Here is a 130,893-nt window from a genome sequence, read left to right as displayed (position 1 = left end):
GTTCAAGGGCAGGCAATGCTTTTGATGAGAACCATGAATACTGTCAGTTATTTCTCCAACCGCAACGTCGCCTCACCTATCTTTCAAAATTTTTTTAGAATGAGTAGATTTTACTTTAATAATACAAGCAATCTCTCTCTCTCTCTCTCTCTCTCTCTCTATATATATATATATATATACTCGAGCAAGTGGGATGACCTCTTAGTGTGAAACATTGTTTTTGTTTGTTTGTTTTTATAAATGTATTTATTTTTGGCTGCATTGGGTCTTCGTTGCTGTGCTCGGGCTTTCTCTAATTGCGGCGAGCGGGGGCTACTCTTTGCCGTGCACAGGCTTCTCATTGCGGTAGCTTCTCTTGTTGCAGAGCACAGGCTCTAGGTGCGCGGGCTTCAGTAGTTGCAGCATGCGGGCACAGTAGTTGTGGCTCGAGGGCTCTAGAGCACAGGCTCAGTAGTTGTGGCTCACGGGCTTAGTTGTTCCACGGCATGTCAGATATTCCCGGACCAGGGCTCAAACCCATGTCCCCTGCATTGGCAGGCGGATTCTTAACCACTGTGCCACCAGGGAAGTCCCAAAGCATTGTTTAGTCACTTGGCCATTATATCATGAGTGCCTACTAAGTGATCATGTACAGAGATGAAACAGACATGTCACTCCCTCACCCTAAACTCTTCCATGGCTCCCTGTTGCCTAGGGAACAAAGCCGAACTCCTGGGCCCAGCATTCAAGACCCTCCATAATCTGGCCCAGCCTCCCTCTCCAGCCTTGAGCATTGCCTTCCATTGGCATTAAACCACATTCTTGACTCCCGTCCCCACCCTAATGGCCACGTGTTGGTGTTCTCTATGCTGCTTGCCTGCAGTGCCTTCCAAGCACCTTCACCAACAAACTCCTGTTCTTTTCCATAAGGCTGAGGTCCCCTCTAGGAAGCCTTCCCTGACTGCCCCCTCCTCCAGCCCCACAGCTTTCAGGCATCCTCCATGGCCATTGGAGTCTTGGCTCGTCCCTCCAAAGGTGTGAAGGGCAGAGCCATGCCAAGCCTCTCTCAGGGTCTTTCCTGAGGCTGGGCTCAGGCTCGTGGCAGGGGGACATCCATGTGGCTTTGCAGAGGCCTCAGGAAGTTCCCATCAGTCCATGCAGAGCTGAGGGCCCAGAGGGACCAGCTCTGTACCCCTCTCTCTGGGAGCATCAGTTAGGGATCCCTGGACCCTCGGCCACCCTGGACACCTTCTAACCCAAAGAAACAGGCCGGGCCAGAGCAGCTGCAGCCAGCTCTGCAGGAGTGCAGGTGTACAGGCCTTCTCAGAGGACCCCATCCTGCCATGGTGGTCAGGGCCCTCCAAGGATGGGGGAACCCTCAGATGTTCCTGGCATCCTTGTCTCCGAGAAGGTGGGCAGGGAGGGACAGAGAGGGGACACAGAGGTTTGGGGTTGACTTTTTTCTCTTTCACATTCTAGTAAGGACCCTCCATGCATTGGCCAGGATGGTTGTGGGCTGTACCTCGCTGAGCCCTCCCCTCACTAAGGCTGCCCCACACCCAGCCTCTTAATGCAGCAAGCTCTACACCAGGCAGGATCCACCAGCCAGAAATAACAGGAGCATCCTCGAGGGTGGGTACAGGCGGAGCCGAGGTAACAGGAGAAAGGCTGATTCATCTCCAGGCTGTGAGGCCAGACGGTGCCCCTTGCTGCCCTCACCCCCTAGCCTGGAGGCCCCCAGCCTCGCCTGTCCTGGTGCTGTGTTCTGGTACCTCCTCTGGGCTAGGAGGAACCGTCCTAATGCCCAGGGCAGGGCAGGGCAGGGGGGCCCAAAGGTCACCCTTCCCTGCTTCCTGGCCCTGGCCAGAGCTGTACCTGTGGCCTCTTTTGCAAAGAGGAGACAGATGGTACCCACTCCTAGCCTGCTTGTGACGATCACATGAGCCAGCACAGCGCCTTGGCATGGAGCACGTTATATACAACACACCTCCGTTTCTACGTGGGGAAACAGGCTCAGCCAGTGCTGTGATTTGAACCCAGGCCTTGGCTGTCCTAAGGAAAGAGCTCAGGGCAGGAAGGAGGCTGGCTGGGGGGCTAGAGAGGGCTCTAGTGCCAGCCTGGGACGGGAGCTTGGAATCCTCACCACCTCCTTTGTGCAACGCCCACGGACTGGAGCCCAGAGCCCTCCCTGGGCCCCTCTGCCTGGACCAGACACCCTGTGCTTCCTTCTGCCCCATCCCAAGTTCACAGTCGGCCTGATGCCTGGCAGCCTCAGGCTGCCCACCCCACACCCCACCCCCACCTTTGGAGTAGGACCGGAACATTTGTTGGGCATTTGTTCTTAAGTTCTGGGAAAGGAGAAGGAAGGGAGGGGCGGGCTTCGGGGAAGGCTGCCCTGGGGACGGTAATCAGATCCTGGGAACCATGTGATTTGTTTCTGGCAGATGTGTTTACAGATGTTTTTGTCCGGAGGCTGGGGAAGAAGATGAGGACCCATTCCTTTATTGGGGGGCAGCAAGTGGCGCAGCAGGAGCACAAGGCAGGTTTGCTATCAGTTATTTAATGAACCTTCCCGGCTGGCCAGGCACAGGCGAGCAAGGCAGTAGCTTTTCCAGCAGCTCTGGGGTAGAGGAATGATTCCCCCTTGCTGCTGTATCAATATTCAACTTCTTGTTTACATGTTCAGTTGGAATGTCCTCTATCTGAGAACGAGGATGAGGTAACTTAGGACCATATTCCTGGAAGTCTGGTTTCATGGTTTACTTGTTCCTAAATCTGTTTGTCCTAAAGTGGACCAGCCAGTGCAAGGCATGCTGGGAAGTTTGCTGTGAGGTGGAGGCGTCAGGACTGGACACGGCTTCGGGGCCTGACAACTGACTGTGGACTCAAGTGTGATGTAGGCTCTGCGGTGGGGGGTGGGGAGGGCATCCACCTCCCTGGGCCGGAAGCAGCAGCGGGAGGGAACCAAGATGGTGGGTGAGACTGAACTCAGTGGGGCGGGGGGAGGAGACACCCCCAAACAGGAAGACATTCCTTGTAGCCACATAGTCCACCGTCAGTGAAAATCAGAACACAGCCCCAGCCCCCATCAACTTCCAAGGAGAGAAAATGCAGAGAGGAGGTCCTGGCTGCTAGAAAAAACTCAGGTGGCTGAAATCAGGAGGGCCTTTATTATCCCACATGATATATTGGCTAAGGTACTCGGGAAGCTGCTGGTAACAAAAAGACCCCAAAGTGAAGTCACTTAAATAAGGTAGAAGACTGTTTCTCTCTCACATCACAGCCCCAAGGTGAGTGCCCCAAGGTGAGTGCTCCAATGGGACCACTGTCAGCTCCAGGATGGAGCTTCCAAAGGGCTCCAGCTGCTGCTGTTTTTCAGCGAGTGAGAAGAGGGGAAGAGAGTGCCCAAGGCAAACATCTTTAAGAAGATGATCCAGAATTTGCAATGGGATGTTCTGCTCACATCCCATCGGCGCAGACTCAGTCACGTGGCCACACTCAGCTACCAAGGATGCTTGGAAGTGTAGTCTGCACCTGCGGGGGCGGGGGGGCAGCAAATGTCCAGCTAAAACTCAGTAGGTTCTATTACTAAAAGGATGACAGGAAGAATGGACACTAGAGGACCGTTAACAGTGCCTGCCACAAGCAACAAGGAGTCTGGTGATAGGGTACCTCTAGGGTTGATTAATTCAGTAGCTCACCAACGTATTCGTGTCTTCAGGGATCCAGTGTATTGACTTTTAGTCTCAGGCTGGTCCCCTCGTGGCCTCAAGATGGCTGCCAGTACTACAGCATCACACCCTTAGGCACTAATACAAAAAGGCAGAAAAGAGAATGTTCCTCCCTTGTGTCTATGAAAACTTTCTCAGAAGCCCCCTTCTCCAACTGACTTCCCCTAACTCTCCTTGGCCAGAATAGCATCATGTGTCCATTCCTGCTCCAACTACTAGCAAAGGCAGTGGAATGACCAGGATTGGCTTGGGTCGATTGAGAATAGCCCCCCAGGGCATGTGATAGTTGTATGTCATTTCATTTGTAAGAACTTAGAGGTAGGTCTGCAGCGGAGATGGCCTTGCAGAGCTGTCCTGAGCTGGGGGCAAGGAGCTGGATCCTCACAGGTCGCATTGATCAGTCTCTGGATACAGGCTGTCTCTGGAAGAAGAAATGACCTTGGATGAGCCAGTTTCTCCAGCCCAGGCAAATGCTGCTCCCCTGGTGTTGCTGCCTCAGGAGCTTGGAGAAAGGATCCCACTGAGCCAGCCCCAGGCCTCTGAGGATGGGGTGACAGTCAGCTGGCGCCAGAGTCTCTGAGAGGGTGGGATGCAGAGTGTGGAAAAAAATCTAAAACCGGGACTAAGTGCCAATGCTGCCCAGAAACAAACCCTTACACTTATGGTCAATTGATTTTTTTCTAAGACAATTCAATGGGGAAAAAATAGTTTTTTCAACATACGGTGCTAGAAAACTGGATATTCACATGCAAAAGAATGAAGTTGGACCCCCCTTCTCACACCATATATGAAAACCAATTCAAAATGTATCAAAGATCTCAATGTAAGAGCTAAAACCGTAAAACTCTTAGAAGAAAACAGAGGATTTATTCGTTACAGTTTTGGATTAGGCAATGGTTTCTTAAACATGACACCAAAAGCACAAATAACTAAAGAAAAAAATAGTTAAATTGGACTTCATTAAAATTAAAATTGGGGGGGAATTCCCTGGCAGTCCAGTGGTTCGGGCTCTGCACTCTCACTGCCAAGGGCCAGGGTTCAACCTCTGGTCGGGGAACTAAAATCCCGCAGGCCGCACAGCGCAGCCAAAAAAAATTTAAAAACTTAAGTGTTTTTTTTAAATGTTTCAAAGGACACCATCAAGAAAGTGAAAAGAGAACCCACAGAATAGAATCAATGATTTATCAATCGTATATCTGATAAGGGACTTACACCTGGAATATATAAAGAATTCTTACAACCAAAAAATTTAAAAATGGACAGTGGATTTGAAAGGCATTTCTCCAGGAGAGATATACAATGACCAAAAAGCACATTAAAAGATGTTCAACAGGGCTTTCCTGGTGGCGCAGTGGTTGAGAGTTCGCCTGCCGATGCAGGGGACATGGGTTCGTGCCCCGGTATGGGAAGATCCCAAATGCTGCGGAGCGGCTGGGCCCGTGCGTCCGGAGCCTGTGCTCCACAGCGGGAGCGACCCCAACAGTGAGAGGCCCGCGTACCGCCAAAAAAAAAAAGATGTTCAACATCATTAATCACTAGGGTAATGGAACCAAAGCCACAGTGAGATACCACTTCACACCCACTAAGATGGCTATAATCAGAAAGACAGACAATGACAAGTGTCAGAGAGATGTCATACATTGCTGGGGGAACGTAAAAACGGTGCAGCGGCTTTGGAAAACAGTCTGTCAATTCCTCAAACAGATAAGCATAGAGTTACCGCATGACCCAGAAATTCCCTTCCCAGTTATACACCCAAGAGAACTGAAAACACATATCCACGTAAAAATATGTACGTGAATGTTCATAGCAGTACTATTATTATAGCCAAAGGCATTAACAACCCACATATCCATCAGCTGATGCATGGATATAGCCATACAATGGAATATTATGCAGCAATAAAAGGGAGTGGGGTACTGACACGTGCTACAACACGGGTGAACCTTGAAAACATGCTGAGTGAAAAAAGCCAGACAGAAAAAGCCACATATCGTATGATTCCATTTATATGGAGTGTCCAGAACAGGCAAATCCAAAGAGACAGAAAATAGATGAGTGGCTGCCAGGGGCTGAGGGAGGAGGGAATGGGAGTGACCACTGATAGGAATGGCAGCTCTTTTTGGAATGATGGAAATGTTCTAAAATTAGTGATGACGGTTGCCTAATTCTGTGAATATACTAAAAAAAAATCACTGGGCAAATGTTATGGTGATAATAATAATATTATTTTAAATATATAATTTAGATTATATATATATATTTACTTTAGTTATTTATTTTGGTCCCATGGATAAGGGGCCTAACACGGTCCCCTGGCAGTCCCAGCCTCCAATTCAGTGGAACCATTGTTCTGTCCACTGTTGGAAGCATTTCCCCTTGCAAGTTTCAGGAACAGGAAACAAAAATTCCATGAGTGATTACTGGGTGTAGTCATGATTCCTCACTGTGTGTTCTGTTGCGGGATATGCTGGCCTCTGATTCAGCACATACGCTTTATCCTCTAAGTGAGGACCCCATTTTTCAGGTGTTGCCTCCCAACTAGGGACATACCTTGAGTCTTCAGTAGGTCACGCCCCATATTCTTGGACCAGCTGTTTCTGGGTGGTGAAGTACCTTAGAGACAATAGCTTAATAAAGGCTCACTCTGCCCTGGAGGATCCCTTGCTGGGTTGTGGCTGAAGTGTGCCCAGCTGTGCTCTCCAATGCTGCTGAGAAGGGCCTGTGGCAGAGGAAGGGCAGGGGGAGCAGCAGCTTTGACCCCAGCTTGGTCTAAAGTCACGAGATGTGACGCCCTCCCCACTCCCAGCTGAAATTTTCAGGAAGAGTTCATTTTACTGGAGTCTGGGAGGAAACGACAAGGATTGAATAGTGAAGGCTGAGAGAGAGATCATTTTACCACCAAGATCCTGCAAGATAATATTCAAAGTGAAAATAACGAGGACTTCCCTGGTGGTCCAGTGGCTAAGGCTCCGCGCTCCCAATGCAGGGGGCCCGGCTTCGATCCCTGGTCAGGGAACTAGATCCCACATGCTGCAACTAAACATCCCACATGCTGCAACTAAACATCCCGCATGCCGCAACTAAAGTTCTATAAAAAACGAAATAAATTAATTAAAAAGAAAAAAGAGGGCTTCCCTGGTGGCGCAGCGGTTGAGAATCTGCCTGCCAATGCAGGGGACACAGGTTCGAGCTCGGGTCCGGGAAGATCCCACATGCCACGGAGCAACTAAGCCAGTGCGCCACAACTACTGAGCCCACACGCCGCAACTACTGAAGCCTGCGCACCTAGAGCCCATGCTCCGCAACAAGAGAAGCCACCGCAATGAGAAGCCTGCGCACCGCAAGAAGAGTAGCCCCCGCTCACTGCAACTAGAGAAAGCCCGCATGCAGCAACAAAGACCCAATGCAGCCAAAAATAAATAATTTTTTAAAAAATGGTTGAAAGGATACATTTTATGTTATGTATATTTTCCCACAACCAATTTTTTGTTTTTGCTTTGTCTTTTTTTTGGGCCACGCCACGCGGCATGCAAGATCTTAGTTCCCCGACCAGGGATGGAACCCGCGCCCCCTGCAATGGAAGCACAGATTCTTAACCACTGGACAGCAGGGTAGTCCCCACAATTAATTTTTGTAAATCATAATAAAAAGGAGATGGGAAATGTGAGGCAAGGTCAGGAAGCACTATGGCGAAGTCAGTGGCTGAACTTGAAAGCCATGCAAAAGATGTGTGTCAAGTTTGTGCTTGAAAGATAGAAATCCCGGGCTTCCCTGGTGGCGCAGCGGTTGAGAGTCCGCCTGCCAATGCAGGGGACACAGGTTCGTGCCCCGGTCCGGGAATATCCTACATGCCGCGGAACGGCTGGGCCCATGAGCCATGGCCGCTGAGCCTGCGCGTCCGGAGCCTGTGCTCCACAACGGGAGAGGCCACAACAGTGAGAGGCCCGCATACCGCAAAAAAAAAAAAAAAAAAAAAAGAAGATAGAAGTCCTGAACCTAAATTTCCTCAAATTTCAGGGAAATCGAAGCACCTCCTTATTTGCCTTTAGCAATCCACTGTTTTAATAGCAGCATGGAACTCTCTTATAACAAAACCTTTCTTGGTTTGAAAGAACACAGCTGACTCCAGTGAATAATTTTCTATTTAAATGGAGGAGGAGTGATGATGTTGACGATGGTGATGATTCATTTTCCAGGCCTTATTCTCAGCCAGGCACCCTCATAAGCACTTTATACATGTTAACGCATTTAATCCTCACACTCACCCTTTGAGGAAGGGCATATATTGACCCCACTTTGCAAGATCTGGAAGTACCTTCTAAGTCAGGATAATTCATTTGTAGTCAATGCCATTTTTACATTGGTCTTTAACCAATTTCCACTTCCTCCATGTTTGGCCAGTCTGACTCCTGACAAGCCATGCCAGGTGAGCCCGCCTGGATAGGAGCACCCCATCAGAAAGAGGCCAGCATGGGGACTGTGCCCCTGGAAACAGCTACCTGGCTTCCCTGCCCTCAGACCTCTGTCCTCAGCCGATGCTGCCCTGTCACCCTCTCCATTTCTGCCACTGCCTGAGCCTCGCCATGGCTAGGGCTCCAGGCTCCATGCCCTGGTAACCCCACCTCCCCTCTCACTTCTGATGTCATCTCCCGTAAGCCCTGGGCCTCCCCATTCTGTTCCCTGTCTCTCCCATTCTGTTCTCTGTCCCAGGAAAGTCTCTACATGCCCAAGAACCTCAGACAAGCCAAATACACCTGAATATTTCGTCACCAGGAAACTCCACATCCTAACCACGCTGGATAAAAAAGCTTTTTTTTTTTTTAAAATCAGAGTTCATAAAACCCCCGATGACTCTGCAATGATTTGGTAGAGAAAAAAACAAACAAAAAGCAGCATTTCACAAAATGGATTTCTGGCCATTGCAAAATGATCATAAACTGTCCCAACTTCCCAGAAAGACTGAAAGGAAAATTCATCTGCAATCAGCTTCTTACTTTCCATTTGGGTTTTAAATGCAGTCCCACCCCCAGTTTGATTACAGAAGTTCAGAACTGAGATTGAGGGAGAATATTCACACGAAGAAGAAAAAGAGATGAGCATCCAACGCAGAGCCAAGAAACTGCTGGAAGCCCTCAGCCCAGCCCAACCCTTTCCCATCACAAAGCCACAGAATTTCAGGACTGGGAGGAACTGTAGACCTACCGGCCCAGCTGTTACATCCCTGGATAAGCACTTTCCCTTCCATTTGGATTGTCTATAAATTACTGTACAATCTGAGATGCGGAAACAAACACTGAAATTAACAATGACTTAAAGAAGGTAGAATTTTAGTTCTCTCTTAGGTAAGAGGCCAGAGGTGGGGGGGGGGGGGGCGGTCAGGGCTCAAGGATTTAGCTGCTCCCCAAAGTCATTCAAACACCTCAGGCTTCTGCTGCCCCGTCTGTCCCTCCACACTCAGCTTTCATCTCATGGTCCAAAGCAGTCGCTCCAGCTCCGGCCATTGCACCCATAGTCAGCCAGCAGACCTGACCCAGAGATCACTCCCATCACTTCTGTTCTGAAGGGGAGCTGGGGAAAAAAAAAAAAAAAAGCAGTTGTTATTTGGGAAGCCAGGTGCCCAGCTAAAATGTCTATTGCTACATAAGATAGAGAAATGGGTATTGGGGAGGGACTGGCCATGTCTGCCCCAGAGGGCTCCTAGGGGAAAATGCAAGTCATTCTATGGCACAAATTTCCAGAATGAGTTGTGCTGAAACATAATGAATGCCACATTTTGTTTTATTTGGAACTCGCTAGCATCTTGGGCACAGTTCCACTTTGTTGTTAATGTCAAAATTGCATCTCAAGAAAAACTGTAATGACTAGTGGATTTTGCTGCTAGTTCAGAGGGTGGGCTCTGGAGGCAGACTGCTCAGGTTTGATTCTGGGCCCTCTTCCTACAAGCCAAATGGCTTTGGGCAAATTACCTACCTGTTTGTGACTCAGTTTACACATCTGTAAAATGGGGATAATCATTGTTCCTGCCTTACTTGACTGTTGTGAGATTGCATGTGGGAGTACCCAGCACCATACTGGGGACATAGGAAAAGCTTGATAAATGCCAGTTGTGGTAGCTAGTCTCCAAAGATGACTCCAAACAACCCCTACCCTCTCTGTACACATATGCCCCTCCTCCATCAAGATGTGGAGCTTACCTGTAACCCCTTGAGTCTGGGTTGGGACTAGGACCCAGTGGAAGTGACGGCCACTCTGGGCCTGACCTTTAAGGAAGCAGGCAGCTTTCACTTCCTCCCTCTTGGAACCCAGATGCCATGCTGTGAGGAAGCCCAAGCAGCTGCATGGATAGGCCCACATGGAAGGCAACTAGGCTCCCAGCTCACCCACAGTCTCCACTGAGATCCCAGCCTTGTGAGTGAGCCATCTGGGAAGTGGATCTTCCAGGTAGCCAGCTAGCCCAGCTGATGCCATGTGGAGCTGAGAGATGATCCTGCCGAGCCTATGCAATTGCAAACTGTGAGCAAAGAAATGACTGTTGTTTTAAGCTACTAAATTTGGGGGGGGGGTGTTTTTTTATGCAGTGATAGATGACCAGAAGGCAATTTGATATGTAGAAGTAGGATGCTATTGAAATAAAAACTTTAGGGACTTCCCTGGTGGCGTAGTAGTTAAGAATCTGCCTGCCAACGCAGGGGACATAGGTTCGATCCCTGGTACGGGAAGATCCCACATGCCCTGGAGCAACTAAGCCCATGCGCCACAACTACTGAGCCTGTGCTCTAGAGCCCGAGAGCCACAACTACTGAGCCTGAATGCCACAACTACTGAAGCCTGTGCACCTAGAGCCCATGCTCCACAACAAGAGAAGCCACTGCAATGAGAAGCCCGCGCACCTCAACGAAGAGTAGCCCTTGCTCGCCACAACTAGAGAAAGCCCGCGTGCAGCAATGAAGACCCAATGCAGCCAAAAATAATTCATAAATAAATTAATTAATTTAATTAAATTAAAACTTTAAACGTGTGGCATTAGTTTGGGAACCAGATGGCAGCAAGGGCCTAGAGGAAACTGTGAAAGCTTAAAGAACAGTGAGGAGAGTGCTATTGGATGCCGAAGAAAATAGGACCCCAGTTATGTAGCTGAAGTTGGATAAAAGCAGACGCTTGTTTTAATCCCCTCCTATTCACCTCTTTGGTGAGAGAGGGATCCCCCACCTGAAGGTGGTGGGAATGGCTGAAAACACAACACCCAACACTGGACAGATGAGACAGCAATCTGTTTATGCATCATATATACTCACAGCCCAGGGAAAGAGGACACTGCACACCATGCAGACCCACACCTAACTTGCCCTCAGGAACAGTGTGAACAACCAGGGGCGGGGAAGCCAGGCTCTGTAGTATCAAGAGGGTGAGGTGCCTCTGGTTCCCATGGGCGGATGTGATGGGGTTTGTTTGTATAATTCCTCGGGCTGCCAGGGGGCTGAAACCCGCTTCACAGGGATAAGCAGGAATTGTACCAGGTCCATGGGACAAGGTGGGTTGTTTAGCTAGGGGACCTTATCCACAGGAGCAGAGTTCCTGTGCAGGGGACTTGCTGTCAGGCCATTTGAGGTTCTCCCAATTTCACCAGAAGTCAAGGCTGTACATAATACGGTGCCTAAATTTTAGTCTTTATACCACAATGCTTAGCAAAACCGGTGGCTGCGGTGATGTGAAAGATAGAAAAAGTGTCCAGTGACCATGTAGGTCTGGTTAAAGTGACTACCAGGCAGAATGTTGAAAATGCCCGGTATCCTCTTCTAACTATTATGTATTTCATTTCTTTAGGAATGAGGTTGTCAGGACGAACATTTTCAAAAACATCTTGGCTGTCTTTGAGCCGAGGACAGAGCCTGGCGTGCTGCTTATCTGCCTTATTATTTGAACGAATGCATTCTGATGCCTCTGTCCTGCCACAGGTCCTGTGTCAGTTTCAGCAAGTTCTTCACCTGCAAATAGTCTGCTTCTGTGAACAGTTTATTTAAGCAGAGCAAGTGACCGGCGCAATAAGCAGGGCGCCTGGGGAGCCAAGATGACCAAAAGGTACCAGAAGGTAGTTTTTCCCAGGCAAAGTTAATTTTTTCTGCTTCAACTGCCATAATATTGTTTCCCAGAGGAAACGGTCAGTGATGTCAAATAGGGGACGCAGAGGGCTCAGGGGCTGGTCGCTCTGAGGTTCCTCCAGGGAGCCAGTGGGCATGCAGGAAGTGGGCAGGTGAGGCTGCCACAGGTCCAGTTCACTATGCAGGTTTTCTCACCCACGTTTTCTTGTTTAAGTCACACCCACCTTACTAAGTTGTCATAAACATTCCCATTTTAGGGATGAGGTTATTGAGGCTCAGAGAGGTCATCAAGATTTGAACTCCTGTCTCTCTGGGAATAAAACTCATGCTCTTTCAACGACACCAGGGAGTCCCAAGCTGTCTCCCAAAGACCCTGCCCTGTGACTACCCAGGGGGCCCACCAGAGTCCCCGATCTCAGATAGGAATGAAAACAGACTACGTGGCAGATCCCATCCTTTGCATGTTACAGCGCACAAACCTGCAAAGCTCATCTGTGTCAATGAGCAGGGGGTGGGGCGTGGACACCCCCAGACCCCACTCGGACTTGGGCCAGACCCTTTCTTCACAGGGCAGTTTTGCAGTGTCACTCATTCAACTATATCGTGGACTACCATGCACCAGTCCCTGCCTAGGGCCAGACTGCCTGGGCCTGAATCACATGCAGCTGTGTGATGCTGCGTAGGTGGCCTCAGTTTCCTCATCTGTGGAATGGTGGTAATACAGACACCTACCTCCCAGAGTGGTCGGAAGGAATGGATGATTTAAGGTGTATTGCACGGTGTCAGGCATATAGCAAGCACTCTCCTTTCGTTATCATCATCATCTGATGAATAGATGAATGGAATTCATCGTAAAACTGTAAGATAGACAGGAAAGGCTATAATTAACCCCGTTTTATAGGTGAGAAAATTGAAGCTCAGAGGCATTAAAAAGGTTGCAGAGACAGAATGGGTACAATTATTCTTATTTTACAGATGAGGAAACTGAGGCTCAGGGAGATAAGTAACAAGTTCAAGGTCAAAGTCAGTGTCAAAGGCAGGCCTAAATGCTCTGGCCCAGGCTCCCCCTCTGTCCTCAGTAATATCCCCCTCTTTGGAATTCTGCACTAACACAGCAGGATTTCACAGAGGGCACAGGTAGCCCTCGTCATCAATGGCCAAGAGGACAGGTGGCCTGAGATGGTGTAGGTCCTGCAGTAGCTTGTATCTTCCAGCCAAATCAGCCCGGGGCCTCACCCGTTCAGGTCTCACCTGCTCAGGTGCTGCAGGAAGTCCCCTGGAAAATGTTGGCTCAGGAACCCCCCTCCCCCTCTCCCACTGGGCTCAGCACCTGTGCCTGCCCAGGTGGATGGAGACAGGGGGGCTGGACTTGGAGACCCGCAGTTCCTCACCCTCAGCTGGCTGGATCAGAGGGCCCTGGCGCTCTGCCTGAATTGCACCATTATTGCTTCCTTTGGGTTTAAGGTGGTATGTAGCCGGAACTTCCTCACGAAGCAGAAATTACCCTGAGGGGAGACAATTAAGAGTTCTTAAAGAAAGGGAGGGGCTGGGTGTGTTTCTCGATTTTTAGTGAAAGGAAGTAATTTGTTTTGAAGGGAGGGTAGTGGAAAGGGATGGAAGAAAGTTCCAGAGTGTGGAAGTTGGAGGGGGCGTTGACTGGCACTTATGAGAGGTTTGGGGGAGACTGCTGTTAAGAAGCGCTCACGTGGATTAAGCATGTTCTTTTGCTAGGCTCTGTCCTCAGCCCAGACCTGCGCGACCTCATTGAACCCGCCAGGTGAGGACGCCTAGCGTTGAGCCCTCCACACGGCCCGCCCCGCGGACGCCAACTCGGCCTCCATTCAAGCGCTTCATCCAACAACCTCTGGAGCCCCTGGGGCGCAGGAGAACTGGAGGGACAGGGTTAGAAATGCTGAGTGCAGCGGGGGAATAAACCGGAGAAACGAAGGCGAGGGAAGGAGCTGGAGACACAGAGGATTATCGTGAGCGCTGGAGGCTCGGTGCTGCCGCCTTGAGGCTGCGCGGCGGACCCAGACGGAGGGCCCGGAGGCTCCAGGGGGCACCCGCCGCCCCCCGGGGAGTCTGCGGGCGCCCTCGACCACAGTCACGGGGGTGGGGACGCAGGTCTCGGCAGGCGGACCCCCGACCCCTCACCAGAGCCCCGGCCGGCCTCTCCCACCCTGGGTTTTCGGCGCTCCTAGCATCCCCAGCTCTCCCACCTCCGGGCGCTTGTTCCAGCTGTGCCCTCTGCCTGAAACACTTCCTCCAAGCATTAAGCTCCTCGTCCTCCCAGGCCTCCCCAGGCAGCCTCCCTGGCCGTGAACCCCGCCCCTGGCCAGAATTTCTGCTCCTCCCTCCAGTTTCCCCGGAGCCCCACAGCCCTCGGGTACAGCGTCCTCTCCTCCCCACCGAGGGGTCCGCAGGGCTCCGATGGACAGACGCCGAATGAACTGGAATATCTGGAGCAGCGGAGACGCAGGGCGTGGTGGATAAGCGCCCGCGGACTCGCACACCCGCCTCCCAGGGCCGGCTACGTGGCTGAAGGGACAGCAGGACCTGGCGCGGGCGCAGGGAGCCTTTTCCTGGCCCGAGGGCGCCCCCTGGGGGCCGGAGCCTCCCAGCAGGTACGTTCCCTGGCTCGACGCGCCCCCGCGTCTGATCCTCGACCCCCGGCGCCTCTGAGAGCCTCCCCCCACCTCTCCCCAGGGTCCTCCTGGTCTGGGAGAACCGACTGTATCGATAGGTCTGTGAGTCAGAGGGTGCGCCTCCTCTATGAATACCCGCGCGACGAGAAGGAGCGGGCGGGAGGGCAGATCCGAATCAGCACCGACCCGGCCTTTCGCCCCGGACTCCCGCCCCGGACTCCCCCTCCTCTGGGTGACACGCGCACACTGTGCGCACACACGCACGCTCCGGGTGCACACGCTTGACGCACGGCCTACCCCACACATGCGCTCACTTGTGCACACACGACACTCGCGCGCACACACGTAGACACACCGCCCTTTCTGTAAGTGTGGTCCACCCTTCTGCCCACCTCACCTCGCGGGGGGTCATCACCAGATGGTGCTCCCCAGGCTTTGCCGCCCCCCCCCATCCCTCATGCTGCTCAGGTTAGTTGCAGGGCTGGGGCGGTATCCCCCAGCTTCCCAGAATCCCCGGGTGGTGCCCACCTTCCAGACCAGGCCCTTCAACTCCCCACTCACTCATGACCCACTCACGTGCCGGACCCCCCCACCCCACCCCGGAACAGAGTACGGGATAAGCTAGGCCTGTTGTGAGAGTGGTGTTGACAATGACTAGCGTGACTGCACCTTAACCCAGAGTGAGGAGCTGTGGTGGTGGAATTTTAGGTCATGGGACAGGCGGGCGGAGGGCTCTCAGCAGTCTCCCCCAGCCTCCTTATTGACTATTCATCATTCCCCCTCCTCAATTTGAGGTGCCACCTTTATACTTAGGTCTATTTGTGGACTCCAAAGGGTTCCATTGATGTCTACCCTGCATTGCACAGAACCAATTATTCTCGTATAAGGATAGCAATAGGACTTTCCGTGGGGTGGGGGCCTCCTCTCACCGCCTGCTTCCGCTTCTGTTTCCCTGTGTAGGGCAGGAAAACTTCCTGCTACCCTCTTAGGTTCTGTGGCTGAGAATTAACTGACATAAGACAGATTACCAGGAGAAAAGCATATAAACTTATTTAGTATCTTCAGGTGTACAACATGGGAGTTTCCAGAAGAAAAATGAAGACCCAAAGAAGCCATTGGGCCCCAAAGCTTATATACTTTTTTACATAAAGAAGACACTTTGTGGGGATGTGACAGGATGAAGGGGCTGGGGCCCGGGCAGTAAGCTGTAGGACAGTGACAAGGAAATACGTGGGGGGGCTTCCCTGGTGGCGCAGTGGTTGAGAGTCCGCCTGCCGATGCAGGGGACATGGGTTCGTGCCCCGGTCCGGGAGGATCCCACATGCCGCGGAGCGGCTGGGCCCGTGAGCCATGGCTGCTGAGCCTGCGCGTCTGGAGCCTGTGCTCCGCGACGGGAGAGGCCACAGCAGTGAGAGGCCCACGTACCGCAAAAAAAAAAAAAAAAAAAAAAAAAAAAAAAAGGAAATACGTGGGGAAAACTAATAGAAAATCAGGGGTATTTAATTAATTAATTAATTAATTATCTATTTAGCTGCACCAGGTCTTTGTTACCACCTGTGGGATCTAGTTCCCTGACCAGGGATTGAACCCCGGGCCCCCTGCATTGGGAGCGAGGAGTCTTAACCGCTGGACCACCAGGGAAGTCCCAATTGGGGTAATTTTAGCAGTTTGTACAGATCCCCTTCAGCATCGCCCCCCCCAGTCTCTGGTGATAAGAATGTTCTCTTCCTGGTGCAGGGAGGGCACCTTTCTCTTGGGAAATGTATGACCTGCTTTTAGGTAGAAAGGGGAGGGCAGAGAGTCCCTCCTGCATCTTCTGTTTCTCAAGTACCTTCAGCTCAAAGTAATCAGTATTCCAAAGCAGCATATTCTGAGGTGGGATGTTCTGAACCCTTTTACCTGGAAGGGATTTTTTCCCAACACTTAGATCTCTGATGGTTATGTCACCATCAGAGCATTAGATTTGTTCAAATTGATGACCTAATGTTCATACACTATTATTTACAAAAGTCCACCATTTACACTAGAGTCCATGCTTGGTGTTGCGTGGTGCTATGAGCTTTGACAAATGTATAACGTCACAGATCCACCATTACAGTATCACACAGAATGATTTCACTGCTCTGAAAATCCACTGTGCTCCACCTATCCATCCTTCTCCCCACTCCCCCAGAACCCAGGTGTTGATCTTTTTACTGTCTCTATAGTTTTGCCTTTTCCAGAATGTCATATAGTTGGAATCATATAGTATATAGCCTTTCCAGACTGGCCTCTTTAACTAATCAATAGCATTTAAAGCTACTCCGTGTCTTTTTATGGCTTGATAGCTCATTTCTTTTTAGCACTGAATAATATTCTGTTGTATGGATGTATACTCCACTATCCATTCACCTAGGAAAGGACATCACTGTTGCTTTCAGGTTTGAGCAATTATGACGAAAACTGCTATAAACACCCACGTGCAGGTTTTTGTGTGGACATAAGTTTTCAAGTCAGTTGGGTAAATACCTAGGAGTGTGATTGCTGGATCCTATGGTAAGGCCGTGCTTAGCTTTGTGAGAAACCATCAAACTGTCTTCCAAAGTGGCTGTTTTGCATTTCCCCCAGCAGTGAATGAGAGTTCCTGTTGTCCCACCTCCACGTCGGTATGTGGAGTTTTGTTTGTTGTTTGTTTGTTTTTCAGTTTTTTGGGTTTTAGCCGTTTGGATTTTAACAGGTCTGTAGTGGTATCTCACTGTTGTTTTAATTTACAATTGCTGAATGTATATGATATTGGCCATCTTTTCCTGTGCTTATGAGCCATCTGTGTATCTTCTTTGGTGAGGTGTCTGTTTGGATCTTCTGCCTGTTTTAAACTGGGTTTTCTTATTGCTGAGTTAGAAGAGTTCTTTGTGTATTTTGGATACAAGTTCTTTATCAGATATGTGTTTTTCAAGTATTTTCTCACAGTCTGTGACTTGTCTTTTCATTCTCTTGAGTTCTACTTTAAAAAGCCCATTGTTGGGCTTCCTTGGTGGCGCAGTGGTTGGGAGTCCGCCTGTCGATGCAGGGGACACGGGTTCGTGCCCCGGTCGGGAAGATCCCACATGCCGCAGAGCGGCTGGGCCCGTGAGCCATGGCCCTAAAACCCTAATCCCTACTCCTGCAAGTGTTGTAATGAAGATCAAATGGTGTGATCTTTATAAAGCCCTTGGAACAGGGCCTGGAATATAATATATGTTCAATTACCTTAGATAATTATAATAACAAGCATTATCTCTTTTAATAGCTAATGGAGTCAGTCCTTCGTCATTACTCTTCCTTTTCAGAATTTTCCTACAGCTATTCTCACACATTTACTCTTCTAGATGAATCGTTTGATTAATTTTAAATATCCTGTCGAATTTTATTAAATGAATAAGTAATTTAGAAAAAATGGACATCTTAATGACGCTGGGTTATTTATTTAGGCTGTGTTGGGTCTTCGTTGCTGCACGCGGGCTTTCTCTAGTTGCGGCAAGCGGGGGCTACTTTTCATTGCGGTGCGTGGGCTTCTCATTGCAGTGGCTTCTCTTGTTGCAGAGCACGGGCTCTAGGCGTGCGGGCTTCAGTAGTTGTGGCTCACGGGCTCTAGGCGTGTGGGCTCAGTAGTTGTGGCGCATGGGCTTAGTTGCTCTGCGGCATGGGGGGTCTTGCCGGACCAGGGCTCGAACCCATGTCCCCTGTATTGGCAGGCGGATTCTTAACCACTACGCCACCAGGGAAGTCCCTAAAGCCTGTCTTTTAATTTAAGTCTTTATACCCCTTTCTTCACATAGAACGTACACGATCCTTGCTAAAGGATGTTTTCTTAAATGCCATGATGAATGAGGTCCTTTCTTCAGAGACATTCTAATCAATTACTATATATTTATAAATAGACAATTGATTTTTTTTCCATTTTTTAAAGTTCTTTTTGACAATTGATTGTTTTAATAGACTATATTTTGGAGCAGTTTTAGGTTCACAGCAAAACTGAGTGGAAAGGTACAGAGATTTCCCATATACCCCCTGTGCCACACGTGCACAGCCTGTCCCATATCAATGTTCCCCGCCAGAGTGGTACATATGTTACAATTGATGAAGCTACACTGACACATCATTGTCACCCAAAGTCCATTAGGGTTCGGTGTACATTGCATGGGTTTGGACAAATGTGTAATGACATGTGTCCACCATTATAATCTCACACAGAGTAGTTTCACTTGATTTTTAAGTATTAATTTTTTCTAATCTCCTTAAAGTTTCTAATAGTTTTTCTAATTGATTCTCTTAGCTTTTCCAGGTAATAATCTAAACACAGTGAAATTTGGCATCTGCATTTCCAACACTTAATCTATTTTATTTGTGTGTCCTAATTGCCTGGGTTAGCTCCCCCAGAACAGCATTAAATGGTAGTGGTGACAGGACGTCCTTGCCTTATTCCAGAAGTTAATGGAAATGCATCTACTGCTTCACCAGTGAATATAATACTGGTTTTTAGTGTCATATGTTTACATATTTTTATCATGTTAAGGCATAAAATCTGTTCCTATATCAATAAAGTCTTTTTCTAAAATTAAGAATGGATGTTGGACTTTATCAAATACCACCTTAGCATCTATGAGATGCTTATTTGGTGTTTCTCCCATAATATATTTGGTGAAAGATAGGATTCTCTACAATTCAGCAAACGAGGCTGACAGAGGTCAGGTCACCTGCCCAGGGTCACACAAGGGGCAGGTGGCAGAGCTAGGGTCTCTTTCTTTGAGCCCAATGCTGCCTGCTCTGAATGCCTGTGACCTTGCAGCTCCTGGGACACCCGCACCCCTGGTCGCCTGCCAGGCCTTACCCACCCTTTGCTGGCACAGTCCACAGCTTCCGCGGCGCCCACGGCCCTGCTCTCCTGCAGGAGAAGCTGGCCCAGCTCAGCAGCCACCCGTGTGTCACCTGTGAACACAGCTTAACACAGGAGACTAGCCTTGGTGAGTGGAGAGGTATCGAGCAGGCCCCAGGTCACAAGTAGGAGGGTAAGAGAAGAAGACGTTTCCCTCCTTTCCACCGGGTTTGATAAAGAGGGAGGAGAAGGCCGCTGCCCTCCAGGCAGAGGCAGGATCTAAAGGGGGCAGAGAGAGCAGGTTCCGGTGGGCATGTGGGCTCAGACGAAGAACCTCAGGCTTTATATCAAGTCTACCCTGGTCATCCCAGGTCTCTGCCCCGGCTTTGCTGTGTGATCTGGGCAGGGCCCCAGCCTCTGTGTGCTGACTGAGGCACAGAGACCCATGAGGAGGCCCCTTGGGGGTCCGGGCTGGGACATGAGGTAGGCGGCATGGGAGGAGCTGGCCCACTTTGCTTTCTGCTCTGGGTGCCACCGCCAGGCGCTGCCTGCCCACCCCCACCTGGAACAGCTGAGCCTGGAGGTGTCTCAGAGCCCCAGCAGGACGAGCATTTATTATGGTGACTCTGCCCTAGGAATATATATATTTTAAAAATATATATATTTTGCATGCATTGTCGCATTTGATTTAAATTAACTTATTGCAATTAAATCCTCAGAATAGTCCCACCTGGAAGATGACGAGGTCTTCTCAGTGTTGAGTGTTTTACGTACCATGTCATTTACCCCATTTTACAGAGGAGGAGATTGAGGCGCAGGGAGGGAAAGCAACTTACCCAGGGTTGTTCAGGGGGGTGGTGGCAGGGATGTTAGTATTCCAGCCTTCTGTAGACTTTCTGAGACCTGCAAGGTCACCGCGGGGCTCCGTCATCCTGTCACCACTTGGCCACACCAGTGAAAACAAACGGTGTGAGGGGCAGGAAGGGACTGCCAATTAGCTGAGGGCCTCCTGGGATTGAACCCCTCTTTACAAATGACAAAACTGAGAATTCCAGTGGCCTACCTGAGGCCCCGGAGCAGGTAAGAGGTGGAGGCCAGATTCAGATGGGGTTGCCTGGCGCTGCTCTGCGTGGGAAGTGAGGGCAATGCCAGTTTCCTGTCTCTTCAGGGTTTTCAGTCATTCTCATATTGTCCACCTGGGGGCGCTGGATAACAAGGCTGCAGCGGGAGCTCTGCAGAGAGATCTGCGCGCCGACTGGCCTAGGACGCCTCCCCTCTGCGCCGCACTGTTCCCTCCTGCAGCCGCTCACCTGCTCCTCCCCAGCACCTGCCCAGGGGCCCGGGCAGACCACCAGGTGGCATCTTTTGCTCACCCTCCAGAGCCCTGAGTGTGAGAGGCCGGGCCTGTGCTGACCAAGATCACACAGCCGGCCTAGATCAGGACAAGGGCAGTCTGGCCCTACACCTCTGGCCTCTCAGCTGGCCAGCCAGGCCCTGGGCCCTGCTCCCTCACCTCTTCCATCACCAGAACTCCTCCTTTTCCTTCTCCATCTTCGCCCTAAAGCCGAGGGCCCAGACAGGTGGCTGTGACCTCACGGGGCTGCTCACAGGCTCACGGGAGAAGTCTGGCCTTCCCTCCCTTGATGCCCACCCCCATCTACCTCTCCGTCACCACCTGTTTCCGGGCCTGAGCCCACATGCCTGCCGCTCCTGAAGGCAGGCCCACAGGGGCCTCCATGCAATGTGCTGAGTGCACCAACAGCACAGGATCCCCTTGTGGGTAGAGAGGTGTGTCCAGACAGGACAGGGGCTCTGCAGGACAGGACCTCAGGGGTGCTGCCGTGGGGTCCTCTGCCCCTGGCCTTCCCAGCAGGAATGGACTGTGGGACTTGACCTTCTGTTAACCGGACCCTAAGAAACTGACCAAGAACCCAGAGCGGCCAGGTCCTAGTTTACACAGAAGGACACACCTGTGGGGTGACCTGCCCAGCTCCCCTGAGTGTGGGCACGTCCCGCTGGGGCCAGGGGGTCCTTAGGTCATTTAGTGCTACATGGATGTGGCATGAACTAACGTGGACTTCCATGGAGAGAAACCTCCTACCTTTCCAAGTCTCTTTCCAGCCTTCTGTCTGGGTAGAGGAGAAAGCTTGGTTCAGTGTGAGGACACCTGTCCACCTCTGTGACTTGGGCTGAGCACACTTTATATCCAGAGGAGAGCAGGCCCTGCTCAGGCCTCTGGCCAACCACAGCAGGCAGTTAAAATGTAGTCACAGTATTTCCACTGGGCTTATCTTTATGGTTACTTTCTATTTCTGGCAAGTGATACTTGTTCTCTGCTTGTGATGACATAGTTTCTTTCTTTCTTTTTTTTTTTTTTATGTTGGGTCTTCATTGCTGCACACGGGCTTTCTCTAGTTGGGGCGAGCGGGGGCTACTCTTCGTTGCAGTGCACGGGCTTCTTTCCCATTGCGGTGGCTTCTCTTGTTGCAGAGCATGGGCTCTAGGTGTGCGGGCTCAGAAGTTGTGGCACGTGGACTCTAGAGCACAGGTTCAGTAGTTGTGGTGCAGGGGCTTAGTTGCTCCAGGGCATGTGGGATCCTCCCGGACCAGGGCTCGAACCTGTGTCCACTGCATTGGCAGGCGGATTCTTAACCATTGCGCCACCAGGGAAGTCCCTGACATAGTTTCTTTTTTAAGGAAAAAAGTGAATCCATTTAAAGACTTAACAAAAGAGGTGGGGCTCAGTGGAACAAACCTCTCGCAGGCCCTGGAATGGCTGGAGTTTGGGAAATGGAGCATGTGCTCTTCTGAGCGTCCCAGACACCTGGTAGGTGGTGTCATCCCTTTGCGCAGATGAGGAAACTGAGGCCCCGAGCGGGGAAGTGACCATGACAGTGAAAGCCTCTTGACTGAGTGGGAATCTGCCTCCCCCCACTCCCATACCCACGCCTGGTGTCTCAGAGCCTGGACCCCTTCTCACAGGGCCAGGAGCCCACACCTTGGCTGGCAGCTGGGTTTGGGGGCTGGGATGGCAAAGCCCTGGAGTGTCAGGGGCCTGAGCAGCAGTTCTGTCTCCAAAGCACTCGCCACTGGCCCTCGTGTTCCTGAGAAGCGCCCCCTTGTGGAGGAGAGAGCACAGACCCACAGAAGGGGTGTATGTCACACAGAGGATGTGTGTGTTATCATCTCCACGCTGCAAATGGGGAAACAGACTCCCGCCTAGCCACGTGCACAAGTCACGCAGCCAGTGGATGGAGGGGCTGGGCCTTGAACCCGGGTCTGTTGGACACCAGACCTGTGTTCTTTCCTGTGCCCAACCAGCTGCACTGAGACTGAATCCTGGAGGCCGACTCCTCAGGGACCCACCCCAGGGCTCTCTCTGGACTCAGCTCTTTTTGCCTGTTTGTTCCCATGATGCTCTTTATTGGGGCCAGAGCCAGAAGCATGAAAGAGCCCTGCACCGCCAGTCCACCAATCAGCCACGGGCAGCTCCCACGCTGCTGTGGGCCCCAGTCACGGCCTCTGGGAAATCTCTGCCCGTATCCCACACAGGGCTGCAGTGTGGGACCAGGGAGGTGGCAGGCAAGCTGAAACTGAAACCTGGCCTTCACTGTGCTTCCCTCCTCTCCCTGACACTGGGTCTCTCTCATCCATCTCCCCACACAGGGTGCTGTCATATAGTCAAGCGGTCTCGTTCTCCCCAGCTGGGACATGGATGGTCAGTTAGTGAAGAAGCCCATGGACTTAGACGTACACTTGTGCCTTAATATTTATTTATTTATCTATCTATCTATTTATTTTGGCTGCGCCGGGTCTCAGTTGCAGCATGCAGGATCTTTAGTTGTGGCATGCAGGATCTTTTAGTTCTAGGCATGTGGACTTCTTTGTTGAAGCATGTGGACTGAGTTGTGGCACGTGGACTTCTTAGTTGCGGCATGCAGACTCTTAGTGCAGCACACGTGTGGGATCTAGTTCCCCGACCAGGGATTGAACCCAGGCCCCCTGCATGGGGAACGCAGAGTCTTACCCACTGGATCACCAGGGAAGTCCCAGCACACACGTGCCTTAAACAGTTTGCTTTAACTGGTGTTAAGTGGACATCCCCTTGGAATCTGTCGATGAGGACCCCAGACCTTTCTAGAGGCTGGGGCTGCTGCCTGGAGACAGGATCATGCTTTTGGCCTAACCCACCCCCAGCAGGCAGCATCTGGGGCCTCTAGGCTTGGCTCCCAGGTAGAGGTCAAACCTTCAGAGGCTCGAGAAGCCATCCAGGTACAGAGCCTGTCTAGATTTTGATGATTTCTTCTCAATGTTAAACAGTCACTTCACTCACCTAATTTGCAGATTTCTTTTTCTGTTGTTTTTTGGGCTGCGCTGCGCAGCACATGGGATTTTAGTTCCCCGACCAGGGATGGAACCTGTGCAGCCTGCAGTGGCAGCGCAGAGTCCTAACCACTGGATCGCCGGGGAATTTCCCCATTCCGCAGAATACTGTCGAGCAACTTACCTATATCAAACTTTTCCATGGGATTCAAGTTTATTTTCACAGAAACCTCCACAATTTTTCTGTTTGCCCTCAAGTTTCAGCAGCTTACATAACACTGAATTACTTCAGGGGTTACAATAGCAAAGACTCAACAGGCACAAACCAGGTTGGGGACAAACGTCCTGGATCTCATTCAGGTGCGGGTGGCCTGGGGAGGAGCCCAGTAGGGCTCCTATGGGCATGGAGGGATGGGGTGCCAGAGAAGGGAGCAAGTTCTGCCTCTGTTTTGTGTCAGCTGTTCAAGAACAGATGCCCCAGTGGTCCCCAACTCCTACAGTTCTATAGGGACAAAGCGTGCCCTCCAGCCCCCTCCCTGCTTCACGGAGTTAGGGCCCCTCATCCTCGCGGCTGCCACATTCTCATCACACACCTGGTCGCCAAAACCTCTGGGAATTGATGAGGCGGCCCCCTACCAAGGCCCACTGGGCCCCATTCATTTCTTTAAAATCAAGGTCGGGACTGGAAGAAGCCAGAGAGGCTATCTCCTCAGGCCCAGATGGAAGGGGCCCCAAAAAGCAGTAATCAAGACAACCCAATTAACAGTGGGCATAGGGTCTGAATGGACATTTCTCTGAAGAAGATACACAAATGGCCAAACAAGCGAAAAGATGCTCTTGACACCATTAGCTATTAGGGAAATACGAGTCAATACCGTTTCTCACCCACTAGCATGGCTACAATCAAAAAGACAGACGATGACAAGCACTGGTTTGAACGTGGAGAAGCTGCAAGCTCACGCACTGCTGGTGGTTCTGTAAAATAGCGCAGCCACTTTGGAAAACTGGCGGTTCCTCAGCCACGTAAACATAGAGTCGTATGACCTCCACTTCTAGGTCTATCACCAGGAGACATGAAGACATGGGCCCACACAAAACTTTGTACACAAGTGCTGTTCATAGCAGCATTATTCGTAATAGCCAAAAAGTGGAAAGAGCCTAAACACCCATAACTAGATGGATGGATAAGTATAGATCCACACGGTGGAACATTATGCAGCCAGACCTTGGTTTCCAATGCCGTTCTCCAATAAAAGGAACCCAGTCTCCTTGGAGAAATGCCTGGTTCTAGAACTAGGGCAGGGATTATACAAAATGAGCCTGGAGCACCTTGCAGGGCCAGAAACTAAGGAAGGGCTCAAACACACACACATACACACATACACTACCTTAAGGGGACACAGGCCAACTGAAAGAGCTCCCAATAGGCAAAGGTTGAACAATCTGAAAGAAGAGAGGAAGGAAGGAAGGAAGGAAGGAAGGAAGGAAGGAAAGAAGGAAGGAAAGAAGGGAGGGAGGGAGGGAGGGGAGTTTCAGAGGAGGAGGGAGGGGAGTTTCAGAGCAGGAGTTTCAGAGGAGGGACTGGGTGGGGCTGGTCCTTGGTCACCGGCCCTCACAGGTTTCTGCTGGTCACCCATCTTCACAAATCAGCATAGGATGGCTGAAACTGAGCAGCTCCCTGTTTCCTCTTCATCCCTGTGGGGTTCAAGAGGCTTCTCTGGGGAGACTGCCTGGGTCCCAGTGGCCCAGATACACCAGGAAGGCCCCTGCTCTCTGGCAGTGTAGCCCAACCAGGAAGCAGGTGCAGTTAGAACCATCTTGTCCTGTTGTGCAAGAACCCAGCAGAGGTGGGAGTGGAAACCCAGCTTGACACGCAGTGTGGTCACTCACCGAGCCCTGGATCCCAGCATGGGGCAGAGGTGGGGGCATCTTCCTCTAACTCACACAAGCCATCCTATTAGACAGCAGTAGCGCTGGGGGCAGACGCCTTGGCTCCAGGATCTACACTCTCCCTTAGCTGCTCCCCACTTGCTCCCGCCCTGGGTCCACCCGTCCAGTCAGGGCTGGGAAACTTTCCTCCTCCGTATGTCCTCAGGGAGCTCTGTCCATGCTGGGAGTCCTCCCCCTGCCCCAGGCAGGCTGCTGGCTTTCTGCTCTGCCTCACCCTTCCCCTGGGGCAGCGAGCACAGGGAAAGGGAAGGAGGAAAATACAGGGGAAAACAAGAGAAAGCAGAGCCCAGATCAACACCTCTGATCCGATCTCTCCAAGCAGGAAAAGCCCCTGGCCGCTGCCACACGCACAGGGCAGCTCGTGTGGGGCTGGCTCCCTTCCTCCTTGGACAAAATCACACAGTGTTTTGAGGTTCTCAGAGCACCTTCCGATCCTCCCCTTGCCCAAGCCAAGTCAGGGATGGAGCCTTTTCTAGCTCTAGGATCCAGTGGTGACTCCCATTGGGTGCCACCCAGCTCACAGCTCACTTCCACCAGCACCACCCCACCGTGGTCACGGGCCTGCTTGCCCTTTATCCGGGGAACCCTCCCTGCACCCACCTTGCACCACCCCTTCCATCCCAAGGGGAGTTACCAACTCCCCACTTGACTCCGCCTCCCTCACCAGAGTGATTGGCTAAGGGGTAGGCACCTGACCCAAACTGGGCCAATTGGAGAGTGCCAGCCCTTTGGCATCACTCATTGGTCCAAAGATGGGCACGTGGCAAAACAGACCAATCAAGGTCCTTCTCTAGGATTTCTCTACTCAGACCCAGCTGTGGGGCCGGAGGTCCACTCCCTGGGAAGACACCTACTGTTGGCAAAAAGAGGCAAAGAAGTGGGGCAGGGAGACCTGGCAGGCGCCTTCAGTAAACTCCTTCCTGCGCAGGTGGTTTGAATCGGGTTTCCGTCCCAGGCAGTTGCGATCACGTTAAGAACATGGACCCTGGAGCAAGCCAGCCTTGGCTTTGAGTCCGTTCCAGCACTCACTAGTGTGTCGCCTTTGGCATGTTACTGAATAGCTCGGTGCTTCAGTTTCCTCAGCATATTGGGGGATTGAATGAGTTACTACAGGAAGCCCTCAATAACACCAGCTCTTCAACCAGGAGCGCTCTGGGTCCTACGCCTTCTCGGGCCCTTGACCCCTCCCATGTGGTACCCATAGTCGTTCTGTCTGTCCATCAGAATACCTGGGTATGGTTTGCTTCCTTCTTGCTGAAGCACACTGACTCTCCTTAATGATCAGGCTGCAGTGGGCAGCCCTTCTTTCACTGGCCTGCTCGGGCTCTTGTTTTCACATGGGTAGTGGCAAGATGGCAGGCAGCCCAGCCCCAGGGATGGCTTAGAGACCAATGCCAGTGATGGACACCATGAGAGAGACTCAGAATTGCCCCTTCCCTCGGTGGTTAACTTTGTTTTGGGGTCCAGCTCACCTCACATGGCACCCGAGGAAGTGCCTGGACAGTGCTGGGAGGTGCTCAGGAGGTGCAGGTACTGTCATACGAGGTGCCCAGCTCCCTGCTCCCAAGGATAGCTGCCCTCCCAGGGGGCTGCTCAGCCCCTCACACAAACAGCTATGAGCCAGGCTTGCCCCATCACCATCAGGGAGTTCCATCCAGACCTGCCCAGATCTGCACAGATCTGTCTGAGCCCTAGCTTGAGCTCAAGTTGGGGATATCCTTTCCTTTTTTCCTTTCTTTTTTTAAATTTATTTATTTATTTATTTATTTATATTTTTGGCTACATTGGGTCTTCATTGCTGCACAGACTTTCTCTAGTTGCAGCGAGCAGGGGCTACTCTTCGTTGCGGTGCGCGGGCTTCTTGTTGCTGTGGCTTCTCTTGTTGTTGAGCACGGGCTCTAGTGGTGCGGGCTCAGTAGTTGTGACACGCGGGCTCAGTAGTTGTGACTCATGGGCTCTAGAGCGCAGGCTCAGTATTTGTGGCGCACGGCATTAGTTGCTCCGCGACATGTGGGATCTTCCTGGACCAGGGCTCGAACCTGTGTCCCCTGCATTGGCAGGCGGATTCTTAACCACTGTGCCACCAGGGAAGCCCTGGGGATATCCTTTCTGCCCCCAACAACCTTTCTAACCAAGGGACAAAGAAAGACCAGGTTTGTAGTGGGTTGTAGTGGGTTCCACATGGAACCTCAGACTGTGACCTTATTGGGAAAAAGGTCTTCACAGATGCAATTATATAAAGATTTCAAGAATAAATCATCCTGGATTTAGGGGGCCCTAAATCCAGTGACTGGTGTCTTTAAAAGAAGAGGAGAGGGACTTCCCTTGTGGTCCAGTGGTTAAGAATCCGCCTTCCAATGCAGGGGACATGGGTTCCATCCCTGGTCAGGGAAATAAGATCCCACATGCCACGGGGCAACTAAGCACACACCCCGCAACTACTGAGCCCACACACTCTGGAGCCCACGTGCCACGACTAGAGAGCCTGTGCGCCACAGCTAGAGAGAGAAGCCCACGCGCCGCAACTAGAGAAGCCCATACACCCCAACGAAGATCCCAAGTGCCACAACTAAGACCCGACACAGCTAAATAAATAAATAAATAATAAATAAATAAATAAAAAGAAGAAGAGGAGAGGACACAGACACAGAGAGAAGAAGGCCACATGAAAACAGAGGCAGAGGGCTTCCCTGGTGGTGCAGTGGTTGAGAGTCCGCCTGCCGATGCAGGGGACATGGGTTTGTGCCCCGGTCCGGGAAGATCCCACATGCCGCGGAGCGGCTGGGCCCGTGAGCCATGGCCGCTGAGCCTGCGCGTCTGGAGCCTGTGCTCCACAACAGGAGAGCCCACAACATTGAGAGGCCCGCATACTGCAAAAAAAAAAAAAAAAAAAAAAACAGAGGCAGAGATTGGAGTTATGCTGCCACAGAAAGGTTTCTCCCTCAGGGCCTCCAGAGAGAACCAACCTTGATTTCAGACTTCTGAGCTCCTGAACTGTGAGAGAATAAATTTCTGTTTATTGAAGCCAGTAAGTTTGTTGTAATCTGTTATGACAGCCTCAGAAAACCCACACCCACTTACATAATGTACCCACTGGCAGTGTGGCTATATTACTAGGAAGCTTTAAAACTTTGCTCACTCTTTGCCCAAGCAATTCCATGTCTGAGCACTTATTTTTATGAAATAATTGGAACAATGCAGGGATATATGTGCAAGGTGTTCCCCACAGTGTTGTTCAATGCAGTGAAAAGTTAGGAAAGAACTAAATACCTATCAATGGAGCTTGGTCAAATAAATGATAGCATCCCATGTAACAGAACATCGGGCAACTGTCAAACACCATTATGTGTTTAACATCAAAAGACGTTACGTAGTCATATGTGAAAAAAAAAAGTTTCAAAATAGTATATCTGCACAAGACATATTAATCGTAAAGAAAATATGGGTAAATTGGACTTTGCTAAGATAAAAAAACCTCTGTTCACCAAAATATAACATGAAGAAGCTGATTTCAAATGCTGGTTCCCCCACTAACTGGCTGTGAGAACTTGGGTAGACGTTTCAACCCTCTCTGCCTCAGTTTCTCGTCTGTAAAATGGGGAGGTTTTCTTCATGAGGTTTGCTCCAGTCAACTATTATCGTGTAACCAACCGCTCTAAAACTTAGTGGTATAAAACAAAACAATAGTCTTTAAATTTGCCTACGGATGTGAAATTTGAGCAGGGCTTGTGGGGGGTGGGTCATCTCTCCACAGGGGGTCAGCTGGGGTGCTTAACTGGGGGCTGGAGGACCCGCTTCCAAGGTGGTATACTCACATGGCCAGCAAATTGGTGTCGGCTGTTGGCTGGGGAGCTCAGCCAAGTTGAGGGTCAGAGACCTTGGCTCCTCTCCACGTGGGCCTCTCTGTGGGCTGCTTGGGCTTCCTCATAGCATGGTGGCTGGGTTTCAAGAGCTAGCATCCCAAAAGACAGGAAGTGGAAGCCACCAATTTCTTATGGTCTGGCTCCCACCAAAATGGCAGCGTCACAGAGCTTCTATTGGTCAAGAAGTTACAGAACCCAGATTCAAGGGGAGGGGACACAGACCCCCATCTCCCAATGGATGGGATATCAAAGAATTTACAGATATGTTTTAAAACTGCTTTAGGGTTGCTGTGACGATTAAGTCAAATCATATAATCACAGTCTCAAAGGATCATCCCATGGATGACTTATTAAATAGAGACCTTTACAGGGAGAAGCCTGGCAGACATGGCTTGGCCAAGTGGTCAAAGCTAGCCTCACAGTAATGGAACACACTGACATCATTGCTGCTTCTTAAAGAAGCCAAGTGGGCTTCCCTGGTGGTGCAGTGGTCAAGAATCCGCCTGCCAGTGCGGGGGACACGGGTTTGAGCCCTGGTCCGGGAAGATCCCACATGCCACGGAGCAACTAAGCCCGAGCACCACAACTACTGAGCCCACGCGCCTAGAGCCTGTGCTCCGCAACAAGAGAAGCCACTGCAGTGAGAAGCCTGCGCACCACAACGAAGAGTAGCCCCTGCTCGCCGCAGCTAGAGAAAGCCCATGCGCAGCAGTGAAGACTCAATGCAGCCAGAAAAATAATTAATTAATTAATTAATTTTTTAAAAAAAGAAGCCAAGCATACTCCTGCTTCAGAGTCTTTGCACTTGCTGCTCTTACTTCCTGGAACCCTCTTTCCCCAGTTATCCACAGGGCTTGCTCACTGACTTTCTTTAGGTCTCTGCTAGCATCACCTCAGGAAGGCCTCCCTGGCCCTTACATAAAACAGCAACTCCCACTACTACCTGTACCCTCTGACCCTGCTCTGTCTTTCCTTTTCTCAGCGAAGTTACATGTCTGTTTTTAAAAACTCGTTTCTTGTTTATTCTCCACACCCCATCCCCACTAGAATGTCAGCTTTTCAAAGGCTTTATTATTATTTTTTTTTTTTTGCGGTACGCGGGCCTCTCACTGCTGTGGCCTCTCCCGGAGCACAGGCTCCGGACGCACAGGCTCAGCGGCCACGGCTCACGGGCCCAGCCGCTCCACGGCATGTGGGATCTTCCCGGACCGGGGCACGAACCCGTGTCCCCTGCATCGGCAGGCAGACTCTCAACCACTGCGCCACCAGGGAAGCCCTCAAAGGCATTTTTGTCTGTCTTTCTCACTGCTATACCCCCAGCATCTAGAATAGTGCCTGGAACAAAGTAGGGGCTCAGTAAAGATATGAGGAGTGAATGAATGAATCGGGTGGTAGCAACTCAAATGTCACCTTGATGAGGTCTCCGTTGTCTTCACTCACAAGTGAGTGGCCTGGACCCACTGTTTTCAGCTTGGTGCTTCTGCGTGTCTCTGGGGACTGAGCCGCATTCATTTGTGATTCCCCGGCCTAGCCCTCAGCATACCACAGACACTCAGGTAATGGTGCTGCTAGGCCTAATATCCACCTCTCCACACATCCAGCTTTGTAAAGCAGTTTTACACCTGGCATCTCGATACATCCTCACCACAGCCTTCTGAGATGGGTGTGTCGCCCCTGTTTATAGATGTGACCTGGAGAGGAATGATGGCTGGCCCAAGGTCAGACAGCTGGTTGGGGGCGGAGCCACACCTAGAACCCATCTCCTGCTTCCCAGGGAGCAAAGAGTGTGAAAATTACACTCTATGGGGGCACCTTGGGAAGGTCGTAGAATCAGCTCCACCAGAGGCTGCAAACCCAGCACCTGCAGGGCCTGCCTTTGGGAGCTGGTACAGCAAGAGTCTCAGATTTGTCACGAGAAGCCAGAAATACTTGGCAACTGGTTCAAATGAAGCCAAAACCCAGAACAGACTCTTCCGAGGGCTGGATGCTGACCTTTGGCCAACAGTTTGCAACCTTTGCTCTATTGGATTCTACTAGGTTCTAGATGATCCTCCATTTTACAGCCGAGAAAACTGAGACCCAGAAAGGGGAGTAATTTGCCCAAGGTCACACAGCAAGAGCCAAGATTTGAAAATCTCTGGTCTGGAGAAGGCAAGATATGGGGGCAGTAACACAGAACCCTCACCCCCGAGTCAGTCCCTGACATTCTCTGTAAGGTGGCTCAAGCCAACAAGGAAAAGGAAAACAGATGCCTGATTCTGGGGGCAAGTGGCCGTGGGGAGAGCTGAGTTTCAGAAGCAAGGAGAACTGGGTTCAAACTCCAGCCGCAACCCTCACCAGCTGTGTGACCTTGGGCCAGGCCCTTCCCTTTCTGAGCCACGGCCTCTCCGCTATGAGATGGAGACAGGATGCCCTGGGTAAGCGATGACTCACTCTCAGGCTCGGCTGGTCCAGGGGTGCAGGCCAGACTCCACTGGCTCCATGGGTTTTGGATCCTGCAGGCTGGGACTGTGCTGTGAATACTTCTGGAGAACTCTGATGCGGTTGCCACAGCGCACGCGCGGCACCCATTCCTGTTTCATCAACCTCCCAGTTCTGCTGGCACAGAGATTGCACCAGAGCAGACTGTGGCTTCCAGAAAGGCCTCTGCAGGACAGGCTTGGTGACAGTGGAGCCAACCTCCGGTCCCAGCACCCCCTCCCTGCTGAAGCCCGTTCACAGCCTGAGCAGGTGCCTGATTCTACCAGTAATGCCTCAGTCACCGGCTAACAAGCTATTCCAGTCCCTGCTGCTGCTGCTGCTGCTTTTTTTTTTTTTAAACAAGCTCTCTCTTCAAATTGTAAATGCCCGAGGGGGTTAATACCTTAGCTTGCAATGAATCATTTCACTGGCCTCTCCTGACACTCAGCTATGACAGGGGGTGGGCAGGTGGCCTGGCTGGTTGGGCCCCTCACCTCCGTCCACCTCCAGGAGTGGGGAGACCCAGCCCTCCCCTCCCGGGGCCCAGAGGTCCAGCCAGCTCCTCCTATGGCAGAAACGCCTCCTAGGAGGTTGCTCCACCGCCCATCACACTGCCCTACCTCTGAGTCCCTCCTTCCCTGACTCAGGGCCACTCTCTCCCCCTCGGCCCCAGCCCCTGCTGAACTCTAGACACTGGACTCCATTGCTCCTCCGGCTTTCCCTGCCCCCTCCCATGCCAGGCCAGAAGCCTCCCGCCCACTCACACCAGCTGGTGGGCCTCAGGCCCCATCAGTCCTGCCTCCTGAATGCTCTTTTCATCCCCTGACCCCTGGCCTGAGCCTCATGGCATGTCACCAGCCACTGCAGTCTCCCCCGACTGGTCCCTTTCTAGAACTGTCTGGCAAAGGGCCTCCAAACTTAAGTCCCTTCTTTCAATGCTGTCAGCTACTCTCAGAAGGACAGCTCATCCCAGCATTCAAGGCCCCACTGACTTTACCTGCCTTATTTCCTATATCTGATAACACGTGCCATGCATTTTTTAATTCCCCACAGCAGGGAGAAAACATTATTCATTGTTTCCCTGAAATTAAAATTGAACTGGGTGTTCTATATTTTACCTGGCAACCCTAATGTCAGTCCAAACACCCTGGACAACATCATGAGGGTTTTTTTAGCTTAATTTTTTTTTTTTTTTTTCAGCTGCGCCATGAGGCATGTGGGATCTTAGCTCCCGCACCAGGGATCAAACCTGCGCCCCCTGCATTGGAAGCACAGAGTCTTAACCACTGGACCTCCAGGGAAGTCCCCTTTTAATTTTTTAGTATAGCTACATTTAAGTGCAATATCTTGGACATACTTGTACCAAAAAACTGATTCATTGTTTATCTGAAATTCAAATCTAATTGGGCATCCTGAATTTTTATTTGCTAAATCTGGCAACCTAGGTCCTACATAGGTAATAGGGACCAGGGGGACTGGCAAGGGTCGGACAGCCCCAACCTGGACCCTGAAAACTCTGCCCCGCAGTCAGCCTGAAAGCCTCCTTTCCAAACCTCTGCCCTGGTACCTGGAAGGGGCGGGAGCCCAGAGACTCCTTGGGAGGAATTATTCCACTGCTGCCCACTTCTCTCTCTGGGCCTAGTTTCCTTCTCTATAAAATGAAACTCATGGTTTCTCTGTCCCGTTTCCCAACCTCTCCCAAGGATCAAACACCTCAGTAGAGTAGGGGGTTCTCAGCTGACCGGATGTTTGCCTTTGCAGAAGGCAAACAGGCTTGTGAGAGTTTCTGTTCTCTGGCTCACCAAAGGGCCTTGAGGAATAATTAAGACAAAGGTCCTTTTTGGCTTGTTTTTTCCCAAAGTACCTCGTAAACCAGTTAGTTAAACTACCTCAATGATAATTGATTCAGACATGATCATCAACTAAAAGCATTGGATGAAAGTTTGTTGGGAATTAGGACATTCACAGGGTATCAAAGTAAAAGTTACCTTTACAATAGGGAGACCAGGCAGGCGCCAACAGGCAGGTGACCCATCACCTGCCCTTTGATCCCATCTGTCTCCAGGCTAAAGGAGACTAAAGACCCCTGGCCAAGTAAAGGCCATGCCTGACCTGGGATTAGAGCCTGGACCGCAAAAAATAATGGCTAGAGAGGACATTATGGGACAACCGGGACAAGGGGAATGTGGACTGGGGATTAGACAACTGTGTTGTTTCAATGTTAAATTCCCTGAATTTGATACTTGCACAGTGGTATGTAGGAGAATGGCCTTGTTCTTGGGAGACGTGTGGTGAAGTGTGTAGAGGTGAAGGGCTACATATCTGCAACTAACTCTCCACGGTGCAGCCAAAGTAAACAGGTAGATAGGGAGGAGGGGGAAAGGGGTCAAAGGATAACAGCTGGTGAATCCGGTGGTTCATTGTACTATGCTTGCAACTTCTCTGTACATTGGACATTTTTCCAAATAAAAAGTCTGAAGGAACACCCACCCAGAATAAAATATCAGAAGTAGAAGGGGTCTTAAAGACCTTGTTCCCTGACCCTTTCCCAGAGAGGGGAAGGCCTTGGCCTGTGCTCACACAGTGAATGGCAGCTGAACCCTCCCCACTTGGTCTGAGTTCCAAGAGCAGGAATGGGCCACCTAACCAATGTCACCTCTGGTTCTTCTCCCCGCTCTCCCTCACCCACCAACACTCTGCCCCTGGGGCCACCCTACAGTTATATGGGAGATGAGCAGCTCCCGGAGTCTGGGGAGAACTCCACCCTGCCCCTCCCAAAGAAACTGGACCACAACTCCTTCATGCGAGGCCAAGCCTGGCAGGCGGGATACTTTCTAGGGAAGCTTCCAGATGTAACCAGGAGTGAAATCTCCTTTTGTGCTTTACACACTGGAGTGTTTCAGTGGGGTAAGGTGTAAACACAACAGCTTTTACTGTAGTGAGAGCAAAATGCTTCAATAATTTATATTGTTATAATGTTAATCCTGTATACTGCAACAATTATGAAAAGGTTCAGACAGATAAATAAGAAAAGAAATGGACAGTTAATATGATCTTAAGAGAGGCAACAACAGCAGTGATAACTTTAGGAGGAAAGCTATTTCCTTTTTGAGTCTACAAGTGCATGTAATAATTTAAATGACAAGACGAAAAAATAGATTCCATCCTAATTGTGATTTTTTAGGACTGTTTGTTGGACTAGCATTTATAGCCTTAGTCTAAATAGTATTTAAGTTTTGTTTATTTAAGGCCATTTAGGTGATGATTAAAAGGAGAAAGGCGGGCTTCCCTGGTGGCGCAGCGGGTGAGAGTCCGCCTGCCGATGCAGGGGACACGGGTTCGTGCCCCGGTCCGGGAGGATCCCGCGTGCCGCAGAGCGGCTGGGCCCGTGGGCCATGGCCGCTGGGCGTGCGCGTCCAGAACCTGTGCTCCGCAACGGGAGAGGCCGCGGCGGTGAGGGGCCCGCGTACCGCAAAAAAATAAAATAAAATAAAGGAGAAAGGCAACTTCGTCACCTCCAAATTTCACGAGAAGAAAATCCAACATCAGACATCCACATTCGTGATAACCATCACCAGTCCAGGTGTAACAAAGAACACGGAGAAAACGAGAAGTGACTGGGGGAAATGCTAAGGTTCGGGGTGGCCTGTGGCTCCCCTGGCCTCTGTGGAAGGTGTCTCTGGAGAGGGCACCTGTGCCGTGGGCGGCCTAGGAAGCACCTAGTCGTGAGAACTTACTGGCCGCACATGCTCAAGTAAAGCTTTCCTATTTGATTACTTCCTTTGCAATCAAGGCCAGAGAGCCCCGGCGGGCCAGCATGGGTCTACACAGAGCAGGCACCTGCCCACTGTCTGTTGAATTCACTCATTCAACATGTATTTATTGAGCACCTACTATATGCTACTCTATGTTCTGTGCTGGGTTCCAGGCAGGCAGGGGACTTCAAAGCAGAGTCCTGCTCTCAGGAAGCCCACAGTCCACTGTGATGGGGTGGGGCTGGGGGCAGACCATCCCTGAAGAAACACGAAGGGTGACTTTAGCTTAATGCTAAGTGCCAGGAAGACCACAAGAGGTTGCCTGGAGAGGGAGTCAGGGCAGGCCTTGCTGAGGACGTAACATCTCACCTGATGCCCAAGCAAGAAGCCAGGGCTGACCCTGAGGCAGTTAGGGATGGTGTTCCAGACAGGGAAAGGCCTGGAGGCGGGACCAAGCCGAGCAGCTTGAGGAACAAGAAGGCCTGTGAGGCCCAGCAACGTGCTCAGGGGCGCAGGCTGAGGTCAGGCCAAGCGGGGCTTCCTCCTGCAGGCCTTGGAGGCCGCGGTGGAGTTTCCGGATTTTATTTTAGATCCCATCAATAGGGAGCGCCATCTTCTCCCCTTTAGGATGGCAAACGAGGCCCAGAGACTGCCAGCGTCCCACCCGAGGCCACTCAGCGGGTCAGAGCCCCGCCGCAGGCTACCGGGGCGACTGCGCCGGCGCCCGGCTTCGCGTTCTAACGGATCCTCTCCCTTCAACCCTCTTCCCGCGGACGGAAGCGGGCGGGGCGGGGCGGAGCCGGGCCTCTAGCTCGGCCTCCCGCCCCCGCGCCCCGACTGGGCCGCGCTCGGGCCCGCCCCTCCTCCTCGGTGACGCGGCCGGGGGGCTGGCTCGGGGCGCGGCGGTCTCGGCGGCGGCGGCGGAGCGAGTGCAGAGCGGCGCCACCATGGGGGCCCAGCTGAGCACGGTAGGCGGGGAGGGGACGCCGGCTGCCGCGGGCACGGGGCGTCGCTGCGGACCGGCGGGCGCCGGACCCCCGTCTCGGGCAGCGCCGACTGCGCCCGGCCGCTAGGGGCGGGGGGACCGGGCTCGGACGCGGGGCGCAGGACCCCACCCGGCCCCGCCCCACCCAGCCCGCCGCGCCCCGGTCGTCCCTGTGCGGCCGTGATTCACGCCCGGGCCTCTGCACCCGGGCCCAGCACTCCCGATCAAGGGGCGTCACCCGGAGGCGGGCGGCCACGCGTTCGGGGCGCCCCGCCCGCCACCGCCGCCCCCCTCAGCCCGGACGGCCGAGGAGTGCGGATGTGTGCGCTAGTGCTGAGCGAGTGCGGGGGTGAACGTGGCCGGTGCCCCCGCGTGTGAGTTAGTATGAGTGCGACTGAACACGTGTGAAGTGTGAAGGAGGGAGCGCGTATGTGTGAGTGTGAGTTTGTGAGGGCGTGTGTGTGACCGGGTGTGTGGGTGTGACGTGTGCGTGTGCAGGAGTGTGTATGGGGGTGAGTGACAGTGAAAGAGTGAGCAGGTGTGCGGGAGTGTGACCGTGAGTACCTGCGAGTGTGTGCGTTTGTGTGTGTGGAGTGAGTGTATGTGGAGTGGGTGTGTGCACGTGGAGTGAGTGTGTGTGTGTGGAGTGAGTGTGTGTGCGTGTGTGTGCGCGCACACGTGTGGTGTTGCTGGATCGCAGTTTTTACCGACAACAGCCCCTGAACCCTCTCCGTGGGCTGCAAGCTAGGCTCTGGTCTCTCTTAACCCAGCAAACTTGAGAGGCCCCAGCCGTTGGCCCCATTTTACAGATGAAGAAATGCCACTCAAGACTTGGCCACGGGCCGGGCTGGCGGAGTCTGAACTTGTGGAGCTGCAAAGTCCATCGTCATGCTGTCACTTTGGTTCGGCCCAGGGCCACCCTCCCTCGCCCTCGGGCCTTTCGAATTTCTCAGAAGCCACAGTGGTGGTGCGTGGCTTGCGCTCCACGTTGAGGCTGTGGCCAGAGGGCAGTCCCCACCCACACATGCGGGTGCCTGGGCGCTGGCTGGGGTCACTTGGGCAGGGCTGCCACTGGGAGGATTAGGCCCAGAGCCTCTTGCCTGGCGTCCTCCTCCACCTCCTCCCTCTGGCTCTGTGGGGCTCCCCCTTGGGGACTCGGCAGAAGGCCTCTTGGCCTGGGTGTTGGCTTGTGAATGTGTGGCCCAGCCCAGGACTCTGGGTGGCGTTCAGCCCAGGGGGCAGCTTTGCCCAGGGCTAGCCTGGGGGCATCACCCCAACTCAGCGTAACATCCTGACCGTGTTCCCAGCAATCCCCTTCCTCCCTCACTGCTCAGCCTCCGGACTGGAACCCAGACCCCCGCCCCTGCTGTTTTCCCACAGTGCTTCTCACCTTCTGGCCGTGTTGGTTGGGTTTGTCTCTGTGTCCCCAAGATCTGGCTGCTCAGTGTTTTTGCCGAGGAGCCAAGGACCCCTTGGAGCCCCTCTATGAGGGGCAGAGCCCCGTCTGAGCGTCAGGAGACCTTCACCAACTCCTAAGCCTCCTCTATCCAAAGGGTGGCAGGGTTGCCCTTTCCTCCTGGGCCCTGCCGGGGTCCCCACTTGAGCCCAAATACCCGGAGCAGACCCCAGGCAGGCCTCCTGGCACAGCGGCTCCACGCCGTCTGCGGGAGGCCAGCACGGGCTCTGGGCACCAGGCGTCTTATCTGAGACGTGCAGGCCCTGAGAGAGGCCTCCTCCCACACACCGGAAGTGGGGACGCCGAGGGGTTGGCACTTGAACCTGCCAGCCACCTGGGGGTATGTTGGGGGCTTAGCCTGCCGTCCCCGACTCTGGCTCCCCTTCCCCCAGCACAGTTGTGAGTGCTCAGTGGACCCTGACAGGCCGCCACCACAGGTAGAGTCCAAGGCTTTTCCCCTGCCCCTGGCAGCTCTGTGCCTAGTCCGCGGTCCAGACACCCAGCCCCTGGGAAGCAGGGCTGGGTCTCCCCTGTGGAGGGCAGCTCCACTGTCCACCTGCCCCTCCTGGGTTCCCTTTCCCAGAAGCGCAGAGCCAGGAGCCCCTCGCTGCAGAGCTTCCTCCACTCCCTCCCACTTGCTCCTGCTTCCCGAGAAGGGGGCCATGAGGGAGGTGGACACGCAGATCCCAGCTGGACAGCTGGCGGGCAGCGGGCAGGGAAGCCTCAGCACAGGGGGCTGGCACCTGGGGGGTCCTGGCAGGTCCCTTTGCCCACCCAGACCTGACCTGGGTAGAGTGGATGGCAGGGTCCCGGTGGGGAGTTCCAGGGGGTGAGCAGCTGGCTGGGTGCCACATGGGGGTAGTAGGGCTACCCAGCCCCTCGGCTGTGGTGGGTGAGCTGGGGGCTCCCTGGAGGCATCCTGGGACTCTGGCACCCCGTTTCCCTCTCCCCTTCCTGTGTTAGCAGAGGTGGGGAAAGGCAGGTGGTGGGTTCCCTGGTGGGCACTGTGTGGCCTATGGGGCACCAGGTCAAGGCCTGGCGAAGCAGCTGTCCCCTAGCTCCCCTGGGGAGCTGGGGTGACGTGGTGTGTGTGTGTGTGTGTGTGTGTGTGTGTGTGTGTGTGTGTGTGTGTGAGCAGCACAGCTGAGGAGGAGCTGGGGTGGGACCTTGGCTTTGGCCGCCTGCCTCCTGTTTACTCTGCCCACTGCTTGCAGGGGTGGGAGTGGTGCCTTGGACGGGGAACAGGGCATCCCAGCCCCTTGTGAGTCTGGTAAAGCCTCCAGTTTTCCAGAGATGAAGCTTTGCCTTTCCACGGCACCCTTTTCTCTGCCCGTGTCCATCTCCCACACTGGCTTGAGCTCCCCAGGGACGCGGTCCCCTGACCTGTGTCCGCCGCATCCCACATGGGCCCTGACAGCTGTGCCCACTGGGGTTTGTGACCTGAAGGACTGACTGACAGTGAGGGTCGGCTCACAGCTGCCTCCAGAGAGGAATTTGTACAGAGTCCACCCTTGCTCTCTCAGTGGCCCGACTGTCCGCAGACGCAGAGGGACTGTGCAGGGCTGGGGCTCAGTGCTCGGACAGAGCTGGGTGCCAGTTCTCACCCTGTCTCAGTGTCCTCACTGAAGTGGAGTGGCCATAGCGCCCGCGTCCCGGGCTCAAGGACTGTGCGAGATACGAGAGTGTCGCGTCTGGGCACGGGGACTGGAAGGAAGGCCGCACACATTATCCACCGCTCACTGGCACAGCTCCTTCCAGCAGCGGCTGCAGTCCCACCACACCTCTGGGAGGCAGGTGTGGAAACAGCCAGGAGTTCAGGATCCAACCCCTCAGCCCTGTGCTCCGTGGAGGGCCGAGCGCCACCCTCCCCCTGGAAGCATCTGGTCCCTTGTCCTGGTTGCGGAAACTTTCAGACAAAGTAAGAAAAGTCAGAGAGAGACTGCAGTGCAGGGCCTTGTTCTTGTCCCTTTGTGAATTTATCCACGAATATTTACTGAGTGTCTCTGCTCTGAGTGCTAGAGATGAGACACCAGGTCCCCCGCCTTCCTGGGTCTGCCGTCGCACATTGTCTGTGACCTCACGTGGGAACCTGGCCCAGCCGTGTGAGCCCAGGGCTGGCAGCCAGGGCACACGAAGCTGGCGCCTGGGATCTGCAAGTTCGGTGTAAGGGCCAAGGCCAGTGTTGAGGACTCATCTTCAGAACTGTTGACAAATGAGTTATTTTCACGGCTCAGCACGTAACCATGGGCTGGCATTTGGGGCAGGTGAGAGATTTGGGGTGAACGACAGAAAATTGGGAACCGAAGCCCAGACTCCACCCTGGGCCTCCCTGAGCCACAGTTTCCTCGTTTGTCAAATGAAGAATGCAGTTGGCCTGTCTCCCAGTGCTGAGGGTCAGTGAGGAAATGGAAGGGAAGGTGCTTTGCAGACTGTGAAGCGAGCTGCAGGCCAGGGGGTCTTAGTTATTAAACTTGGCTGACCACTAAACGGCTGTGCTGGGGGGAAATAAAACTCCAGAGAGCACCAAACATAAGTCCACTTGGGCTCTTAATGTCGTTTAAGTTTATTTCCAGGACTCCCAACAATGGTGATTTCCTGCAAACGTAGCTTCACTCAACTTTTTCCCTAAACAATGTTCTCCATGAATATGGCTTCCCTGACTGATGTGGGAGAGGCCTGGAGCAGAGGAATCATCAGAGTCGCCCTCATCCCCGTGGAGTTTGCAGAGGTTGGGGGGGGGGGGGCTCCGGATGTCTGCTGAGGGCTTGCTTAGCTAGAGGGTAAGGGTTGACGTTTGAGCTGGGCTCTGGAAGTGGAATAGGAGTTGTTGGATGAGGGAAGAGAAAGGGCATTCAGGGCAGAAGGGAGAGTGTGCAAAGGCCTAAGGCAAGACAGGCTTGTGACCAGATAGTGGGGACCTTGAGTGTTGGCAGTGGGGAGCCGTGGTGGGCTTTGGGGGTGGCGGAGCAGCCTGTTAGTCTGGGCAGCTGGGGCTTCACTGCAAGAGCCGGGAGATGGGACTGTGCTGGAGCAAGGGGCTTTGGGCTGTGGGCTCCAGGGCATCTGTCCTGCGAGGCGGCTTGGGAAGAGCCACACTTTGGGCTGGACAGGCCTGGGTTGCGTGGCCATGGGTGCGTCACTTAATCTCTCTGAGAAATGGCTGTGAGTCCTCTGAGGACTGGCTTTCCTGATCTGTAACTTGATGATAATCACAGTACCTACTGCCTAGGATTGAAGTGAGGATTATGCCGGAGAATTCACGTCCCACTCTTGGAGCAGCGCCAGCTCGGGGACACTGGCCAGTCTGCTCTAACATGGCCTGTTGCAGCCTCGATTCCTCCCCAGCCCTAGGTGGGACTGTCCTCATGAACTTGAGGAAGATGGAGCGTGGAGAGGTGAAGATTCTCTCCTGAAGTCCTGAGCTGGGTCTCAAACCCAAGTCCCCTGACCCCAGAGTCCAGGGCTGCCAACGGGCCTTAAATGCGACCCAGGGTGGGTGAAATACCACTTGGTAGCCAGGACATGGTAGGTGCGGGTTAAGTGGGCAGGTGGCCAGAGACCCTGTTTGTGGCCCTGTGCGGGCCGGAGAGGTGCGCTGGGGCCAGCTCCCTCAGGCCTTCTGTTTAGACCCATTGGTTAACAGACGAGGGGCCCCGTGGGGCAAGGCCGTGGCTGCAGCCAGCCTGGAGGCTCTGTTTGCAGGAGAAGCACGGTGTTTTGAGCCCGACAAAAGGCCTGTAACCAAAGCTTCGGCTGGGCAACTTGAAGCAGCCGGGCCGGTTTGGGGGCTGGGCCAGGCCCGGTGTGGGATCTTGGTGCCTCTGCCCTTCCTTCATTTGGGTATTCCGTCTCCTGGGTGATGGGGGCCCCACGAGGGTGGTAGAAGAACCTGTGTGCATGCCCACATTCCACAGGTTATAGACCCTTCGGTGACCTCAGCCCCCCATCTCATCTCATATCCCAGCTCCCTTGGGCTGTTGGCCAGGCAGTGGCCCTCACCTTCCTTCTATAGCCAAGAATACCGAGGCTCAGAGAGGCCTCAGGTACTCAGCCAGAGTGTCCTCCCCAGTTGATAGAGTGGGGGGTCCTGGCAGGGCTTCTGGGAAGGGAGGGAGCAGTGAGGCTGGGCCTTGAGAGGTGAGAATCTTCTCACCTGACCCTCAATAGGGCAGGGGCCCATTCCAGGTCTGTTCTCTGTCGAACATGCTACCTCAAGAGGCCTGCAGAGGAAGCAAAGAGGCCTCCATGCAAGCAAGGAACTTGACTCTGAGCTTCCTGGCAGCCAAGGCAAAAAGGGGAATTTGTAGTGTTATGATAAGAAGAATACACACGGTCATCTGCTGTGAGAACTAAAGTCAGGGAGGTACACTAGGGAGGGTGAGTGAACAAGCTGTGAAACAATTTTCTTGAGAACCAGTATTTTGGGAAACCTTTTGGTTGTTGACCCCACTATATGAACCACTAGTGTGGACTTCCTTCTTCACTTTTTATTTTGAAATAATTTCAGACTTACAGTAAAGTTGAAAGGATGTATAAAGAGCCCTTATATACTCTTCATCAAGATATACCAGATATTAACATTTGCTATATTTACTTTATTGTGTGTGTGTGTATTTTAAACTATTTGAGAGTAAACGACAGATATGATGGTTCTTTGCCCCTAAATACTTCAGCATCTATCTCCTAAGAACAAGGACATTCTTTTGCATAATCACAGGACGATGATCAAATCAGGAATGTAACACTGATACGGTGCTATTGTCTAATCTGTGAGCCTTCATGCATATGCCACCTATTGTCTCAGGATTGTCTTTTACAACTGTTTTTTTCCCCCTGGCCCAGAATCAAATTCAGAACCACACATTGTATTCAGTTGTTCTGTCTCTTTGGCCTCTGTACAGTAAGTCCCCTACAAGTTGCAAACTTTCAAAGGTGCGAACGTGTGTGAGTGAAAGACACCAACATCAGGCGTGAGTGAAATGGCAGCTTGCCCTCCGTCTCCTATGGCTGACGATCCTTCAGCTCTACCGTCTCCCACCTCCTCTCCCTCCTCCAGTCAGTAACTCTTCTTGCCTGTTCACTCGATGCCAGCCCCTGTATGCTAACTGTTGTACTGTACTACTGAACTTTTCAAGGTACTGTACTGCAAGATTTAAAATGTTTTCTTTATTTTTTTGTTTGGTTTTTTGTGTGTATTATTTGTGTGAAAAGTATTATAAACCTATTACAGTACAGTACTGTATAGCTGATTGTGTTAGTTGGGTCCAACTTTGTTGGACTTAACAAACAAATTGGACTTACAAACGTGCTCTCAGATCAGAGCTCGTTCATATGTAGGGGACTTACTGTATTCGTTTCCTACGGCTGCATGTAAGTTACCACAAACTAGGTAGCGTAAAACAATGGAAATTCATTCTTGCACAGTCTGGAGGCCAGAAGTGTGAAAGCAAGGTTTTGGCAGGGTGTGCTCTCTGGAGGCCTGGGGGAGGGGCCTTCCTCCTCATCCTGCTTCTGGTGGCTTCCAGCAGTCCTCGGCCTCCTTGGCGTGTCACCACATCACTCCAGTCTCTGTCTTCACACGACCTTCTCCTCTGAGCCTTCTCCTCTGTCTTAGAAGGACACTTGTCGTGGGACCTGGGGCCCACCAGGGGGATCCAAGAGGATCTCATCTCAAGATCCTTAGTTTAATTACACGTGCAAAAACCCTTTTCCATCCCCAGGATCTGGGTGGACATGAGTTTTAGGGGAGCACCCTCCGACCCACCAGAGCCTCCTTTAATCTGGACCCGTTCCTCGGCCTTCGTTTCTAATTTTTTTTTTTTTTTTTTTTTTTTTTTTTTTGCGGTTCGCGGGCCTCTCACTGTTGTGGCCTCTCCCGTTGCGGAGCACAGGCTCCGGACGCGCAGGCTCAGCGGCCATGGCGCACGGGCTTAGTTGCTCCGCGGCATGTGGGATCTTCCCCGACCGGGGCACGAACCCGCGTCTCCTGCATTGGCAGGCGGACTCTCAACCGCTGCGCCAGCAGGGAAGCCCTGGCTTTGACGTTTTTGAAGAGTGGTGCCAGTTCTCGCGGCGAAAGGCGCTCGGTGTTTCCTTGTGTCAGAGGCAGGCTGTGTGCTCCTGAAGGAAGGCACAGCGCGGTGCTGGGCCCTTCTTACTTCGTGTCAGGAGGTGCACGGTGTCAGCTGGCCCCTTTCCTGTGCTGCTCCCTGGTTAGGGTGGGGTCTGCCAGGTTCTCCACTGTAGGGTTGGTCTGAGCGGTCTTGAGGCTGTTGTTCTCTTCCTGAGTCTCACTTGTGGTCCAGATAGTGGAGGCTGCCCAGGACTCGACTTCCGGATGGCCAAGGGTAGCTGCTGCACACAGATACCCAGTGAGGTCAAGTGCCTGCTGGGGGACGGCCTGGGTTAGCCGATCTCCATCTTCACAGCCAGAGAGTGTAGCTTATGACTCCCATTTCACAGATGGAGAAACAGGGCAGAGAGGCTAAGTGCTTTTCCCAGGGACAAAAATAGCTAGAAAGAGCAGCAGGCTGGTTGTCTTTCCTTGCAAGGGTGTCCTCTCCAGGTAAACCTAAGCAGTTTTATTTGGCCATGGGATGTGGGCTTTCTCTGTTTTTAAAAAATCCAAACCGCCTCTAGGGTCTTTGTGAGGCTGCGATATGGGGGGCAGGGGGCTGGCAAGGAAGAGGTTCTCAGAGCCACGCAAGAGGGTGAGTGATGATGAAGGTGAGGCCTGATGTTTAAGAGTGTGGTTGGGGAGGCAGGTGGACTCAGGTTTGAGTTGCAGCTCCCCACCTGCCTGCTGTGTGGCTGTGGGTGAGTTGCTTCACCTCTCTGAGCTGTTTCCTCATCTGTAAAGTGGTGGTGATGACAGTGCCTACCCCATAGGGTTGTCATGAGGTTAACCCCTGTGCAGGGCTCTGCATGATGCTAGGAGTAGACTCTCAGAGCTTCAGGGGACCTTGCAGATCACCTGGTCCAGTTCAGTTCAGAGAGGGGAAGGGACTTGTGCAGAGTCACACAGCCAGCAAGGAGCAGAGCTTCCTAGTGTCTAGCTCAGTGCCTCGGCTGCCCCCGCATCTGAAGGCAGAACCCCAGGGCTCAGGGGTTTGTCTGTTTGTCTAAATAGAGCTAGCACTTGACATCACTTAATAGGGCCAGGGAAATTGACTCAAGGGAGGGAGGGAGGGAGGGAGCACAGATACACAGTGCTCAAGATTAAGCACAGGTACTTGGGAACTTTATGCTGAGCTTCCTGGCAGCCAAAGTGAAAAGGGCTACATGCTCAGTTATGTAGCTTTCTTTGTCCCCATTCCTCAGGGAAAATGGAGCTTTTCCAACGACTCAGTAACACAGTGATAGGTTTCATGAGTCTGATTTTTGTAACTTCTCCCAGCTGGCACCAAAATGGAGCTGGGGTTCCCTGAATGAACATGATGGGGAGAGGGCGTTCCTGGTAGGGGAGAGGCCCGGAGGTGTGTTTGGAGGAAGGGCAGGGGGCAGTCTGACCTCGTGGGTCTGTCCTGTCGTTTCAGTTGGGCCACGTGGTCCTCTCCCCAGTCTGGTTCCTGTATAGCCTGTTCATGAAACTGTTCCAGCGCTCCACCCCAGCCATCACCCTCGAGAACCCGGACATCAAGTACCCGCTGCGGCTGATTGACAAGGAGGTCAGTGTGGGGCCTGAGGGCGTCGTGGGGCATGGGCACCTCTCTGTCCTTGTCAGCATCACAGCATTTCACAGGCACCTACTATGTGCTCGGGGCATGGCCCCTTGTGAAGTAGGTCCCATTATCTGCCCATTTTACAGATGGGGAAAGCAAGGTGGTCCCTTTCTAAGGCTACCAGTAAGCGGCAGAGGGCTTTGAACTCAGGTCTTTGCCCACAGAGCTGGTTCTTTGAACCACACTCACTATTCCCCAGAAGGTCAGAGTGGGAGGGACCCTGTAAGGACTCTTGGGTCCAAGTAACCGTTTAATGGCTGTGAAAACAGAGGACAAGAGAGGAGAAACTCAGGTCACACTGTGAGTTAGGGGCAGGACCAGGACTTAGACCTAGGCCTCGCGGCTCCCATCCCAGTGCCCCTTCCTTAAAGATAAGGTCTCCTCCCCTCCTCCTTCCCCGCCCGCAGGGTCACCCACTCAGGGCCCCTAGAGTCTTTTGCATCTGTCAGATTCCCTGCGGGGCGGGCGGGGCGGCTCCATCTGCTCCTCCCACAGGCTTGCTCCTGCCCTCCCCACTTGATGCTTTTCTTTTTCAGACCTCTGATCGTGATTTAAAACCATCCTCTCCCTCCTTTGCCCAGCCGCCCACCCTGTAAGGCTGTTTCCCTCCTTACTCTCTCTCATCAGAGCCCCTCCCATGTGCTATTTCTGGCCACCACAGCTGCCTCAGGAGGGGTGTGACAGGGAAAACTGAGTCATGGGGCAGAGAAAGTCAGTCACTTGCCGGAAGCCTGAGTCCTGGGCTCTAGTCTGCACCCGGGCTCCCCATGAGAGCTGGGGCTCCTGTGACTGTACTTGTAACAGGATTTCATAGAAGTTGAAAACCAGAGAGAGGCAAAAAGAAAAGAAAAAGAAAAAAAAATGACTGCTTCCCAGATGAGACCACACTTACCCTCTCAATATATCTTATACACAATTTTTTCTTACTAAAATGAAATAACAATGTTGTAAAAGCTTTTCCTTTTATAAAGTTCTTTTTCTTTGTTGCTGTTTTTTAATTCCCAAAGTAATGTATGATTTATATGTGCTCGCTATAAAAATCTTACTTTTATAAAATAAAAGCACATGTTTATATGTGCTCTGTTCATGAGGTGTGAACGTTCCCCTCCCCCATAACCCCTTTGCAGAGGGTCCCCTTCACGGGTCACCATGAGCCGTTCTGGTAGTACATTCCTGTGTACATGATGTGTGGAGGTTCAGGTGTGTGTATACTTAGTTTCTCTTTTTTAATAACTTGAGTTTTTACCGAGCTGTACAATATGGACACCTTTACATGTCTAACCCAAAGCTGATTCATTATTTTTTTATTTTTTTATTTTTTTTATTATTTTTTTTTTTTGCGGTACACGGGCCTCTCGCTGTTGTGGCCTCTCCCGTTGCGGAGCACAGGCTCCGGACGCGCAGGCTCAGCGGCCATGGCTCATGGGCCCAGCCGCTCCGCGGCATGTGGGATCCTCCCGGACCGGGGCACGAACCCGCATCCCCTGCATCGGCAGGCGGACTCTCAACCACTGAGCCGCCAGGGAAGGCCTGATTCATTATTTTTGATGACTGTCTGGTATTTTGTCACAGGATGTCACACGGTGGACCCTCCAGGCCCCTTGGATTGATCAGGAGGCACACGTGCTAGCAGTTCCCCTCCCCCATTGTAGCCTAGTGGTGGACCAGCAGGTGGGCCTGCTCTTGGTTATTTTGCTGTGGCCCAGGGAGGGGTCCCGGCTGTCGGCCCTTCCCCTCTCTGAACGGGACTGGACCAGGCGATCAGCAAGGTTGCCCACAGCTCTGTGAGTCTACTGCTCGGGCCATCACCGCCAGCACCGTGCCGCGCCCTCACACACGTTAGCCTCATGACTTTTGCTGTGCTGGGCTAGTAATCATCAGTGTCTTTCTCTCACTTCTGTTCTTTCCCAAAAAACATCTGGCACGTGGGTTTCTGACCTTGAGCCCCAGGACCAGTTGATAATCCTGGGATCCGCTTGCGGGAGGCCCTGGGGCTCCGTTTGCAGCTTCAGGCCCGGACTGTGGGGCAGAGAGGCCCACTGGCCGCCGACAAGCACTGCGTCCTAAGTGGTGGCTGGGCACCGTCTCTCCTGAGATCCAGGCCACCTGCCTTGGCTCACATGCTTCAGTGATGCTTAGAGTGACGCTCTGTCCCTTTGGAGAGGTCTGGCATCTCCCCCCCTGGTGGTAACACTCTCCATCACTGGACCTTCCTCGTGTGGGCGTCAACATGTGCTGGACAGCTAGCTGCCTGCCTTCCAAACGGCCCCTCGACACCCACCATCCTGCTGCACCTGGTGCAGGGGAGACCTCACAGGGGACTTCCGGAGCCCAGGTTGGAGTGCGGGCACTGGGTTCGGTTCCCAGCTCTGACACAGCTCACTGTGGGATGCTCGCCTCCCTGGCCCCAGTCAAGACTGGGCTCCTTCCTCAGCCCAGCCTCACTCTTAAGCAGCCTCTGCCCCACCGTGGAGGGGGAATGGCCTTCACCCATTGACCACACCCTGGGTGCACACCCTGTCTTGGCCATGGCCAGCCCCAGTGACCTCCTGGGCAGCAAGGCTGCCATGCCTCCTGCCCTCTGCAGCCCAGCTACGGTCATGCTGTCCCACTTCTTGGGGCGGGGGCGGCTGTTAGTGTAGTGGCTTCTAGAGCCCCTCTCTTGAGTCCCAGGCCTGGGCACATGGGGCCTTGTCTCAGCTCTGCCCCACTGCTGGCCCAGTCCCTGAGCTGTTTCTGCCTCCCCAGGACACTTCTCAAGCTGTGGCGGAGGTGGATCCTTTCCTCCTGTCCCTGGAATTTTCTGGGCTGTCTGGCAGCCTCCCTTTGGAATCTTTTTTTTTTTAAAGCACAGGCTCTAGGCACGCAGGCTTCAGTAGTTGTGGCACGAGGGCTCAGTAGTTGTGGCTCATGGGCTCTAGAGCGCAGGCTCAGTAGTTGCGGCGCGCAGGCTTAGTTGCTCCGAGGCATGTGGGATCTTCCCGGACCAGGGCCCGAACCTGTGTCCCCTGCATTGGCAGGCGGATTCTTAACCACTGCGCCACCAGGGAAGTCCCTCCCTTTGGGATCTTGAGCTCACTCCCTGCTCCGACCACCTTGCCCTGTGGCCCTGGGTGGGTCAGTGCCCTTCTCTGGGCCAGTGAGAGCAGAGGCACACCCAGTGTGCATCTGACCTCTGTGCCCTTGCACACGCGTGTGCAGGTCCTGGGGAGGGGTGGGCACTCTGAGTCTGGGGGCCCCTCTGCCCTGGGTGCCATGCAGCAGCTCACGCTTCGTTGCAGGTCATCAGCCATGATACCCGCCGGTTCCGCTTTGCTCTGCCGTCACCCCAGCACATCCTGGGCCTCCCCATCGGTGAGTGCGGCCCCAACCCAGCACACGTGGAGCCGGTGCTGGGACAGAGAGGTGGGGGCTTTGCATTTCAGTTAGTGCAGGGAAGGCTTCAGGGAGGAGGTGACAGCCACCCTGGGCCTTCAAGGGTGAGTGTCGGGATAAGAGGCCAGTTGCTTCAGTGTCCCCGGCAGTGGCACGAGCACGAGCAAAGGCAAAGAGATGGGACGTGATGGGAGTCCCTGGGGGTGGCGAAGGGAGCAGTGGGAGCCGAGGTCAGGCTAGGCTTTGAATGCTGGACGGGGTGCAGCGAAGTGGGCTGACAAGACCCAGGGGGCCCTGCAGGGGCAGTCAGCCCACACTCACCCCTGCTGTCCTGCAGGCCAGCACATCTACCTCTCGGCTCGAATCGACGGGAACCTAGTCATTCGGCCCTACACGCCCGTCTCCAGCGATGACGACAAGGGCTTCGTGGACCTGGTCATCAAGGTGAGGCCTTGGGGCCACAGCTGCTTGGCGCGGGGGTGACCACCTCGCAGCCAAGGCCCCACAGTCTGATCTCTGAAGGCCCTGTGCTCGCTGTGCCTGGTTCCCGAGTGAACAGCAGATCATAGTTCTTAGCACAAGCCAAGCTTTGGGGTCTCGGCAGAGGGCAGGCGTCGGGCTCAGGCTGTGCATCTGCAGAAGAGGAACCAGGCAGGCCCACCAGCCCGTGGAGGGCTCACCTTCCTGCTCTCGGACTGGCGAAGCCCAGTGAGCTGGGCACCTGCTCTTCCCCTGGGAAGCATCCCACGGGCCCGCTGGGGGTGCAGTATGAGGAGCTCATGGGACGGTGTCCGGGAGCCGGGGTGAGGGGCTTTCTGGGATCCATCACCAGCCGGGGGCTGGGTGTGTGCTGTGGGAAGATGTAGCCATTAGAGGCAACAGACCAGAGAGACGTAGAACAACCAGCAAGGATCTTAAAAAACAAGATGCTGAACAGAAGGAGAAATGACAACTAGAGCCCGGCACATTTTTATGGAAATTAGAAACACAAACTTTCCAGCAGTGATCCGTGTTCTCTGATTACACACCCACCCAAAAGTGTGAACCAGCCCAGGCCGGTGGGCTGGATGTTAGAGACCCTCCCTAGTCAAGGCCCAAACCTCCATGGCTGCCCTGGCTCAGCACCCCCGGGGATCAGGCTTGCTCTCTCAACTCCACTGTGCAGGCCCCAGGGCCCCCTCACTGGACCCTTGGGTGGGGGGACAGGAGCAGAGACCCCCGCTGGGCCTCAGCTTCAGCCCTGGGTCCTACAGGGTCCTGGGCTGGGCGCTGTGTCTGTGAGGGCAGGAAGGGAGCTGGGCCTGTCAGTCCTGGCTCTGGCCTGGATCTCCTCTTCGCTTGGTGTCATTTAGACCCTGTGCTGGGTGCCCAGGCCCACCGGCCTCGGTATCTTGTCTTTGGCTGGAGAATGGACACTGAACAGGTGGTCACACAGAGGTCAGTGTTTGTTCAGGGGACAAGCACAAGAGACTGAGCACCGAGAATGGGCACCAGAGCTGGGGTGGGGGTGGGGTGATGAGAGCTGCCCCCCTGAGCAGGCAACAGTGAGGCAAGGTGTGGCGGCTGAGGAGGCGGCAGCCAGGTGGAGACGGAGGAAAAGGACCTTCCAGGTGCAAAGGCCCTGAGGTCAGGAGGAGGCTTGAGGACTTGAGGGACCGAAAAGGGAGAGGTCAGCAGGGCCAGGCAGATCCTTGGAGGCCCTGGTAGTCTGGGGCTTTGTCCGGAAGGAAAGGGAAGGTGGTGAGAGTTCAAGCATCTGTTCTAGCTGAAGTCTCTCGAGCCAGATGTGGAGGAGGTGTTGGGGGGATTCAAGTAGAGATGGAATACTCACCAGGACCAGGCCCTTCCTGGCTTGGAGACCTCACTGGCCCCCTTGGCCCTGGCTAAAGGTCAGGCCCCCAGCCTGGCACGCAGTGGGCTCTGCCCACTCTCCCTCCACTCTCCCTGCCCCGCACCCCAGACACACAGACACATCCCCTGTGCTGTAGCCGCAAGCTCTTCTCCCCACCCCACCCCCGAGGCCCCAAGCCCTGGCCTTTGCCCACGCTGTCCCTCCCCCACTGCCTCTCCCCCTTCTCTGCTCATCACTCCTGCTTGCCCTTCAAAGCCGAGCAGAAATGCCCCGTGGTGCAGCCATCCCAGCCCTGGAGCTCCTCCCCTGTCTGCCCATCTCTCTGTACGAGCGTTGTAGCACATCCCTTTTTCCAAAGCTGAAATCCCAAAAGGCACAGGGAAGGAAATTGTTCCAAGAGTGATGTTTTTATGGCAGCACGAAGTGGAAAGAATTGAACATCCACCAGAAGGGCCTGGTGAGCCGGCTTCCCAGGGCCTTTACTGAGCTGACAGCCATGGGGATCTCCTGCCGGGGGAGGGGGTGGGGGGTGGTCACAGAGATGCTTCCTGGCAGAACATTATGCAGCAGGCCCTCGGGTCGCTGCCTTGGACACCAGGCTGATGCTTTGCCCTCCAAGGGGATGTTATGGGGAGGGCAGACCACTGCGGGGGACGGGACACAGACGGGTAAGTTTTGATGGGTGGAAGGGGCATCGTGTGAGAAGGCCACACACAGCCGCAGAAGACCCCAAAAGAGTGTCTTCCCACTGTGGCCCAGAGCTCACCCCGGCAGCCCTGGGAACGGGGAGCTGAGGACTGTGGGTGTCTTGCAGGTTTACTTCAAAGACACCCACCCCAAGTTTCCCGCTGGAGGGAAGATGTCCCAGTACCTGGAAAGCATGAAGATTGGAGACACCATTGAGTTCCGAGGCCCAAATGGGCTGCTGGTCTACCAGGGCAAAGGTGATCCGGGTTGGACTCCCCGAGGACCCAGTGGGGGTGGTGGATGCTGGCTGCAGGTCCCGACTCTGCTGCTGTCTGGATGGGTGACTCTCGCAGGGCAAGCCATCTCCTCTCTGGGGCCTCCGTTTCCCTGGCTGTTAGGAATCAAGGTGGCCGGCACAGGGGTTGCAGACCAGCTGCCTCTGGGGGCCAGATGCGGCCCACAGACCAGCTTTGCTTGGCTGAGAACAAACAAGGGGTAGGGCTGAGCTGGGACGCCCCTGATTCTCCAGCCTCCCTGCTCCCCAGCCATGTGCAGTGAGGAACTGGTCCTCGAGCTCCTCTTTGCATCTGAGCTGGTCCCGGTGCCGCCTTCCCATCCCCCTCACCCTGACTGGCTGGGGGCTGTTGTGGCCGCCGCGCCCGAACCCCTGAGGCGGGGGCAGCTTCTCCAGCCCTTCCGACCCCCAGGCACAGCATGTCTGAGAACTGGGCCTCACCCCTTCTCCACTCCCCAGGAACGTTTGCCATCCGTCCGGACAAGAAATCCAGCCCTGTCATCACAACGGTGAAGTCTGTGGGCATGATTGCAGGAGGAACGGGTATGTGGACCCGGAGCCCCTCACTGAGTCCCTAGCGGGCGGATGTCATGGTTCGGGGCCAGGGTGTGGGATGTGGCACAGATTACAAGTGACTGGGAGCTTCCCAAGGTCCCAGTTGTCCTGGCAGCTCTGGGCATCTGCCTGGCACTGGGCCTGCGCGTATGCAGCAGGCGCTCACGCGGTGTGTGGGGGGTGGCTGTGTTGCAGGAATCACCCCAATGCTGCAGGTGATCCGTGCGATCATGAAGGACCCGGATGATCAGACCGTGTGCCATCTGCTCTTTGCCAACCAGGTCAGTGGGTGGGCCTGAGGTCTGCAAACCCGACTCCTGCTGAGAGGGGGCGAGGCCCAGCAGGCACTGCTCAGGGGTCTGCACAGCTTTGCGGAGATGCTCAGGGAGGCTGAAATGTGAGGGGTGCTCTGAACGTTCTGTGCACAGCAGCCCTCACAGGGGCTGGTGGGGTCAGGCTTTTCAGTGCGGAGCTCAGAGCCTCTCACGCGAGTGGGGCTGCTTTGGTGGAGGGGTGAGGCCCCTGGAGCACCCACAGCTCCTCTGGCTGCTTCCTTGGCACCTCAGGGTTCCCTTCACCGCACACAGAGTTTGGAACCCACCAGTGAAGTGGGAGGAGCCCGAAGGGCCGTTTTCACAGGTGACGTGCCAAGGTCCCACCTGCGCGAGGTCCCTGAGCTGGGGGAGTTGGGACAGGGTTTGGACCTGGGCTCCCCGGCTCCTGAATGCATGTCCTCCTCCCCACACCCGCCGCCTGCCCGCCCCGGCCTGCTGTGTGGCCTTGGACAAGTCACTCTCCCTTTCTGGGCTTTGCTCCCTCACTGTGGAATGAGATGATGAAGCAAGGTCATCACAAGGGTCTTTCTAGGTTCAGTGTTTCATGACTGAATACGTGGATCTTACAGTGATGCCCCTTTTGGGGGAAGCTAAGACGAGGCACCCCCTGCCTGTGTGTGGGCCGTGCCCAGGCCCCCTGCGCCTCTCAGATGTGGTTCAGGTCAGTTTGCCCCTGGGTCCATCTGGCCCAGGCTCCACTCCGTGTCATCTGTGAGGACATCGAGCCTGGAGGCGGGGGGGCCGGGCTGAGGTCCCACACAGCTGCAGAAAACTGCTCTGAGGCCAACTGAGGTGGCCTTGACTAGGGGTGGGTGGAAGCAGCCAGAAATTCCAAGCTGGCTGGTGGGGTTGAGAGGGTGGGCAGCGTTCAGCTTGGTAGTGCTGGGGCAGTCTCTGTGGAGGCCATCAGCCCTCTGTCGCCTGGACGGGCATCTTTGTGCCCGTTAGCAGGGGCGGTGGATTCTGTATCTCTCTCTGCACTTTAGTCAGTGCAGTGTCACAAGTCCTGTAGCCTCTGGAAGCCGTGAGGGAGGAGAGTGAAGAATGCAACTAAGTATCATATGAAAATCGTTCTGACCTCAAGGTCCCTCTGAAGGGTCTCGGGGACCCCAGGGGTCTGCAGGCCACACTGTGGGAACTGCTGCTTTGCTCCAGTTGAGTCGTTGCCCCTCCCTCCCCCATCCTCAGTGACCTCCGTGCTTGGCTTGGACGGGGGCCACAGCCCCTCCATTTGCCCATCCGTAATGTAGGGTAACAGGGGACCCACCTCTCGGGACGGTTGTGAGGGTTGAGATGGCCTTGGATAGGAGCGTTTAACGTTGCAGATGTGTGCATTCTTCCTGGAGTGACCTAGTGATGGGAGTGGAGGCTGATGGGGAGGCAGGTTGAGGACGGCATCCTGAGTCCAGGGGAGGCCGGGGCTCTGCCCCCAGCCTAAGGGAAGCACGACTTTTCAGAAGGGCATTAGGGAGTGTTAATAAACAGCGGGGCGACCTGGTTCTTGGACAGGGAGACAGATATTCCGAAGGTGTCAGTTCTTCATAAAGTAATACTCGAAGTCCCAGTGGGGATATTTTCTCCCCTTTAATATGACAAAATGATGCAGTATGGCCTGGAAGACAAAGTACACATGCACAGCCAAGAAAGTTTTGAAAAAGAAGAGTGACAAGGAAGAACTTAGCGCACTGGATATTAAAACATGCTGAAAAGTGTCGGTGATAAAAATAGCATGGTTCTGGAGCCACACGTGAGACCTGGGCTTACTGGACTTAACTGCACTTCTGGATGGCACAACAGGAAATCTAGACTGTGCTGGGACATGTGGCTAGTTACACTTAAATTAGTTAAGATTGAACAAAGTTAAAAACGCGCTTTCGCAGTCTCACTAGCCACATTTCATTGGTTTCATAGCCACATGTGGCCAGTGGTTACCCTGTTGGATAACACAGATCTATTGTAGAACGTTCCCATCATTGTAGAAAACTCCGTTGAACAGCCCTGGCCTAGAAACAGACCCAAGTGTAGGAGAGACTTTGTATCTGATGCAGGTGACATACCAAACGTGAAAAGAGAAAGGAAAAGGAGTGTTGAGTTAGTTGCTATGCACTTGGAAAAAACGAAGTAGATCCCTACCTTACCTTGTACAAAAATGAAGTTTAGGTTAGAGATACACATGTAAAAAATTGAAGCTTTAAAAGTAGAAGGTGAGGGCTTCCCTGGTGGTGCAGTGGTTGAGAATCTGCCTGCCAATGCAGGGGACACGGGTTCGAGCCCTGGTCTGGGAAGATCCCACATGCCACGGAGCAACTAGGCCCGTGAGCCACAACTACTGAGCCTGCGCGTCTGGAGCCTGTGCTCCGCAACAAGAGAGGCCGCGATAATGAGAGGCCCGCGCACCGCGATGAAGAGTGGCCCCCGCTTGCCACAACTGGAGAAAGCCCTCGCACAGAAACGAAGACCCAACACAGCCATAAATAAATTAATTAATTAAAAAATAAATAAATAAAGTATGAGTTCAACATATGCCCTTTTCTTAGGGAAAAAAAAAGTAGAAGGTGAGCATTTTTACAGGAAGTATTGATGAATGAGTGAACGAGGATGGTCAGTCTAAGCAAGACACCAGGGAGAGCCCGTCAAGGAGAAGATTGATGGAACCATCTGCTTAAAAGTGAAAAGCTCCCCTGGGGAAAAACACAAACTATAAATAAGGTAGAAAGATAAGTAACTGGGGATGAGACATGTAATGCATCACCAATGAAAATTAATATCCTTCATATAAAAAGTTTTTACAAACTAATCTATTACTAGACCAGTGACAAACTTACTTATTAATAATAAAAAATAAAACATAAGCTTTACTTTCCATTAACCTGATTGCCAAAGCTTAAAGGATCATTACCCAGTGCTGGTAGAGGTGTAGGGAGGTGGACACTCCTGGGCACGCTGCTGGTGTGCGCCTTGGTGTAACCCACCCGGGGATTGTAAAGCAGCTGCTGTGTTGAACGCCCTAACCATGTGGAATTTTCTACCCTGAACTCCGCTCCCTCGAGTTTATCCTCAGGAACAGGGCAGTGAGGGCGGTCAGAGAGGCATTGTTCATAAAGAGGGTGCTCAGAGACGCAAGAGGGAGGGGATATGGGAACATATGTATATGTACAGCTGATTCACTTTGTTATACAGCAGAAACTAACACACCATTGTAAAGCAATTATACTCCAATAAAGATGTTAAAAAAAAAAAAAAAAGAGGAAACGAGGTTGCTCAGAACAATCTCCACGCCTCTCCCGTGGTCTCCCTCACCCAGCCTGGGGCTCAGGAGAGGTTTGTGACCTTTTCTGATCGACAGGGCTCTTTGGCTCCCAGTTTCACAACAGTCTTATGAGATCAGTCACGCCACCCACTGGCCTGAGGAGCCCTGTCCGTCTGTGAGTGACCTGCAGACATACAGGGCAAAGTGTGTGGTTAGGAATGGAAAGAGGGGCCGTTTCAGGAGCAGATTGCTGATGCTCCCTGGGGGTCTGAGAAGGCTTCCTGGAGGAGGTGACAAGCTGAACTCTACAGGGCCACGTGGGGCTGGCTAAATGAAATCAGTGGGGATGGAAAGTGGGGAGCTGCAGGCCAAGCAGAGGGATTGGCGTGGGCAAGGCTGCGGAGGGCCAGGTGTGATCTGGGGAAGTAGTATCTGTATTTCCTAGACTGTGGACGTACAAGCTGAGACGCCAGAACATAGAAAGACCTGGACTTTCCCTGGAAGCTTTGCCAAGTGTGCGGCCCATGGGTGGGCGGGATGACGAGGGTTTCCAAAGGCAGTCCCTGTGGCTGTCCCTCCTGACCGCTGGGTCCTGTCCCCCTGCAGACTGAGAAGGACATCCTGCTGCGGCCCGAGCTGGAGGAACTGAGGAACGAACATTCTGCGCGCTTCAAGCTCTGGTACACAGTGGACAAAGCCCCTGAAGGTGAGAGCGCCCAGGCGGGTGGGCTGGGTGGAGGTGCCGGCCCATGCTCACCTGGCGGAGCCCTCTGCCGTTGTGGAGGCTTCTGCTTGCATGGTCTCCTTTGGTGCTCACTGTGGCCCTGTGAGAAGAAGGTGATGAGGAAAGAGGGATTAGAGAGGGAACGCAAGTGCCCCACAGCACACAGTGGGAAAACCCCAGAGCTAGGGCTTGAATTCATACCCGCCTCCTCCAGAGCCCCAGACCTTCCCCTGCCTGCCCTGCTCTCAGCTGGACAAACAAGGCCGGCGTTCTCCCCTTGGGCCGGGGCTCATTGTGGGGCAGGTCTCCAGGGCCAGTGCTGGGGTGAGGGTGAGTGTTTCCACGTTGCAGTGTATACCCTGTAAGGCACTTTACACCCATTTTCTCTCTAATCATCAGCCCTGGAGTGTGGGCTGGGCTGATGTACAGTTACCTTCATTCTACTTATCCAGGTGTTTAAGCTGTTTGCCAAGGTCACATAGGAGGCGGTGAATGAGGGCTGCCCCTAAAACCTGAAACAAGGTTGCCCTCTGGGAGCTAAACTGTACTCCATTCTCATGCCTTAGGTAGATGTGGTTACAAAAAATATCTTAACTTCTTCTCTGTTGTAAGAAAAGCAGCAGCTGAGGCTTCTTGGTAGATAACACCAGTGATGTTTGGCTTCAGGGTTAGGAGACTATAGGGAGTGGTGGGGACTGTGACGAATTGGAGAGCATCTGCCTGTGCAGAGGGGCAGCCCCCTCCCAGCTGCGGGCAGCCCTGCTGTGCAGGAGTACCGCCCTGGAGGCCAGCCTTTCCATTTTTCAGGGGAAGCTGGGGGCCTGCACTTTCATGGGAAATTTTTAAATATTAGAAACTGGACGTTTTCAAAGCACCCACGTGGGCACCAGCTTGCTGCCACACTGCCCTTGCTTTGCCTCCTCCTCTTCACACAGCCACCCGGTCCCCTGGGACTCAACCACCACAGTGTGGGGAACAGGCCACCCTCTGCTTCCCCCAGAAATGAGCAGGCGGGCTCTGGGGGTACCCATCTCAACAGGGTCCATCCCTGAGAGAGGAGCCACCCTCCTGGGTTGACCAGATCGGATCCTGGGCCCCTGGTGGATCCATGGACCTGACAGTCTTGTTCCAGGGCTTCTGGCTGGACCAGCCATCCTGGGCCCACCCGTGTCTCAGTGGGTCTCCTCCTGGTCGGACCCCTCACTCTGTGTGTTCCCGAAACCAGCCTGGCCCGAGCTGATGTTCTAGCTGGGGAGGATGAACAGGAAACAGGTTTATTAGTAAATTATAAAGTACAGTAGCAGGTGATTAGTGAGACCCAGAAAAGACAGAGTCATAGAGACTGGAGGTCGCACAGGAGGCACTGGTTCTGGGAGTCCGAGCTTCCAGTAAAGAAAGGATTTTTTTTTTTGCCATACGCGGGCCTCTCACTGCTGTGGCCTCTCCCATCCCGCTCAGCAGCCATGGCTCACGGGCCCAGCTGCTCCGCGGCATGTGGGATCCTCCTGGACCGGGGCACGAACCCGTGTCCCCTGCATCACCCGGGAAGCCCAAGAAAGGAATATTTATCTTGTACCCACGTCTCATTCAAAAGGGGGAAATGAAAGCTGGTTTAGCTCCCTTCTGGTTGCAGGTTCTAGAGTGTGGTCAGGTAGGCTCATTGGCCACGATGGGAGTGTCCTTGCAGGGGTCTCTACTCCTGTTGCCTGCACAGGGCCTGGCCACAGGAGGAGTGGACACTGCCCTCTGGTGGTGACACCTGGCAACGCCAAACCGACGTGCCTCCTGGGGACAGTTTTAAGAGTAACCAGTTACTGGCCAAGCAGAAATACAGTTGGGTAGTCTCCCGGTATTCTACACTTACGTTTATTATTACCCTGACCACAGTTCGAGAGTAGTTCGGGTATTGCCGTAACATTAGGTATAAGCTGAAAAGGGTAGACGCTGAGGAGGAAAATGGTACCAGGCCAGCAGGCAGTTGTGGAGCTAAGCAAAAGAACAGGGGAGAGGGGCCAGCTGACTCTGTTTCCCCTACAAAGTCACCTTCAGTATACAAGTAAAGAAAAATACACTATCTAAAAACGTCCTTGTGAAATTGAGATGTGTCTTACATACCTGTACATTCATTACACTAGCAAATATGGTTTAGTCCCATGCAGGTTTTTTCAAAGATCTGTTAATAAAATGTTATCTACCTACCTATGTCCCGCCTTGTTCCAGAGGGATTTTAGGCACCTTACAAAGACTCATAGAGAGTCGGAGTGGTATAAATGGAAAGTGGGAGTGAAAGAAAAACAAGGGCAGGGCCATAGAATGGAATTGGGAATGAGGTTTGTACAGAAGCATGGGCTGTGATGCACACTTGCTGTGGGTGGCCATGTATATCACTCTGAGCTTCCCAGCAGCCAAAGTGAAAAGGGAGATGGGGTCAGTTACTCAGCTCAGTGTCCATGAGGTAAAGAATACCCCGTTGCTCAGCACAGCAGACTCTTCCTCATCCCAAGACCAGCTGGGACTGGCTTGGCCCCTCGCAAGGGACCCCCCCATGGAGTGTACATGATGTGATGCAGAGAGCATTGTCTGCCGTGATGGGGGAGTTAACGGCCCTGAGCGCAGATGTGGAAGCCAAGGCGTAGATCAGAGCCGGAGTGGAGCCGGGCTGGGTGTCGCCTCCTCCGCCTCTCCTTGGGCCCCAGTCATCAGAGCCCCATTCTCCTGGCAGAGCCCTGCCAGCCTGCCGTCCCCGTGGGCCCACCGTGCTCCTGGAACTGGCTGGTTCCCCTCCCTGAGCAGCCCCTGCTGGCAGGTCAGTCCTGAGGGCCCGGGTGGGACTAGAGCCCTGCCAGCCTCGGGGCACCAGGTTCTCGCCGCGGGCACCAGCAGTGACTTGTAGGAATAAAAGGTGGCTCTGGATCTCAGGTGAGACCTGGAGACACGCTGCGCATGTACACGTGCGTGTGCGAGACAGGGAGGCCGGCAGGACCTAGAGGAGCTGTTGCTGCCACGAAGGTCCTGCATCTGGAGCTTCAGCCTGGGTCCTGGCCTTGCTGTTTTCAGGCTCACCGATTGCTTATTTGGGACGCATTCCTTTACTCATTATTTATTGCGTAACTACTGTGTATGGGGCTGTCTGGGCACTGGGACTACAGCTGTGGACCAGACACAGCTCCTCGTGGACCGACATGCAGTAGAGGGAAGAGTCAGACAGTGGGCACAGGGCCAGTAGGTAGCATGGAGGGTGGTGGGGTAGGAAATGTCTCCCTGACCAGCCTGGCACTGGCTGGGGGACCTCTGGGACCTGGGGCTAACGTCCCAGCCCTGTCCATGCCTTTTTGTGTGACCTGGGACAACTCAACTCTGGGTCCTCTTGGCCTCAGTTCCCACATCTGTAAAACGGGATCCGTAACCCCTGCCCTGTCCGCCCACAGGGCGGTTCTGAGGGCCACATGAGAGGCCAGTGGAAATGAAATGCATTGCACGCTGTGAAGCGTGGTGGGGGGAAGTTGATGGGCTTGCCTTTGTGGCACAGGTGAGCCAGGCTTGGGGGCAGGGGATCGGGCTGAGGATTTACTTGGCTCAGCCTCTTCATTCTTCAGTGTTTGTGGAAAGAAGGGAGGAATTCATGGCACAGGAACTTCGTCACGGAGGAGAGGGTGCTGGGCGGGTGGGCAGTTGGCAGGTAGTCACACGGCCGTACTCGGGCTCACCTGGTCTCCCACCCCACAGCCTGGGACTACAGCCAGGGCTTCGTGAACGAGGAGATGATCCGGGACCACCTTCCACCCCCAGAGGAGGAGCCGCTGGTGCTGATGTGCGGACCCCCGCCCATGATCCAGTACGCCTGCCTGCCCAACCTGGACCGCGTGGGCCACCCCAAGGAGCGCTGCTTCGCCTTCTGATGGGCGGGCCCTGGCCAGTGGCTCCGCCCCACACTCACCGCGCCCTGTCGCCCTGTCCATACCCACCCCTCCTGCTGTCGTTTGTTAACACCACTCTCCCCCACGTCTCCTGCTGCAGCCGGGTTCAGCCTGGCCTGCCCGTGCCTGGGAGGTCACCCCGCTGGGCTGGCCCCCGAGGGGCCCCTTTGGGAGCAGGGCTCTGTTACAGGTGGCCGCTGTCGGCCACCTTTAGGGCAGATTTCTGTCTGGGCCTCACTGGAGATGTCCCACCCCCACCCCCACAAAACACACACACTACTGGGCCGAGGCTGCCAGCACCATGCTGCCCACCCTCCCCAGAGCATACCACACTCTGGAAATAAACATAAATATACGGGCAGCCCATAGCTGCAGGTGCCAGGCCCCTACCCACTGCCTGCTTCAGGGCCACAGCCAGGCCTCGGCACCTGACACTACATGGTAGGTAACACCAACACGTCCCCTTGACGGGGCTGCTGGGGTGAGAGGCTGCCCCGACCCCAGGGCACAGCAGGCCCGGCCAGCAGGGAGTTGGGCTCCCCCTGGGGCTGGACGAGGAGGGGGCTGACCAAGGGCCCTTCCATCCAGCACACGGGCCCTCCGGGAGCCTTCGCATTTCCCTGAAACACCAGAACGTTCGGGCAGCTTTGGGAGTTCCAAGCAGTTGACCTCTGATCGACCAGCTTGGGGTCCTGGGCCGCCAGTCCTGATGGGAGAGCTGAGATGATGTGTTTATCCCTCTGTCCCAGACCCCCCTCCTGCTGCCCTCACCCCAGGTGGGGGAGATTTTGAGCAGAGCCTCTTGTCTGAGGGACATTCTCAGTGGCCTCGACGTTGCCTTTAGACCACAGCGTGTCATCCTCTTGCATATCGGCTTTTCAGAGTCATTTATGAGCACACATAACGTTGAAGTAAAACTTTGCTAATCTGAACACTTTTGCAGCTCCTGGAGGCTCTGTGACCTATGTCCTTGTGGGGGAGGGAGGGGGAGAGGAAGGGGCTGTGTAAGGCCTGGCATTTATTTCTGACGTTTGTGTTTATAGTAGAAAACTTGGGGACTTCCCTGGCAGTCCAGTGGTTAGGACTCCGTGCTTCCGCTGCAGGGGGCCTGGGTTTGAGCCCTGGTCGGGGAACTAAGATCCCACAAGCTAATGTGGTGCAGCCAAAAAAAAAAAAAAAAATTGGGAGAGTTCAGAAGAGTATACACGGGGGAAAAAATGCCGGAAGCTAGAGGCCAGCACTTAGAACTTGGATGACACCACGACATCCACTGTGTGGCCTCTGCTTTCCCCTAATGTCAGATGTGCTTTCCCGCTGTGGTCAGAAACTCGCCGTAGGCCCACATGGATCATGATTTTCTTATGTAGCAAATCCCTGTTGTTGGACAGTTAGGCTGTTTCCAGTTTGCAGATTTTGTAAATAACAGTGGCCATGTTCACCCTCCTTTTTTTAAAAATTTATTTTTAATTTATTTTTATTTTTGGCTGCGTTGGGTCCTCGTTGCTGCTTGCGGGCTTTCTCTAGTTGTGGCGAGCGGGGGCTACGCTTCGTTGCGGTGCGTGGGCTTCTCATTGCGGTGGCTTCTCTTGTCGTGGAGCACAGACTCTAGGCACGCAGGTTTCAGTAGTTGTGGCACGCAGGCTCAGTAGTTGTGGCTCGCGGGCTCCAGAGCGCAGGCTCAGTAGTCGTGGCACACGGGCTTAGTTGCTCCACGGCATGTGGGCTCTTCCCAGGCCAGGGCTCGAACCCGTGGCCCCTGCACTGGCAGGCGGATTCTTAGGCACTGCGCTAGCAGGGCAGTCCTTCACCCTCCTTTCTTATGACTTCTTTTAGGGTAGATTCCTGGGAATAGATGGAGTGTGGACAGTGGGGGTCCAACTTTTAACCCTCCCCTTACACCCAGCCTTATTCACATCATCTCAGCCATGTTAAAAGGTGTCCCCAGTCCCAACTTTGGACACCCCGTGTGTCCCCAGTGTTTTCCTTTTTACTCTGTCCTTTGGAGAGCCCTGAGAGAAGTAGAGAGAAGTCAGTAGCACCTATTTCCAACAGAGAGACTGAGGCTCAGGGCAGTGAATGGCTTTCAGGGTGGAGGTCGGGCCTGAGGGAAGGCAGGTGTCGCCCTGTCCTGGGGAAGCTACAGGTGAGGAAGGGAGTGTCTTCATTCATTCAGGCACTCTTCCAGGGCCAGGGCCAGGGCCAAGGCTGCTCCAGACACACCCTTCCCTGCTCCTGGGGTGTTCACAAGAAAGACACTAGACAAGTAACTGGTGATGGGAAATGCCAAGATGGAAGTTAAAGATGGGACAGTGTGGGGCTTCTCTGGTGGCACACTGGTTAAGAATCCACCTGTCAATGCAGGGGACACGGGTTCAAGGCCTGGTCTGGGAAGATCCCACATGCCTCGGAGCAACTAAGCCTGTGCGCCACAACTACTGAGCCTGCGCTCTAGAGTCTGCAAGCCACAACTGCTGAGCCCACGTGCCTAGAGCCCGTGCTCCACAAGAGAAGCCACCACAATGAGAAGCCCGCGCACTGCAATGAAGAATAGCCCCCGCGCACCGCAACTAGAGAAAGTCCCTGTGCAGCAACAAAGACCCATCGCAACCAAAAATAAAAATAAAATTAAAAAACAAAAAAAGGCGGGACAGTGTGGGAATGAGGGCTGTTCTCAGAGTTGGGCAGCAGGAACTCCCTCTGAGGAGGTGACCTTTGTGCTGCGATGTGAAGGGAAGGAGCTGGCCCCACTGGGGTAGGTGTTCAAGGCGGAACAGCACGTGTGAAGGCCTTGTGGCTAGAACAAGCTTGTGGAAGAAACTTCCAGAAACAGATCAAGGAAGGCAGGTGGCTGAGGGGACAGTGAGGATGAGACTGGAGAGGGAGGCAGGACTAGAGGGGTACTCCAGCGGGAGTGACCAGCAAGTGCGGAGGCCCTGGGACACAGTGAGGGCCAGTGTGGCTGGAGTGGAGTGGGGAAGAGGAGAAGACGGGGGAGTTCACAGGAGGCCTCGGGGCTAGAGAGCCACTCTCCCCTTTCATCTCTCACCTTCCATTCTGTCTCTGGCCCTCACACATCCTAGAGCAGGGCTGGGACTCCTCAGTGGGCAGGGGAAGGACTCAGCCTGGGCCTCTCAGGCCCTGATGGCTCTTCTCCACACCTACCGTCTGCTGAGGACACTGCTGAGCGCCTGACACACATTAGGTCTCCTGGTGCCTGTCCCCGTCTGGAGGATAAGAAAACGGGGCTGAGCGTTGAGACTTGCTGCACACTGCCTGAGCCCACAAGAGGCTGTCTGCTGAAGCTGGGAAGAAGGACGTAAATTGGACCTGGTCCCTACCCTCTTATAAGTCTGTCTCCCCACCTGTAAAATGGATGAGTGAATAAGCTAGTGATTCTCCACCCTCTCAGACGTGACACCATTTAAAAACATTTATAACAGCCGCTTTACGCTCCTGAAGTCACCGCTGATACCACCCACCTATACAGAATTTTAAAAAAAATCAACACAAAGGGGACTTCCCTGGTGGTCCAGCGGTTAAGAATCTGCCTTCCAATGCAGGGGAAACAGGTTTGATCCCTGGTCAGGGAACTAAGAGCCCACATGCCGCGGGGTAACTAACCGTACGCACTCTAGAGCCTGTGTGCAACTACTGACCCCACGCTCTCTGGAGCCCGCGCTCCACAACTGGAGAGGAAGCCCTGAGCGCCACAACGAAGAGCCTACACAACACAACTACGACCCAACGCAGCCGAATAAATGAATATTAAAAACAAAAATGCAAAACCCAAACATATTATAAAAGCAAAAAAAGGAAAGGACTTCATAAAATGATGCACATTTCAGCATGTAAATGCTGGTGGCCCCAAGGCCCGTAGACGGAAGCATCAGGAGTCTGCATGGACGCATGGTCCCCGCACTGGCGCAGCCTCTAATGCCGCCCGCCTTCCCCGCTCTGCCGACAGGGGTGCGGTTTTCCCAGGCGGGTCACAATTGTTGGTTAGTCTCCAAGTAAGGCAGGACCCAGTTCCTTTGGCTACAGCGCAAGTGCGTTGCTGGCAATCCCATATTTGTTTACACCAGGAAAAAAGTCCTCCGTGTTCATACAAGAAATGGAGCGAAACCCAGGATCAAAGAATCGTAACCGGCGCCTCCGCCCCGGGAATGTCCCGAGCGTTGGGAGACCCAGTGGGACATCCCATCCCGTCCCCGCCTCCACGTGACCGGATCCCTGCCGTTCCGACACCCAAATAAGACCCCACGAAGTTCCGAAACGCTTCTGGAGGAGGGCAATCCGGCAGTCACAGAATTACATGACATCAATGACTCCACTATTGGGGTAGTTTAAGGAAATTATTTAAGCGCTATTTTTACACTTCGCTTTCTTCGCGTGGAGGTGCGAAAGGGCCTTAACTCCCGCGCTCCTCTGGCCCTTTCCTAATCCTGCGCACCTGCCTGCACTCCGCTGTGCAGCCGGCCAAGGGTTGGTTCCTGGTTTCCGCGTTCTTTCCCGGCACCTCGCGGAGGGAGGAGTTAATGGTCCTGTTTCACGGCTGAGAAAAGGAGGGCCAGCCAGCAGCCAATCACGGCTGCGAAGGCGGGGACCTGGATTTCCCTCCTCCGGTGCCCAATCTTCACCAGCTCGTCTCTCCACGGACCTTCTTTCTGATGCCAGGTTTTCATCTGCGGTGTGATGTTCTGTCGAGAACACATAACTCCACTCACCCGTTGTACTTACAGCAGTGATTCATAGGGCACTTAATCTTTGTTCGGCGCTGGTCTAAAACGCGTTGCACATTTAGTCTTTGTTTTATGTTTCTGTTTTTCTGTTGGTGGTGTTTCGGCCACACCGCGCTGCATGCGGGGGTTTTACTTCCGCGATCAGGGATCTAACCCCGGGCCCGCTGCAGCAGAACCGCGCAGTCCTCACCACTGGATCGCCAAGGAATTCCGTTTCCTGCTGTTGTTGTATTTTTCATTCACTGGTTCGACATACTGAACCTCCCACCGGGATCAGTGCTGGAGACTGAGATTACATAAATTAAAAAAAAAAAAATACAGATTCGGAACACTTCATTTGGCCCTCGCAGCGACGTAGTTCATGTGCCCCATTGTGCAGATCAGGAAGACAACGGTCAGGCTGCCAAAAACATTCGGTTGTAAACGTCCTACGGCCCAGAAGTGTGAGCCGTGGTACGTAAGCACTGCATTATAACCCACACAACGAGGCTCCCGTGTACTGCACGTTGTCTCCCCCGAACAATTAACTGGTAACACTCCCAGTCAACCCCGCTAGTAAGCTCCAAAGAACTGACTGTATTATCTTAACCCAATCTTAACCCTTTTACGGGTTAACAACCCCGGATAGGGGCGCGAGGTTTGACCACCACCGTTAATCAACAACGTAATTCCTTAACTCATCTTTAACTTTCTTCAATGGGGTTAATGCCTAAATTCTATCTTTTAAATGCAAGAGGTACGGGCAGATCGCAACACCCAGGCATCCCGCAAAGTAGGCGGGTCACCGTAGGGGCAACCTTTACCCGCTCAAAAATTCGTCTCACATTAGCAGTGAGGATTCGGGCGTCACCCCGAATCGTTATTTTCCTTACTCATAAGTTTAAGGCATAAACCTCTACTAACGCTTACTTCCTAGGTAATGAATCCCATTCTCATTAGCCCTACGGTGAGTGGCAAAGTTGACCGTCGAACCGAGAACCTCTTTCCTTTGAAGACTGTCTTACTCATTTAATTCTTTTCTGTTGCTTTTCATTTTATTTGCTCGTCTGGAGAAAGAGGGAACGGTAGGGCTACGACCCGCCGTATGCAGATAAGCAGCGGACGTCGCAAAGGTTCACGGGAAGAGCCCCGCCCCTTCCGGTTCTTGCTCGGTTTGATCTGTCGCGAGACTTCGTCAGCCGAACGCCGGAAGCCGCTAGTTGCACCGTAGCGGCCGAAGGGGCGGGCTCCAGGGCTGAGGGACGATTAGCTGCTCGCGGCTCGCGCGGCGGTGCAAGATGGCGGACATCTCCCTGGACGAGCTCATCCGGAAGCGAGGGGCTGCGGCGAAGGGGCGGTGAGCGGCCTTTTCTCCTTTCGGGGTTCACGGCCCGAGTCTTAGCGGGGCTCGGGGCGGAGGAGGGAACGGTCTGGGCGCGACGCGGAGGGCCGTCTGCTCCCGCCCCCTGCCACAGCCGCGCTCCCCATTGGCCCGGCCGCCGCTGCCGCCGCGGGCCCGGCCGCCCGGCTGCCCACTGGCTGCAGGCGCCGTCGCTCCGGCGGGCCGGGGAGAGGCCGGTCGGACCGCTGACGGCGGAGGGGCCGGACTGCGGGGCTTGTGGGAGCGGCCCGAGGGGCGCCCCGCGGGGGGCGGAGCTGCGGTTGTGGAGGGGACGCGCTGTCCGCGGCCCGGAGGGTCTCTCCGGCGCAGCCCCTCGTCTGAGGAGCCGGGCGCTGCCCCACGGTCTCAGCGCGGCCTCAGAGTTAGGACGACTGGAGTTGCGCGGGCAAGTGATTTGCTCAGACTCTGCCGGGCTGTTAGTGCCGAAGCCGAGATCCACACCCAGACCTTTAATTTCCAAATCTTGCGCCTGTTCTCTAACACTCGACTCCCTTTGTGCGGCATTTCAGGTCCTCTAAGCGCTTTGCTGCCCAGGCGGTCTTTGCTCTTTTCGCAGCCCTGCTGGCCCGCTCTTAATGTTTTCCCCATTTTCCAGATGAGGAGCTGGAGGCGGAGTGAGTTGCCCGAAGCCACGGAGAGCTGAGATCGGTGCCGAGTGCACTTTATGAGCTGGCTGAGTTGGCCTCAGGCTTGGGCAGAGAAACAGGTGGGACGGGGCTGGAGGCCGGCTGTTTCTCGTTGGTTCGCAGAGAAGACTGTTCTGTATCTGGGTGAGGAGTCGCGGGGATGGTTCGCAGTTAGGTGCTCCGGACTTCCTCTGGACCTTCAAATGTTGTTAGTCATTTCCAGCCTTTGTGCGCTCCAGTTCACCTGTATGAAAGAGTGGGAACTTAGGCCAGTAGTTTTCCAGCACGCGTTAAATTAGTTCCCATGTCCTGTAAACAGCCGGGCTGTAAAGGTAGGTGTAGTTTTCTCAGATAGTCATTCACTCAGCAGACGTGAATTTATTAACACTGCCTGCGTGCCTGTGGCTAGAAAATGGATTCTTCTACTCTCTGAAAGGTATCCCCCCACCCTCACCTCTGCACACATAGCCACTGCGCCCGCCACCACGGAATTCACCAGCCAGCGCTTCACCTGGCTTCTGGTTCATGACAGGCACCCAGCATTAATTTACTCTACCATTACGTGTGAGTGGTTCTCTCCTAGGTCTTCCCTCTAGTAACTGGTGTGGAATTGGTGCTGGGTCCTCGGGCCACTTCTAAGCCCATCCAGGTCTCACAGGTTTGCTCGACAGTTGCCGAATGAGCCAGCTTCCCAGGACCTGCGCTTCCTGCAGTCACTTCCCTCAGTTCCTGACTGCAGGCCGTCTGTACTTTTTTTGGTGTTGATGTGTGCAGTCTTGTGTTGGGCATTGGGTGGGCATGCAGGGAAGGGAGGATATGTGGACCCCTGGGAAGAGCAGAGACTGTGCCGCCAGGCAGACCTGGTCCCTTGGCAAGGCCCATTGTTGGGTCTGTGCCTCCCTGGCCAGGTGACTTCTGAGCTGGGCAGTTTCCTCATTTGTAATAATGGTTCCTGGTAGGTGGTTGAGAGAATTAAATGAGAATGTAAGAATGTATATTTTAAAGTTTGTACCAGATAGTAAGGGTTTAGCAAATGACTTTAAAAGAGTAGAAGCCCAGGGCTTCCCTGGTGGCGCAGTGGTTGAGAGTCCGCCTGCCGATGCAGGGGACACGGGTTCGTGCCCCAGTCCGGGAAGGTCCCACATGCCGTGGAGCGGCTGGGCCCGTGAGCCATGGCTGCTGAGCCTGTGCGTCCGGAGCCTGTGCTCCGCAAAGGGAGAGGCCACAGCAGTGAGAGGCCAGTGTACCGCAAAAAAAAAAAAAAAAAAAAAAAGAGTAGAAGCCCAAATCCCTTCCCCCAGGGGACATAATAGCTAAGCATTGGGGTCCTAGAGTCAGACTGCCAAGTTTCAATCCCTGCTTCTCCCACTTTCCATATGATATTATGAAAATTACTTAACCACTTCATGCCTCTCTTCCCTTATCTATAAAACATGGATAATATTCACTTCATTAGGTGTTGTCAGGACTTAGTCAATCAATGTATCTAAAGTACATCAGAAAGCATCTGATGGGTACTGAGTGCCCAATAAATGTTAGTTATCATCATCGTTAAGGAAGGCTTTTAAGTACAGAAGTAACATCCAGTCTTCAGTGTGAGAATATTGCTTTGCTTTTATGTGAAGATTGGATTGGGGGAAGTGCAGGCCAAGAGACAGTGTAGAAGAAACTGGACTGCATGCTGTGTTTGGGTTAAACCTGCTGGAATCTCCATTTTTAGTTTGCTTGCATAGCCAGCAAAGGGAAAAACTAGATGGGGTGGGGAGGGAGTCCCCAGCAAGGACTGAAAGGTCTGAACAAATTTCAGTGAACAAACGTCAGTTCCTACAGTAAACAAATGGGTATTTTACATGCTTTCTAGAAGAAATCACCTTACTGGAAACTTTGGTTTAATGTAGCATGGATGTCCCAGGAAGAACTTTGTGCTTAATAATTTAGGAAGAAAGAACCTATGACCATCTCAGAAAACGTCTTTCCTCTTCTCAGTGGAAATAGCAAAGGACTGAGCCCGTGGAAGTGTGAATAACCCCTTTCACAGGTCATGGAATTTGCTTGTTCTTCAGAGCAGCCATTCTGTTTTGTGTTCATCGGATTGTGTGAGTCAAGAAAGGTGTCATCATCATCGTTATTACCTGGCCCCCAGTTAATCATCAAAAGGTTCCTTGATTAATATGAAATTAGAGAAAGGGGGGAATGATTTCATGGTACTTTATCCAGGCCATGGTGAGGTGCTCTCCTTCCCCACACACAGCACATCTCTAGTGACTCCAGTTGTTCAAGACCCATAGATGAGTCCTTCCAGGGCAGCACTGGGCACCAGCTGTGGCGTGGGCCTGCCCTTCTTGTCGATTTCTTCCTTTAGATGTGAGAGTATCACTGATTTGGTTAGTCAAGTCACCCCATCTTTGGTTTGCTCAGTTCACCCCTCACAGGATAGCTATCTGTCACTCCCTCCATGTCATTAGATGAAGGTGACACGGCAGCCTTAGTAGGGAAGTTGGGCCTTGAGTGTGCTGGAGGTGAGCAGCTCTGGGCCAGATGCATATGTGAGAGTCCTTGGAGCCGTGGGGAGAGGAGGTTAGGGAACTTTTGAGTTCAGGCCAGGGCTCTGGTCCTGGTACTCACTGCTGGTTTCCTTATTGAAATAAGGTGAAGGAAATTAGATCTAAAACAAGGAGGAGGTAAATGAGTTGCTACATTAGCTTAGAAGGGAAGAATTATAATTTAAAATGAAACATCTGTACAAGACTCTCTTGGAGGGTAAGGGGATCATGTCTTGTTTTTCCTTGTGTCTCTAAAGCACATAGTTCAGAATTGACCCTCAGTAATTGTTAGAACTAAACTGTGTTTCCTCCCTAAGATGACCTCAACACACACGTTCTAACCCAGAGACCCCCATGGATTAAAATCCACTTTAGAATAGTCCAGGGTCCCCCTTGTGGGCCCGAATCCTTTGGACTGGACATCTGTCCAGAGCCAGCTGCCACTCTGCTCTCCACAGGTAGATCCAAGAGGGTGAGGCATTCCTAGCCTCAGACAGACCCTCCCTGGTCATGTGTAGGCCAGGCTCCAGCAGGGGACTGGGGGAGGGGCACAGGCTCCAGAGGGCGTTTGCCCTCTCGCCCACACCACTCTTCCTAGGACCTGGTGGCGTGCCTGGGGAGCGTCTGGAAGCAGTGTACAGTTGCACTGTTTAAGGTGTGATGGGGCCAGGCAGTTAAGAGACTTGCTCAAAACCTCCCTCTCTCCCCATCCCGAACATTTACTGAGGCCAGAAGTGCAGAATGTGTTTCGGGAACATCAGATAGTCTGCCGTGGGAGTTGAGGCTGCAGGCAGTGGGGGCCAGACTAGTGGTTCCACTGAGGGGTTGGGCTTTGTTAGAGAACTCTTAGCAGTTCTTGGAGCAGGAGGGTAACATAACTGGTTCTATGTTTTAGAGACCTGCTTCTAGCAGGAGTGTTTATTTGAAAAATTCCTGATGACTAATGCCTGCCATATAAGCAGTACTGCTGCTTGCTGGGATGAATGGCTGTCTTTTCATGCAGGGAGAGGAGCAATGATTATAAAAAGCCTGAACACTGAAACCCCCTAAAGCTGCTTATGAAAGGAGTTGAAAGAACTGGTGTAACCAGGGAACTGAATACATGGAATTGAGGGATAGTAGCTTACTCGTGCTCTTGCGTCCACAGCTGTATCACCTCCCTCCCCAAAATGTACCTTTTTGTGCTGTTCAAATAGATAAAAATACCAGCACGGGACATCTTGGTGGTCTTCCTTGCTAGACAAGCAGTATGGTGTGTGGGTCTCTGGTGAGCACCCTGTCCGCCAGCCTCAGCGTGTGTGCTCACCCTCTCGTCACTAGAGGGTACGCTATATCCCTGGATGTGACTGGAGTCCTAATTTTTTCCTTAGCTTGGGGACAGTATTCACCCTTCCTTAACTCCTTGAGTCCTGTTCTTTATTTTTGACCCACGCTTGATTTATTGGTATTTTAACTAGGTATAGTGAAGTTCAAATCCAGCTTTCACCATTATAGCTCTGTTATTTGGGATAGTTACTCTCCTTGAATCTCAGTTTCCTCATCTATAAAAGGTGGATAATAACCTAATTCTCAGAGTTGTGAGGGTTAAAGGAGGTGGGTCAGAGTTTATGGGTTGTAGTAAGTGCTCAAAACTGTTAGTTGAGAGTGCCTTCTTTGTAAAATCTTTCATAAACCGTGGTAGCCAGTTGCCCCTTGTGTGGCCATGGCAGACATTGCTTATCAACCATAGACTTCTGTGAATTCTCAATGCAACACTTCAAACAGCCATTACAAATTATCAGAGAAGGGAAATTGTTGAGGAATATGAATAAATTAAGGTTTCAGAAGCCTAATCTCCCCTGCCCTTCCTTCTGCAAAGGTTTACAGATCCAATTGGAATGAACCAGAAAACTTTTGAATCTGCCCCTTTCTTCATTCTCTGTTCAAGCATATGAATTTTGTTTTCAAGAATCTCATTGTTGGGACTTCCTTGGTGGCGCAGTGGTTAAGAATCCACCTGCCAATGCAGGGAACACGGGTTCGAGCCCTGGTCCGGGAAGATGCCACATGCCGCAGAGCAACTAAGCCCGTGCACCACAGCGACTGAGCCTGCGCTCTAGAGCCCGTGAGCCACGACGACTGAGTCCACGTGCCACAACTACTGAAGCCCACGCCCTGCAACTAGAGAAAGCCTGCGCAGCAACAAGGACCCAACGCAGCCAAAAACAAATAAAATAATTGTTTTTTAAAAAAAGAGAGATAAGCTGATAATCCTACATCCATTTAAAAAAGAATCTCGTTGTTCCTTTAATTATTCAAAATAGTTGCTTTCAGTAGCTTTTTCTTTTTTTTCTTGGCAATAATGTTTAATTGCTTGAATGACTGGTGAAATTGGGTAACTTGACTTTTTGAAAGCATAATTATGCCATTGGGTCTAGATTTGCCCAATTTTATGGTATTGTAAAATCATGGTGTATCACACGATAAGATCATCCCACCTCCTGTAGTTACAAATATCAGGAACCTTTGGTAGGGGTACCCTGGTGATGGGAGGAGGTGGGATTTGGAGAAGACAGATGAAGATAGGAAATCTTCATTCAGGAGGCCAGGCTCAGGTTTGGGTTAGGATGTGTCTGACCTCCACTGTGTGGTGGACCTAGTCATCAATGAAGTATTCCACTGTCAGTGTGTATGCAGCCTGGTTCCCTTTGTAATGTCCACTCATTACAAAGAGACCAGCTGCTTTCTCTTCCCGGAGACCTTTCCTGAAGCTCTTGCAGCTCGGCAAGATCCTTGTGGGTCCCACTTTTGGAGTAAGGGCCAGAGTGGCCCTGTGCCATGGCTGTGTGGGTGCCCCTCTCTCAGCTGGGAGAGCGATTGGTGGCCAGGATCCTAGCAGGGCACTGGACCAGTTGGTGAGGGCTGGGTGGAGAACTGGCTTTGCAGGGGCAGTTTTCTCTAGGAGAAGCCCTTCCAGGGCAGCCACCCCTTCTCCCGTCTTACCTCCCCTGGGGCTTGGAGTAGGAAAGAGAGAAGCTTGGAATCTGTTATAATGGAAAGAGTCTGGAGTCTGGGGTCCAGTCCCAACCATGCCACTAGCTCTTTGATTTGGTTTCTCCTCTGTAAAATGGAAGTGATGGCAGGTGATCTCAGAGATTGTGAGCCTAAAAGGAGAATGTAAGTTAGTAGCCTGTAGGATCCCTGACATAGCTCTCTGAGCCTTTGTCATTCCCCTGGGGCACTGTTGACATAGGGGAGGAGCTGTAGGATGTACCCCCTGGGAAGCTCTTAATCCTGTGGATGATGCAGGCTTGTAAACAAATCATTGTGATGCTGCGTGGTAAGTGCTTTAATAGAAGCTTTATTCAGTGCTTTGAGGGCTCCAAGGAGAGAGCCTTCAGCTGTGGAAGTTATATGGGAGAAGTGAAGGAATGCTCTTGAGGGTGGGGAAATGGGGAGAACTTAAAGGCCTCCCCAGCTCCCCCCTCCCCCTCTGCGAGAGCAAAGACACTACAAGCTGTGGGCTGTAGGGGGCGCTCTCCACATTTGGTCTGCCTAGGGTGCCTTTTGACACTACTCTTTCCAGAAACCCTGGGCTACCTCTAAGCCCTCCCACGGCCCCACAGACTTTGTTTTGTTTTTAACATCTTTATTGGAGTATTACTACTTTACAGTGTTCTGTTTCTGCTGTACAACAAAGCTATACATATACATATATCCCCATATCCCCTCTCTCTTGCGTCTCCCTTGCACCCTCCCTATCCCACCCCTGTAGGTGGTCACAAATCACCGAGCTGATCTCCCTGTGCTTTGCGGCTGCCTCCCCACTAGCTATCTGTTTTACATTTGGTAGTGTATATATGTCCATGCCCCTCTCTCACTTTGTCCCAGCTTACCCTTCCCCCTCCCCGTGTCCTCAAGTCCATTCTCTATGTCTGCATCTTTATTCCTGCCCTGCCTCTAGGTTCTTCAGAACCATTTTTTTTTGGATTCCATATATATGTGTTAGCATACGGTATTTGTTTTTCTCTTTCTGGTTTACTTCACTCTGTATGACAGACTATAGGTCCATCCACCTCACTACAAATAACTCAATTTCAGTTTTGGGTTTTTTTTTAACATATATAAATTTATTTATTTATTTATGGCTGCATTGGGTCTTCGTTGCTGCACGTGGGCTTTCTCTACTTGCGGCGAGCAGGGGCTACTCTTCGTTGCAGTGTGCATGCTTCTCTTTGCGGTGGCTTCTCTTGTTACGGAGCACAGGTTCTAGGCTCGCAGCTTCAGTAGTTGTGGCTCGTGGGCTCTAGAGCGCAGGCTCAGTAGTTGTGTCGCACGGGCTTAGTTGCTTCACGGCATGTGGGATCTTCCCAGACTAGGGATTGAATCAGTGTCCCTTGCATTGGCAGGCAGATTCTTAACCACTGTGCCACCAGGGAAGTCCCCTCAGTCTCCCAGAGTCTCTACATGAGAAAATAGAGCAGGGATGGACAAGCAGTCCTACCTACCCACCTTAAACCTAATCTGATTGATTCTGTAAATGACCCCTTCCACTCTCTCTTCCACCTGTTTTTTTTTTGTTGTTGTTGTTTTTAAATATTTATTTATTTGGTTGCTCCAGGTCCTAGTTGTGGTATGCGGGATCTTCGTTGATGTGTGTGAGATCTTTCTTTAGTTGTGGCCTGCAGGATCTTTTTTTTAGTTGTGGCATGTGAGATCTAGTTCCCTGACCAGGGATCGAACCCAGACCCCCTGCATTGGGAGTGCGGAGTCTTAACCACTGGACCACCAGCAAAGTCCCTTCCACCTGTTTTTTGTATAAACCCACTGGAAAGTACTTAAATCCTAATTTGCCATTTTTCAAAGAAAAATGACATTATGCATCACTGCCTTAGGTCTGGCTCTGGCATAGTAGTGGCAGCAGGTGTTTTTCCACTATGCTTAGAATAACAAGATGAAGGTCCAGGTTTTCTTTTAATGGTGCCAGGAAGACTCACCGTTGGTTGCACTCCTGCTGTTAGCAGAGGAGCTGGTGGACAGTCTCACTTCAGCTGGCTGAGGAAGAAAGATGCAGTAGGAGAACCCAGTGGCTTGCCCACTATGAAGGATGCCTCCTGGGAGGCCTGTGCAGTGATGTGGGACATGGTATAGGTACTTGTTTATTCACTAGTTTTACCTTCTAACTCCAGGTCAGAGATTTTCAACACTGCCGTTCTCCAGGATCACCTGTCAAGTGAAAAATGCATATGCCCAGGCCTTCACCCAGATTTTGGACTCAGTAGCTCTGGGGTGGGGTTTAGAGAGCTGTATTTTTTTGTTTGTTTGTTTTCTTTCCTTTTTTTAGAGCTATCTATATTTTTAAGAAGCTCCTTAGATGTTTCTGATACTGAGTCAGGGCTCAGCAACACTTACAAAGCACGGGGCAGTGAATCAGGAATGAGCCCCATCCGCCACTTCCCTCCCAGTCCAGGGTAGGGAGAGAAAGGAAGAACACAAAGGATAGTAGACACAAAGGAGGGCTGTCCTGGAAGAATCAGAGAGGGTTTCCCAAAGAGGAGGCGTAGGAGTTGGTGTCCCCAGGCAGGGCACCTGCCACAGGACTGTTTGTGTGGCTGGAAGCCTTATGGTGGGGTGGGCAGAAGCCCACAGATCCCAGAGAGGACTTCCAGGATTGGACTAGAAGCGTCTTCTGTTTCCTTGCAAGCCATTAGAAGAGCCAACGAAGGAGCCCCAGAAGAGAATGGGACTTGTTTTATGGAGTTTCGTTCCTTTCCAGTTTTAACAGTTTCTGGATTGACATTTTTGTTGTTGCAGACTGTGATAAGTATATATTTGGTCTTTGTCCTGGCACACAGTTTCTAAAACCCTTGGAATTTCCTGAGTGATAAGAGTGATAGGAGCATCTTTTGTTCTAATGAGGCAGCTCTTGGTAGGCCCCTAGGGAGCTTCAGGACAGGGGCTGGTCACCAGAAAGACCTAGGCATGATTAGCCTGTTGGAACTTGCAGCTCCACCCCACTCCCTACCCTGGACCTCCAGGGAGAAAAGAGGGGCTAGAGATTGAGCTTATCATCAGTAGCCAGTGATTTGATCAATTATGGTAATGGAACCTCCATAGAAACCCCTATACAATTGAGTTTGAGAAACTTTGGGTTGGTGAACACATCCATGTGCCAGGAGCGTGGTGTTGCCATACCCTTTCTCTGTACTTTGCCTTACACATATCTTCTCTTTGGCTGTTCTTGAATTGTATCCTTTGTAATAAACTGGTAATAATAAGTAAACTGTTTTCCTCAGTCCTATAAGGTATTCTAGCAAATTACGTAACTTGAGGGGGGGGGGCGTGTGAACCCTCCATTTATAGCCCGTCGATCAGATGAACAGGAAGCCCAGGACTTGGAATTGACCTCTGACTTGAGGGCAGTCTTGTGGGACTGAGCCTTTAACCTGTGGAGTCTGTGCCAACTCTAGGTAGTTAGTGTCAGAATTGAGCTGTCAGACACCCAGTTGGTGTCTAGAGACTTAGAGAATTAGTTGGCGTGAGGAAAAAACCTACACATTTGGAGTCAGAGTATTGTGAATAGAAACAGTTCAGAGTGATTATTTTTCTGTCTACCAAGTCTTTATATCTTAGTCTGTTAGTCCTCTGGCTCCAAGCCAGACCCATGTGTTGGCTTTCTTGGTCCCAGCCCAGTGGGGATATCTGCCTGCCCTGGAGGCAGGAGGCTGCCAGAGGCCAGCTGGGCACCCTTCGTTAATCACTCAAGCTCTCTAAGCCTGTTTCTTCTACTGTAAAATGGGCATAATAATGCCTGCTTCACAGGGTGCTGAGAGTGCTGATTGAGAGCAAGGATGTGGAAGCACTTTGGAAACTGAAGTTGCTCTTCAGGTGTGTGGGGTTTTGATATCTGGGAAATATTCTTATTTTGTGTGGTATTGTTTGGTGGTGTCTATCATACTGTCTAAAAACACCTGGTCTGGGAGCAAAAACAGTCTTACCTAGTGATAGAAACCAGCAGGCCCTCCCTCCTAACGTTGTTTACAGTGCAGAGTTAAAAGTCATAAAACTACGGAAGTCTCTATTCATTGTTTCCTCTGACAGGGAGCAGCTTTCTGGTTTCTCCAGGACTTTCTTTGTTTCCGGTATTACCATGGCTCTACTTCCACAGCCTGCTGTTGATATCCAGATCCTCTTAATGTTGCAGTTTTTATTTGCAGGCTCAATGCCAGACCAGGAGTTGGAGGTGTCCGATCTCGTGTTGGGATCCAACAGAGCCTTCTCGGCCAGCCAGCACGCACAGCCACCTTCCAGCAGAGATTTGATGCTCGGCAGAAGATTGGCCTCTCAGATGCCCGGCTCAAGCTGGGAGTCAAGGATGCCCGGGAAAAGCTTTTGCAGAAAGATGCCAGGTTCCGGATCAAAGGGAAAGTGCAAGATGCCAGAGAGATGCTGAATTCCCGCAAGCAGCAGAGCACGGTGCCCCAGAAGCCCCACCAGGTGGCTGATGCCCGGGAGAAGATCAGCTTGAAGCGGAATTCCCCTGCTGCCTTCATGAGCCCACCCATTGGGACAGTGACCCCTGCTCTGAAGCTCACTAAAACCATCCAGGTAGGTTGTGGCTCCTATCACAGATTCCTGGAAACCAGTAACAGCTGTAGTTTCAGGCCAAGGACCAGGAGTGTTTAGGCAAAGTGACAGTTCCCCCAGCTGTTTGTGTAGTAACCATATGAGGTAGGCAAGATATCATCTCACTTTTCTGTAAAAGAAAAGGGTGGGGGGTAGTCCAGAGAAATTAAGTGATTTTCTAAGTGAGATAGTAGTAGAGGGAAGTGAGAGGAAAGGACAAAACATTGACTGAGCTCGTGCTATGTAGCAGGTACTTAACATGTATTCCTCACTGCAACCATGGATTATTACCCAGTTTTATAAAAGAAGAATCTAAGTCTCAGAGATGTGAGTAATTGTGCACAGTTACACAACCGGTCAGTGGGAGGGAGGACCAGGATAGAAGCCCAATCAGACCTGGCTCTTAGTGCAGGGTCTTGGCCACCTGCACAGCCGCTGCCCCACAGGGAATGGAAACAATATCATTTAATCTTCTCAGCATCTTTGGTAAAAGGAACAGCAGCAGCAGTGAACATTTATTAAGCCAGGTTCATTGAGCCCTGCAAATGCATTGTCACATGATCTCTGGGATGATGAGTCTTCCTGTCGCTTTCCTGCTTTGGGCATAAGGCGGTCTTGTAGGGCCTTTTACCACAGACCAAAACTGAGTGCCCACCATATTTTAAGTTAAGTGATCCTCTACTCATATAGAGAACACATGCAGGCCCTGAGGGATGAATTGTGACCACTGGGTATTTCTAGGTTCCACAGCAGAAGGCCATGGCACCAACTCATGCCCATCCTGCTGGAATGAAGATCAACGTCGTCAATAACCACCAGGCCAAACAGGTGGACTGTGTGTGTGTGTATACACACGTGTGTGGTTTTGTTTGTTTGTTTAAATTTTTTAATATTTATTTATTTATTTTGCCTGTGCTGGGTCTTAGTTGCAGCATGCGGACTTCTTAGTTGTGATGTGCAGACTCTTAGTTGTGGCACGCAGACTTCTTAGTTGCGGCACGCATGCAGGATCCAGCTTTCCGACCAGGGATCAAACCCAGGCCCCCTGCATTGGGAGTACGGAGTCTTACCCACTGGACCACCAGCGAAGTCCCCCACACTTGTGTGTTTTGATGTGGCCTTCCAAGTGGATTAACTGAGGCCTGGCCTAAGGTTCCAATTTGAAGAGTTGGAGGAGGGATTAATTACATTTGACACTTTTTGCAGTGTATGAGTTTTAAAAAGAAATTTCTTAAATGCATAGGGAGAGAGAGGCAAATTGAAATTTTTTTTATTTTTATTTTTTTTATAAAAGTAGTATGTGCTTATACAGAAATTTTGCAAAACAGAGAAAGATTAAGGAAGGGGATAAAAAAGTCCTCACGCTCTGGCTCTCTACAGCCAGCCCCTGTTGAAATTCTGCCCTGGTTCCTTCCTGTGTTGTGTATGTGTGTGTGTGTGTGTGTGATTATTATTTATTTAATGCATAGTTGTAGTTGTGATTATGTTATTATCCAGTTTCATGTTGTTTGTTTTCACTTTATAACTCAAGCGTTTTTCTGTTTCACATTTACTGTAAACATTTTAATAACTGCTTGATCCATTGAGTTGACATTCGAGTTTATTTCAACCATTTTCCTGTAATTTCCACTGTTAGAAATCCTTCTATGAACATCTTGGAGGAAAAAAGCCTTTTCTAGAGTTTGGGTTTGTTTCTATAGGCCAGATTGCCTGGCACAGACTTTGTAAGCCAAAGGATATAAACAGACATTTTAGGGGCCCTTGATAGGTAACTACAAGGTACCCACTTGTAGAAAGGTACTTCTGATGTAACTGGAATTGCAGCACTTTCATTGCGCCCTTGGGGGCAGGGAGGCAGCCTGCCAGGACTTGAGCCCCAGTCTCCCAGACCAGTTTCCCCAGGCACTCCCCCTGCACCCACTTCTCCCCCCACCTCACTTACTCCAGCCCTCATCTCCCTGTTGTCCTTACTCCAAATGTCTGTTGAGAGCCTGCATACCACGTTAGCTTATATTTCTTTATTTTCAGAATTTATATGACCTGGATGAAGATGATGATGTTATAACTCCCATTCCTAGTAAACAGATGAAATTTGCAGCCTCAGGCAGCTTTCTCCACCACGTGGTATGACATCTCACCTTCTTCCTACACTCTGGGTGTGTCTGATCAGGTTCTTGGGAGAGGTGGTGGAGAGTAGGGCCTTTCAATTCAGAAATATTTCTTCATTTGGGTCATGAGATTATCAAAACCGGAACTAGTCCAACCCCTGGCTTTTATAAATGCTGAGACCAGCAGCGCATCCACTGACTTGTTCAAGATCCCACAGATAGTGGAGTGCAGAGCTGCAGCTCCCAATTGCTGTGTCTGAGTCACTGCAGGGGAAATATGAGTGATCCCACAGGACAGAATCACATTTTATTTCCTTTGTGGCAGGACATTCTGCCTGGTCCCCTTCCTTCCATGGTCAGCAGCTCTGGCTCCATTCTTGAGTCTGGATTCCCTTGGCAGTGTGTTAGCAAGAATAAACCGAGCCTTGCCTGAAGGCTCCACCAGGTGCAGCCTGCATGCAGGGAAAGCTCGATGGACTAGGATGCTGATGCAGAGAAGGAAAGAAAGTAGTTCCTCGGAATATCAGGGACCTCTGAACATCATGCTCAGCTCAGTGCATGCAGCCAGATTACACATAGGGAGGCAAGTGGGTACCCAAGCTAAGTGCCTTTGTTTGGTCTTCAGAGACCCAAAGACTCAATTTTGGTCACTGCACTGAATATGTGGACTAATTTCCTGGTTACCGTTGAAGCTCTTAATGTGATGTGTGAAGCTGAATGATGCCAGTTTGTTACAAAGGGGCTGGGCCTTTCCTAACTCAGTTAGTGGCTAACCCTAATTGGAAAAAACCCTGTGTTTATATTAACTTATTTAAGACTTCCTTTCCTTCCCACCCTGTGAGATGGATACTATTATTACCCCTATTTTACGGATGAGGAATTAGGCACAGAGAGGTGAAATAAATCTGCTCACCTTGTAAGTAGTGGATCAAGGATTTAAGCCTAAGCAGTCTGGCTCCCAGGCTATGTGTTTAACCACTACACTCACTGGCTCTTGAGACTCAGAAAACAGCTTGAGAAATGTGGGATCTAGCATGAATCTAGATTCACCTGGATTGGCAGAAGCTGTTGAATTGGCCCTGTCCCATCATCTGCCTGTCTGGCTGCTGCATTCCTCCTTTTTCCTACGACAAGACCACCTGCCACTTATGCCTCATGCATTTTTTTTTCCTCAGACACATTAAAACCAGGGAGTTCACTGGTTTATATTTCCAAGGGATCACATCCGCACTTAGGGGTAACAGGGGAGTGAGGGATGGAGCTGTTTCTGCTGCTTTGCACATGCTGACTCTGCCAGCATGTCCCTGACAGTCTGGGAACTGAGGAGGCAGGGCTACACATTGTTCCTCTGTGCAGAACAGGGACCAAAAAGCTGGGAGTCCAGGCCTTCTTAAGAGTGAGTTCCTATTCCCAGCCAGCCCATCGTGATAGAAGCGTATCTAGGAGTGAACCTGACCCCGAGCTTTTGGCCTCTTAACTCCAAATTGTAGGGTTTTTATAAAGTCTAAACGGTATGGGTGAGCCTGTGGCTCCTGTTCAGGACTGCGTGGAAGCTTCTTGGAAAGGGCTTCCCACACTGGAAAGTGGCTTCTGTGAACACACGTGCAGGACGTTTTTCTCTCCTCCTGCCCCTTCCCTGGCAGCTGGCACCTTTCTGGCTTTAGATCGATAATGGAACTGGGAGGTGGGAGGCCTTGAGATACTGGGGGTTGTCAGCCCCCTGGGGTGTCTGGGTCCCTAGCTTTTCAGATTCCTCTCTTCCTCTTTGTGTAGGCTGGGGTGAGCAGTTCCAAGCTTTCCATGTCCAAGGCCCTTCCTCTCACCAAAGTGGTTCAGAATGATGCATACACAGCTCCTGCTCTCCCCTCCTCTGTTCGAACAAAAGCCTTGACCAACATGTCCCGGACGTTAGTGAACAAGGAGGATCCCCCCAAAGAGCTGCCGCCTGCTGAGGTGAGGTGAAGGTGAAGGAGAGGAAGTGACCACGCTAGTTGAGAGTTAGCCTGTGCTGGGTGGGCAGTGTGCTGTGTGCATCCGGTTGGGTCCTCATAGTGCCTTTGAGGTGGGCGTTGCCACCCCCGTTTTACAAATGAGCAAACCAAGATCCAGTGGCCCCTGCCCTCAGAGAGCTCACAGGCAAATAGGGAAAACAGAGCTGCAGACAGAGCACTGTGCCTGGTGATACAACAGAGGGCTGCCAGGAGCACTGAGGAAAGAGCATCTAATTCAACTGAACAGATACGGGAAGGCTTTAAAGAGAAAGCGCCATCTGAGCCGGGCGGGTCGTGAAACGTGAATGGCCTTCCAGGCAGAGGCTCGCCCAAAAGGGCCCGGCGTATTTGGGAGATGATGAGAGGTTCCATTCCCTGGCATAGGGTGATGGGGGCATGATTAGAGGGGCCCAATTGTGACAGGCTGTCCATGGGGGTTTCCTCTGGGCCTTCCTGGTCGTTTGCCTGAAGTGAGCTCTGCTGTTCACTGACTTCCGGTAACGTTCTTTTGTCTGTGGCAGCCTGTCCTCAGCCCTTTGGAAGGCACCAAGATGACCGTGAATAATCTGCACCCTCGAGTCACCGAGGAGGACATTGTTGTGAGTACTGTGGCCTGCCAGAATTTCAAATCTCAAGCCACTTCTGTTTCAAGGGTCCCCAAGAGCACCCCCCGGTGAGCTGATTCTCTAAGAGGACTCACAGGACTTAGCATAGAGTTGGATCAGGGCTAAGATTCATTACAGGCACAAAGCAAAATCAACAGAGGGAAGATGTTCGTGGGGCAAAGGCTGGAGGAAAGCACACTCAAACTTCTGGAGCCCTCTCCCATTGGAGCCACGCAGGATACACTTTATCCCCCAGCAGCTGGTTGTAATGACATGTGTGAAACCAGGGAAGCTCATTAGAGACTCAGTGCCCAGGGTTTTTATCAGGGACGAGTCATGTAGGCACCCTCTGCCTAACACCAAAATTCCAGACTCAGAAGGAAAGCAAGTGTTTAGCATAAACTGCATTGTCGGCACAAACAATTTAGGCTCAGTGCGCCACTCTTCTCAGTTAGGGTTATGGGAGCCCTCCCAGAATCTTAAGTTCCCAGATGCCAGCCAAGGGCCAGCCTTGGAAGCAGACCTTCCAAAGGAGAGCAGTCAGGCCAGGTATGTGAACCCTTTTCCTCACAGCTTCTAAACCAGAGCCAGGGGAATTCCCTGGTGGTCCGGTGGTTAGGACTTGGCACTTTCACTGCCGGGGTCTGGGTTCAATCCCTGGTCGGGGAACTAAGATCCTGTAAGCCATGCAGTGTGCCCCCCCCCCCAAAAAAAAACTAAAACAACAAAAACAGAGCCAGGTGCCCAACCTAAATCTCAGGGCCATGGAATTGTGCTAGAATGGGATCATTTAGTCCCACTGTGCAAAATCCAGTGGTTCATATTTTCCTCAGTCTTTGGAATTTCTTCCTCCTTTAGGGGTTTTCATGATAGCTCCAAAGTAAAAGGGATGAAATGGACTGGTGTCACTTAGTGGTTGGCCCCTCTGGATTGCGCTTCTGGTCCATCCTGTCCCACCCTTGTGGGCAAAACCCAATTCAGGTACCTAGTGAAGGGTGGCCCAGACTTAGCCAGGACTTTTCTTTTCTTTTTTGTTTTTTACATCTATATTGGAGTATAATTGCTTTACAGTGGTGTGTTAGTTTCTGCTTTATAACAAAGTGAATCAGTTATACATATACATATGTTCCCATATCTCTTCCCTCTTGTGTCTCCCTCTCTCGCACCCTCCCTATCCCACCCCTCCAGGCGGTCACAAAGCACCAAGCTGATCTCCCTGTGCTATGCGGCTGCTTCCCACTAGCTATCTATTTTACGTTTGGTAGTGTATATATGTCCATGCCTCTCTCTCGCTTTGTCACAGCTTACCCCTCCCCCCTCCCCATATCCTCAAGTCCATTCTCTAGTAGGTCTGTGTCTTTACTCCTGTCTTACCCCTGGGTTCTTCATGACATTTTTGTTTTTCTTTGTTAGCATACGGTATTTGTCTTTCAGCCAGGACTTTTCAACCTCATTTTCATTCAGGCACCAATAAGACTGTTAAAGAACCCAGGTGTCCTTTTTACTCAACTGTTAGATCACAGAATGAATGCAGCTGGACTCCAGCCTCTCCCTGCAGCTGAGTCCCAGGTTCTATAACAGCCCACACTGGCCGCCACGTTTGTTAATGGTTTTAATTGTGAAATGTGAGTGCTGGGTGATCACTTTGTGAACAGTGCACATAAGAATAGAAATTGTTGCCTACTTTGTATAAGACTTGACAAATTAGAAAGAAAGCAATTTTTTTCTGATTATAAAAGTAATAATAGCTTTTATTTATTGAGTTAATTATAGCTATTATTATTTATACACTTACTGTGTGGCAGACATTTTGTATGCAGGATCTTTGAAATTACAGAGGAATGAAAAACGAATTACCTGTAATGATTACTACTCATAGTAAACTGCCAATAATCATAGTGAACTGCCAATAATAGTCATCCTCACCTCTTTTCTACCCAAATAGGTAATGTTAAAAGAAAAACTAATAGAGTTAGAATCACACTTAGTATTCAGTTCCGTATCTTGGTTTTGATATGTAGCATTTTCCCTTTTATCATTAGAAACAAATCATTTCAATGACCTTTTCGTAAATCTTCTTTTTGTCCCTATAACCAACTTGTGAAGGCAGTTGCAGGTGAAGAAATGGCTTGGGTGCTAGTTGGCCTTTGCAGTCTGTATCCATATAGGGTTCCCTCTCTGGCCTCAGTCTGTGAAATGAGGAGGGATTGGAGTTGGAATAAATGATGATGATGACACAGGTGTACAAAGCACTGCCTTGAAAATGATTTCAGTTGAAACCCCTCAATCTAGCCAAACCAGGATGATTGGTCACCCTATATAGAACTCCAGAATTTGTGTTTCTAACTGATTTCCAGATGATATATTAGCCACTGTCTTTGATGAGCCTATATGTCTGTCCATTCTCATTACAGACACTCTTGACAGAAATTCCGTATTCCATAACTATTACCCTTGTTGAGGAAGTGGGCACTGAGGCAGGAGGACTTTGGGGGTGACTTGGAGTCACAGGGACTCCAAGGCTTGTAAGCCCAGACTCAGTTCTCACTGCCAGAACAGCTCTTCCCCTCATCTGGTCCCAGGTTGAGGCCTGTGGATGTCCCAGGACCACCTAAAATGGAGCCTCCCTGAAATCTTGGCTGCTGGGCATGTTCAGTCAGAGTGCGGCCATCAGTCAACCCAGAGCCCTGTCTGGAGTGTGTGAATGGCAGGCTGGAAGGATGACTGCCCCAAATTCTCCCTCAACCCTAACTAACTCCTCTTGTTCTTCACAGGAGCTTTTTTGTGTTTGTGGAGCCCTGAAGCGAGCTCGGCTGGTCCATCCTGGGGTAGCAGAGGTGGTCTTCGTGAAGAAGGACGATGCCATCACTGCATATAAGAAGTATAACAACCGGTGTCTGGATGGTAAGTCAGGGAGAAAGCAGCCACCTCACCTTGCTGCTCCTCACTGCTCACAGCAGGCCTTCCTCTGAGATGGGTGGTTTGACCTCCTGGTGCATTAAACCCTCCGGGGCCACCTGTGTTCTAAGAGCAAGCAGAGATGTTATGTTTTTAATTGAAGTATAGTTGAATTACAATGTTAGTTTCAGATGTACAGCACAGTGATTCAGAGATACACACACACACACACACACACACACACACACACACACACATTCTTTTTCAGATTCTTTTCCCATATAGGTCATTACAAAATATTGAGTATAGTGCTATACAGTAGATCCTTGTTGGTTATCTCAGCCTCTGCTTTTTTATTGGATTATTTAATCCGTTTACACTTTATGTGTCTTTCTTTTGTATTATATGAAAATCTAGTGCAGCATTTTAGTTCTTTTAATGATTTTTTTCCACTGTATTTTTTGAGTCACTTTCTTAATGGTTGCTCAAGGGTTTACAGTATACATTGTAGGTTATCAGAATCTATTTCAGGTTAGTATTAACACAGTTGCAGTGAGATTTAGAAATATTACTCCTATAGGGCTCTATTCCCTCTTCCCCTTTTTTTGTGCTGTTACTGTTACACTTATCACATGCTATATAAAGTGGGAATCCAGTCCTTGTAAGGTTAATCCTTCATGGACAAAGTAGACATCTGAACATAGACTTTGAATCTTTTTTTCACTTAATTTTATACCGTAAGCATTTTCCCTTACTACTTGTTTCACAAACAAGTTTGGATTGCTTCATGCTGAGTCCACTTTTTCCCTTACTTTGACTCTGATCTCCTGCATGAAGCCAGTTCTGTTGCCACTTGGCTTCTTGGTGCCATCATTGGCAAGGTTTCATGGACCTCATAACCCTGGGGTTTTCTTAGTCTCTGGCTTTGCCAAAACCTGACAGCCCCATCCCTAGCTGTGCAGCCAGAGCTGCCAGTGGTGTACGCTTTGACTCCTGGTAATGAAAATGGCAGTCCATGTCCTTTTGTGTGAGGAGCTGAAGTCCCATGGCAGAGCCTTTTCTTTTTTGGTTTTTCAGGGCAACCAATGAAATGCAACCTCCACATGAATGGGAATGTTATCACCTCAGACCAGCCCATCCTGCTGTAAGTTCCAAAGGTGGGGTGCTGGGGACCAAGTGGAGCTTTTCTGCTTTCCTACTCTGCATGATCATCTCTCTGTTCTGAGGGGTAAACTGCCTGTATCACAGCTCCATTCCATTTCCTCTGCTCTGATAGCAGGCAGCCAATCAGGAAGCTTAAATTTGTACAAAGTAGCTTGTCACATCATTTCTGCAGGGGATTGACCCCACAGGGGCTAACATTAAGACCTCGTTCCCAGCCTTATAATTTAGAAACACCTGAGAAGAAAGTGGCGAGCAGGCCAGTTGTGTCCCTCTTTGCATAACTGTGTGTGCGTTGTCCGGGTGAGCGGAAAACCCTGCCTCCTCATGATTGACTCTGGAGGGCAGTGCTGGGTGCTACCCCTTGTTTTGTTACATACCCAGGCATACATTGCCTGGTCTAGGACTGAGGACTTTTTGAAGCCTGAGATGCAGAAAATGTCTAGACTGACATTCAGAAGGAAGTCCTTTTGTAGACAAGGATACACAGACCCAGGGAGAATGTTAGCCTTGCCAAGGTGGGAGGGGTAGTGTGGGGCAGGCCTGAAACAGACTTTGAAATACCGAAAGACGGCACTTTGAACCCTGGATATTGCGTCGTGTGACTTACATAAGTTTCTTAAACCGTGTTCCAGGATTAAGTTGTATTCTGAAAAATGTGCGTTTTATGACCTAGTGAGTTTGGGAACCACTGGGCTAAACCCAGTTAAATCTATAAGACTTCTCAGAAGTGTGTTTGACCATCCCTGAGGGACATGCAGTGTTTCCTAAACTTAAAACTTTAAGTTTTCCTAAACTAAAACTAAAGTTTCCTAAACTTTAAACTTAAAACTTTAAGTTTTCCTAAACTTAAAACCCCAGATCATAGCAGACTGCATCTCAATTGTCTCATCAGCAAATTTAAAAAATGATAGGTTTGCTATAAGAAATGGAGTAAAAGGGTACGGAAAGCATTATGTCTGGTGCTCAGCTTTTGAGAGATCCTCAGCTAACAGTGGGACCTCTCTCTACGTAAGGGAAACCCACAAGGACTTTGACTTTTCTCTGCTCTCTACAGACGGCTGAGCGACAGCCCCTCAGTGAAAAAGGAGAGTGAGCTGCCTCGCAGGGTGAATTCTGCCGCCTCATCCAACCCTCCTGCCGAAGTGGACCCTGACACCATCCTGAAGGCACTTTTCAAGTCCTCAGGGGCCTCTGTGACCACACAGCCCACAGAATTCAAAATCAAACTTTGAGCTGGGGAGCGAGACAGCCAGAAGCGGGGGCAGAGGAGGGTGGCTCTGTTTCCCAAAACAAAGCTTGTGACCTATGGGCCATTGGACTGGAGGCCCCTGAGCGTGGGAAGGGTCGCCGGGGGTAGAGAGCTTCCTCACCGGATGGTACCCGCCTTTCTGTGTTGTGTTCTACCCTGTGCTCTTCTGTAAACATTTCCTGTAGTATGTCTCTTCTCTCTCCACCTCATCACCAAGGTAAGCTTGTGTTGCTCAGAGTGTCTCCCCCTAAACTCAGCCCTAAATTGTTTTTTTCTATCTGGAAATGGTGCCCTGAATTCTCTGGGTGGCCTTCTTGAGGCCCAATGGAATGCAGGCCAGGGGCTGTTTGAAGGACACTGCTCTTTATTCAGGGGTGAGGGTTTGACTCCCCTTTCTCTTTTTTAAACTTTTCGAAGTGGGGAATGGAAGCCCCTGCCATCCTAATAGGAACCAGGTCAGCTCAAGATCTCTGCCTCTCACTCTCCTGGTCAGTGGAGGTGGCCTAGGTGGGGATCAGGTCACAGGCCCCTTGTCCTCTCACCGCAGTTGGCTCCAGACCAGTGTGGTCTGGAGAGGACCCTGTGGCAAGGGCAGGGTGAGACTTGCTTCGCTAGGAAGAGTGCACCACTGGCTCTTGGTTTGGGGGACCTGTACTGTCTCTGTCAACCTAGAGTAAATTCTTGAGTTCACACTCCCCTCTTCCCTTGCGTTGTGCCGAGTGCCCCACCCCAGCTCTCTTGGCCTTCTGGGTGTCACTGCTGGGAGGGGCTTTCATCATTAGCCTGCCATTTCTCATGCAGTACAGCATTGTCACACCCTGGTTTTGGTGCAGATGCCAGCTCTCTGCTAGTTGGGTGTTTCAAAGGGTCTGCCTCCCGTTCTGTGACTCTGTGGGTCTGGGGGGTTATTTGAATAGGAGTTGTTGACTTACTGCTAGATTTTTTTCTTCTGGCCTTAGGTACAGGAACAGGACAATAGTTAGGGATGCTGAGAGGCGGCATATATCCAGCAGCCACCAGGGGGCACTGCTCCACTGTTGTGAGGGACCCACCCTGACGGGAGGGTATTTTCCTGCCTTGGCAGTCGGGGTAGGGGAGCGATGGGTGGTGGGGAGGGAGGTGAAAGAGCAAAGCAGCCTTTCCAGGCAAGCTGGTGAGTTGTTCCCTCAGTACAGTTCCAGGCATTTGGGGCAAAACTGTAGAACCTGGGGCAGCCCCAGAATATATCAGCACAGCATCGCTCCAGTGACATTCATTCTCAGTTTCCTGCCGGTTTGTTGGGACTGTAAAGGGAAGCCAGCCTAGCAGAGCTGGCATGTTTTGGGGAGCGGGATTCTGAGAGGGCTACAGATCAGTAGCAGGTGGTATGGAAGGCACAAGCCTAGAAAGTATAAACGGGACCTGAGACACTAAGGATCTCTCATGACCTACTTGGGGCCAGTCCAGTGAAGAAAAACCTGGAAACTCATGTTTCCACAGAGTTAAATCTGTCAAGCAGGGGGGACCCAGGGTTTGAACCGAGCTCAGTCCTCCAGGTCTGAGGTTGCCCAGGCCTGGGAAGCCCGAGGAATCTGCCTGTTGCTGCTCCACTTTCTAGTACTTTAAAGAAGGCTGCTTTCGTTCCCTTCTCCCTCTTTGAATGGGTGCAAACTTAGTTCTCTTCAGCAGCTGGGAGACATGCCTCCTACACTTTCCCCTCCTTGGCCCCAGAGAATGTCCATAAGACACTAGGACCTGGTTTCGCAGGTACTGGAGACAGATCACTGCGTGGACTCTGCTTTCGGGAGGGACGGTACGTATCCCGACTGCATGGCTTTATCCTCCTGTCTCCCCTCCAGTACCATGCCAGGCTGCTCTGCTTATCACAGGGTTTCAGTGAGCCCACTTGCAGCTGCCTGGCCATCTGGGCCCTGTCCTCTGGTTGGCCATATGGTACATTGCAGGGCAGAGCCTGTTTGCCCCCCTGTTCTACAGGATGGCATCGTGGGAAACAGAAGGTGGTAGGCCAATCCTTGTGTCCTTCACCTCCCACTCCCCTGCATTCCCCATCTGTGTCTCTTTTGTTCAAAAGGAGAGGAAGAGGCATTAAGGGATGGAGGAGACTGTGTTACCCATTTCTGAATAAACATTTGTTATTCCTACTTTAGAGCTGTCATTTCTCAAAAGATTATGCTAAGAGGCCTCATGGAATTTGGCACAAGGAAACGAGGATTTACCTCTGCTTTACGGCTCACCAGCTATGACCTTGGGACAGTTGTTCCCAGGACTCACTGAACTGCAGTCTCCGCAGCTGAGAGAATGTGAGCATCAGTGTATTGGAAGCACCTGGCAGAGGAACTAGGTACCTTCTGGGCCTAAAGTGCCTCACTGTGTATTAAGCATGGTCAGCTCCAACATAGTAAGGTCTGTTCATAGGGAACAGGGGAGCCTTTGCCTTGGAAGTTACACTTACGGGTGAAATTTACTTCTTAGATCAACTATGCATTAGAAAAAAAGAAATTATACACACAAAATTTATCATCTTAACTATGTTTAAGTGTACAGTTCAGTGGTATTAAATACATTCACATTGCTGTACAGCCATCACCACCATCCACCTCCAGAGCTTTTTCATCTTGTAGGAGCTGAAATTCTCCCTTAAACACCAGCTCCTCATTCCTCTCCTGAGATCCTCCCCTGCCCCTGGCAACTACTATTCTATTTTCTGTCTTTATGATTTTGACTGCTCATGTAAGTGGAGTCAGACAGTATTTGTCGTCTTGTGACTGGCTAATTTCACTTAGCATAATGTCCTTAAGGTTCATCCATGTTGTAGCATGTGTCAGAATTTCCTTTTTAAGGTTGAGTAATATTCCACTGTATGTATATACCACATTTTGCTTATCCATTCATCTGTTGGACACTTGGGTTGCTTCCATGTTTTAGCTGTTGTGAATAATACTATGAACATGGGTGTACAAATATCTCTTCAAAACCTTCAAGACCCTGCTTTCAATTCTTTGGATATATACCCAGAAGTGGAATTGCTGGATCATGTGGCAGTTCTATTTTTAATATTTTGAAGAATCAGCATTCTGATTTCCACAGTGGCTGCACCATTTTACATTCCTATATGGGAAGATGGGATGGAAGTACTTATCCCTATCCTTTCCACTAAATACAACCCTGGATATTTTATATAAAACAAACGTAAGACTGGAAGGTGGAGAGAAGAAAGACTGGCTGGGGACCTTGGGACCCAATGAACGACTGGCATTGAGTTCCCTGGGTTTTCTTTTTGCTTCATATAAGCCAAGCTGGGTGCTAGAGAAGCAGACCAACAACCAAAAAACCCAAGTGAGGACCGGAAAGGGGTTAGCTTAACAAGACGGAAAGAAAACTAGCGAAACACCACGGGAAGAACTGCAGCCCCACCTTCACCAGTAAACGCCAAGTTGGGTCCTAGACTTCCAATCCTTGCTAGGCTGTACTGGGGGCACCCCCAGATCTCTGCAGGGGTGGAGTCAAGAGAAGGCCGGATAGGGAGCTGGGACTTTAAGTTGATGTCCGTGGAGGCCACGGGAGGAGAAATGGGGCACCCCAGCCCCTCCCAACCAGGGTTTTAGTAGAGGTGTGGTGGGATGATGGAGCTCACTGCCACCCACACCTGGCAGTAATGAAGCAGTGCCTTTTCATGCCCGTCAGAGGAGGTGTGCTGTAGGAAGATTTAAATAAGATCCAGAGTCTTCTTAACATAATACCCAAAATGTCCATGTTTCAGTCAAAAGTCACTCATACCAAAGATCAGGAAAATCACACCCTGAAGGAGAAAAGACAATGGACATCGACACCACGATGACAGAGATGTTAGAATTATTGACAGGGATTTAAAAGTGGCCATCATAAATGTGTTGAGCAATTAACACTGCAGCAAGTCTCAGCAAGGAAATAGAAAATGTAAAGAACCATTTAAAGTCAAAAAATACAGGGCTTCCCTGGTGGCGCAGTGGTTAAGAATCCGCCTGCCAATGCAGGGGACACGGGTACGAGCCCTGGTCTGGGAAGATCCCACATGCTGCAGAGCAACTAAGCCCGTGCGCCACAACTACTGAGCCTGCGCTCTAGAGCCTGCGAGCCACAACTACTGAGCCCTCGTGCCACAACTACTGAAGCCTACGCGCCTAGAGTCTCTGCTCCGCAACAAGAGAAGCCACCATAATGAGAAGCCTGCACACCGCAACGAAGAGTAGTCCCTGCTCGCGGCAACTAGAGAAAGCCTGTGTGCAGCAACAAAGACCCAACACAGCCAAAAATAAATAAATTTTTTAAATGTATTTTAAAAAAAAGACAGGGAATGCCCTGGAGGTCCAGTGGTTAGGACTTAGCTCTCTCACTGCTGGGGCTGTGGGTTTTATCACTGGTCAGGGAACTAGGATCCCACAAGCTGTGCGGTGCAGCCAAATAAAGTTGAAAAATACAATTACCGCCCCCCCCCAATGGAGATGAATCAGTGAACTTGAAGTTAATAAATAGAAACTACCCAACCTGAACAGCAGAGAAAATAGACTTAAAAAATAATAATGAAGGACTATGGGGACCTATGGTACTAAAACAAAAAGTCTAAAGTCTGTGTCATCAGAGTCCCAGAAGGAGAAAAGTAAGGGTGGGACTGAAAAGCAGTTGAAGAAATAATGGCTGTCAGGAGTTCCCTGGTGGCCTAGTGGTTAGGATTCTGGGCTTTCACTGCTGTGGTCTGGGTTCAATTCCTGGTTGGGGAGCTAAGATCTCACAAGCTATGTGGCATGGCAAAAAACAAAACAAAACAAAGAATGGCTGTAAGCTTCCCAGAAATGGCAAAAGATGAAAACCTGCATGGGACTTCCCTGGCAGTGGTTAAGACTCCACGCTTCCAAGGCAGGGGGCGTGGTTTCAATCTCTGGTTAGGGAATAAGATGCCACATGTCGTGCAGCACGGCCAAAAGATTAAAAAAAGAAAAAATACCCCTGCAAATTCAGAGAAGCCTAAACAAGGTAAACCTAACGAAATGCACACCAAGACACATCACAGCTAAACTGAAAACTAAAGAGAATCTCAAAAGCAGCAAAAGAGAAATGATATCTTACCTATAAAGGGACAGGAGATTCCTCATCAGAAACCATGAGGCCAGAAGGAAGTGGCACACTTCAAGTAGTGAAAGAAAAGTATCGTCAACTGAGAATTCTATATCAAGTGAAAAATATCCTTCAGAATGTAGAGGGGACTTAGACATTCTTAGATGTAGGAAAACTAGGAGAATTTGTTGCCAGCAGTCCTACCCTAAAAGAATGGCTAGGGCTTCCCTGGTGGCGCAGTGGCTGAGAACCTGCCTGCCAATGCAGGGGACACGGGTTCGAGCCCTGGTCCGGGAGGATCCCACATGCCGCGGAGCAGCTAAGCCCGTGCGCCACAACTGCTGAGCCTGTGCTCTAGAGCCCACGCCTCAACTACTGAAGCCCATGAGCCACAACTACTGAGCCCACGAGCCACAACTGCTGAAGCCTGCGTGCCTAGAGCCCATGCTCCGCAACGGGAGAAGCCACCGCGATGAGAAGGCCGCACGCTGCAACAAAGAGTAGCCCCCACTCGCGACAACTAGAGAAAGCCCGTGCGCAGCAATGAAGACCCAACACAGCCAAAAATAAATAAATAAGTTTATTTATTTATTTAAAAAAAAGAATGGCTAAAGAAGAGCTCTGAACATAAAGGAGAAAATAAAAGAAGAAAACTTGGAGCATCAAAAAGGAAGGAAGAAGGAACAGCAGAAATAGTGAAACTTGGGTAAATATTTTCCTTCTTTTATGTTTTCTAAATTATGGTTGATGGTTGAAGCAAAAATTATAAAATTGATGTTCTCAATGTATGTAAAGGAAATATTTAAAACAATTACTTTATAAATGGGAAAGTACTAAGGGATATCAAGAGAAGGAAGGTTTCTACGCTTAGAAATGTCAACAACATTGATAAAATGTCAACAGTATACTGTGGTAACTTATGTGTATTTAATGTAATTCTTAGAACAACTTCTAAAAAAAGATAATACACCCCAAAACACTATAGATAAATCAAAATGGAATTCAAAAAAAAAATTCAAGTAACCCACAGGAAGGCAGAAAAAAAGAAAAGAACAGAAAACAAAAAAGATGGGAGACTCAAGCCCTAACATCACTAATTCTATTAAGTGCAAGTGGTCTAAATATATCTATTGAAAGACAGAGATTGGCAAAGTGGATGAAAAAGTGTGACTTAACTACATGCTATCTACAAGAAACTCACTTCAAATATAACTATAAGGTTGAAAGTAAAAGGATAGAAAAATATATCATGCAAACAATCAAAAAAGAAGTAGGTATATTAATATCAGATATATTAGACTTCAGAGCAAAGAAAAGTTACCAGGGACAGGGAGGGACACTATATAATGAAAAAAGGGTCAACCCACCAAGAAGGTACAATCCTAAATATGTATTTACAAAACAACAGAGCTGCAAAACTGATACAAAAACTGATAGAATTGAAAGAAGAATAGCAAATCCACACTTCCACTGGAGACTTCAACACCTCTCTCTTAACAATAGGTAGAACAACTGGACAGAAAACCAGTAAGGATGTAGAAGAACTTAACAACACTATCAACCAACACGATCCAATTAATATAGAATACCTCACCCAACAAAAGAAGACACATTCTTTTCAAATATCCATGGAATGTATACAAAGATAGTCCATGTCCTGGCCCATAAAACAAAAGTCAACAAATGTGAAAGAATTGAGACCATACAAGCTCCTTGGTCACAGTGGAATCAATAATCCCTGGGTTAAAGATTGAAAGCTTTCCCTCTAAGATCAAAGGCAAGACAAGGATGTCCACTTTCACCACTTCTATTTAACTTTGTACTGGAAGTTCTAGCCAGGGGGTTCAGTGGGGGGGAAAAAACATCAGATTGAAAAGAAAGAAGTAAATTCATCTCTATTTGTAGATGGCATTGTCTTGTATATAGAAAATGCTAAGTAATCCACTAAAAGGCAACTAGAACTAATAAACACAGCAAGGTTGCAGGATATTGATACACTTGCAATGAAAAATCTAAAAATCACAAGAAAATAAACAATTCCACTTAGCATAGAATCAAAAAGAATAAACTACTTATACATAAATGTAACAAGTGTTAGAATACTTATACATAAATATAACAAGGGTTAAACGCATAGTCTGAAAACTATAAAACATATTTTTAAAGAATTTAAAGGGACCCTGAGTAGCCAAAAGAGTCTTGAAAAAGAATTGAAGGACTCACACTTCCTGATTTCAAAATTTAAGTACAAAGCTATCAAGACAGTGTGGTAACGGGACTTCCCTGGTGGTCCAGTGGTTAAGACTCCACACTACCAATGCAAGGGATGTAGGTTTGATCCCTAGTCGGGGAACTAAGATCCCACGTGCCGTGTGGCGTGGCCCCAAAAAAAACCCCAACTATTAAAGTATAGAAAGTCTTGAAAACGGAAGAAAATTCTTTTTTTAAAAAATTTTTATTTATTTATTTATTTATTTTTGGCTGTGTTGGGTCTTCGTTGCGGTGCATGGGCTTCTCACTGAGGTGGCTTCTCTTGTTGCAGAGCACAGGCTTTAGGCACGCGGGCTCAGTAGTTGTGGCTCACGGGCTCTAGAGTGCAGGCTCAGTAGTTGTGACGCACGGGCTTAGCTGCTCCGTGGCATGTGGGATCTTCCCGGACCAGGGCTCGAACCCGTGTCCCCTCCATTGGCAGGCGGATTCTTAACCACTGAGCCACCAGGGAAGCCCAAGAGAAAATTAAAAAAAAAAATAGTATGGTACTAGTATAAGAATAGACATATAGGTCAATGGAATGCAGTGGAGAGTCCAAAAGTAAGCCTCACATATGCAGTAAATTAATTTTTTTTTTTTTTGGCTGCGTCCGGTGGCTTGCAGGATTTTAGTTCCCCGACCAGGGGTCGAACCCGTGCCTCATGTAGTGGAAGTGTGGAGTCCTAACCACTGGACCACCAGGGAATTCCCCTGGTCAATCAATTTTTGACAAGGGTGCCAAGACAATTCAGTGAGGAAAAAGATAGTCTTTTCAACAATGGTGCAGACAACTGGATATCCACAAAAAATAAATTTCATCAAAATTTAAAAATCTGTGCTTTAAAGGACACCTTTGACAAAGTGAAAAGACAACTCAGGAGATAGGAGAAGATGTTTGCAAATCATATATCTAATGAGGGAATTGTATTCAGAAAAGATGAATAACGGAAGCTCAGCAATAAGGGGACTGGGATTTCCCTGGTGGTCCAGTGGTTAAGACTCTGTGCTCCCAATGCAGGGGGCCCAGGTTTGATCCCTGGTCAGGGAACTATATCCCGCGTGCTGCAGCCAAGACCCAGCACAGCCAAATAAATAAATATATAGTTTAAAAAATAAAAATAAAAGGACAAATAACCTCCCAAAATGAGCAAAGGATTTGAATAGACATTTCTCAAAAGAAAAAAAGAAAATACACAAATGGCCAACAAGCACATGAAAAGATGTTCAAACTCATTAGTCGTTAGGGAAATTAAATCAAACTCCAGTAAGATACCACTTCAGTACAGTACCTTCCAGTAAGATACTTCTAATCAAAGATAGATAATAACAGGTCATGGTAAGGATGTGGAGAACTTGGAAACCTCATACATTGCTGGTGGGATTTTAAAATGGGACAGTCACCTTGGAAAACAGTCTGGCTGTTCCTCAAAAAGTTAAACATAGAGTTACCATATAACCAAGAAATTCCACTCCTAGATATATACCCAACAGAAATTAAAACATGTCTGCACAAAACTTATACATGAATATTCATAGCAACATTATTCATAACAGCCAAAAGTAGGAACACCCATATGTCCATTGACAGATGAATGGATAAAGAAAATGTGGTATATACATACAATGAAATATTATTCAGCCTTAAAAAGACAGGAACTTCTGATACATGCTACAACATTAATTAACCTTGAAAACATGGCAAGTGAAATAAGATGCAAGAGGACCTTATATGAAGTACCTAATGTAGTCAAACTCATAGAAACAGAAAGTAGAATAGTGGTTAACAGGGGCTGGGAAAAGGGGAAAGCGGGTACAGACGTTAGATTTGGGAGAGTGAGAAAGTTCTGGAGGTGGATAATGGGGACAGTTGCATGACAATGTGAATGTACCAAATGCCACTACATTGTACACTTAAAAGTGATTAAAATGGTAAGTTTTATGTTTATTTTACCACAATTTTAAATAAAGGAATGAAGTACTGATACATGCTGCAACATGGATGAACCTTGAAAAAATTATGCTAAGCAAAGGAAGCCAGTCACAAAAGACCACATATTGTACGTTTCCATATATATGAAATGTCCAGAATAAACAAGTCCACAGCGACTAGTGGTTACCAGGGGCTAAAGGCAGAAGGAGAAGACTGGGTGGCTGGTAATGGATATGGGGTTTCTTTTTAGGATTCTCAAAATGTTCTAGAATTAGATAGCAGTGATGGTGGCACAACCTAGTGAATATACTAAAACCCACCGAATTACATACTTTGAAACAGCGAGTTTTATGGTATGTGAATTATATCTCAATAAAGCTGTTATGAAAAACGTAGTGACTTAAAACAGCAAGAATAATTTATGTTCTCAGTATTCTGCTACTTGGGCAGGGCTTAGCAGGGATGACTCGTCTCTCCGCCACATGGTGTTAGTGGGGTTCACTCCTACAGCTTCATTCCATCAGTACAGCTGGAGCTAGAACAACTGATACAACTTAATTCACACGACTCAGCTGGCAGCCTCCCTCTCTCCATGTGGTCTCTCTCTCTCAGAAGTCTAGGTCAAGTTTCTTTATATGGCTAGATCCCAGGAGGTTGGAGGCTATAAACTTAAATCCTGGGCTTGAAAACCCCAGTATATGACTTCTGTCACAATCTGTTGGTCAAAGCAAGTCACAAGACTGGCCAGATTCAAGTGGGGACATAGCCTCCAGCTCTTGATGAAAGGAGTGGCAGGTATTTACGGGGGTGGGAGGAATTGTTGGCAGCCATCTTTAGAAAAAATCTCCCAGAGATCATATGAAGCTGAAAAAATAGGACCTTTGCTTCCAGCAATAAGCAGAACTAAGTTATATGGAAAACCCTCTCCTTACAAAACACCTAGAAACTCTTCATATAACAACCTTCCTTTCAGTGCTGTACACCTGTGAAAATAAGGAATATCTCCAGGCACAAAAATGAAGAATCTAGATATTGGAATGTTAAGTTAGCAGTGAAGCTATAGCTACCCTACAGGTATTTGTTGATACAAGGACTTAAATACTGGATTTCAAAGGCTAAAGAGGGAAGAGGAGACAAAGCTATCAGTCTACTCAAGGTGGAGTGTTGGAACTTACAGCCATGCGCTAAATTCCCTAGTGGTGTCTCCTGGGATCACCTACCAAATAAACTACTTGCGCCTGAATCCTTGTCCCAAGGTCTGCTTCTGGGAGAACCCACTCTAGAACAATTGGTACCAGAAGGGAGTCTAAGAAATAGATACTCAAATTAGATTCTGGAATTGGAAGGCTCAACAGCTAGATGGCAACAAAGATCCAGTTGGTGACAGTAACTGGAGTAGGTATTATGGTGGATTAAAGATAGCTGCAAATTATTTGACACTCTTCCCTTCAAGAGGTGGGGTCTGTGCCCCTCCTGAATCTGAGTAGGCTCTGTAACTGTTTTGACCAGACATGAGTCAGCCAGCTTCTGGCCCCAGACTTTGAAAGGTTGGCCACTTCCCCACTTCCTACCCCCGGAACACCCTCTGGTGGCCTTGAGCCACCACGTATGAAGACTCACTACTGAGACCATATATTGGGAAAGCCATGGGTAGGTGCTCTAGCTGACAGTCCCACGTGAGCCCAGCCTTCCAGCCATCCCTACTAAGATGCCACATATGTGTGAACCTGACTTGGCCCCTTCAGACCAGACCATATGCAAACTGAATGACCTCAGTCAATGCCATATGGAGCAAAGGAATCACCTGGCCCAAATTCCTAACCCACAAAATCATGAGAGGTAATAAAACAGCTATTGTTTTGAGCAGTTAAGTTGTGGGGAAATTTGTTATGCAGCAATAGCTAGCTGAAACTTGTGATAACACTTGGCATGCTGAATCTCATAATTACTAAGACTCATCTCTTCTGCCCTGGGATGGGGCACATTGGGGAAGGGGGTACACTAGCTTAGGCAATGTCTCTAACATTTGAGATACATGGGGCAATGGTAATTTATATGGAAAGTGAACTTGATTATTATTAAGTGGCAATGATGTGCTGAGGGAGAAAATAACAGGCTCAGGACAGACATTTATCAATCCATGGTCCAGTGTGAAAGCCAGGAGGTTTCAATATCAGTGTTTAAAGACTCTTGTCTACTGCAGCCTGTACTGGTGAAGGCCCAGAACCTGCCTGAGAAGAGTGGAGTTCTGAAGCAGGCCAAAAAGATGACTCTGCTAAAGCCTGTGCTCCAGTCGTGGTCACAGAAGGGAAGGAGTGGGACACTGAAACCTAGCAGGGGGACATCTGGTAGATGGGCTTAAGGATCTTGAACCCCAGATTCCCATTAACCCCCTGAGCCAGTAGAAGTGGCCCATTCCCTCTTGCTTAAGAATAGCAGCCTCTTACCTGGAGACCACACAAAGTCCCCCCTGTGATGGTTAATTCTTTTTTTTTTCCCATGAGGCTTGCGGGACCTCAGTTCCCTGACCTGGGACCAAACCTGGACCCCAGCAATGAAAGCCCAGAATCCCAACCACTAGGCCAGCAGGGAGCTCCCTGTGATTGTTAGTTCCGTTTGTCAGCTTGACAGGGATAAGGGAGCCCAGATAACTGGTAAACAAATTCTTTCTGGGTGTGTCTGTGAGGGTGTGCCCAGTATAGATCAGCATTTGAACTGGTAGCCTTGATAAGACATGGCCCTCACCAGTGTGGGTGGGCATCACCTAGTCTGTTGGGGGTCCAAACAGAACAAAAAGGCAAAGGAAGGGTAAATTGGCTCCCTTTGCTTGAGCTGGGACATCCATCATCTTCTGCCCTCAGACATCCGCGCTTCTGGTTCTCAGACCTCCACACACAGACTTAACCAAACCACCAGCTTGCAGACAGCCGATCATGGAGCTTCTTGGCCTCCATAATCACATGAGCCAATTTTTATAATAAGTCTCTTCTTTCCATCTATCTATCTATCTATCTATCTATCTATCTATCTATCTATCTATCTATCTATCTATCTCTATATCCTCCTGGTTCTTGTTCTCTGGAGAGCCCTGACTAATACACCCCCTAAGGTAGAAGCCTTGAAGCAATGCTTTCCCTCCTCAAGATCTGCTCCCCTAAATTCCCTCTTTGCTTCTGGACCAATAATTATGATCGAGTCTCCCCACAGCCCAACTGGGGAAGTCCTGCCCCTGCCATGAGAGAATTGAGATGATTCCCCACACTGGCTGCAGAAACTGGCCGAGATGTGCCAGCAGAACAAGACCATGGCCAAGGTGGGTCTTGAGGGCTCCGGTGGGAAGAGAGCAGAATATTAGGTTGGGTGAGGGAGAGTTTACAGACATGGAGCCACTCCCCCGAGGCTCAGGATGTGATCTGGCAAGAGCCCTGGAGCCAGTCCTGATATGCCACTGAGATGGCTCCTTGAAGTGTGGAAGAAATGGTGGCCCCACTAAATAAGAGGGAGGTAACAGGACGATCTTGGCAGGGTATTGGGAAGGGACCAAAAGGCTCAGAGGTGGACGTAAGACCAGAGAACCCAGTTGGCTGCATGCTCAGAGGGCCCACAGGAGCTGCCTTCACTCAAGCACAAGGGATGCACGAGTGAGGATCACTGATGCCACAGGGGGCTCGGGGGGCTGCCTCTGAGGCCACAGGGGTGGACAGTACCTTGGAGCTGGGCTCCCAGAGGTCAGTGGGGATGACAGGATTCCAGAGAGCAGAGGCTGGGGTTGATGTAACTACCAGAACGGGAGCAAGGCCAAGCGGCGGCCAGGGAGCGTGGGCCTGCAGGGTTCTGTGCTGATGGCTCGCAGACCATGGTATTCCCAGGAACTATGGCAACCATGATATTTCTTGACTTTTATCATCAAAGAAAGAGGGAAAACAAGTAAACAGGAGGCTAACGCCAGCTGCTAATGGAAAAAATCTCAACCCCTCATCCAGTTTCCAGGCCCAAGTCAGTCCTCAGACCCAGAGGTCACTGATTGAAAGGAAGGCTGGGTTCCCTTGAGAAGAATGCTATAATGCCAGAGCAAACATTTGTAGTAGCAGTTCCACCAGGCCTTCCCCAAAGGGACCCACAGCCACTTCCAAGAAGTAACTGTACACTGGGACAAGGGGAATACTGGAAATTTCAAGGGGAGTTGGGTACATGGTCTGAGTGGGCCTTTGGTCATCAGATAAATAGAGTCCTTGGACTTCTATCCTCTGTCTACATTCACTCCCTGGGTGATGACACCCTCTCTCATAGCTTTCAATAACATCTATACATCACTAGCTCCCACATGTATTTCCCAAGTCAGACCTCTTCTGTGATCTTCAGTTTCATATCTCTCTGCCCACCTGACCTCTCCCCTGGGATGTCTAATGGGCATCTCAACGTGGTCCACAGCAAAGTCCAGATCTGCCCACCCTTTCCTGCTCCAAGCCCACCTCTCCTACAGTCTTCCCATCTCAGTAAATGACAACACCATTCTTCTAGTTGCTCAGACACTGAAACCTGGCAGTAGTCCTGGATCTCTCTTTTTTCTCACACTGCATACCCGATCGGTCATCAAATCCCATTGGAATTATTCAGAACATACCCAGAATCCAACTACTTCTCACCACCTCCACTACTACTTCCTTGGTGACCAAGCCATCATCTTTCCCCCAGATTATTGCGATGGTGGCCTAAACAACCCCGCTGCTGCCCTTGCCCTCCACAGTCTAACTGTAATACAGTGACTCCTCTCTGCTCAAAATCCCACAGTGGCCCCCATCACACTTAGAGTAACAGTTAAAGTGCTTTCCAGTGGCCTACCCGATCCTACCTGACCCACCAAGCCCCCTGCCCCCTGACCGATTCTTCCTCTGGCTCACTGTGCTCTCTGCTACTTCTCTACCACACCAGGTAGGCTCCAGCCTCAGGGCCCCTCGCCAGTTCCCTCTGCCCAGAATCTCTTCATCTGAACACCCTGCTCCCCCACCTCCTTCAGTATTTTGTTCAAATGTCACTTCAATGAGGGCTTCGTCTTATTTAAAATGACAACACCTTCTCTCACCACACTCCCCGCACTTTGCACTGATGCGTGTGCTTTATATGTTGCTTCTTAGATGTTTACTGGTTTCTTATTATTATAATTTTTCAAATTATTTGTTTATTTTTGGGTGCGCCGGGTCTTCATTACGGCATGCGGGATCATTAGTTGTGACATGCATGCGGGATCTAGTTCCCCGACCAGGGATTGAACCTGGGCCTGCTGCATTGGGGGCGCAGAGTTTTACTCACTGAACCACCAGAGAAGTCCCTGTGGTCATAGTTTCTTTCCCTCGTTAGAAAATAAACTCTGGCAAGGCTCTATTTTATTTCACCCCTGTATCTCTAGCGCTGAGGACAGTGCCAGGAGTATTCACTGCTATTTGTGGAATGGATTAATGAATGAACGGAAAGTAGAGGTCGCACCCGTGAGCGGCCCAGCTCTATGGAATTTACCCCCACATTCACGGGCAGACTTTAATCCGAGCAAATGAAGGTGGCGCCCTGGGAGGACGGCGGGAGGGAGTGGGCGGGGGGGTCGGGGAGTAGAGGCCGGGATAGGCGGGCCTGGAACCGAGGGGCGGGGCCCCCAGGCGCGGCCGTCGTCACGGAAACGGCTCCCTGAGCCGAACTACAACTCCCAGCGGCCGCCGCGGCTTCCGGTTGGCAAGATGGTGGCGCGCGGGAGGAAGCGTGCGGCGCGGGAGTCTGAGAAGGGGATTCTGAGCCTGCCGGGTTACTCAGGTGAGGGGCTGCGGGACGCGGGGCCGGGGGACGGCCAGGCTTCGTCGGCAGGAGGCTCGGGGTCGGCAGTGGCTCTGGGCCCCCAGGAGCAGCCACACAGTTGGACATGAGGCCCGGAAGGTTGTGAGGCCCGGGGCCCCTCAAGACCCGCGCGGCGCCCTGTTCCCATCTGGCTCCACTCGCCCGGGACGAGCCTAGTTTGGTTAACGCTTCCCTTGAGTGAAGCCACCTCTGTCTACACTCTCCCAGGGCGAACCCGCGTCCGGCTACACTCTCCCCCTGAGGTGCGCCCGTCCGCTTACCAGCTCCCCTTTGCAGTTCCTAGTCCAGCCCCCTCAGCGCTCACCTGGCCTGTGCCCTCCGCGCTGGTTCTCCTGCCTTCCGTTTTCCACCCAGGAGCCAGAATGTTCTTTCTAAAGTCAGATTTAAATCAGAGCTTGCCTCACACGCCCATACCCACTGAACTCCCTCCAGAGGCGAAAGTTAGCACCTGAAACAAAATCCACACTGCCCACCATTGACCTGCGTGGCCCCGCATAGCCTGGCTCCTGCTAACCTACAGCGCTGTCTTTCTATTCCTCTGCGGCAACAAGCTCTTTACACCCTCAGCGTTTTTGTAACTTACTGGGTCTTCTTCCTCAGACAGCTCTGCGCTGTTACACGGCTTCCTGTCATTCTGGTCTAAGCTTTAATGTTTCTTCCTCGAAGAGCTGGTCCCGATCCATGGCCTGTCCTCAGGCTTCTGCCACCCATCACCCTGCACTACTTCACTCTGTGTGTGTTTCCTTCCTATTTGATCGACCTTGTTACATGCTTACTTCTTGTCCTTTTCTCCCTTCACCATGTGAGCTTCCTGAGCGCAGGGGTTGCAACTGTATCCTCACTGTGTTCTGAACAAGGTGGTGAGAAAAGCAGAACAGTCCTTAGCTTGATGAGGGTTAAAGTTTATGGGAATGCCAGCTATCGGCCTGATCGTCGCACAAGGGACTCCCCTGGCGGTCCAGTGGTTAGGACTCCGTGCTTCCACTGCAGGGGGCACGGGTTCGATCCCTGGTCGCAGAACTAAGATACCGCATGCCATGGTGTGGCCAAAAAAAATCACACAAATAGAGACATAGAGACCGTGAGAGAAGGTAAGAAGGCGCAGAGCAGGTGGATCTAACCTGGCGTGTAAGGGTCTCCTGAGGAAGTGAAGTGAAAACCTGAAGGATGGGTGGAAGGACGAGGGTTGATGTTTCAGGAAGGGGAGAGCGTGTGTGAGGCCCTGGCTTATTGGAGGAACAGAGAGGAGGCCGGAGGGGCCAGCATGTGGTGTGGAGGGGGGAGGGTGGGGTGAGAAGAGGCTGCAGAGGCGGCCACGGTAGGGACTTGGCTGTTTACCCCAAGAGCAGCTGAGTTGGAACTTCTCTCCTTTCGCATCCTGTTCACATTCTGTCTCCCGCAAGCTTGGGAGTCCTTTCTGGGCAGATTATCTGTTCACCCTCCCAGCCTGCATAGTAACCCTGCACAGGCCTTGCCTAGGGGAAGGGCTCAGTGAAGGATGGATGGACAGACAGACTCACAGGACTGGAAACGGACAGCCTGAACCTGACTTCCATGCTGTCCTTCCCCGCCCCCATTTTCCTTCCAGCCATTCCCATCAAATTCTCTGAAAAGCAGCAGTCTTCTCATTACCTCTATGTGAGAGAGCACAAAGTTCGAGAAGGCACCAAGTCTTCCTGGCCTCAGAAACGGACCCTTTTTGTCCTCAATGTGCCCCCATACTGCACAGAGGTAAACTGGTGTCTGGGAGGGAACCTGAGCCTGGGGCGGGGGCTCCAGGCAGAGCTGGGCTCCTACGGGCCCCCCGCCAAGTCCTTAGTGGCGCAGTGGAAACAGCTAACTGAAGCCCTGAGGGGTGGTATCTGTAAGGCTGCCTCTCTTGTGACAGGAGATTGGCCTTTTAAAGGTGTGTTGTAAAAAATATAATTCTCTAGGGAACCCAGAGCTTTTTGTATGTTACCCAGAATTGTTTGAGTTATGTATTTTTTTCCCCTGATTATAAAATTGATACATGTCCATTGCAGGTACTGTTAATAATACAGCTGAAATGTTCTGTTGCTTAAAGCGATCGATGCATAACTGTCTCTGTCTACCATAATTCCATACGAAGACAGAGACACATGTTCTCAAACGTTTTTCTTGAGTATTGTGAAAGTTGTGCCAACTACTTATGTGACATCTGACAACATAATCATTGTCTTTTTTTTAAAAAATTGAGGGACGGGACTTCCCTGGTGGTCCAGTGGTTAAGACTCCGTGCTCCCAGTGCAGGGGGCCCAGGTTTGATCTCTGGTTGGGGAACTAGATCCCGCATGCCGCAACTAAGAGTCTGCATGCCACAACGAAGATCCCTCGTGCCGCAGCTAAGACCCAGCACAACCAAATAGATAAATAAATGTTAAAAAAAATAAAAATCTGATACATGTCCATAGTAAAAAATAGGAAAAGTAGAAGAAAATAAAATTACCTCTGAGTCTACTATGCAGACATGTCTGTTAATTTTTTTTCACAAAAGCTGTTAAATTTAGTATTTCATTATTTTACAGAAGAGAAATTAAGGGAATTGCTGGATTTTCGATATTTTTTTTACAGAAAAGAAATACTAATTTCTAAACGATTCCTCTACAGTTAAAGAGAAAAAGTAACAGTGAGAGGAGAGGGTGTCATTTTTAACCTTTCCTGAAGACTAGTGTATGTATGGAGAAGGGCCTGGACCCAAGTGTAGCACTCACTGCATTTCACAAACTGAGTAAACCTGTGTCATCAGTACCCAGGTGGAGAAACAGAACATCACCCGCACCCCCAGAAGTCCCGTCATGCCCCTCCCCCCACCAAGGATAACCAGCATCCTGATTCCAACGGAGTAGATATAACTCTTTTTTTTTTTTTTTTCCGGCTGTGCCTCGCGACATGTGGGATCTTAGTTCCCCAACCAGGGATTGAACCCGTGCCCCCTGCAGTGGACGCATGGAGCCCTAATCACTAGACAGCCAGGGAATTCCTAGATTTAACTCTTTTTAAATGGCTGATTCAGGTAGTAAAACTTAGTTGGTTTTCGTATAAAATCAGAGTACTCAGAATAAAAGTAAAAATGTCCCCACCTGTTGTTGTAATAATTTTTTTAAAAAGTTGAGAACCCACTCCTACTTTACGGGTCATTCACTTTTTTTTTTAAAATTTATTTTATTATTTATTTATTTTTGGCTGCGTTGGGTCTTTGTTGCTGCGCGCAGGCTTTCTCTAGTTGCGGTGAGCGGACTTTTCATTGCGGTGGCTTCTCTTGTTGCGGAGCACGGGCTCTAGGCGCGTGGGCTTCAGTAGTTGTGGCTTGTGGGCTCTAGAGCGCAGGCTCCGTAGTTGTGGCGCACGGGCTTAGTTGCTCCGCAGCATGTGGGATCTTCCCAAACCAGGGCTCGAACCCGTGTCCCCTGCATTGGCAGGCGGATTCTTAACCACTGCGCCACCAGGGAAGTCCTGGATCATTCACTTTCAAACGGAGAAATCCCTTTCAGGAGCAGACCAAGCGTATCCTGGGCACGTGCTTCTAGCAGGGTCCTGTCATAAAACCAAAAGGCTTATACCTGAATTTTGTCTCACCTCTGTGTCCTCCCTCCCGAGTTCCCGGCCAGTGGACTTTTTACCCACAGCTTTGAACATGAAAATTCACAAGGTTGCTGTCTGGGGCCGTGGGGGGCCGGGGTTGTGACCTCTGTGTTGAGGAGGTGGTGGCTTGCCCAGGCCGTCTGTGCAGGCCCCCAGGTTGGACTCCGAGACCTTCTGGGCCCCAGTCCCCTGGCAGTGCTGCCCAGGGCAGAGGGAGGCTCCAGAAAGGCCCCGTAGCCGCTCATACTGTGCTTCTCTCCGGCCACGGCAGGAGTGCCTGTCCCGCCTGCTGTCCCCCTGCGGCCCCGTCCATTCGGTGGAGTTACAGGAGAAGCCGGATCTTGCTGAGAGCCCAAAGGAGCCAAAGTCAAAGTTCTTTCACCCCAAGCCAGTTCCTGTGAGCCTCCACTACTGGGGTCTGCTTGAATGATGGTGTGGGTCGGGCCAGGGCAGTGTCCCCAGTGTGTAAGGGGAAGGTGGTGTCAGGGGTGGCAGTGGGACTTGCAAGCGTTCCCTGTGCTCAGGCCAGTCCTGGCCTGTGTGGTCTAGGAGGGCTGTCAGGTAAACAGCTTGCACTCCTTTCCCAGATTTGCCGTGTCCTGTCTGGCTCTTTCCATTGTCCTGGGTGAAAGCTCAGGGGCATCTCTGCTCACTGCCCAAGGGGCCTCCCTGAGCCACCCGCTGCGTCCCGCATTGAGGTCGATTCTTTCTTAGGCTTGGTGGCCTGGGCCTCGTTTCCCTGTGTGCCTTGAGTCCACACCTCCTCCTGTTTAGTGGAGTTTGAACTAGTGAGCGCCCCATCTGTCTGTCCACTCTTGGCCCAGGGAGACACGCTCTTCCCTGAGTCCCTCCCATACCTGGAACAAAAGTCCTGAGTGTCTCACCTCTCCCTGGTGAAGAGGTGGGATCGGGTCATTTTTAGCAGAAGTTGCATAACTAGGAGTGTGGCCGCCCCTCCCCTGGATTAGAACAACCTCCTGGTTACCTTCACGTTCAGGAACAGCCCAGCACATCTCCCCCGGCCCCGCGACAAGTCAGGCTGAGGGCAGGGGGGAGCCCTTGGGCCAGGCCTGGGATGGCTGGGAGGATGGGAAGGCTCCCGGCACTGACATCTCTCCTCCTCCCAGGGGTTCCAGGTGGCCTATGTGGTGTTCCAGAAGCCACGTGGGGTGTCAGCTGCCTTGGCCCTGAAGGGCCCTCTGCTGGTCTCGACAGAGAGTCACCCTGTGAAGAGCGGCGTTCACAGTCAGTACCTCGGGTGCCAGCGGGCGCCTCCTTCCTGGGCCCTGGGCCCTGGGTCGGGGAGGGGAGCTTTGTGGGCTGGCGTCTGCCGTGTCCCCTCGCCGTCAGAGCAGGTGTGGGAGGCTTGAGCTTGGCACTCGGGGTGGGCATAGGTGAGGGCCCAGCTTGCCACCACTAGGCTCTTCCTCACGCCCCGAACCCTGGCCCACGAGTCTCCCTCCCTGCGGCCTGTGCAAGAAGACCCCACCTGGCCTGCAAGGTCCTGGGCGGGGCCCCGAGGGGCAGGCCTGGAATCCGTCTCTCTCTCGCTCCCTCCTCCCTCAGAGTGGATCAGAGACTACGCAGACTCCGTGCCGGACCCCGAGGCCCTGAGAGTCGAGGTGGACACGTTCATGGAGACGTACGACGAGAAGATGGCTGAGGTGGGGCTTCCACACGGGCAGCTGGTGGAGTCCAGGCTCCTCTCTCTCTGCTGAGCCCTGGGCCTCCTGGCTGGGTAACATCTAGTCTCGGAATGGTCTCTAGGGAAAGGACGGTCGAGGGTGGAGGAGGAGGCAGCGTTGGCATGTCTGCCCCCCGCCCTTCCCCCACACTCAGCCGCTCACACGGTGCTGGGTGCGTGTGAGCGGCGCCAGGGCGGTCCTGGGCACGGGAGGGAGAGCGGAGAGGGGGAGGTGAGGTGCTCCTGGGGCTGCAGGGCGGCTCGCAGGCACCTGCCCATCCCAGGGCCACGTTCTTTGCAGGAGGAGGCTAAGGCCAAGGAGGAGGAAGGGGTCCCTGACGAGGAGGGCTGGGTGAAGGTGACCCGCCGCGGCCGGCGGCCGGTGCTCCCGAGGACGGAGGCGGCCAGCCTGCGGGTGCTGGAGAGGGAGAAGCGGAAGCGTGCACGCAAGGAGCTGCTCAACTTCTATGCCTGGCAGCACCGCGAGACCAAGATGGAGCGTAAGGGCGCGCCCCAAGCCCCTGTCCTTCGGCCCCCTGCCCTGGGCGCCCAGGCTGTGGACGCGGTCTTGTGGCCGCTCTACCAGCCCTGGCCAGACACGGAGCTCCTGACGGCAGGCGCCAGGCCTGCGGGCGGGTAGGGCGTTCTTGGGCGCAGACTTCCTAACAGGCTCTGGGGTTACGGTCCCAGCCTGGCAGCGTCCCCGTGTCGTGGGCTCCCTGTTGCTCCCGAGGCAGCTGCGGGTGCCTCTGGGTATTGAGGCTGCACAGGCACCTGGGATGTAGGCCCCACCTCCAGGCCCTTGTCAGCCTCCGGCAAGGAGCCACACGCAGAGGGTGGCCACACGCAGAGGGAGCCCCTGACCACCTGTGGCTGCTCTCGGGGGCTATGACGCCGAGCTCGCGGCCCGGGCCGCCTGGTCTCCTGCTGGCAGGACGGCTTCCCCGTGGACCCGGGAGAGGGTCCTGGCCTTGCACAGGGGAGGCCCTGACCCTGCCGCCTGGTCACACCGCGCCCTCACCTGCCTCACTGCTCCTGCCCACACCGTGCCCACCGCTCCTTCGCTCTGCGCTCCTCTGGCCCCGCCTGACGGGCCTCCACCAGCCTCCCCGCCCTTGGGCTCAAAACCCCACACCCGGCGTCCCGACCGGTGACCGGAGTTGCCGCGTGAATTCTGTGGCAGTCTCGGGGTGGAGGCCCCTTATTCCTGATGCGCGCCCCCGGCCTGATAGCTGCCGTGAGGAGGGGCTGGGAGAGGTGTCCCGGGGGTCTCCCAGCAGCCCCAGAACCTTCTTCCTTCACCTTGGGGGGCGTGTTGGAGGCGGGGTGGTAAGGGGGCAAGTGCCTTTTGTCTTTCTCTGCTTTCTCTTCGACCTGGTGAATTTTCCGCCTGAAACCTCGGGTGTCCCTTCTGCTCCACTTCAGCCTCTGCCCTCCAACTGGGCTGCAGTCTGGTTCCGGTTCCCACCGCAGAGGCGACGGGGGAGGGGGGCGGCCGTGCGGAGCGCCCCCAGCGGGGAGTGGGGACTGAGGGAGGGGCTGCTGCCCTCGTGAGTGGGGGGCAGCGGGGGCAGCTTCCGCCCGGCCTGTCTGATCCCGGCCCTGTCTCGTCTTACCCCTCTTGCCCCAGATCTCGCGCAGCTGCGCAAGAAGTTCCAGGAGGACAAGCAGAGGATCGAGCTGATGCGGGCCCAGCGCAAGTTCCGACCCTACTGAGCCTCACCCCCCCGCGGGCCCCGTGGAGAGGGGTGGGGACTGGGTGGCAGCGCGTGGCCAGCGAGGATGCAGGGCCTGCGACACTCATCTCAGCGGCCGTGCCCAGGCTGAGGGACCACACGTCAGCCCCAGAGATCTGAGCCCACGTGATGTGAGGTACAGGACAGTGTCACCCCTTGGCTCCTGTGCTTCGGCAGTCCTGGGGCCCGGCGCAAGGACCTGGACTCCGGAAGCCACTGGCCCAGGAAGTGGCTCCTTCCCTGTCATGGGCTCTGTCCCCAGCCTGTCTCTGGACTCTCCTCTCAGGGCTAAGTGTCTGCTGTGTTCTCCCCTTCCGCCTAACGGAGAAGCCCCATGGGCAGTGAGACAGCCTCAAACGCAGAAAGAATACAAGAACATTTTATTTTTCATCCAGCTGGGCGGCAAGAGAAGGCTACAAAAGGCCGGTGGGCCTATCCCAGCCCCTCCCTCTGCCTGCTACCCAGTCACAAAACAGGTAACTCCCACACCCAGACACCGTCTCCCCCTTGAAATCACAGATGTTAGCATCAGAATCTTGTGTCCTCCCCCCCCCAGCTCTGCCACAGGATTCTCTTCCGGCCACGCTGGTCTTCAGGACCAGGGGGCCCTGTCCCCACCACGCCTGGCCTGGGCTTGGGAGCTGGGAGTCGGGCTGAGCAGGCGTCTGTAGCCCCTGGCCCAGGGCTACAGGTGGGCTGGGATCCTCTCCTTGCTCTGTAAAAAGGAGCTGATGATACCAGCCATGTGCTGGGGTTGGTTCATGTGGACGTAGTGGTTGCCGGGGACTTGCTCGTACTGGAACCTCTGGGGAAGGGAGGGGACACGTGGTGAGGTGACCCAGTGGAGGGCTCTGCGGGCCCCTCTGGCGCACTGGGGCTTTCCCACGGCCTGCTGCCTCCCAGTGGTTCCAAGCGTCCACCACAGGAGCCTTGGCAGTGCCTGACCCGTGGCCTCGCGGGCCCCAGTCAGTCACAGCACCCCCTGGGGGGTGTCAGGGCCTGGCTCAAAACCAGTGAGAAAGGCCTGTCTGGGAGGGAAGAGCCCAAACCCTGGGGTTCTAGGCCATTCTGAGCTGAAATTGTAGAGCTAGGCTGGGATGGGGGCTGGTAGTCGGGGCTGCTGCTGGTTCTGAGCATGTTATAAGGTCCACTTGCAAAAGGAATAGACCATCAGCCTTTCAAACTCGCCCTTGCTCGGGAGAAAGGCCGACAAGGCAGGAAGGCACTGCAGTTGGCCAGCCAGCCACACGGGCTTCCCTCTAGTGACACCCAGTCGTCTGCACAGGCCCCAGGGTCAGGTGTTTATGGTGGATGATGGTCATAAAATGCCAGGTGCTCCCAGGAACCCAGGCAAAGGGCAAAGTCACAGCACACGTCCCAGCCCTCCAACTGGGAGGCCAGCACCCACTGATGAGACTGGTCATCTGTTCCCATGTGGGACCCTAGGAAATCGTGGCAGTGCTGAGTTGGGTGTGGCGCAGGGAATATGTGAGGACAATAAAGCCAGGAGATTCTGCCAATGAGAAGTCTGCTTTCTGTGCTGATTTATGAGACCCCCCAGGTCTCCAGGGACCGCAGCAGGGAGTGAGGCCTGGTAGCTCCTGGGGATCACCTGTTAGACCTAGGGCCAGACCAGAGGTCCCAGTGCAAGAAAAGAGATGGGTGAGCTGGAGCCCGGGGCCGCCTGGCAGCCCCTCCTGCAGCCCAGCTGCCCTGAGCCCTACGTACCCACCTCTTTCAGGGTGGATCTCAGTGAGCTAGTCACGAATAGCACGAGCTCCGTGTTGGCATCATTCTCTCTCCTCAGGTCGTAAAACCCTTGGGTTGCTCTGGGAAACGAGAAGAAAGGTTCATCTGGGACCACCTCCTTGCATGCTCTCCCCCAGCCCTGGGCTCCAGGCTCTGAGACTGAGACCAGCCTGGGCGTCCCTCCAATCTTCCCACAGCTGGGTCCCTTGGAGCCCAGGTTTAATTCAGGATTGAGTTATTCAGTCCCCGCAGGCACTCACAGCTCACTGAGGCCTGCCCAAGTGAAGCAATTCAGGTTTATCTCAGGGGACCTGGCCATGGTCACAGCCACTGAATGGCGGAGCTGGGATCTGAACGGGCTCAGAGTCCGTGCGTTCTCTTTCTCTTTTAGCAGCTTTATGGAGATAATTTCACCCATTTAAAGTGTACAGTTCCATGGATTTTGGTATATTCAGAGTTGTGCAAGCATCACCACTGTCCATTTTAGAACATAATTAATCACCTCAACAACAACAAAAATCCCGCACCTACAGTTTCCACATAGAGCTCCCGGTCTTACACAACCACTGCTCGGCCTTGTCTCTGTATGTTTCCCTATCTGGACTTGCATGTGGATGGAATCATACGCTCCCTGGACTCCTGTGCCTGGCTCCTTTCAATTAGCCTAATGTTGTCAAGGTCCGTCCACGTCACAGTGTGTATCGGTGCTTCATTCCGCTTGTCACTGAACAATAGTCCGTTGTACGGATGGAGCATGTTTTGCTCATCTGTCCACTGATGGACATATGGGTTGCCTCCAACACTATTCATTCGATTAGGAAAGATGCTGCTGTGTGCCATCAGTACAAGCTGTTGTGTGCATAGATGCTGGAAACACACCTGGGAGTGGAACTGCTGGGTCATGGTAATTTAATGGCTTGAGAAACTGCCAGACTTTTCCAAAGCGGCTGCACCATTTTACAATACCAGGGGCTTCCCTGGTGGCACAGTGGTTAAGAATCCGCCTGCCAATGCAGGGGACATGGGTTTGAGCCCTGGTCCGGGAAGATCCCACATGCCGTGGAGCAACTAAGCCCGTGCGCCACAACTACTGAAGCCCGCATGCCCTAGAGCCCACGCGCTGCAACTACTGAAGCCCGCGTGCCTAGAGCCCGTGCTCTGCAACAAGAGAAGCCACCACAATGAGAAGCCCGCGCACCGCCACGAAGAGTAGCCCCCGCTCGCCGCAACTACAGGAAGCCCATGCGCAGCAACGAAGACCCAATGCAGCCATTTAAAAAAAAAAAAAAGTTTACAATCCTACAGCAGCATGCAAGGGTTCTAGTTTCTCCGCATCCTCACCAACACTTGTTATCTCACTTTTAGAGTCTGGCCATCCTAGGGGTGTGCAGTGTATCTCACTGTGGTCTAGAGCTGCCCCTATCGAGTCCATGCCTTCTAAACCCCTGTGCTCGGCAGATGTGTCCCTGGAAGTCACAGTTCCTGCCAGTCCAGGATGGCTGCAGTGGAGTGGGTGGTGGCACCTAAGCCACACCAAAGGATGTTCACTGTGCTGTGGCACCCAGAGGCAGTGGATGGCTTCTGGCTAGCAGGTGGGGGAAGGGAGGACAGCAGACAGGAGCAGTGTAGGCCTGGGGATGTCAGGGGCCCGGGGTGGCTGGAGGACTGGGGAGGGCAAGGGCCAGACTCCAGCGTCTGCCAGTCTCTCTGCCTTACCTGGGCGTGCCCCCCACAGATACAGACACCTGCTGAAAAGTGCGGTGCAGTCCTTTCCCATCCCCAGCTGCCCAAGCCCTCCCACTGCCTTGCCTGCCTTCCACACACCAGCGGCCGAGGGGCTGCCCAAGAAAGATGGCGGAGAGGTCTCACACCAGGAGACCTGGAGATTCCTGGCACTCACATCTGTCTGGGGCGCTTGGTTCAGACTTACTTGATGAACAGGACGCGGGCCTGCAGCTTCCTGATGGAATGCACAAACAGCTCCCTGCTGATGAAATTGAAGTAATACTCTGGCTGTAGAGACAAAACCCCAGTGAATTCTCACCACAAGGCTCTGGCATTGCCGGGGGCAGAAACCGGTCTCCCTTGGGAACAGTGGGGGCCCCTTCGGCCACCTAACCAGGACCAAGCCCACTGCCCAACCGTATCACTGCCTCAACAGAGGGCTTTAACTCCCTCAGGCCAGAGACTTCCCCCCTCCACCTCCAAATCTGTTCTCCCTCTTCCTGGGCTCATGGTTGCCCAGCTAGACATGTCCCAGACTCCCCTCAGCCAGGTGTGGCCATGCAACTAAATGCAGACAAGTGACCTGGGCTACTTCTGGGCTTAGGTTTGGGACTGAGGCGTGGCCCCTCCACACCTCCTTTCCTGGTCCACGGGCTGCCCTGTAACGCTGCCCAGCCAGCCTGGGCTCTGGACTCTCGGCAAGCACAGCCCACTTACCTCCACCGACTGTTTCCATGAGAAAGAAACCTGCTTAGGCCACAGTGCAGAAAGAGTGCACCTTGGTGTCCCCGCAGCCACTGCTGGCCTCCATCACAGCCCTGACCTCCCCGTCTTACGACCGTTTAAGAGGTCTAGGTCTATACTGTCCACACGGTAACCATCCGCCATCTGTGGCTACTGAGAGCTTGAAATGGGGCTAGTCCAGCCTGAGACACACTGTAGGTGTAAACTGCACACTGGATTTCGAAGACTTAGTATAAGAAAACAATATGTCAAATATCTCAATAATTTTTTATGTTGATTACATGCTGAAGTGGTAACACCTTGGATACACTGAGTTAGAAAATACTATTAAAGTTGATTTCACCTGTTTTCACTGTTCATACGGCCACTAGAAGACGTGACATTAACACGAGCTCACATTATACTTCTATTGGACTGTGCCGCTCTAGGCCAAGAAGCCTCTGAGGGCAGAAGCTCTCAGGATTTTCTCTGTGTTCACAGCTCTCGGCACACGGCGCGACTGAGGCGGGGCTCAGTGAGCGTGTACTGAGTGGGTTAATTCAAGAGAGCTCCCATACGGACTGACTGTCGCGTTGTGCTACAGCATCACGATGAAGCTACGACTCCTGTGAAGACACAGGCACACAGCTGCCTGGTCAGCCACTTACTGTCGTCGTTCTGCACTAACCCCTCCCAGCCACCTCCTGCTCCTCGGGCCACAGTGACCTCAGGGGCTTTTCCAGAAGCAGAGGCTCCCCTATCAACCACGAGGCCCAATGCATGAGCATTTACTGAGGACCCAGACACGTCACACATTATCTCCTCCCCGAAGGATCAGAAACGCTAAGTCCCTATGTCACAGTCAACAGCTAACAGGAGGTGGTGCCAGGACTCAGCTCAGGCGTGAACTGCCCCTCACCCCCTCCTACCCCAGCTTCTCAGCCTCGTTTTTTTAATTAATTTATTTATGTTTTGGCTGCACTGGGTCTTCGTTGCTGCGCGCGGGCTTTCTCTAGTTGCGGCGAGCGGGGGCTACTCTTCATTGAGGTGTGCGGGCTTCTCATTGCAGTGGCTTCTCTTGCTGCGGAGCATGGGCTCTAGGCGCGCAGGCTTCAGCTGTTGTGGCACGCGGGCTCAGTAGTTGTGGCTCGCGGGCTCTAGAGGGCAGGCTCAGTAGTTGTGGTGCACGGACTTAGTTGCTCCGTGGCATGTGGGATCTTCCCGGACCAGGGCTCAAACCCGTGTCCCCTGCATTGGCAGGTGGATTCTTAACCACTGCACCACCAGGGAAGTCCCTCTGGCTTCTTTTTTCTCTTCCTCTCCATCTCTCCTTTGACCTCCTTTTCCTAGTCCACTTACATCCTCAGATCTGTATTTTTCTTTTGTAATTCAAGTATAACTTTCAGCAAAGTCCACAGACCTGGGTGTCAGCCCATTATGGCCTTTGACATACGGATGCGGCCGTGCAGCCATGACCCGGATGAAGGCCTGGAACCCCTCAGCACCCAGCAGGCTCCCTTCGGGGGTTTTCTCCAAGGGCACCCCCCTAGCTCAATTTTGCCACTTTTTGAACTTCATATACATAGAATCATCGTGTTCTTCTTTGGTTTGGGCTTCTTTTACTCTGTAACTGTGCTTTTTTCATTCCTGTGTGGTGTTCCATTGTATGAATGTATAACAGTTTATGCATTCTATTGTTGATGGACATTTGGGTGATTCCTCCTTTGGGGCTATGATGAATAAAGCTGCCAGGAATGGAGCGCACAGCACACACTGTTGCCGGGCACATATCTAGGACTGGGATTACTGGGCACAGAATTTACATATAGCGTAAATATCATACTATGTATATTTTACTACCATAAAAAAAGAAAGAAGCTGACAGGCACACTGTGAAGGGTGGGAAGACAGCAGCACTCACCCTAGTGATCCTCCGATCTCTGTTCAGAAACAGACCTGGAAGGAAGCATGGAGACATGGCCTCAGCGCCGCCTGTCAGGGTGCGGGGGTCGGGGGGAACTCAGCTCGGCTCCCCTGGGACCCTGGGCCCGTGCAGCCAGGGCTCATTTCTTCAGCCTGGACCTGCAGAGACCACCCCCAACATCCTCTTGGGGTTCAGCCAGAGCAGAGCTTGCCCACAGCTACCCTGCCACGGACAGGAACGTCCATGCAGGTGCCTCCCCGGCCATCCCAGAGGGCAGCACAGAATGATGGTGGTGGGACAATTACCCACCCGGCATCGTAGTCTCATCTCTGAGAACCTTAAAATGTTCACTCGGATCTTTAAGCACCAGGAAGTGCCTAAGAGCTAAGGATCGCATCCTCACTTGTTGGAGAGAAATCGAGCCAAAAAAGAAAGGCTGGAGGGGTTGAGAGGCCTGGGTCGTCCCAGCTCCAGCTGGGTTCTCTGCCACGGTCCCAGTGGGGGCAACTTGGCCTCACCTAATGAGGATGGACACCCAGCAGTTCCCGCCTGGGCAATGTCTCCTCAAGGAAGGGCTGCCAGGGGACTTCCCTGGTGGTTCAGTGGATAAGACTCCGTGCTCCCAATGCAAGGGGCCCGGGTTCGATCCCTGGTCGGAGAACTAGATCCCGCATGCCTGCCACAACTAAAAGTCTGCATGCTGCAACTAAGAGTCCATGTACCGCAACTAAGAGTCCACATACGGCAACTAAGAAGCCCGTGTGCCACAACGAAACTCCCACGAGCCGCAACTAAGAGCCGGCGCAGCATGCATGCATAAATAAATACGAAAAATAAACAAAAAAAAGGGCTGCAGGGTCTCAGGGAGGTCACAGAATCTCAGACCCTGGAGGCTGCCTGATGTGAGCAGCGCAGGGAGTGAGAAAGGGAGATGATACAGTGACGTGGGTCACCCCAGGAGAACGCACCGGCCAGGAGAAGCAAGGCTGCGCCCTCCTCCCTACACACCTTTGCTCAAATGCCACCATCCCAGCCAGGCCTCCTGGACCTCCCCTTTACACCCACAAACATCTTACCAGAGCCCCTCCATCCCCCGCTGATTTATTTCTCTCCGTAACTCCCAGCACTTTCTTTCTTTCTTTAGTATTTATTATTTGGCTGCATCGGGTCTCAGCTGCTGCACCTGGGATCTTCATTGTGGTGCACAGGCTTCTCTCTAGTTGTGACTCACGGGCTCCAGAGCATGTTGGCTCAGTAGTTGTGGCGCAGGCTTAGCTGCCCCGTGGCATGTAGGATATTAGTTCCCCGACGAGGGATCAAACCCGCATCCCCTGCACTGGAAGGTGGATTCTTAACCACTGGACCACCAGGGAAGTCCCTCCCGGCACTTTCTAATGCACTCTATCATTTACCCTCTGCTAGATCATATCTTCCAGGACAACAAGGGGTTTGGGCTCTTTTTAACTCACAGCTGTTTCTTTTTTAAAATTTATTTATTTATTTATTTTTGGCTGCGTTGGGTCTTTGCTGCTGTGCGCGGGCTTTCTCTAGTTGCGGCGAGCGGGGGCTACTCTTCGTTGTTTCAGTGGCTTCTCTTATTGTGGAGCACGGGCACCAGGCACGTGGGATCCAGTAGTTGTGGCGTACGGGCTTAGTAGTTATGGCTCGTGGGCTCTAGAGCACAGGCTCAGTAGCTGTGGCTCACGGGCTTAGTTGCTCCGCGGCATGTGGGATCTTCCCGGACCAGGGCTCGAACCTGTGTCCCCTGCACTGGCAGGCGGATTCTTAACCACTGCGCTACCAGGGAAGCCCCACAGCTAATTGTTGATAGAGGTTCTTAGACATCTGTGACTCAAAATACTTAGAAGGACCATGTCGTTGGAAGGTTTTCTGGTTTCCACACTACTAGATCATCTCAGCCTGATCAAACCACGGCTGAGGCTTCTGGGCTGCCTTCAGCTCCAGCCACGACCTCCCTGCACAGATGACTGGCCCTGCTGCATGTGCAGGACCAGGGGTGACCCCTGGGTGCCCCTGCCCCCAGGCTCGCTGCCCTCCTCCTTCCTCCAGGCCTGGGTTTCAGGTGCTGAGAGGATGTGAAAAGACTTAAAAAGGGGGTTTTCTTGGGGGTGGGGTGACCCCCCAGGTATTGGGGACCCCCATCGTGCTGTTTTCTCTGCCCTAAGAATTGCTCCTCCCTGTGGTCAAGTCCTCCAGCTCTTTTCAAGCCTGCTTCCACCTGACACATCCTGACGTGGCCCCAGGCACTCCCGCAGCCGGCTGCTTTTCTGTCTGCCTCTCCTGTGACAATGACCTTTGTGAGGGCAGGAATGGTGTTTCTCAGACCAGTGGGCCAGCACAGATGTCACTTAAATAAGGAGTCCAGGGGCTTCCCTGGTGGCACAGTGGTTAAGAATCCGCCTGCCAATGCAGGGGACACGGGTTTGAGCCCTGGTCCAGGAAGATTCGACATGCCGTGGAACAACTAAGCCCGTGCACCACAACTACTGAGCCTGTGCTCTAGAGCCTGCGAGCCACAACTATTGAGCCCTCGTGCCACAACTGCTGAAGCCTGTGCGCCTAGAGCCCGTGCTCCACGACAAGAGAAGCCACTGCAATGAGAAGCCCGCACACCGCAACGAAGAGTAGCCCCGGCTGGCCGCAACTAGAGAAAGCCGGTGCGCAGCAACGAAGACCCAACGCAGCCAAAAATTAATAAATAAATAATTAAACAAATAATTAAATAATTTTAAAAAATGAAATGGTCTCGAATGCAGGAGATATTATCAGGATCATAGACTCCCCACTTCCCTGCCAACAGTTAGGGACTGTGACACTGTGATATAACAAAACGTATATTTTAGTCCTGGTCCTTGGCTCCTAGCCAGAGCTCCTAAAAACTGTTGTTATTTCCTGAAGTGGTGAAAGTGCAAAAAGCATCTTTTGTCCGAACATTTGATCTCTGACACAGAGCTCCTAAATCCCTTGGAATTTCCTGAGCGATAGGAGTGTCTTTTGTTCTAATGAGGTGACCCTTGGTGGGTTCTTGATGGCTTCAGGATGGGGGCTGGTCACTAGAAAGATCAAGCCATGATTAGGAACGTGGAACTTCCAGCCCGGCCCTTCGGGGAAGGGAGAGCGGCTAGAGCCTGGGTTAACCATCATTCACGCCTATGTGATAAAGCCCCCATAAAAATCTCTGAGTTTGGAGAGCCTCTATGTTGGTGGATACCGGGAGGTATCAGGATGGTGGGTGCACCACCCGCTTCCTCTGCTGGGGCCTGCCAAGGTCACGGACTCACCGCAGAGGCTGGGCAGAGTGGGTGCAGCGCCCGCTCGCACACAGCAGGGTCTCCGCGCAGCTGTTCTTGCCTATGCAGAAGGCAGAATGTGCTGCCAAGTGTTGCCATTTTTCAAAAGAAACCGGAAATCTCCATTTTTACATAAACTCTCTCCATTCTAAATATGAACAACCTATTCAAAATCCCCCTCGCGCCAAATTGTTGTGTTTAAACTGCGCAAGTCAAAAGAAATCATGCCCACAGCCCCAGGGCAGCCCAGCCTGTGACAGGGTCTGAGCACCCCCATGGTGGGCCGGCTGCAGGCGGTAGATACTGACAACAGACAGTCCTTGGTCATTAACCCCACCCGGAGCTGGACCTTCCCTCCTTCACGCTAACGCTAACACGTTGACCTCATTCCGAAGGCCTGGGCCAGGGCTGTGATGGGAACGCAGATAAGAGGCAGATAAGATAGGAGCTGGCCTCCCTCCTCGCCCTGGCTCACGGCCTCGTTTCTCCCACAAGCCTGATGGAGCTCGTGCACCAAGCCCTTGCCGGCAGCTCATCTGCATCACAGGGTTCAGAAGTCACCTTCTCCACAAGGCCAACCCAGGCCCTTCTACTGAACATCCTGAGCCCCTTACCCCGTTTTTTCCAAAGCGCTCTCACCTCACACCCTGTGAAGACGTGGGGAGAGGGTCACACATGAGCCAAGGAACACCTGAGGCCACCAGAAGCCAGGAGACAGGCACGGACAGCCTGTCACAGCCCTGCCAGCGCTCTGGCCTTGGCTTCTGGCCTCTGAAACAGTGAGACAGTAAACGTAAACGTCTGCTGTTGAAGCTGCCCCATCTGTGGGACTTTGTAACGGCAGCCCTAGGGAAGGAATTCAGAGTTGGGGGGTATGGGGTTGGATGACGGAGGTGTGTGCGGCTCCAGAACGGAATGGGGGCTCTCGGAGGCTCTGGGGCCTGAGGGAACGGGCTCAGGAGGGTCCTGGAATGCCGGCTCCCCCGCTGTCACCCTGCCCACTTGGGTCTGGGAGGCTGCTTGGTCTTCTTTTAGGTTAACCCCGGGCCTCAAAGGGCCACACTGCTGCGGAGGGGCTGGGCCCGACACAACGATCCAGCCGCCTGCCCACTGCCCACCCCTCCCACCCCCTCTGCCCACCCCGTTGACAAGTGGCTCAGCGGACCTCTGCTCACTGTTTCATGTGACCCTGGGCTGGCCAAATCGGCTTCCCAGGCCAGGTGCACGTCTAATTCTGGATTAGCCCACTTCTGCACGGGGGCCCCTCTGGCCCGCCATCTGTACCAGCACATCAGGGAAGCTGGGGCCCACGCCCTCTGCCATCGACCTCCCTCCTCCATGATGGATTTGCAGGAAGGGCCAGACAAACGCTCAGAGACGGTAACCAAGACAAGAACGGGTCTCCAACCTCCTTAGGTATATTGCACTTGACCTAATGGTGTGTTGGCAACTTCTGAGAAACATTACAACACAGCAGGGACTTCCCTGGCGGTCCAGTGGTTAAGACTCCGCGCTGCCACAGCAGGGGGCATGAGTTTGATCCCTGGTTGGGGAACTAAGATCCTGCGTGCCACGTGGTGCGGCCAAAAAAAATATTACAGCACAGCAGACCTCTGGCTCCTTTTGAGCAGCTAGAAATTCTGGCCACAGGAGCCCCGAGTTCCCATGTGATAAGCCCTGGGAGCCGCCCTCCTGCAGGGCGCACGGTCTCAGTGCCACAATCCCCACCACTTCTCACGGCCCCACTCCCAGCAGCCGGCATAATTTCACAACTTGTTCAGCTCCCACAGGCATTTTGGGTTTTGATCCCTGCCTCGTTTGGTTCTTTACAAACTGAAGTCACCTAAGAAGACCAGGGAGTCTGACTGTGGGAAGGAGCTTGCCCACAATCTCTGAGTTCCTGGGGCAGTCGCTGCCAGCAAGGGCGCTTGTGGGTGGCGCCCCCTGGAGTTGTGCTGGCCGGGTACTGGGCCACCAGGAGAGGGCGGGTGTCTGTTCTGGTTCACCATGCTCCTGCAGCCTCGCAAGGGGCAGGGCACAGAGCGGACTCCGAGTAAAAGGTTTCTTCAATGAATATGTTGGGAGATAAAGTGTAGAAAACACAGGCCTGATGCTGCCCTGAAGCCAAGGTGCCCCCACCTCCGCTTCTCCATTCTGAAAACCACCTTCAAAGCCAAGGTGCCCCCACCTCCGCTTCTCCATTCGGAAAACATCTTCAAAGTCGCTTGCCCCACGGGAGTCCTCAAAGCCTAGCCTCGGACACCAGGCACCCACCACACAGGATCAGCAGAGCAGGGCTGTGCTGTACCCCAACATTTAGTCCCAAGACCCCTGACCAAGCTCCCCACAGGACGTGGCTTTCCAGGATAGGCAGTAGCCGCCTGACCTGGCACAAGCCGCTTGGCCCTTCTGAGCCTCAGTTTCCCCTGCTTTAAACGGGATGAAAATAGGGCAGTAGGAGCGCTAAAGGAGATACTTTTTGTAAAGCACTAAGTATCATGCCTGGGCCCAAGAAAGCAGCCATAAAGCCCAGCCATCATCATTCCTCAGTAAGCGCAGTGCCAATAAGCAACGGCCTTGGACAGCGAGTCCCTTACCTGTGGCCACCTGTGTGGTTCCTCTCTGCAGGAGGAGTTTCCCACACTCTTCTCCCACATGACTGTTGTTCTTCAGGAACCTGGGGGAGACAAGGAGGACACTGGATGCCTTGGGGCAGGGGAGGCCAGATGAAAGGAGAGGAGGGCAGGGAAAAGGCTACCCCACTAGGACACAGGCCTGTACCGATGGGGATGTTCGCATCGGTGTGGGGGTGCGTGTGTGTGGAGAGGGGGGCAGAGAGCATGAGGAGGGGTGGGGAGAACGCAGCTCAAGCCCCAGCTGGGGCGGCTAAGGAGCGCCAGGTGAGCACAGGGAGAAGCAGGCTTGCTGTGGATTTGCCAGTAGGAGAAGGAAGCTTCCTCCGTGCCCCAGAGATCTCTTCCCTCCGTGGTCCAGAGCTCCCCCAGGCCTCTGACGCTACCGGTCTCACCCGCCGGCACCCACCCCTGCAGCATCTCCTCCGGGCTGACCACTTGGGAGGGCTTCTTGGAGGCCTCCACCTGCAGCATGTTCTCTATGGCTTTCCGCTTGTAGCTCAGCATGTTCTCCAGTTCCTAAGGATTCATGGGTTCTGCTGGGTGGGCAGGGCGGGGCTCCCAGCTGCACGCACGCAAAGGGGCCTGCTCCCTCGCCCAGCCCCACCCTCCACCCTCAAGAGCCCCTCAGCTGCACACCCGCCTGGCCCAAGATGCATTCTGACCCAGCGGGCGGCGGCATGGGATCAGTCCCTGCCAGTTAGCCCTGTGACTGCCTCGGTCACAGCCATCCCAGCCCTGCCTGAGGCCCGGGACAGCTGGACGGATCAGGTTGAAGATGGAGGAAGCCCCTGGGGGCACTGTGTGTGTCAACTCAGTGGGTGAAACCGGTAAAGAAGCAAGAGTGGCAGCCACCGCTGTCTCAGTGAATCCTCACAGTAACCTACGAGCTCTCTGCTCATGCAACGCACGTTTATCAAGCACTTACTGTGTGCCGGGACTCGGCAGGTGGTGGTAAAGAGACAGCTATGGTTCTTGCCCTTATGGAATCTGTGATCATTTTATGGACAAGAAAACTGAAACTGATGAAGGACCCATGTGAGGCTGAGCCCTCGGGAACAGAATGACCACCTGTCAGAGCTGGAGGGCACCTCCACAGTCCTCTACTCCAACCTCCTCATTTTACAGGTGAGGAAACTGAGGCCCAGAGAGGCAAAGTGACCTGCCTAGGGTCACAGAGCAGGGAAACGGCAGAGCCAGCACTCAGATGCAGAGTTAGCTCTGGTTGTTGTCATTGGTGGTGGTGGCGAGAGGGGTCAGCACTTTTCCCATGGGTCCACACTCAGGTCTACTGTGTGCGGTTGTGCAGTGTGTGCACAGCTCAAAGGTACTTGACCGAGCACAAGTGCAGGTGGGCGCACCCAACCGTGCGCCCCCAGAGCTTCCTCAACCCACTGCTTCTACCCTCTCTCACCCCTGCCGCCTCGTGACCCACCTGGCATCCTGCAGACTCCAGGCCACACACAGGGCTCCCAAGGATGACCCAGGCCCACACGCCCTGTTCCTTGCCCACTCCTAGGGTGTAAGTAGCGTAACCCTGTCCTCGGGGGGGGGGGGCCCTGAGGCCCTTTGTCTACCCTCTGCCACCTCCTCCCGCCCCACTGAGGGAGGCAGGGCTGAGGGCACTACCTGGGACCGGACCCAGGTCTTCCCCAGCGACAGCATGCATGAAAAGCCCTGTCCTTACGTTAGTTTCCAGGATAAATGGCGAGGATTCCAGCAAGACAAGTTTATCCACCATCTCAGGGAAGATACAGGAAAACTATAATGTGACACAAAAGGGGAAAGATGAAGGGGAGAGTAGGCAGGGAAAGGGACTCCCTTTCCTGTGGGGACACCGGTGTTTTAGGCTGGGGAAAGGGTGCTGCCCAAGAGGCCAGCAAGAATCTCCTGTCCCTTCAGGGCACCCTTCTCTCCCCTACTCCCAGTCTGCATTCAGCATCAAGCTCCCGACCCTGGGGCTAGACTCCAGGGTTCTCTGTGACGGAGGAGATGGGCACTGTTGGAACACTTAACTCCATCAGGAATGCCCTCACAACAGTGATTATCACGGGCCTACAAAGGAAGCTGGCACAGTCACTAAGACGCGCCTGGAACTCCCGATGCGAGGAGGCACCCCCCTCTCCAGGCAAGTTCCCCTTCGTCGTCTTGCTCTCCCCACCCACCTGGAGCACGAGCAGGGACGGTCACTGTAAGCTACTCACCATTCCACCCACAGTGCCACCTGGGGGGACGAAAGAGTAGTTAGCTGATATTCCCCAGCTCTCAAAGTCCTTCTAAAACTCCTTCCCAGGGGTCGAGCCAGCCCCGAGCCAGGGGCCAGGCTCCTGGCCCCCACCAGCAGGCCGGGCTCTGCATTCACTATCAAACTTGAGGCTCCCTCTCTGGGGCCACGGGGTCCCTGCATCAGACATGACCCTGTTTCCCTCGTCAGATCCGGAGACTGCTATCTACGGGGCCACGTGTCCTTGGGGAGCTACCTGAGGCCAGAGGGCATGGTGCCCAAGGGTCAATGTCTGATGAACCCCCTCCATCTCTCCTTGCGGTTCCAGAAGTGCAAGGGAAAGATACCTGTGTACCAACTCCCCTCCCTTCCTCACAGCCCCAAAGCCCAAGACCAGTCAGGTCTTGGCCAAAGCGTACTCACCAAAACTGTGGCCCAGGAGGGAAAAACGGTTCCATTTCAGGGCTGAAAACACACGGAGCCAGGTCTGGATGGGCCCAGCCTCCCCGCACCCTCTGTCCTGCAGTCGCTGTGCTCTGGAAATCCCTCCCCAGCATCTGGGATGCCCCACTCAGGAAACCCACTTAAAGGAGTCCCAGTTCCACAGCAGGGGTGGAACTCGCAGGAAGAAGTGTGCTCTTCTTGCCAGCTCTCTCCAGCTTTCCCAAAGTCACCCATGAATTCCTGGCAGAACTGGGGCCAGACCTCAAGTCACGCCCAAGCCAGCGTTGCTTCCTGGCCACCACAACCAACTCCAAGGATGAGGGCATGTCCCAGAGCACCCCCCCACACACACACCCCCACAACACACAGAGATGAACATACAGGCTCTGTCTCTTACTCACCTGCTGCGACCCTTCGGACCTCACTCACAAAGTTTTGGTGGTCATACGGGAAACCTGGGCTATAATGGGATGACAGCCCATGACCCCCGAAATCCATGGCAACGTAATAAAAGTCTGAGACAGAGGGAAAGGGTAGGGGAAGGCGTCTAGGTCAGCCACCTCCCCTTCCTGATTCTCCTGCAGTCCCACTGCCTCACCCCTTGGCTTCCATTCAGCCTCACGCCCACCTTTCGGGAGAAGAGGGATGAGTCTGTCAAAGGAGTTGGCATTGTCCAGCCACCCGTGAAGGCAGAGAACTGGGGGGCTCTTATGGGAGCCCCAGGCTTTGGCAGCAATGTGGCCCCAGGGCATAGCGAGCTTCAGCTCTGAGATTAGACCTGAAACACAGAGCGACCATTCATGGAGCCTGCACTTCCGGAGCCCCTCATCCACACCCAAGGTGTCCAGAGCATTGGCACTACCCAGGGGGCTCAGCTGCCTGCGCTGCCCCCGGGGGTTATGGGGAGAGAGCCAGATGAGGAAAGCTAAGCTGGGTCCACTGGGTGAGGAAAGCCTTGGGAGGGCTTCACAGCAGAACTTTCTAGAATAGGTTGGGGGGTCAGCTAGGCCTGGGCTCTGCCACTTGCTGGCTGTGTGACCTTGAGCAAGTTAGTAAAACCTCTCAACCCTCAGTTTCCTTTTCTGTCCCTTCGCAAACGCAGAAACTGAGGCACAGGGAGGTGCAGGCCATTCTCCAGGTCACACAGAGAGAATGGGGCGGAGCGAGGATTTAGCGCGGGCGGCACGACCCCAGGCCCCCAGGCCCCAGTCCCGACCACCAGGCACTACGCTGTCTCCGGCCTGCTCAAGTCAGGGCTGCTTCCTCCGTCGCCCAGGGCTAACATTTTCGCCCTTCAGGCTCTCCCGGCCGGGCCTGAGACCTGCCTACCCCCAGACGCCCGCGAATTTGCCTCTCTGACCTGGGGCTCCCGGAACCCTGGGAGGTCAAGTGAGGCCAGGTCCCCGCCCCCCCCGTCCCCCCGCGCCCCCCACCGCCGGTGTGGCTCGGCCTGCTCCAGAGGCTGCGGACGCAGGACTTGCTACCGCCAGGAGGGCGGCGAGCCCCCCCCACCGCGGTCCCAAGTAAGTGGGTGGGCGGATGGAAGCGCCCACGTGGCCTCCCCCATCACACTCCGGTCTCGGGGGCCCCGGACTGGGAACCTTCACCCATCGCTCGCGTCCCGCGGTCTCAAGGCGGCCGTCTCTCCATCCAGCTAAGTCGCGCCGGAGCCTAAGGACGCCAGAGTTCCGGGTTCCGCCCTTCAGCGGCCAGACCCCCGCCCCGCCCCGCCCGCCCCGCCCCGCCCGCAGGACTTCCGGCGGGCTGGCTGGATCCCGAAGGTGGTCGGATTTGACCTTCAGCTCCCGCCGCCGCCCGCACGGGGAAAGCCGTCCCCGCCCGCCCGGCGCAGGCTGTGAGCCGAGCGGCTGGGGAACCCGGGGGCTGTGGCCAAACGACCTTCAAAATCTCGGGCTACACCCGGGGCCGCGTCGCAGGGAGCAGAGCCGGCCCTGCTTGACACATGGGTGGTGGAACCGCGACCCTTGGACAGTCCACATGGCCACCCCTGCCCCTGCGCGGGACCAGGAGCTGGCGAAGGCCCAGGAGCTGCCCCAGCGAGCGGGGCACCCCGTGGGTCCTCACTGACCAGTACCGTAGGCCTAAAGGTGGGGTGACTCTCTTTTAGTGGTTTAATGTCCTCCTGGAAGGAGGGGCTGCGTCCACCGTATTCTCACTGTGTCCTGGGGTCCTCACCCTGCCTGGCATGAGCCAGCCTTAATAGTTGTTGTATGGGTGAAGGAATGAATGTATAAATTGGGAACATGAGGAACCCCCCAGGTGAGGAAGGGTTATAGACGATGACATTGAGCCTGGAGAGGATCAAGTACCCCAAGGGGATGTTTGGGGTGCTAAATCCTATAATAAAGGCACTGTAGTGTGCATCCTTTGAGTCTCTGAAAGTGGCTAGTCTAGGACAAGTAAGGGAAAATATTTCCTATTCACTCAGCACCATTTGCTAGTTGGAAGGCCTAGGAGAGAATCCATGTGGTCCCTGTGGGGTCACAGTCCAGCAGAGCTCCTAACTGGAACCAGAATCCAGCCGGCTGAGGGCTGGAGAGAGAGCTGTACAGTAAATTCTCCCTGGGGTGTGTGTGTGCCGGGGGGGGGGGGGGGGGAGGTGATCAGAGACCCTGGTCCTGAAGACAGGGCTGGTGGACATGCTGGGGGGCGGGTCACAATGCAGGGAAAGTTGGTGGCTGGAAAATGTGGATAAGGGTGAGGATGGGTCTGAGTGTGGAGCTAAGGAGTTTGGACCTTACTGAATGGTGGGGGTCTGGGGAGGCTGGGAGCTGGGGTTGACGAGACCATCTCTAGGTGGTTACATGCACAGTGGTGTCCATGAGTTCCAGAAATACTTTGGCTTCCTTGACAAGTTATGCAGGGGGTCACAGATCCTGAGGTGACAGAAGTGATCAATGGAATATTGACCGCCATATCAGTGAACAAAGGATGTCACAGTTCATCAGCAGTTGCAGCCACAGCCAGTGGTGAGCTGGAGAGTCCTAAGCAGACTTAGGAAGGAAAGAACACCTGCCATCTAGCAGCCATCAGACTGCAGCCACTCCCTACGGTGAGCCCTGAGGAAACTCAGGATGTGAAAACACGGGATACTGGCCCCAGATAGCTGAGGTTGTGTATCAAAGGAATAATTTCAGTGAGCCCAGACTCTTGCATCTTCCCATACACAGAAAAGTACTGAATTCCTTAACTTGAGATATCTGATTTTATTTTTTATTTTATTTTTTTTAAATATTTATGTATTTATTTGGCTGCGCTGTGTCTTAGTTGCAGCACGAGGGATCTGCGTTGCCACATGCGGGATCTTTTTTTTTTTTTTTCAAGTTGCGTCATGTGCGATCTTCCTTGCAGCATGCGGGATCTAGCTCCCCGACCTGGGATCAAACCCGGGCCCCCTGCATTGGGAGCGCGGAGCCCTAGCCACTGGAACACCAGGGAAGTCCCTGGTTTTCTTTAATTAACAATAATCTTTTGATGTTCAGACTACCTGCCCTTTGTTGCAAAACTCCCATCTATCCTGGGTCCCCCCACCCCTCACCTCCTCGGAGCAGTTCTCTCAGGGTTACTTGAGATGCTGCCTCCCAGGCTTGAAGTCCTAAAAAATTCCCACCGAATAAACCATAACTCTCAACTTTTAGGTTGTGAATATATTTTTTTAGCTGACAGAAGTAATGGGGACATGGCCCCTGTGAAGAGGCTCCTTCCTCCTCTGCCCTGGGGACACACTGCCACCTCTTCATGGACGATGCCACATTTATACCTGGCACCAGGCTCCAGCCTGACCTCTGAGTGGGGACTTCTAGCACATTTGACCTCAAATTCCCTCAGCCCAACCGGCCCCTTCAGAACAGACCATATCCGCTACCTCATCTGTCCCTCAGGCTCGCCTCAGTCACCCACCTCCGCCTCCTTCCTCATCCTCACATTCACATCCTGACCGTGATCCCACCGCAGCCTTTCCCTGCCTGCCTCTGCCCCCTTCCATTCCAGTGACCACCCCCCCGGGCTGGGTGCCCATCACCCCAGGAAGACAAGAGAAATCCCTTCCCCCAGGCCCCCTGCTCCACCCCACGTATCCCATTGCCACCAGCTCACCCTACAGCATGGCTGCAGCTCTGACCTTTGGCATCACTACCCTCTGGAGGGAGGTGGATCTCCCGCCCAGCACTGGAGGCCCTCCCTGAGGTCAGTCTTCCTCCTTTTAACACACATATCCAGCACCAGGAATCCCGGGCTACTGGTTCTCTGCATGTGCCCACATTTTCACGCTGCTGCACCTTTGCTTACACCATTTCTTCGGTCCAGAATTCCGTTCCCCTTTGCCAACCCTTGAAACCCTACCCTTCTTTCAAGGCATGGTTCGAAAGTCACCTGCTCCAGGAAGCCCTCTTCAGTCCTCTCAGGTGGGATGCATCTCCCCATCTCTTGTTTTCGCTGCTGGTATGCTGCCTCTGACCCCCTGTCTGGTGTTGTATTCAACTGGGTCCACTCCCTGGGTGGGTCAGCTCCTAAAATTAGGAAAAGGTCTTACTCAACTCTGTTTTCCCCCTTAGCATCTACCAGAGTACCTTGCACACAGTTGAGGCTCAGTCAACTTCTGCCGATTGAATTGGCTGAGAATTACAAAGAACATTCCCTCCCAGCCTGTCCCTCTGGGCTCGCCAAAGCAGCAGCACACAGTGCGGGAAGTCAGGGAGTAAGTCTTAAGGTCTTACGTCCTTACTACCTTGCTGTGTTCCTCCGGTTAAAATAGTGACCACATCCAGAGAGGTGGGAAGGGATTAATAAGTGAGAGCCAGAAATGTGCCCAGGAGTTCCTCCTTCATCAGCAAGAGGAAAGTCCCTCGGCTAAGTTTATGAAATAAAAGCAATCCTTGATACTAAATGCAGTGTGGTATCCTGGATTGGATCCTGGAACAGGAAAGGGACATTCTTGGAAAAATCTAAAATCTAGAGTTTAGTTCACAGTAATGTACCAATGTTAATTTCTAGCTTTGTATCATGGTTATGCAAGGCATTAACATCACAGGAAACTAGGTGAAGGGCATAGAGGAAATTCTGTAGTACCTCTGCAACTTTTTCTGTGAGTTAAAATTATACCAAAACTTAAGAGTTTCATTAAAAAAAAAACAACCCTGACAAGAAACTTGACTTATAGTTTAATTTGATTAAATATAATATAGCCTGTGTGTTGCACTGTGAAATGTACAGCCATTATTAACAAGCCTGTTTTGCTCTGTTCCAACTTTCTTGAACTAAACAAAAAAAAGTTTCCCCCTTGTATCCTATTCAATGTATTTAAAGCTTTAAACTTCTAAAGACGATTTTAGCTGTGTCCCATATAACTCGACATGGTATATTTCCTTCTCATTGAGTTATGCATATTTAATTTTTTAAAGAGATAACACACTCATGTAGTTCAAAGAAGAAACACACAAGAAGGTGTGCAGTGGGGTATCTTGTTTTCACCCCATCCCTGGCCAACCCACTCCCACCACTCACTTCAGGAAACTTCTATTAATTTCTTAGTATTCTTCGTGGGGGTTTTTTTTGTGTGTGGTACGCGGGCCTCTCACTGTTGTGGCCTCTCCCGTTGCGGAGCACAGGCTCCGGACACGCAGGCTCCGCGGCATGTGGGATCTTCCCGGACCGGGGCACGAACCCGTGTCCCCTGCATCGGCAGGCGGACTCTCAACCACTGTGCCACCAGGGAAGCCCCGTGGGGTTTTTTGTTTTTTGTTTGTAATGTACGTGTGGGCAAATCTTCCCACTTTTCTGGCACTAGGAATAGCTTGCTATACTCACTATTCTGTGCCTTAGCAGTATATCCTTGAGCTTTGTCCACATTCATTAAAAAAAAAACGTGTTTCCTCATGCTATTTTTATACTTATGTAGTCTTCAACTGTGTGAATAAGCCACAGTTTTATTTATCTGTCCCTTACGGAGAGAAAATTGACTCTCAAAAGAAATGTTTCCCATTTTTTTGCTTCACAGCAATGCTGCATAGTATACCACGGTCAGGGATCACTGTAAGTTAATCTCCCAGAGGAGGGAGAGCTAGAGCAAAGGCTAACACAACCGTGATGTTGCTGGATGCTTCCACATCGCCAGACTGTCTCATTCTGCCCTCTACCTGTGCTGGACAAGCCTGCCTACTCCCCTGTGGCCTTGACAGAGGGGGGCCAGTATCCAGCTTTTGAATTTATGTCAGTCTGATAGATGAGAAATTGTATCACAGGGTACTTATAATTAGAAGTTCTCTTTTTGGGTTAATGGGCTTGATCTCTTTACGAACTT

The 130,893-nt window shown here is 52.2% G+C and overlaps 4 protein-coding genes across 7 annotated transcripts; 3 read left to right on the top strand and 1 right to left on the bottom strand.

Moving 5' to 3' along the window:
* The first annotated feature begins 14,109 nt into the window (after nt 1–14,109).
* Nucleotides 14,110–61,720, top strand: CYB5R3 (cytochrome b5 reductase 3). Of its 3 annotated transcripts, none has more exons than XM_082850929.1 (9): nt 14,110–14,436; nt 45,619–45,750; nt 49,086–49,158; nt 49,517–49,623; nt 51,846–51,975; nt 52,473–52,556; nt 52,764–52,849; nt 56,760–56,859; nt 60,604–61,720. In XM_082850929.1, exons 2-9 carry the CDS (start codon nt 45,667–45,669, stop codon nt 60,774–60,776), a joined length of 837 nt encoding a protein of 278 aa, XP_082707055.1. In that variant the 5' UTR covers nt 14,110–14,436; nt 45,619–45,666; the 3' UTR covers nt 60,777–61,720. The 3 variants fall into 3 exon arrangements, with proteins under 3 accessions (XP_082707055.1, XP_082707053.1, XP_082707054.1); XM_082850927.1 differs by lacking the exon at nt 14,110–14,436 and adding an exon at nt 36,536–36,610; XM_082850928.1 differs by lacking the exon at nt 14,110–14,436 and adding an exon at nt 36,558–36,610 and having other exon boundaries at nt 45,644–45,750.
* Nucleotides 61,721–66,762: 5,042 nt separating this feature from the next.
* On the top strand, nt 66,763–89,902 carry POLDIP3 (DNA polymerase delta interacting protein 3). Of its 2 annotated transcripts, XM_082851197.1 has the most exons (9): nt 66,763–66,869; nt 77,280–77,670; nt 78,430–78,516; nt 79,717–79,812; nt 81,570–81,749; nt 82,309–82,386; nt 85,167–85,296; nt 86,368–86,434; nt 87,509–89,902. In XM_082851197.1, exons 1-9 carry the CDS (start codon nt 66,811–66,813, stop codon nt 87,684–87,686), a joined length of 1,266 nt encoding a protein of 421 aa, XP_082707323.1. In that variant the 5' UTR covers nt 66,763–66,810; the 3' UTR covers nt 87,687–89,902. The 2 variants fall into 2 exon arrangements, with proteins under 2 accessions (XP_082707323.1, XP_082707324.1); XM_082851198.1 differs by lacking the exon at nt 86,368–86,434 and having other exon boundaries at nt 87,509–87,602.
* Nucleotides 89,903–102,691: 12,789 nt separating this feature from the next.
* Nucleotides 102,692–110,237, top strand: RRP7A (ribosomal RNA processing 7 homolog A). The gene is made up of 7 exons (XM_082850429.1): nt 102,692–102,776; nt 104,407–104,549; nt 106,693–106,818; nt 107,549–107,666; nt 107,988–108,085; nt 108,407–108,605; nt 109,736–110,237. Exons 1-7 carry the CDS (start codon nt 102,704–102,706, stop codon nt 109,819–109,821), a joined length of 843 nt encoding a protein of 280 aa, XP_082706555.1. The 5' UTR covers nt 102,692–102,703; the 3' UTR covers nt 109,822–110,237.
* Nucleotides 110,238–110,242: 5 nt separating this feature from the next.
* SERHL2 (serine hydrolase like 2) lies at nt 110,243–126,251 on the bottom strand. The gene is made up of 12 exons (XM_082849470.1): nt 126,182–126,251; nt 125,203–125,352; nt 124,976–125,089; nt 124,554–124,595; nt 124,111–124,130; nt 123,594–123,668; nt 122,316–122,425; nt 121,871–121,950; nt 115,960–115,994; nt 113,521–113,603; nt 111,574–111,670; nt 110,243–110,646 (listed from the first exon to the last, which is right to left on the bottom strand). The coding sequence occupies exons 1-12, from the start codon at nt 126,183–126,185 to the stop codon at nt 110,527–110,529; spliced, it is 930 nt and encodes a 309-aa protein (XP_082705596.1). The 5' UTR covers nt 126,186–126,251; the 3' UTR covers nt 110,243–110,526.
* Nucleotides 126,252–130,893: the final 4,642 nt, after the last annotated feature.

The sequence above is a fragment of the Leucopleurus acutus genome (assembly GCF_964270905.1).
Source record: "Leucopleurus acutus genome assembly, chromosome: 11".
Lineage (NCBI taxonomy): Eukaryota > Metazoa > Chordata > Mammalia > Artiodactyla > Delphinidae > Leucopleurus > Leucopleurus acutus.
Note: the sequence above shows the minus strand (reverse complement) of the source record. Positions and strands in the feature narration are given on the sequence as shown.

Coding starts and splice junctions, on each gene's coding strand:
- RRP7A (XM_082850429.1), top strand. CDS start 102,704: ATGGTGGCGCGCGGGAGGAAGCGTGCGGCGCGGGAGTCTGAGAAGGGG. Junction 102,777..104,406: donor GAGCCTGCCGGGTTACTCAG/GTGAGGGGCTGC, acceptor TTTTCCTTCCAG/CCATTCCCATCAAATTCTCT. Junction 107,667..107,987: donor TGTGAAGAGCGGCGTTCACA/GTCAGTACCTCG, acceptor CTCCTCCCTCAG/AGTGGATCAGAGACTACGCA.
- SERHL2 (XM_082849470.1), bottom strand. Junction 125,090..125,202: donor CATCCCTCTTCTCCCGAAAG/GTGGGCGTGAGG, acceptor CCTCTGTCTCAG/ACTTTTATTACGTTGCCATG. Junction 113,604..115,959: donor GAGATCGGAGGATCACTAGG/GTGAGTGCTGCT, acceptor TTGTCTCTACAG/CCAGAGTATTACTTCAATTT.
- CYB5R3 (XM_082850927.1), top strand. CDS start 36,590: ATGGGGGCCCAGCTGAGCACG. Junction 45,751..49,085: donor TGCGGCTGATTGACAAGGAG/GTCAGTGTGGGG, acceptor GCTTCGTTGCAG/GTCATCAGCCATGATACCCG. Junction 51,976..52,472: donor GCTGGTCTACCAGGGCAAAG/GTGATCCGGGTT, acceptor TCCACTCCCCAG/GAACGTTTGCCATCCGTCCG.
- POLDIP3 (XM_082851197.1), top strand. CDS start 66,811: ATGGCGGACATCTCCCTGGACGAGCTCATCCGGAAGCGAGGGGCTGCG. Junction 78,517..79,716: donor ATAACCACCAGGCCAAACAG/GTGGACTGTGTG, acceptor CTTTATTTTCAG/AATTTATATGACCTGGATGA. Junction 81,750..82,308: donor AAGAGCTGCCGCCTGCTGAG/GTGAGGTGAAGG, acceptor TGTCTGTGGCAG/CCTGTCCTCAGCCCTTTGGA.